The 144,179-nt window shown below is 40.1% G+C and overlaps 1 protein-coding gene and 1 pseudogene across 2 annotated transcripts; both read right to left on the reverse strand.

Annotated features, from left to right (window-relative positions):
* Positions 1-5,708: 5,708 nt before the first annotated feature.
* On the reverse strand, positions 5,709-45,569 carry LOC100677295 (cytochrome P450 3A8-like). 2 transcript variants are annotated; one of them, XM_010596266.1, is made up of 13 exons: positions 45,499-45,569; positions 42,534-42,627; positions 40,185-40,237; positions 38,340-38,439; positions 28,179-28,292; positions 27,833-27,921; positions 26,608-26,756; positions 16,879-17,003; positions 15,741-15,807; positions 11,419-11,579; positions 9,795-10,021; positions 7,361-7,523; positions 5,709-5,804 (listed from the first exon to the last, which is right to left on the reverse strand). In XM_010596266.1, exons 1-13 carry the CDS (start codon positions 45,567-45,569, stop codon positions 5,709-5,711), a joined length of 1,509 nt encoding a protein of 502 aa, XP_010594568.1. The 2 variants fall into 2 exon arrangements, with proteins under 2 accessions (XP_010594568.1, XP_003416551.1); XM_003416503.1 differs by having other exon boundaries at positions 16,879-17,006.
* A 5,919-nt stretch (positions 45,570-51,488) lies between these two features.
* LOC104846491 (cytochrome P450 3A21-like) lies at positions 51,489-119,451 on the reverse strand (annotated as a pseudogene).
* Positions 119,452-144,179: the final 24,728 nt, after the last annotated feature.

Consider the following 144,179-nt stretch of genomic DNA (forward strand, 5'->3'; position numbering starts at 1 on the left):
AGAGCAGAGCTGGAAGCTGCTACACTGACAGTGATACGGACCAGTTAGTAGCTCACAGCAGAGCTGGGCATAGCTGAACTGGCTTGCAGATAAATGGTGGTGAGAGAGAGGGCAAAAGAGGAGATCCTGATGACGATTGAAGCTGGCGGCTGTAAGCAGGGAAGAATTACCAAATAAGCAAGGCATGCACAGCCTTACAAACAAAATGATGACTTGGTGGTGCGGTGGTTAAGAGCTCAGTTGTTAACCAAAAAGTTGACAGTTCGAATCCACCAACTGCTCCTTGGAAAAGTTATGGGTCAGTTTCTACTCCATCCCATAGGTTTGCTATGAGTCGGAATCAACTCGATGGCAATGGGTTCGGTTCAGTTTGCACAGGCTTAATTGCGCTTACTTAGTAATTTTAGTGCACAATTTCACCTGTTTTTCACCACATTAAATTTGTGGTGAGACCTATGTGAAATTGTGCACTACAGATTACTAAGTAAACACAGTTAAGTCCTGCGTACCTTGCTTAATGTAAGCCCAAGCATACAGAGCTTACTGGTTAATCTGCCCCTGGCTGTGAGGCAGACAGGGGAGAGCCCAATGGTCTGTGGAAGACAGCCCAACAGTGGAGCACAGAAGAACTGAGAGCTACTCCACTGGCTATGAGCTGGGCCAGTTATCAGCAGACAATAGTGCCAGGTGGAGCTGAACAGCCTCACACAGTAATGGCAGAGAGGTCGGCTGACAACAGAGAGGCTGATGAAGGAAAGGCCAACAGTGGACAGCCTGTGAGAAAGTAGGCTTTCCCAGCAGAGAAGTGAGCCACCAAGAAGAGAAGGAAACCATCCAACACAGAACACAGCTTTCCAGCAGAGAAGCCTTGCCCACTGTTCACTGGTTGAGGGCAGTGGTGCTGGCCAAGTTATGGTCTCAGGGCAGTTCCAACAGAAAGCTTTCCTGCTCCTTCAGCCTTTTGCTCTGAAAGCTGTCCTGGTCAGAAGCTGTCCTAAGCTGAAGAAGGGAGGGATGTGTTCTCCTTTTCAGGTACGCTTCAGGACCTTGTCTGTGTGCTTCCTGATAATGACTCCAAGTTGTTCCTCTTCCAAGTTGATCTTGATCCTGAGTTGTAGCCTGTTGTTGTTGTTAGGTGCCATTGAGTTGATTCCAACTCATAACGACCCAATGTACAACAGGACGAAACTTTGTCTTCCTGTGCAATCTTCACAATCATTTCTATGTTGAAGCCCATTGTTTCACCTACTGTGTCAATCCATCTTGTTGGGTCTTCCTATTTTTGCTAACCCTCTACTCTACCAAGCATGTTGTCCTTCTCCAGGGACTGGTCCCTCCTGATAACATGTCCAAAGCACGTGAGATGAAGACTTGCCATCCTTGCTTCTAAGGAGCATTGTGGCTGTACGCCTTCTAAGACAGATTTGTTCGTTCTTCTGGCAGTCCATGGTATATTCAATATTTTTTGCCAACACCATAATTCATATGCATCAATTCTTCTTCGGCCTTCTTTACTCATTGTCCAGGTTTCACAGTCACATAAGGTTATGGAAAATACCATGCTTGGGTCAGGCGTACTTTAGTCCTCAAAGTGGCATCTTTGCTTTTTAACACTTTAAAGCGGCCTTTTGTAGCAAATATACCCAATGCAATATGTTGTTTGATGTCTTGACTGCTGCTTCAATGACCACTGATTGTGGATCCAAGTAAAATGAAATCCTTGACAACTTCAATCTCTTCTCTATCTATCATGATGTGGCTTATTGGTCCAGTTGTGAGGATTTTTGTTTTCTTTTTGTTGAGGTGTAATCCATACTGAAGGCTGTGGTCTTTGATCTTCATCAGTAAGTGCTTCAAGTCCTCCTTATTTTCAGCAAGCAAGATTGTGTCATCTGCATAACGCAGTTGTTAATGAGTCTTCCTCCAATCCTGACGCCCCATTCTTCTTCATATAGTCCAGCTTTCTCAGATTGTTTGCTCAGCATACAGATTAAATAAGTATGGTGAAATGATACGACACTGTTGTACACTTTTTCTGATTTTAATCACACAGTGCCCCTTTTGTTCTGTTTGAATGGCTGCCTCTTGGTCTATGTACAGAGTCCACATGAGCATAATTTAGTGTTCTGGAATTCCCATTCTTCGCAGTGTTATCCATAATTTGTTATGATCCACATACATTTGAATGCCTTCGAGTAGTCAATAAACGCAGGTAAACACCTTTCTGGTATTTCTGCTTTCTGCCAAGATCTATCTGACATCAACAATGATATCCTTTATTGCACATCCTCTTCTGAAGTCAGCTTGAATTTCTAGCATTCCCATGTTAATGTACTGCTACAACTGTTTTTGAATTATCTTTATCAAAATTTTAATTGAGTGTGATATTAATGATATTTTTACTTCCTTAATAAACCACATAACTGTGAATATGGTCTCTGAGTTCTATCTGGCCATTGCAATGAATTATCTAACCTAGTAGGGAGAGAGATTGTGTCGTGGGACAGCTGGTGTCAGAAAATAGCAGGGAAGTTGGAAAGTGGAGGTATATTTGACCACCACCTCATAGGAGCCAGCTTTGTTCTGATTCTTATTGGCAAAGTTGTCTGTCATGAGTTAGTTACGAAGTTATTTAAGAATTTATATGTTTATCCAATTAAACATTATTCAGAGATACAAAGAAGTGGGCCATCAAGTCATGAAAATACATGGAGGAAGCTTAAATGTGTATCACTAAGTGAAAGAAGACAGTCTAAAAGAGCAACATACTGTATGATTCCAATCATATGACGTTCTGGAAAAAGCAAAACTACAGAGACAGAAAATGCTCAGTGATTGCCAGGGCACAGGAAGAGGACAGACAGACAAATAGGTGGAGCACAGGACATTTTTAGGGCAATGAAACTATATGTATGACGTTGTAACGGCGGACATATGAACAAGAATTTGTCAAAACCCACAGGACTGTACAGCACAAAGAGTGAACTCTAGTCTAAACTATGGACTTTAGTTAATAATAATGTATCAATATTGGTTCAACAATGGTAATGAATTTACTACACAAATGCAAGATGTTAATAAGAGGAGAAACTGTCTGTAGGGTGGAGAAGAATAAAAAAAAAAATCATTCCTGTTGAGTCAGTTCCAAGGAGAAGGTATATTGGAAATCTCTGCCTTTTCTGCTCAGTTTTTCTGTGCACCTAAAACATCTCTAACCATTTTTTAAATACAAATGAAGTGAATTAAAAATGTTAAAACATGTTTACAGAAAAATCTATTTCTTCACATGTAATACTGCAGCATCGCAGAGGTAGAAGAACTGCAGAAGAACTAAAACCTCAAAAAGTATTCTCGGGGATCCAGTAAAGAGTTATTCAGCAAATTGTTCTTCAGCAAACTGATCTGGGGCAAATTGGCCTACCTCCGCTCATCTGTAGCTCAGAGATCCACTGCTGTGGAAGCGTGGTCATCGTAATGATGGCCGGCATGACTGGTGATTTTCCACGCACCAGAAGTGTTTCCAGGAGCCTTATATCTAAGTCTTTTAATCCTCACAATAAGCCTCTTCTCTTGTTGCTATGAGTTGTCTTCAAGTTGCTTAGGACTCATGGCAGCCCAGTGTATAACAGAACAAAATGCTGCCTGGTCCTGCACCATTTCCGTGGTCTTTACCATCCATAAGGTGTTCATTTACTGATTTTCTAAAGTACATGTCAATATCATCCCTGTTTTACAGATGAGGAAGCTGAAGCTCAAAGATGTCAACTAAATCACACAGCTTGTAATTGCCAGAGATGGTTTATGAAACTAGGGAAGCTGAATGAAGAGTCTACCTCTTCAACCACCACACTCTGCTAATGGCAGTAATATTTATCCCGCCAGCCCCATCAGAATAGCTGCTGGGATTCTACGCTTGCCCATCTGTGTGCACATATTCATGTACACACTTACACACACCACATCACTAACGCCAAATCCCTCCCTTTACCAAAAGCTCCAGCTCACACCAATATCCTTGGACAGTCTTCAGAGTTCTCTGGAACAGCCTTCAAAGATAATTTCCCTTCTCCTCTTCCTCTGTATTAGTTATCTATTTCTCTATAACAAAGTACCCTAAAGTGAATAGTGTCAAATGATAATTTTATTATCACAATTTCTGTGAGTCAATAATTTAGAAGTGGCTGAGCTGAGGGGTTCTGGATCAGTGTGTCCTGGGAGCTTGAGGTCAAGATGTTGGCTTGGATGAAATCAACTGAAAGCTCAACTGGGGTACATAATTCAAAGGAGCCTCATTAATATGCTTGGCAAGATAAGACTGATGGTTGCCAAGAAGCCCCAGTTTTTTGCCATGTATCTATATGAGTATCCTCACAACCTGGTGACTGGCTTCCCCAGAGTGAGTGATCCAAGAGGAAGCAAGGTGGAAGCCACAATGTTTTTCATGACTCGACCTCAGCAGTCACACATCACTTCCACAACATCCTAGTGGTTTCACGGGTCAGCCCTATTCATGTGAGAAGAGACTACATAAGGGCCTGGATACCAGGAGGAGAGAATCACTGGGGGCCCTACTGAAACCTGGCTGCCACAGCCTACAACCACAAAGTTGCCCAACTAAAAGGAATACTAGGAAGCACAAAACTTGTTGCCAAGCACACCCAGCACCCAATAGGTGCTTAACAATGTCAGCCCCCTCCTCTTCCCTTTTGTCTCCCTGTACTGAGCCACATGACCAAAAGTCACCACTGCTGAGACCTCAGCACTCTCTCCTCTTAGTTGATATACAACATCACTGCTGTTTCCAGTGATTCACAGTCTCTTATTCCTCCAGTTTCGTTTCCCCCCAGTTCTCATCTCTCTTCTGGATCCTATACATCTTACTCTACCTGAAGTGGAGAAAAGACGTTCCAGTTATCTATTCTGGCATAAAACACCATCCAAAAACAGGGGATAATAACATTCCTTAATTTTGCTCATGAATCTGGGGTTGACTGGGCCTAGGTGGGCAGTACTTGCTTGGGGTCTCTCATGTGGTAGCAAAAAGACTAGAGTTGGTGTCATATGGAAGCTTTCTCACATGTCTGTGCATGGGCTGAAAAGATTCCAATATCAGGCAGATGGAATGTCTGGGGCTCCACTGGCATTCCTGTCTCTCTAGATAAATAAACAAATAAATAATGGATACATACATACACAGCCAGAGATGATAGAAAACTAGGTAGCTAGCTATGTAGATAAATAGGTAGACAGAAAGAAGTACAGCTGGATAGATATTATATTAGAGAGCCAGGTAAACTGATTTTACACATCTGGTACTGATTTAGTAAAAAAAAAAATTTTTTTTTTTTTTTAATGTTACAGAACATAACACCGTGTGTGGACACTAACCAAAACCAAACCTGCTGCCGTCAAGTTGATTCCGACTCATAGTGACCCTATAGGACAGAGTAGAACTGCCTCATAGAGTTTCCAAGGAGTGCCTGATGCATTCTAACTGCCAACCTTTTGGTTAGTAGCCATAGCGCTTAACCACTATGCCACCAGGGTTTCCATGTGGACACTAAAAAAGCTAAATGAATGGACAGAATACATAATCATTCATCAAGGACGATCTTTATTTCTGCGATTTATTCTCAGAGTCAATAGAGGTCTGTGGTTATCTGCAAAACAACTTCCTTGAAGAACAAAGCAGAATTCCCTAGGGAAAGTCAGGCTCCACTTGCATTTCCGTCTCTTGACTCAAACATTATAACAACAGGTACTTCTGGTGCAATAATTGCTCCATGGCCTACTTTTATGGGGATCTGCAAAAGTGAAATAGGCATATTGAGAACCAATAAATGAAGCATCAACAAAAAGCAACAAAAACAAGACAAGGTAAGGACAATACTGCTCTACAAACATGTAAACATTATTTTTACTGTCATATGTATGAGTTGGAATCGGTATGTATTTTCTTTACACCTATTTTATAAGCTGTGCCAAGACTAGACAGTGAAACTATTCATGCATCCATTTATTCAGCAAGATATTTACAAACAAAATCACGTTACTTTCTGTTCTTTTTAATTTAAATTACAAGTATGACTAACAAGTTTTTAAGATCTACACTAGATTCTTAGGCATTATTTCAAACTATTCTTGCAAAGCCATATAAAGTTAATTTTGTGTATACTGAAACTTTAGAGATAATGCCAGGTAGGTATTAGACACTTTAATTATATGGGCAGTCCCCGACTTCCAGAGAGATCAGTCACACCACCTGACTGAACCTAGTTTAATGATGAGAAAGTAGAGGACTTCAGGAGCATTATGCCTTCATTTTCCAACACCTCCTTGAGCTCCCAAGGAGCTCCAAATGATGAACTTCTGATGATGTACAGTCTTTCACAAGTAGTTGGAGTTCCTGATGCACCACCACTCCAGTGTTGGCACCACCAACACTGTAAAATTCTAAATTTACTTGTGTAAAGGCCAAGCAAATTGTGCAGGAGTGTGAGTAGCACTGACCCTTCACTGGGAGATTATCAGGGAGGATACTCCTCTATTCCAGGTGTAAGCACAGGTCTGATTCCTCCAGGTCTGAGTCATTTGTTTGTACACACCTACAGGACTGCTACACAGCTGCCTAAAGCCACAAATAAGTTGGAAACCATCTCATACTTCCCCCTGCAATTATTATTAGGTAGTCAAAAGAGCCCAGCTTGTGTGGCACAGAGATCCTGGAAAGGGAGGTGAGGTATCCAGGATGGCCCTGGATTGTGGGAATACTCCACATCTGGCAGAAGAGCTTTGTTTGAATCAGTGGTTCTCAACCTTGGCCACACAGGAAAATCAACAGGTGAGTTTTTAAAGCCACACTGAGCTAGTGATATCAGAATTTCTGAGATGGCCCAGACATCAGGAATTTTTAAGCTCCCTGGTGATCTTAATGTACACATGGTGGTTCAGACCCATAGTCATGAGGGAGATTCTGTAAGTCCTGCTGTAGCCAAGCATCATTTCAAAGTCAGGACAGGGCCATCACTCTGCTACATGACTATGCACATTTCTTCACATTTCAAATTGAAATAGACTTGAAGGAGAACTTAAAACTTTGCTCTAGTTTAAATGGATTGCATATAATCCTATCACACTTATCTGCATTGACTCTAAATGATCTTTATAGATTGATCTTTACAAAGCCACACATAGAACTCCAGAACGGAAAAGCCATGGAAGTTCACACATGGCTTCAAATAGATTCTATGGCCGATGGTACAACTTATTAAAACATGAATGAGAATTTTTTTTTAAATAAAGATTCTTTGGTTTAAAACACTCCCAATAAAACATTTGTGCAGAGAATTTGCTGTCTGACCTGTGTTTCTTTACAAGGTTTGACGGAGAACTCCTGCAGAACTCTGATGATAGCAAGTTTCATGTTCATGAGAGCAAACCTCATACCGATGCAATTTCGGGGTCCAATTCCAAAGGGCAGGTATAAGTAAGGATCTATGCTGTCCTTGTTCTCCTTACTGAACCTGGTTCCACAACAGTAGACAAAGACAAGTTAATAAAGCATAAAAACCACAAAAGCTACATTTTGGGGTTCTCACCTAGAACTCTCAGCCAATAGGATACAGGATATTTTCAGGGACTAGGCATTGAGATTCTACTATGGTTTTTTGCTATGAGAATTGGAAGCTACAGATCCTTTCCATTCCCCTTATGCTGTAGGAAATTTCAGTCTTTTTGAGGAGATGAGAAGAATCCTGTTTAAAATAAAATGTGTCTTTAAACACTGAAATTACACTCAATGTGGTGAGATTAACACTAGGAAAGACATTTGGGACATAAGACTCACCAAAAAAAGTAAGTTTAGACTCAGCTAACACATATGTTGGTCATATTTTTAATCAAGAAGGATGCAGGAGAAAATGCCTCCCAGTATTTATTGCTATTTTCTCCTTCTCTTCTACATTTTTTCTCCTCTTGTCTACTCTTCTCTCTCTTTTTTAAAATTTATTCTCTTCATTCCTCTACTACTTTTCCTCCTCCTGCTCCTTTTCCACCTTTTCTTCTCTTTCTCTTCCTCATACTTTTCTTTTCCCTTTCTTCCTCTTCCTCTTTCTCCTCTTCCTCCTCCTCCAGCTCTTCTCCTTTTCTCGCCCTCTTTCCTTTCTTTCTCACTCTCTCTTTCTCTCCCTCTCTAGCTAATAAAAAAAAACAAACCCGTTGCCTTTGAGTTGATTCCGACTCATAGCAACTCTACAGGACAGTGAAAAACTGCCCCATCGGGTTTCCAAGGATCGAGCCGCTGACCTTTTGGTTAGCAGCCATAGCTCTTAACCATTATGCCACCAGGGTCTAGCTAATAGAAAAGGTAAAGTCACAGAACTTATACAAGCCTATGATGCTACTCTACTGTAATATAATCACTAATTTCCTTCTCTACCTGCTCCACTAGGCTATAAATCTTTGAAGATTATGCCCAATTTAATTCAAATTTGATTCCAAAATATTTGATTACATTAAGGAAACAAATATTGATTGGGGGAAATTTTAATGGTATTGTAGTTGTAATTTTTCTTCAACAGTCCTTATATTTTAGAGAACATTCTAAAATAGCTACAGGTTAAATAAGGTGAAACACTTTAAAATAATATGGGAATAAGGAGGAAGGTAATGGTGGCAAGTGTATAGGGGTAGCAGCCATGGTTTGATGGTTTTGGGGGCTGCAGATAGGCACATGGAGACACATTAATAGTACCTATAGATCTTTTTTTTTAATATAGATTTTGGACTTATGTCAAAAATTCTTCATGGTGGACAACTTTTGTGGTTTTTTGTTTTTTACTTTGAAGTTCTCACTGCCTGGTCCAGACCATACTATAACACATGGTAAGCACTTAATATCTGTTTAATTATTGAAAGAATCAGAGAGAAGTACAGTGAGTGGCCTGGTTTTGTGGTCATGAAGCCATCAGGGGTAGAACTGCTGAATTGGGAGAAACCATAGAAGTCGCCCGGTCTAGGAAACAGAGGACTTATTCAACTTTGATTGCCCTTTCTACAAGTTCTTTCAGGGGTAAGGGCTTCTATACTCTCAAACAAAATAGAATGAGTAAATGTTTCCTAAAGTCAATGGTAAATTCAGAGAGCTAAAGAAAGCAGCACAGAAAAACTAGAAAGAAAAAAGGCTACATAAATAAAATAAAAAGTGGTTAAATAAATCATGGTATATGTATAAAAACATCAAACATTATGATATAATTACATCTATGGTTAAGAGCTATGGCTGCTAACCAAAAGGCTGGCAGTTCGAAGTCACCAGGCACTCCCTGGAAACCCTATGGGGCAGTTCTGCTCTATCCTATAGGGTTGCTATAAGTCAAAATCGACTTGACGGCAACGGGTCTGGTCTGGTCTGGTATGGCAACATAGGATACTGTTTATAGTCTACTATTAAATAAAGAAAACAGTTCAATTCCCAATAAAATATAATACTATTCTAATTTTTAAAAATCTATATATTCAAGGACAAACCTCCATAGCACATACCTCACGTTATTAATGAGGATTATCATAATGTATTGGGATGATGAATGTGTACGGTTTTATTTTTTCTAGTCTACAGTTAGTAAAATTTTCACAAAGAAAATATTTTTGTAATATGAACAAAGCTGCTAAAAACAGAAAGATACATAAGCAAATGATTGTAGTCACAGGTTTGTCGCCTACACTAAGAGACGTCAGAATGCGCTTGGATAAGCCTGGATCAGAGGGAGTTCCGTTTCCCAGGAGTCTTGTACCTCTCAGGAATGAACTTCTCAGGCTCTGGCCAGTGTTCTGGGTCTCGGTGAAGAGCAAAGGCTGGCACCATTGCCACTGCCCCTTTGGGAATGGTCACTCCACTGATTTCAACATCTTTCTTGCAGACCCTCTCAATTCTGCCAACAATTGGGAATAATCTGAGTGTTTCATTCACCACCATGTCAAGATATTCCATCTGCAACATGACATCATATGTGGGAGATGCCTGGGAAGAAAGAAACAGTTCAAAAAGTTGAGATTCAACTCAATCCAGGCAGTACTATTAAAATATTAGGACCTCCAAAGAATATCTCACATTGGTAAAGGACCTTAGCATTTATAAATCACCTTTACATCTACCATGTTCCCTTGATTACTCAATGACCCATTGAGATATGTGGAGCAGTTATGAATATGGGAGACCCTCAGGAAAATCCTCTAAATGGGGCCTGAAATCCCTAGCATTAGCATGTTCGACTTTATTTGTCTTTTCTCATCAACAAATATGACTAAGAGACTATGACCATTACTTTCAAGTAATATATATGCAAGTTTTAGTACCCTTTTAAAAGAAACACCACATATGTATACCAAGGTAAGAGAAAATTTTAACTACCAAATCCTCAATTTCATACAAGGCTTTGTATTTCAGAAATACTGCTTGTAACAGTACTGATATATACCAGCATACATAGATGATAGATGGATAGATAGGTAGGTAGGTAGACAGATAGACAGACAGATAAATAGATAGATTGACACACAGAGAGAGTCACAGAGAGAATATGGAGAAAAACTCAATATTGTATAGAAACTCCATAAAAAATTTGGGGAGAAACTAGTCCTTACTATACCAAATATGAAAAAAGAAGACTGTGATTGGATGGTACCAGGGCACAGAATTTCAGCTCTGGGGGAAGTTATACAGAAAATCAAAACCCCACCCAGGGACCATCCTCTATTGCTGGGACACTCTCCTAGTTGTGACTTCAGGGTTTAACTGTGAGATATGAGATCACTTTGTGGTCATTCACTGCCAAATCCACTCCAGCCCCACAGGCAAGGTCTCTTCACACCATAAAGAATTCCAACTTTGCAGAGATCTGAAAACAGTGTAGGCTATATCAGAGGAAATATTATAGAGGCTAAGACTTTGCCTCAGGAGCCAGACTCACAGGCACATATCTTGGGTTCTTCACAACTCACTGTATGACCCTGGGCAAGTTATTCTATCCCTCTGAAACTCAGTTTTCTGATATGGTACATAGAGATAATTATAGTCACTATCTCAAAGGTATGTGTGGTAGACATTCACTGCTCACTAAATAGCCACTGAGTCTCCCACATTTCCCAGCCCATTCGTAGTTATTAGCTTTGCCAATTGCTTGTGAGCTGATATGCGATATGTCAATTTTGGGCCTAAGAATTTTGAGAACCAGCACTCTATCTCTTTATTCCCAGCCTCTGTTACCATGATGTCTTCAAGTTGTAGATAGTGCTGCAAGGTGATGGTGAAATAATCCACACTTATGCTTTTTGAAAAATCTCTCCTTAAAAGAGGTGGGAAGGCATTCTTGCTAAGGCTCCATCTTCACCCTCCCTCTTCATGCATCATCCACTCACCTTATTGGGGAAAGCCGCATCAATCTCCTTCTGCAGTTTCTGCTGAATATCAGGGTGGGTGGCCAATAAATACATAAGGAAGGAAAGAGTAGTGCTAGTGGTCTCATAACCAGCAAAAATAAAGATAATTGATTGGGCTACGAGCTCCATATCAGTCAAAGCTGAAAGGAAAGGTAATACACTTTAGATAAATCTTGTCATTGTGAAAAGGGTCACTGCTTAGATGATGAGAAAACCCAAATAAAATTACCAAATCCCCATGGGAACAAATGGAAAAGAAATTCTCTGTCCTCAGGGAGTAGTTTGCATTCTGATATCTACCATACAAAAAAAAAAAAAAAAAATACAGTGCTGGAAAAAGAAAAAAAAAATGTTTTAACCTGGTTTTCCAAGGATTTCTACTATTCTTGAACTTCTGCTCTTGGTTATGCCACCTTCACCTCCAACACAGCTAGGTAATGGCAAGAAATAGCACTTCCATCTTAAATACAAAGCATTATCAGTATGACCCTTGGAGAATCCTAAAAGTTCTTTAGTTACAAGTAAAATATTAAGGAACGTTCTCCTCTAAGAAAATTTTTAATTATTCTAGATAAAGTGTATCTTAAAATTTTTTGTAGAGTTTGCTATACTATACCTTCACCGTAGGGAGAATTAAAGGGGTTTTCACCTAAACACACTTAGAGAAACTTAAGGGAACAATACTGGGCTACAGATAAACTCCTGCTACTCAAAGTGTGGTCCATAGACCTGCAGCATCAGCATCCTGAGGGAGATTTTTAGTAATGCAGAATCTTACATCCTACCTAAAAAGGACTGAATCCAAATCTGAATTTTAACATATTCCCCAGATAATCTGTGTGCACAGTCTCGCTAAAGAAGCATGGACTATACCACTGAGAATTATGAGGTAATAGAAAACCTGAGGTACAAGTCTTCAAAATGGATGATCACAGATATGTGCAGGAACTACAGAGATAGACAAGACGGTAGAAGAGTAGGGATTGACCTTTTCAGATGAGTCACATGGCAAAAAGCAATTTAACCTGTAGTCTTGGTTCCTGAGACTTGGGCCACATCTGAGGCTAATGAATGCGGGATGACCAAAGCAACAGGAAACATCCCGGAACCTGATGTTGACTAGCCTCAGGAAGCATGAGGTTATCTATCAGAGACGTATAGGGAGGCCAATAAGAGCCTTGAAAATGGAGGCTCAGATAAGCTTCCTGGTTGGTGACCTCTTAGTGAAATGGAAGCTTCACACTGAGACCTTTCCCAGGCTTTACCTTATGCACCTGCTTGCTTGTATGCTTCTTAGTAGTAATATAACTTTATTCATAACTATGGCTTACTCTCTGTGAGATTCCCTGAGTCATTTCAACAAATTATCAATCTCACTGTGGCAGTGAGACCCAGCAGGGCCTGGTGTCTTTTTCTAATTTGTGAGCTCTAACCACCTCTGATTGGCTAAGGTCAGAGTAATGCTGCATGGGAAGCTGGTCTAAAAGAAGGTGTCCTTCTAACATGTGAGTTCTGACCCACATCTGAGCTGTAGGGTTGGAGAGACTGTGTCACATGAGTGGCTGGTGACAAGGATGCAGAACTGGGACAGTGAGGACTGACTCCAACCCCATGTTCAGGATTGAATTCATGCTGATCCTTACCACATTGTTAGCCACAAAGGTGGGATTTACCCACTTTGTCCCTTACTTAACACAGCCCTAATATAATCAATGGCATTAAAATAGCACAAGGATGAATGTGTCAATAGATGGGTATTGGCCACCATGAACTATGGAAATGTAGGGCCTAACAAGTAGACTTAACAATGCTTGTTCAATCATGGCCTAAATAGCATCATTCTCAAGACATGCCCCCTTTATTTGCTCCATTTATTCCAATCAAAGAGCCCTTGTGAAATAAGTTGGCCTCCTTCTTGATGTTTCTCCTGAGAGAAGCTAAGCATGGTCAATCTATAGTCTGTTGGTAGGGGCTAGATTAAGACTTTTAGATACCTGGAGCACTGAAAGGAACATGGTGCCTATCCTCACTATGTAATTCATACCTAAAAACAATACAAAATGAGTGTAAGTAAGGTCTACTGAGTTCTGACTTCCAAGTGATAGCTTCTGTGATGCTATTGTAGACAAATACAACTCTCAAATTCTTTCCCCCAGTTAGAATGTACCCCACAGTATTGAAATGGAATTGGAGTACAAACTCAAGGTTTAGAGTTATGCTTTACAACACAGTAACCACTAGCCCCATGTAACTATTTGAACTTAAACTGTAATTAATTAAAATTAAAGTTAAAAATTCAGTTTTTCAGTGGCAAGAGCCACAGTTCAAGTAAGTACTCAATAGAAACACTTTTCTAGCATCTACTATATTCAGCAGGGCAGATGGAGAATATTTCCTTTGTCATTGAAAGTTCTTTTGGACCATGTAGATAGAGAGATGGAAATAGAGGCATAGCAATACAGAGAGACAAAGAGATAGATAATACATAGATAGATGACAGGTATAGATGATAGCTAGATATAGATGGTTAATGCTAATGTTACGTGTCTTCTTGGCAAGGCTGTGATTTTTAGTATTATGTAATTATCCTCCATTTTGTGACATAATGTAATCACCTCCGTGATGTGATCTGAAATGATCTACCAATCATTTGTGAGGGGAATTTTACGGGGGGTGTGGTCTGCACCCAATATACATATAGACATTCTGGCAAAACTTGCTTTCTTACTCTGGATACTGTTTTGGCTCATCATTGTCTGACTTTTGGTTCTTGGGACTTGAGCCAAAAGCCTGCCATCTGATCTTCCAATTTTGGATTCATCATCCCATGAAACTACGTAAGTCAGGAGAAGCCTCCAGGCAACACCTCACCTATATACATATATATATATACATATATATATATACATATATATATATACATATATATATATATGTACATGCTTCAATGATTTTGCTTCTCTGGAGAACCCAGCCTAAGACAATGGTGATAGATAAATGATACATAGATATACAGAGTGAGATGGACAGATATGTAGATATAGACATAAGTTTATTTAAAGTGATATGCCTGAGTTAGTTCACCCCTATTCTCTAGACCCATTTGTTAAATATTCAGGAATTTTGTAAACTGATTTTCAAACCAGTGGTAAAATTGAACTTGATGAAGCTCTTTATGTCCTTGAAGTAGACTATAAATTAGGGTTTTTTCTGAATGTTCAATTTGTTTTTTAAGAGACAGCCAGTTTATATCACTGGAAATTGATATATATTTATGTTTCTCAATTCCGTTTCAATATATTTTATTTTCTTGATTTTGTCCATGAGAGGATCTAAGAGCAAAAAACCCCAGTAGCAATGAGCACAATTAACCTCCAGTTCTGGATTCTAAACACCATTTCTTACTAAACAAAATTAGGGATACTTGGAGAAATAACTGATTTCTGGGTTGTTCAGCTGAAATAGAACAGAAACTTGAAATATCTTATGCCAGAAAGCAAGGAAGTACTAAGAAAACGATTACCGTATGAAAAGGACACACAGCAGTCACTTTGAAAGAACTTCCACTGAACTAACCTGAGACAGTTCGAGCATCAAAATAAATCATGATTGTGTGAAAGTAAAGTAATACTTTATGAGCCCATACAGATGTAAATAAATAAAATGAGAGAGAAAACAAAGTTCTCCAGTACAGTGGAATACCAACTATAAAATGTGAAAGGAACGGTAAAAATTGAAAACCACCATTTTGCAACCATAATACAATAATTGCTTCACTCAATATCAATGGATAATAAAACTAGTATCTGAAAGTTTGAAGAGAAACAAGATAATTACATAGTCTCAAAGGCTCCCCTGAAAAGATATTAATGACAAATAAATCTTTACAATAGATTAAGCTATTGAACACAACCTTAACAAGAGTGCCAAGTTAACATCACCAATATTGGGACAATGTGTTTTCTGATGTGAATTTCCAGGCAGCAGTTCTGACTAGAGTTCTGGGTGCAGCCTGGAAGTCCACATTTGAAACAAGCTCCTAGGGGTTGATCCACAGAAGACTGAGTGACTTCTGCACACAAAATGCTTTTTTTGTGATTGCTCTTCAATCTTTGAACAAAGTTCTCTCTGCCTACTTCTAGATAATACCTCTGGCAATCATTCATAATTTCTGAATATATCTTTTTCTTAAATTGGGCAGAAATTCTCATGTGCCTGGAAAATTTCTTGCACATTTTCAAAGCAACTCTTTTCCTCTGAGCCATCCCATCAGTAGCCCTTCCACCCACTGTCTTGGTTACCTTTATGGGACATAGTTTCCTTGGAATTCTGGGAATCGATCATCAGCTGAAGAAAGTCCACTCGGTGCTGGAAGCAAAAAGAAAAATTCCAATGACACAAAGAGCAGTGCTTGACCTTTTTCCTGAGAATATGGCCCTTTTAAATTCATGAACTGAGACTGGAGTTGCCTGAGTCACCAGTGAACGTAAATATCCATCTGCAAATCTTAAAAAAAGGCAAGATGTTTCACTGAGAGTACCATATGTCACTGCTTTTGGGACCTTGTCCTCCCTGATTCTTGGCTTCCTTGGCTTTTGAACAGTTTCCAGGTCAAAGACTTGTCTGCTCCTTCTCTTGGCATATCTTCTTGCTCAAGGAAAAAACCCTGACTTCATCCTTCCTGTTTTTCAGTCTAGTATCTGTACCCTCACTTAGGCTTACATTTCTTCTTCTTAACCAATATCCACACAGATTAAATCCTTACATTTCCAGACCTCATAGGCTGCTTTCTGTGAGCATCTTCTAATACCACAGCCTTTCAAAAATCTGTACAATCTACAATGATACCCTGGAGTACCCAAACCTACTTCTCTTACCTGCAGGCATTATTGTGCTGATCTCTGGGCCTCATGGAGGCAAAGTTAAGTCAGCCATCTTGCAGCCTTAACACCCAAAGAAGACCCTTGCCTTCTTCAGATTATGAGATGGCTGATATTCCACTACGTAACCTGAGGTGCCTTCCGTTGGAGAATGAGTAAAACGTGACTCTTGGAACTGAAATGATTGTTTGCTAATTAAGCTATGCAGAAATTATAATAACAGTAAATCAATATATTAACATTAATTTTTATAACTTCATGAAATATTGAAGAGAAGTGGTAAAAGTTTTACCTCAGCAATATTTATGCAGTAACATATTAATTATTATGCCCATTATGAATTTTTTTTAAGATTTTAAACACTGTATCTACGACCCATTCTTTATCTCCTTCCCCAGTCTCCACATTCTTCACTCCTCCAAAATGTAAAACTCTCTTGCTACAGTTCTCTATACACCCTTTTTAAATGCAGAAAAGTACACAAATCATATATATACAGTTCAACGAATCTTCAAAAAGTGAACATGAACACACTCATGTAACCACCACCATATCTTACCTTTTTATTGTCTTTAAGGCGGCTTTCTTTTATTGTTTTTACAGATTTTGTAAAAAAATCAGTAACAGCTCTTGGAAACACAGAGATACTTAGTGCTTCAAGAATTGGAGTAAGGAATGGAAAGACTGCTGTAGGGAAAATAAAAGAATAAAGAAATTGTAGCGAAATTGCACATTTTATGGAACAATTATAACTTGCTCTACCAATCAGAAGAATGAAAGGGACCAGGATCTTCAACCAGGAGCCATTCTCTCTATGACCCTTAAGTGTGTTTCCAGGCCAGTGGTTGAAAACAGTGGCAGCTTCCTCATTGTTGGACTGACCAAAGGAACATGATTAACTATCCTGACCCCTTTGTCTTTTATGAATTAGACTGCAGTCTTTTTGGGTAAATTAGACCACAGTGTGCTTCTTTAATTAATCATGCTTTTCTAGAAATAATAGTTAAAAAAATGCAAAGTATGGAATAAAATTAGGCATCAACAAAAGAGATAAAATTAGGAAACACATGAACATGGAAATTAAGCAACACTTTCCTAAATAATCAGTCATGGAAGAAATCAAGAAGGAAATTAGATTTTACTTTGAGATGAATTGAAAGCGGATATGCAACAGACCAAAATTATTTGGATGCACCTAAAACAGTGCTTATTCAGAAAATTATAGCTATAAATGTCTATGTTAAAAAAAAAACAAAGATCTCAAATCTATAACCTAATGTTACTCTATAAGACACTGGTAGAAGAGCAAAGCACAAAGTTTAAAAGTAGAAGAAAGCACATAATAAAGATTAGACAAAAAATTAATGAAATAGAAAACAATATAGAAAATCAACAGAACGAAGCCCTGATTCTTTAAAAAGATCATCAAATTTGGGAAACGTTTGACAAACTGACTCAGAAAAAAAGAGAGAAGACTCAGATATGAAAGAAGAGGGATTACCACCAACGTTACAAAAAATAAAAGAAGTATGAAGCAATACTATACACTATTGGAAGGCCAATAAATTAGATAACATAGCTCAAATGACAAATTCATAGAATAACAGAAACTGAACAAATAACAAATATGAAATTAGAATTGATTTAAACAAATAAAAAAAATTGAATTGATAATAAAATAAAGAAAGAAATATCCACCAAAGGAAGCTTATGACCAGATAGAGTCTGTGGTGAGTTCTTCTAAACATTTAAATAAGAATTAATAACAATTTTTCACAAACACTTGGGAAAAGTAGAAAAGGGAACACTTCCTAACTTATTCTATGAGGTCAGAATTATCCTAATATCAAAACCAGAAATACACATCACAAGGAAAGAAAAATATCAACTCCCACCACTTCAACATTGCACTATAGTTTCTAGCCAGAGGAACTAGACAAGAAAAAGAAATAAAATATAGCCAGATTGTAAAGATAGACATGAAAATATCTCTGTTCTCAGTTGACATGATCTTATACATACAAAATTCTAAGGAATCCACTAAAAAAGTAATACAACTAATATATATTCAGCAACATTGCAAGATAGGAGATCAGTCTAAAATATCAGCTGTGTTTTCATACACTGCAATGAACAATATGAAAATGAAATTAAAAAAGCATTTTCATTTTCAATACCATCAAAGACAATAGGATGCATAGTAATACTTGTTTTAAAAAAGGAGAAACTTATGCCTTTAAAAAACTATAAACATTGTTAAAAGAAACTGTATCAAAAAAATAAAGGGAAAATATTCCACGTGCATGGATCAAGAGAATTAATATCGTTAAGATCACAATGCTTCCCAAGTTGATTTACAGAATCAAAGCATAACCTATCAGAATCCTAGTTGGTTTTTTTGCAGGAACTGACAAGTTGATTTAAAATTCATGTGGAATTGCAAGGGACTCAGAATAGCTGAAACAATCTTGAAAAGAAACAAAGATGGAAAATTCAAACTTCCTTATTTCAAAACGTATTACGAATGTACTATAGCTAATTAACTTAGTGAAAATACTCAAGGCAATGTGGTTTAGGAAAATGGGTAAACACAGAGATCAAAGGAATATAATAGAAACTCCAGAAGTAAAGCCATGTGACTAAGATCGTTGACAAGGGTGCCAACATTCTATAGGGAAACAAGACTCTTTCATTAAATGGTGCAGAGACAACAGGATAACCACATGCAAAAGAATGAAATTGAATCCTTACCTCATACCTTATACGAAAATAAATTCAAAAAAGATCAAAGACCTAAATGTAAGAGCTCAAACCCTTAGAAGAAAATATAGATGGATTTTTATTACATCTGATTTGGCAATAGAATCAGATATGGCAATAAAAGCACAAGCAACAAGAGAAAAAATAGACAAATTGGACTTCATCAAAATTAAAAACTACTTTTGCGCTTCAAAGCACACTACTAAGAAATGAAATGATAACCTACTAATGGCATAAAAATTTTGCATACCACACCTTTGATAAGGACTTCTATCAAGAATACATAAAAAATTTCTTAAAACTGAACAACAAAAAGGCAAATAACCCAGTTAGAATGTGATCAAAGGACATGAATAGATTTTTCACAAAAGGTATACAAATGGCCAACAAACACAAAAAAAGTGGAGAGGCAGGTCCAAGATGGCAGACTAGTCAGGCACTTCCTATGGTCCTTCTTACAATAAAAACCTGAAAAAACAAGTGAATCCATTTTATATGACAATCTAGGAGCCCTGAACATTAAAGACAAAGTTGAGGAATCAGACTGAGTGGCAGGGGGAGGGACAGTTCAGAAGCAGCAAGGAGTTGCCAGACCTGACCTGGCGGGAACCAGCACCCTGCAGGCCAGAGCCACTGGCGCAAGCACGGTGAAGCAAGCAGTGGCATTTGAGACAAGTTCCCCACATCAGGAGAGACCAAGCAGCCGAGAGACCCCTCACGCTCCCAGAATCAGTGAAAAGGGGCACGCTATCAGCAAAAGATAAGTAATTGCATCTAATCTACCACATGGAGCAAAAAACACCCGTTTGGGAAAAATCTGTCTCCCATTTACCTGACTGCTCACCGCTCTACACCAGGTCCCCAGCCAGCTTCAGTGATAGCCGCTTTCCCTGGACCGGATCTATGACTGGTGGCACAACCTGAGCCAATCTCCCAGCCTTGGAGAAGGAACAAACTAACAAACAAGACAAAAATAATCTGTTGCCTCCCCTAAGCTGGGAACTAAAGGCAGAAACAGCTCCTTTGCTTAGGCACAGGAATAAGGGGTCCATGAACTTCAAATGCCTTTCACCCCTGCATAGATTTGTGTGGGCCCATTTCAACAGCATAGGCCCTCATCAGCACGGTACAACAGGGGATATACCTCAAGTCTAACTCAATCGTTTCAGCTGTATGGTGGAGTGGCAGATTTGTGATATCTGACACTGCCCTGCCTATCAAGCAGTGTCCTCACCTACCAGCATCAGGGGCCTGAGAACTGGTGGCTTCACCCACAACACCTGGACACCTGCAACAGGGGTCCAAGGATAAGCGGTGCCTCCCAGTCCTTTCAGCCAATAGCATTGGGTACCCATAATTCAGCTGCAAAGCCCACCCACCTACATGCTCTAGGGAACAGGGACATGCTTTCTTCACACATTCTCAAGGGCTGTTGTCAGTCCCCTGTCTTGCTCAGTGTGTGACCCCCTACTGCAGCCAGATACCTGTGCCTACACCAATCACCCCTGATCATCTAAGACTGTACGTGACAGCCCGCACCACACACTTGGTGACTGACTACCTGGGCACCTGAGCTGAATCCATACAAGAAAAGTAAAGGGACTCCTGGGCTTATATACCTAATAGCAGCTCTAACCTCCTGGTGACAGGATGTTAGAGTTTCAAAGGCAAAAATAATCAACCTAGTTCACTCGCGCAGCCTATTCAAGAGCATCAAAACAAAACAAGAAGCTAGGACACAGTAAGCAAAAATAAAATAAATAAATACAATAACTTATTGATGGCTTGGAGACAACAGTCAATATCAAATCTCATAAACAGGCAGGCCACAATCGCTTCGGCAAGCTCCAAAAACAAAAAATCAAGAAATCTTCTGGACAAAGCAAACTTCTTGGAATTACCAGAGGTAGAATACAAAAGATTAATATACAGAACTCTTCAAGAGATCAGGAAGATCAGGCAAAATGTAGAGCAAGTCAAGGGCACACAGGCAAAGCATTAGAGAAACTTAAGAAGTTTAGGGAAAAGAATAATGACAAATTTAATAGGCTGCAAGAATCCATAGAGAGACAGCAAACAGAAATTCAGAAGATTAACAATAGAATTTAATAGACAACTGAAGAGAAAGTCATAGCAGCAGAATTGAGGACACGGAAGTCAGAATTAGTGAGACTGCAGATAAACCACTGGACATGCATATATTTGAGGAAAAATCAGATAAAAGAATTTTTTAAAAAATGAAGAAACCTTAAGAATTATGTGGGACTGTATCAAGAGAAATAACTTATCAGTGATTGGAGTATCAGAATGGGGGGCTAAGGGGAATAACAGAAAAAAACTGAGAGAATTGTTGAAGATTTCTTGGCAGAAAACTTCCTTGATATCTATCAGATATAAAGGCGAAATTAGCACATTTCCAGAGAAGCAGAGGTTTAGCAAATTTGAAAACACCAAACCAAAATTATAAGAAATACTAAAGGGAGTCCTCTGGTTAGAAAATCAATAACATCAGATAACAACCCAAGACTAGAATACAGGTCAGATCAACCAGATATCAATCCACGTAGGGTAGTCACAAAAACAAATCAAAGCTAAAATTCTCAAAACAGGAAGACACGGACATCATACTGTAAAGATGACAACATTAAATCCAAAAAGAGGGACTAAAAAAATGTAGTCATAGACCTTTCATATGGAGAGGAAGTCAAGGTGCTATAAAGAAATAAAAGATTGGTTTAAACTTAGAAAAATACAGGTAAGTATTAAGGTAACCACAAAGGAAACTAACAATCTTACACAACAAAATAAAAAACAAGAAAGACATAAAGACTCAGCAGATACAAAAGCAACAGCAAGGAAAAAGATAATACATAAAGGAAAACGACTCAGCACAGAAAATTAAGCCCAAAGAAGAAACTGTCAACAACAACAACAAAAAGACATCAAAATAACAGCACTAAACTCATACCTATCAATAATTACACTGAGTGTAAGTGGACTAAATACACCAGTAAAGAGACAGAGAGTGGCAGAATGGATTTAAAAAAAATGATCCTTCTATATGCTGCATACAAGAGACACACCTTAGACTTAAAGACACAAACTAAAACTCAATGGATGAAAAAATATATATAAAGCAAAAAGCAATAAAAAAAAGAGCAGAAGTGGCAATATTAATTTCTGACAAAATAGACTTTAAAGTTAAATCCACTACAAATGATAAGGAAGGACACTATATAATGATTAAAGAGTCAATACAGCAGGAAGACATAACCATAATAAATATCTATGGACCCAATGACAGGGCTTCAAGATACATAAACCAAACTCTAACAGCACTGAAAAGAGAGATAGACTGCTCCACAATAATAGCAGGAGACTTCAACACATCACTTTCAGTGTAGGACAGAACATCCAGAAAGAAGCTCAATAAAGACACAGAAGATCTAAATGCCGCAATCAACCAACTTGACCTCACAGACATATACAGAACACTTTTCCAATGTACATGGAACATTATCCAGAATAGACCACACGGTGGGCCATAAAGCAAGCCTTGACAGAATCCAAAACATTGAAATATTACAAAGCACCTTTTCTGACCATAAAGCCATAAAAGTAGAAATCAATAACAGAAAAAGCAAGAAAAAATATCAAACATATGGAAACTAAACAACTCCTTGCTCAAAAATTACTGGGTTATAGAAGAAATTAAGGACAGAATAAAGAAATTCACAGAATCAAATGAGGATGAAAACACTTCCTACCAGAACCTCTGGGACACAGCAAAAGCAGTGCTCAGGGGTCAATTTGTAGCAATAAATGCACACATCCAAAAAGAAGAAAGGGACAAAATCAAAGAATTATCTCTACAACTTGAAAAATTGAAAAAGTAGCAAAAGAAGCCTTTGGTCACCAGAAGAAAAGCAAATAATAAAAATTAGATCAGAATTAAATGAAATAGAGAATAGAAAAGCAATTGAAAAAGTTAAAATACCAAAAGCTGGTTCTTTGAAAAGATCAACAAAATAGACAAACCATTGGCCAAAGTGACAAAGAAAAAGAAGAGAAGAAGCAAATAACTCAAATAACAAACGAGATGAGAGATACCACAACAGACCCAACTGGAATTCAAAGAATCATAACAGAATACTATGAAAAATTGTACAAATTTTGAAACAAATTTGAAAACCTAGAGGAAATGGGCAAATTTCTAGAAACACACTACCTAAGCTACTACAAACAGATGTAGAACACCTAATTAAACCTATAATAAAAGAAGAGGTGAAAAAGGTAATTTAAAAACTCCCAAAAAACAAACAAAAAAGCCCCGGCCCTGACAGCTTCACTGGAGAATTCTACCAAACTCTCAAAGAAGAGTTAACACCACGACTACTACTACAGATATTTCAGAGCATAGAATATGTTGGAATACTCCCAAACTCATTCTATCATAACCGGGTACCAAAACCAGGTAAAGACACCACAAAAGAGGAAAATGACAGACCAATATCCCTTATGAACTTAGACACAAATTTCCTCAACAAAATTATAGCCAACAGAATTAATCAACATATTTAAAAAAATCACCATATTAATAAAGAGTTCAACATACCAGGTATGCAGGAATGGTTTAACATTAGAAAAACAATCAATGTAATCCATCACATAAATAAGAGACAAGAACCACATGCTCTTATCAATTGATGCAGAAAAGGCATTTGATAAAATCCAACACTGATTCATGATAAAAAAAATCTCAGCAAAATAGGAACAGAAAGGAAATTCCTTGACATAATAAAGGGCATTTACACAAAGTCTGTGGCCAACATGATCCTAAATGAAGAGAGTCTGAAAGTATTCCCCTTGAGGACAGGAACCAGGCAAGGGTGCCCTTTATCACCACTCTTATTCAACATTTTGCTAACCAGAACAATGAGAATAGGAAAAGAAATAAGGGCATCCAAATTGGTAAGGAAGAAGGAAAAGTACCTCTGTTTGCAGATGATATGATCTTATACACAGAAAACCATAAAGAATCCACAAGAAAACTACTGGAACTAATAGAAGAGTTCAGCAGAGTATCAAGTATCAAGTACAAAAATCTGTTGGATTCCTCTACACCAACAAAGAGAATGTTGAAGAGGAAATCACCAAATGAATACCATTTACAATAGCCCCCAAGAAGAGAAAATAATTAGGAATAAATCTAACCAGAGACATAAAAGACCTATACAAAGAAAACTACAAGATCTTATTGCAAGAAACCAAAATAACAAAGAAAACTACAAGATCTTATTGCAAGAAACCAAAATAGACCTTCATAAGTGGAAAAGCATACCTTGTTCATGGACAGGAGGACTCAACATTGTGAAAATGTCAATTCTACCCAAAGCAATCTATAGATACAATGCAATCCCAATCCAAATTCCAATGACATTTTTTAATGACATGGAGAAACAAATCACCAACTTCATATGGAAAGGGAAGAGGCTCCAGGTAAGTAAAGCATTACTGAAAAAGAAGAACAAAGTGGGAGGCCTCACACTACCTGATTTTAGAACTTGTTATGCCACCACGGTAGTCAAAACAGCCTGGTACTTGTACGACAACAGATACATAGACCAATGGAGCAGAATTGAGAATCCAGACGTAAAATAATTCACCTATGAGCATCCGATGTTTGACAGAGGCCCAAAGTTTGTTACATGGGGAAAAGATAGTCTCTTTAACAAATGGTGTTGGCATAACTGGCTATCCATCTGCAAAAAAATGAAACAGGACCCATACCTCACACCATGCACAAAAAGAAACTCAAAATGGATCAAAGGTCTAACTATAAAACCTAAAACTATAAAGATCATGAAAGAAAAAATAGGGACAACTCTAGGAGCCCTAATATATGGCATATAGTATACAAAATACTAACAATGCAAACACCAGAAGAGAAACTAGATAACTGGGAGCTTCTAAAAATCAAACACTTATGCTCATCCAAAGACTTCACCAAAAAAGTAAAAAGACAACCTACAGAATGGGGAAAAATTTTTGGTTACAATAAATCCAATTAGCGTTTAGTCTCTAAAATCTGCAAGATACTGCAAAACCCGAACAACAAAGAAACAAATAACCCAATTAAAAAATGGGCAAAGGATATGAACAGGCACTTCACCAAAGAAGACATTCAGGCAGCTGACAGATACGTGAGGAAATGCTCACGATCATCAGCCATTAGAGAAATGCAAATCAAAACCACAGTGAGGTACATCTCACCCCAACAAGGCTGGCACTAATCCAAAAAACACAAAATAATACATGTTGGAGAGGTTGTGGAGAGACCAGAACACTTCCACACTGCTGGTGGGAATGTAAAATGGTACAGCCACTTTGGAAATTGATTTGGTGCTTCCTTAGAAAGCTAAAAATAGAACTACCATACGATCCAGCAATTCCACTCCTTGGAATATATCCTAGAGAAATAATAGTCCTCATACAAATAGATATATGCACACCTATGAGAAGGGGTCAGGAACTGATTGAATATACACAGGAAATACAAGGTAGATAGGAAGAGTGTGCTGTCACATTATAGGGAGAGCAACTGGGGTCACATAACAATGTGTGTATTAGTTTTTGTATGAGAAACTGACCTGAATTGTAAACTTTCACTTAAAGCACAATTAAAAAAATAGAAAAAAAAAAAAAACACATAAAAAATGTTCAGCATCATTCATCATTGGGGGAGTGCATATCAAAACCACATGAGATATCATTTCAAACCAACTGGAGTAGTTATAATCAAAAACATAAAAATAAAAATAAATAAGAAGTATTGGGGAGAATATGGGGGAAATGGAGCCTGTATACTTTTCTGATAGTAGTTTAAAATAGGGCAACCTCTATGGAAAACTGTTTGGTAGTTCCTTAATAAGCTAAACATAGAATTACTATATAACCCAGCAATTCCACTGGTAGGTATATACCCAAAAGAATTCAAAACATATATCTACAGAAAAACTTGTTCGCAAATATTTTAAGCAGCAATATTTATCATAGTCAAAGGCAGAAAGACATACAAAATGTCCATCAACTGAAAAACCAATTAACAAAATATGGTATGTCCAAACAATGGAAAATTATTTGGCTGTAAAAAGGCATGAAGTATTGATACATGCTACGACATGGATGAACCTCATAAACATTATGCTAAGTGAAAGAAACCAGTCACAAAAGATCACATATTGTATGATTCCATTTATATAAATGCCCAGAGTAGGGAAATCTAGAGACAGATAGTAGATTAGTGGTTGTTTAAGGATGTGGAAATAGGAGGGTGATATCTAAAGGGCATGGGATTTCTTCTTGACTTGATGAAAGTGTTCTAAATATGTCTATGGAGATGGTTGCATACATTTGAAAATACTAAAAACACTGAACTGTACATTTTAATTGAGTGCATTGTATGTTATGTGAATTTTATCTCAATTAAGCTGCTATTAAAAAGAAAAAAAAAAAGTAATCCACATACTTATTGTGAAAATCAATGGGTCGAAGATATTAAATCTCATGAGCTTCCTGATGTTTTGCACAAAGGGATCTTGTGGGTTGTTGAGGGAATCGATGTTCACTCCAAATGACGTGCTTGTGATCACATCCATGCTGTAAGCCCCGAAGATGCTAAGTAGAGAAGAAAAGGCAAGGAAATATAAAATCAGCATTTCTTCACTATCCCTTTGCTACATATTTAGCAGGAAGTGCACATTAATTCATATGCCTAGGGAACCCAAAACCAAACCCAGTGCCGTCGAGTCAATTCCAACTCATAGCGACCCTACAGGGCAGAGTAGAACTGGCCCACAGAGTTTCCAAGGAGTGCCTGGCGGATCCGAACCGCCGACCTTTTGGTTAGCAGCCGAAAGGTTTCCATGCCTAGGGAAAGAGCCACACAATTTCAAAATTATCTGCCGGAGCAGCTGAGGATCTGTGTGTCTATCACACTCACTCATGAGGCATTTTTCAGGTGACAATCATGCAGCTGTCCCTGTACTATGGATGATAGAGACACAAAGGTTTGTTAGAACCATCTCTGGCCTCCAGGAACTCAGTCATAGAGGGACGAACCCACAGATGGTATATAAACCGCTGCAGTGAGTGTTGAGTGTGGAATATGGCAGGTGTGCTGGAGCAGTAAAAAGGATGGAATAATGAATTCTTCCTAAAAGCATCCAGAAAGGTGACATTGGATCTGAGTCTTACCTCCCCACAATGTCTATGCCCAGAGCAGTATAACATATATCATTTTGCTGTTAGTCTCAGCAGAACTATGAACGGGATTAAGTTGCTCCAAATTCTACGTATGAACTTTCTTGCTTCAACTAATGCCAGCCAATAAGAAACAAATGCCTTTCCACTCCCATGATTCCAGAGCCCTTACACTCTACACTTCAATATTATCAATCATGTTTCTTCCTTCTAAAAGTTTCTGTCGTTTCTTCACTTTTAGAAAATACAAGTTGACAATTAAACAGATTAATCCAGGCTCATGTACACAGTAGAGAAGACCCTTTCTCTCCTGGCAGCCCTACCATTCAGTGTCAGCAGCCTTTCTTAGGTAGCCCACTGGAGTTTTAACACCACACGTTTGTTCGTTTGATCACTAGAGTAACTCAACTTTGGAGATTTCTCATCAGTGGCAGGAAGCTAGAGGGCCCTGTGACAGAGCTTAGAATCCCAGCCACCACACTCCTACTTACTTCTTCAATGTGACAGGCTTGCCTTTTTCTGCTTCCTCTCTCAGATGCTTCAACAATACTTCTCCATACTGGCCGATGATGGGGAGCATCTAAACAGAAAACACATCACCATTTATTGGTAAATATGGAGACTCAAGACCTAGAAACACCTGGCTTTCCCAAGCAGGGAGCAATAAGTGACATTTTATCGTGAATCTCATATTGTCTTCCCTAGGACATAAACATACAAGGGCATCTTAAGCAAGTTGAAACTCAGCTGATTGCCCCTTGTAAAGGGAACTCACTTTCTACCTCCCCCAAAACTGGCTCCTTGATTTTTTAATTAGCAGTTCTCTAATTTTCTAACCTCCTTGAGTTTTCCACTGGTGAAGGTTGGAGACAGCAACGTTCGTACTCTCCTCCATTCTTCATCCTTAGACAAGGAAATGGCAGATTTCATAAATCCCATTGGAACAAAAACCTGGAATTCAAAGCAGAAGACAAATGCCACACATATGTTCCAGGGGTCTCCACAGTTGTAGATAATTTGTTGAATAGACATCATTTACTCATTAAATTCTTGAAGACTCTCTACTAGGTTGCAGACCCTAGGTTAGATGTTTGATCAATACTTACTCCAACTGCTCCCTGTGAAAATGAACACCCAGCTACCTGGTACAGTTTCCAACCATTCTTTGACACTCCTCTTTTAAAAGCAAATGTCCACAATATAGGTAAATTCTATTCCAGGGGAATAGAAACTAACAAGACCTACTGTGTCCTACAAGCCAATGAAGAGTAGAAAGGGATTGCTGGCACAGCCAGATGACCTTGGTTCAGACCAGTTCTGTCTTTACATACATGTATAGCACTGGCAACTTGAAAAAAAAGATTTCTTGTTAATGTTAATTTTTTTTTTAAATGTAGTTAATACTTGAAACACTAGGAGAATTATCTTCTCTGACCACAACACCATCAAAGTAGAAATTATTAACAGGAAGAGCAAGGAAAAATAATCAAATACATGGAAACTGAATAACATACTGCTTAAAAACCACTGGATAATAGAAGAAATCAAAGATGGAATCAAAAAATTCCCAGAGCCAAACTAGAATGCAAATACATTGTCATGGATTGAATTGTGTCTTCCAAAAATATGTGCATCAATTTGGCAAGACCATGATTCCCATTATTGTGTGACTGACACAATTTTGACATCTGATGTGAATTTCCTATTTGTTGTAAATCCTACCCCTGTGTTGTTAATGAGGCGGGATAGATGGCAGTTATGTTAATAAGGCAGGACTCAATCTACAGGATTGGATTGTGTCTTTAGCCAATCTCTCTTGAGATATAAAAGAGAGAAAAAAAAGCAGAGAGACGGGGGACCTCATACCACCAGGAAAGCAGCACCAGGAGCAGAGCTTATCCTTTGGACCCGGGGTTCCTGCATGCAGAAGCTCCTAGTCCAGGGGAAAATCGATGAGAAGAACCTTCCTCCAGAGCCCACAGAAAAAGAAAGTCTTTCCCTGGAGCTGACACCCTGATTTGGACTCAGAGCCTACCAGGCTGTGAAAAAATTAATTTCTCTTTGTTAAAGTCATCTGCTTGTGGTATTTCTGTTGTAGCAGCACTAGATGACTAAGACAGAATTTGGTACCAAGAGAAGAAGTGTGCTGCTCTAACAGATACCTAAAGTATGGAAGTGGTTTTGAAACTATGAATGGATAGAGGACCTGCAGCAGAAGAGGACAGGTAGCAGCAGAGAACTGGGAGCAACAGAGCCAGGAGACCAGTGCCAAACATAGCTGGAGCCAACCCATGGAGCACAAATGCTGAGTGCCAGTGCGCGAGAGGCTTCCCGGTGGTATGGGGCGCCTCTGGGTACTTATCAGTGGAGCTAGGCTTGCCAACCCATGAAGCAAGACAAGCTAAACATACAAAAATCAGTTGGATCCCTGTACACCAACAAAGAGAATGACAAAAAGGAAATCAGGAAACAATACCATTTATAATAGCCCTTAAAAAATTAAAATACTTAGGAAGAAACCTAAGAAGGGATGTAAAAGATCTATGCAAAGAAAACTATAAAACATTACTGCAAGAAACCAAAAGACACCTACATAAATATACTATGCTGTTGGATAGGTAAACCTAACATTGTGAAAATGTCAATTCTACTCAACAAAAGACCAAAAACCAAACCCAGTGCTGTGGAGTCGATTACGACTCACAGTGACCCTATAGGACAGAGGAGTATCTGGTGAATTTGAACTGCCGACCCTTTGGCTAACAGCCCTAGCACTTAACCACTATGCCACGAGGGTTTCCATTCTACCCAAAGCAATCTACAAATACAATGCAATTTCCATACAAATACCAACAACATTCTTTAAAGAGATGGAAAAACTAATCATTAACTTTACATGGAAAGGGAAGAGGCCCTGGATAAGTGAAGTACTATTGAAGGCAAAGAATAAAGTAGGAGGACTCGCACTACCTGACCTCAGAACTTACTATACAGTCTGGTAATTGTACGAAGACAGATACATTGACCAATAGAACGGAACTGAGAGTCCAGATGTAAATCCACCCACATACAGTCACCTGATCCTTGACGAAGACTCAGAGTCCTTCAAATGGGGAAACATCAGTCTTTTAACAAACAGTGCTAGCAAAACTGGATGTCCATCTGTAAAAAAATAAGCAGTCCCCATACCTCACACCATACACAAAAACTATTTCAAATGGGTTAAAGATCTAAATATAAAGCAAAACACTCTAAAGATCATAGAAGAAAAAAATAGGATCAAGGCTAGAGATCCTAATACACTGTGTTAACAGAATTCAAGCCATAACTAACAATACAAAAATACCAGAAGATAAGCTAGATAACTGGGATCATCTAAAAATTAAACACTTATGCTCATCAAAAGACTTCATCAAAGGAGTAAAAAGAGACCTACAGACTGGAAAAATTTTGGTTATGACAAATCCAACAAAGGTCTAATCTCTAAAATCTACAGAAAAAGCCAACACCTCTACAACAAAAAGCAAATAATCCAGTTAAAAAATGGGCAAAGGATATGAACAGACACTTCACCAAAGAAGACATTCAAGTGACTAACAGACACATGAAAAATGTTCGTAATCACTAGTCATTAGAGAAATGCAAATCAATACCACAATGAGATACCATCTCACCCCAACATTACTGGCACAAACAAACAAACAAAAAAAAACAGAAAACAAAAAATGTTGGAGAGGCTGCAGGGAGATTGGAACTCTTACCCACTGCTTGTGAAAATGCAAAATGGTACAACCATTTTGGAAAATGATATGGCACTTCCTTAAAAAGCTAGAAATAGAAATACCATATGATCCAGCAATACCACTCCTAGGAATGTATCTGAGAGAAATAAGAGCCATCAAATGAATATGCACACCCATGTTAATTATAGCATTGTTCACAATAGCAAAAAATGGAAACAACCTAGTGCCCATCAACAGATGAATGGATAAACAAAATATGTACGGTACATACACACAATGGAATACCACACAACAATAAAGAACATTGATGAATCTAGGAAGCATTTCACAACACAGATAAATCTGAAGGGCATGATGCTGAGTGAAATAAGTCTAATCACAAAAGAACAAATATTGTATGAGACCACTACTATAAAAACTCATGAAAAGATTTCCACACAAAAAGAAACAATCTTTGATGATTACGAGGGAGGGTAAGGAAGGGTAGGGAAAAACACTACACAGACAATAGATAAGCGGCACCTTTGGTGAAGGGTAAGGCAGTACACAATGCTGGGGAAGCCAGCACAACTTGACGAAGGTAAGGTCATGCAAGCTCCATAGACACATCCAAACTCCCTGAGGGACCAACTTACTGGGCTCAGGGTTGTGGGGACCACGGTCTCAGGGAACATTAAGTTCAACTGATATAACATAGTTTATAAAGGGAATTTCTATATTCTTCTTTGGTGAGTAGCCTCTGAGGTCTTAAAAGTTCATGAGTGGCCATCTAAGATACTCCACCAGTCTCATACTGTCTGGAGCCAGGGAGAATGAAGAAAACCAAAGACACAAGGGAAAGACTAGTCCAAAGGACTAATGGACCACAATTACCACAGCCTCCACCAGACTGAGTCTGGCAAAACTAGATGGTGCCCAGCTACCACCACTGACTGCTCTGCCAGAGATCGCAATAGAGAGGGTCCCAGACCGAGCTGGAGAAACATGTAGAACAAAATTCTAACTCACAAAAAAAAAAAAAAAAAAAGACCAGATTTACTGGTCTGACAGAGACTGGAGAAACCCTGAGAGTATGGCCCCCAAACACCCTTATAGCTCGGTAATGAAGTCATTACTGAGGTTCACCCTTCAGCCGAAATTAGACAGTCGCATAAAACAAGATGAGACTAAATGGGCACGCCAGGCCAGGGGCAATGATGAGAAGACAGGAGGGGACAGGAAAGCTGGTAAAGGGAAACACAAGGTCTAGAAAGGGAGAGTGATGACATTTCGTGTAGTTGGCAACCAATGTCATGAAACAGTGTTGTTGTTGTTAGGTACCATCGAGTCGGTTCCGACTCATAGTGGCCCTATGCACAACAGAACACAACACTGCCCAGTCCTGAGTCATTCTTACAATTGTTGGTATGCTTGAGATCATTGTTGCAGCCACTGTGTCAATCCACCTCTTTGAGGGTCTTCCTCTTTTCCACTGACCCCGTACTCTGCCAAGCATGATGTCCTTCTCCAGGGACTGATCCTTCCTGACAACATGTCCAAAGTATGTAAGATGCAGTCTCACCATCTTTGCTTCTAAGGAGCCTTCTGGTTGTACTGCTTCTAAGACAGATTTGTTCGTTCTTTTGGCAGTCCATGGTATATTCAATATTCTTCACCAACGCCACAATTCAAAGGCATCAGTTCTTCTTCAGCCTTCCTTATTCGTTGTCCAGCTTTCACATTCATATGATGTGACTGAAAATACCATGGCTTGAGTCAGGTGCACCTTAGTCTTCAGGGTGACATCTTTGCTCTTCAACACTTTCAAAAAGGCCCTTTGCAACAGATTTACGCAATGTAGTGCGTTGTTTCATATCTTGGCTGCTGCTTCCATGGCTATTGATTGTGGATTCAAGTAAAATGAAATCCCTGAAAACTTCAATCTTTTGTCCATTTATCCTGATGTTGCTCATTGGTCCAATTATGAGGATTTTTGTTTTCTTTATGTTGAGGTGCAATCCATACTGAAGGCTGTGGTCTTTGGTCTTCATTAGTAAGTGCTTCAAGTCCTCTTCACTTTCAGCAAGCAAGGTTGTGTCATATGAATAACGCAGGTTGTTAATGGGTCTTCCTCCAATCCTGATGTCCAGCTTCTTGTATTATTTTGTTCAGCATACAGATTGAATAGGTATGGTGAAAGAATACCACCCTGATGCACACCTTTCCTGACTTTAAACCAATCAGTATCCCCTTGTGCTGTCTGAACAACTGCTTCTTGATCTATGTAAAGGTTCCTCATGAGCACAATTAAGTGTTCTGGAATTCCCATCCTTCACAATGTTATCCATAGTTTGTTATGATCTACACAGTCGAATGCCTTTGCATAGTCAATAAAACACAGGTAAACATCCTTCTGGTATTCTCTGCTTTCAGCCAGGATCCATCTGACATCAGCAGTGATATCCCTGGTTCCACGTCCTCTTCTGAAACTGGCCTGAATTTCTGGCAGTTCACTGTTGATATACTGCTACAGCCGTTTTTGAATGATCTTCAGCAAAATTTTGCTTGCGTGTGATATTAATGATATTGTTCTGTAATTTCCACATTTGGTCAGATCACCTTTCTTGGGAATAGGCATAAATATGGATCTCTTCCAGTCAGTTGGCCAGGAAGCTGTCTTCCATATTTCTTGGCATACACGAGCGAGCACCTCCAGCGCTGCATCTGTTTGTTGAAACATCTCAGTTGATATTCCATCAATTCCTGGAGCCTTGTTTTTTGCCAATGCCTTCAAAGCAACTTGGACTTCTTCCTTCCGTACCATCAGTTCCTGATCATATGCCATCTCTTGAAATGGCTGAACATCGACTAATTCTTTTTGGTATAATGACTCTGTGCATTTCTTCTATCTTCGTTTGATGCTTCCTGCATCGTTTAATATTTTCCCAGTAGAATCCTTCGCTCTTGCAACTTGAGGCATGAATTTTTATTTCAGTTCTGACCCCACGTGCCTGTCAGTTTGTCATACCGTGGAGGCTTGCGTGTTGCTGTGATGCCGGAAGCTATGCCACCAGTATTCAGATACAAGCAGGGTCACCATGGAGGACAGGTTTCAGCTGAGCTTCCAGACTAAGACAGACTAGGAAGAAGGACCCGGCAGTCTACTTCTGAAAAGCATTAGCCAGTGAAAACCCTATGAATAGTAGCGGAACATTGTCAATTATAGTGCTGGAAGATGAGCCCCTCAGGTTGGAAGGCACTCAAAAGATGACTGGGGAAGAACTGCCTCCTCAGAGTAGAGTCAACCTTAATGACGTGGATGGAGTAAAGCTTTCGGGACTTTCATTTGCTAATGTGGCATGACTCAAAATGAGAAGAAACAGCTGCAAACATCCACTAATAATTGGAACCTGGAATGTACAAAGTATGAATCTAGGAAAGCTGGAAATCGTCAAAAATTAAATGGAACACATAAACATTGATATCCTAGGCATTAGTGAGCTGAAATGGACTGGTATTGGCCATTTTGAATCGGACACTCATATAGTCTACTATGCTGGGAATGACAACTTGAAGAGGAATGGTGCTGCATTCATCGTCAAAAAGAATGTTTCAAGATCTATCCTGAAGTACAACGCTGTCAGTGATAGGATAATATCCATACCCCTACAAGGAAGACCAGTTAATACGACTACCAAAGATGAAGATATAGAAGATTTTTATCAGCTGCTGTAGTCTGAAATTGATCGAACATGCAATCAAGATGCATTGATAATTACTAGCAATTGGAATGCGAAAGTTGGAAACAAAGAAGAAGGATCAGTAGTTGGCAAATATGGCCTTGGTGACAGAAACAATGCTGGAGATCAAATGTGAGAATTTTGCAAGACCAATGACTTCTTCATTGCAAATACCTTCTTTCACCAACATAAACAGCGACTATACACATGGACCTCGCCAGATGGAACACACAGAAATCAAACTGACTACATCTGTGGAAGGAAACGATTGGAAAGCTCAATATCATCAGTCAGAACAAGGCCAGGGGCCGGCTGTGGAACAGACCATCAATTGCTCATGTGCAAGTTCAAGCTGAAACTGAAGAAAATCAGAGCAAGTCCACGAGAGCCAAAATATGACCTTGAGTACATCCCACCTGAATTTAGAGATCATCTGAAGAATAGATATGAAGCATTGAACAGTAGTGACCAAAGACCAGACGAGTTGTGAAACGACATCAAGGACATCATACATGAAGAAAGCAAGAGGTCATTGAAAAGACAGGAAAGAAAAGACCAAGACGGATGTCAGAGGAGGCTCTGAAACTTGCTCTCGAATGTCGAGCAGCTGAAGCAAAAGGAAGAATTGATGAAGTAAAAGAACTGAACAGAAGATTTCAAAGGGCGTCTTGAGAAGACAAAGTAAAATATTATAATGACATGTGCAAAGAGCTGGATATGGAAAACCAAAAGGGAAAAACATTCTCAGTGTTTCTCAAGCTGAAAGAACTGAAGAACATGAAACAATACATGTATTAATTTTAATATGTGTATTAAGGGATTGCTGGCATTGCCAGATGACCTTGGCTCAGATCAGTTATGTCTTTACATTTATCTATAGCATGAGCAACTTGAAAAAGAGATGCCTTGTTAACTGTGGTTTTTATAAAAATAGTAGTTAATACATTAAAAACTAGGAATATTTTCTAAGTGGAATCATACAATATGTAGTCTTTTGTGACTTTTTTTTTTCACTTAGCATAAATCTATTTGCAATTCCAGACAAAACAAAAAGGAAATTAAGGCCTGTCTTGTTCTGCCATGAATGGAAGGAAAAGTAAGGAGATAATTCTATTTCCCAGCTTCAGGCTGGCCTATCAAGAAAACATATTCGGAAACATTCTCCCACATTCTGAAATTTTATTTTGTTTTTAAATAGGTACCTAAAATATTCGTTCATGATGAAAACTCTCAACAACTAGGAAGCCATGAAAACTTCCTCAACTTGAGGAAAAGTGCCTATGGGGGGGGGAGGGGAATACAGCTAATATACTGTATGATGAAAGACTGAAAGCTTCTCCACAAAAATTGAGAACAAGAAAAAAATGCTCACTCTCATCACACTTATTCAGCATCATACTGAAAGTCCTAGCTAGTGTGTTAAGACAAGAGCAAGAAATAAAAGACATATAGATTGGAAAGGAGGAAATAGAACTGTCTTGGTTTTCAGATGATATATTGTCAATATAAACTGTCTCAGGAATATGCAAAAGCAAAAATGCTAAAAAAAAAAAACTTAGACCTAGTGAGTTGAGCAAAGTTGCAGGATACAAGATTAATACACCAAATTCAATCATGTTTTACGTATTAACAATGAATATGTGGAAATTGAAATTAAGAAAACATTATCATTAACAATCAGTCCAAAGAAAATTAAATACTTATCCAAAATGCATGGCTGCTAACCAAAAAGAGGTTCAAGCACACCCAGAGGCACCTCAGAAGAATGGCCAGGTGATTTGCATCTGAAATATCATCCACTGAATACCTTATAGACCTCAGTAGCACTGTGACACACATGGGGTTGTCATGAGTCAGAGTCAACTCAATGGTAACTCATTAGTTATAAATCTAACAAAATACGTATAGGATATATATACTGAAAATTATGGAATGATGATGAAAGAAAACCGAAATTAATTGAGACATTTACTGTGTTCATGGATTGGAAGATTCAGCATAGTAAAGATGTTGATTGTTCCTAAATTGAGTTCTAGTTTTAATTAGTTCTTACCAAAAGCCCAGGAAGGTTTTTATAGACATGGACAGTTTATTATAAGCTCAAATGGAAGGAAAAGAACCTAAAATAGCTAAAACATTTTGAAAAAGTATTAAAAAGAGTGAAGAATAAGTCTACAAGTTGGTAAGATTTATTATATAGCTACAGGATTTGACCATGTAGTATTCATGGAGGAATAGACACATAGGCCAATGGAACAATATAGAGAATGAGGAATAGACCCACACAAATATGAACAACTGATTTTGAACAATGGTGTAAAATCAATTCCATGAAGAAAGTATAGCATTTTCAGCAAATGAAAGTGAAGCAATTGGGCATCCATAGGCAAAATAATAAACCTGAACCTAAACCTCGAACCTTTTACGAAAATTAACTTGAAATGAATGACAGACTTAAACATAAATGTAAAACAATAAAACTTTAAAAAAAAAAAAAGGTGAAGACAAAGAAGAAGATGATGGAAAAGAAGAAGCGGAAGTCTAAGATGAAGATGAAGAAGAGGAAGAGGAAGCAGAAGTGGAAGAAGGCAGAGAAGGAGGAGAAGGGGAATGAGAAGAGGAACATCTTCAGGACCTAGTGCTAGGCAAAGAGTTTTCAGACTTGACATCAAAAGCAGAATCCATAAAAGGAAAAATTAATATATTGGCCTCATAAAAATAAAAAAGGTTTGCTCATCTAAAGACCCCATTAAGAGGAAAAGACAAGCTACAGACTGTGACTATAAAAAACAGCAAGAAGGAGCCTCATGGTGAGGGAGAAGTTATATAACTTGATTTTGCTGGTGGTTATGCAAATCTACACGTGACAAAATTGAATAGAGTCGCACACACACACAAAAATCACATGAAAGTGAGTGCACAAAAAACTGACGAAATCCAACTAATCCCGTTAACCCCACTGCCATCGAGTCGATTCCGACTCATAGCAACCCTATAGGACAGAGCAGAACTGCCCCATAGAATTTCCAAGGAGCACCTGGTGGATTCAAACTCCTGACCTTTTGGTTAGCGGTTCTAGCTCTTAACCACTACACCACCAAGGTTTTCAAAATCTAACAAAGCTCTGTTAATTCTACCAGTGTCAATTTACTGCTTTGTTACCACACTACAGTTAGACATGAAACCCTTGTGGTGTAGTGGTTAAGTGCTATGGCTGCTAACCAAAAGGTCGGCAGTTCCAATCCTCCAGGCACGCCTTGGAAACTCTGCGGGGCAGTTCTACTCTGTCCTGTAGGGTCGCTATGAGTCGGAATCGACTCCACAGCAGTGGGTTCAGTTCTTTTGTTTTGCTTTTTTTTTAATAGTTAGAGAAGACTTTAACATGGGGGGAAATTGAATGAATGGTACATGAGAGCTTCCTGTATATGTTTTGTTTTGTTTGCTCTTTTTCCCAAACTTCTCATGAATTTGTAATTATTTCAAATTTAGAATGTAAATAAGTGAATAAATTTTTTAATGAAAAAATCAATACCTACCCTCCGGTTTGTGAAGGTGGAATAACATTCTTTCACCATTATTGTCTTGATCATGCCAGGATCTGTGATGGCTATCACAGGCTGTAGACCATGATAAAACCTACGTTGAGAAACAGAGCTGATTAATTACATCAAACTCAATTCTGCAGCTGTAGCCACTCCCAAGAGACCATACATTCATCGCAATATAACAAAATCCATACTCCTAGTTGCTAATACACAGAAACATTTTCCTCTAGGTCAAGTTAAGATATGATACACAGCAAGATTCTCATCATAGAACCACCAGAGTTCTCATAAAGAAAAAATAGGTCTTAAAATAGATTGAGGTTAGAAAGAATATTAAAATGTGTTAAAGCGAGGCAGTGGACAATGGCTATTTTCTATATCTTTCTTTGTCATTTTTTTAATATTTAAAATATTTCATTTTTGAAAAGACATTAGGTTAGTGAAAAACTGAAGGCAAGTAGTTCTCTAAGAGCAGAATATAATTAAGGATAGTCTACTCATTCAGTCACTTAAAATTACAATTTTGAAGATATGTGAAAATGTGAATAATGCATATCGCATTATTAAATAAAAATTGTAGACATACTGATTATAAACCTGTAAAAATATATGTACACATTGAAAAAGATTTAGAATGCCCAAAATGTGATAATAGAATTATGAGTGATCTTTGCCCTATTTTCAAGAATTTTTTTTTTACGGGTTTTTTTCTTTAGATATTATTTTATCTGTTAAAGAAAGGTCTTTGGTAGTATTAAGGCCAGAAAAAAATTGAAAGAAATGTAAAAAGGTATAAAGAAATATAGAGGAGAGTGTATAATTCACTTGAATTATTTTTCTTTTTATTACCTGCATTTATTCATAGATTCCCCGACAGGGAATCTGCTCCATGTTGATGACACCATAGCAGCAGGGAAATCCCACTTTTGACACATGTGCCACATAAAGCTGCCTTTATATGTGATATATGCAATTTGAGCCTGCTCTCCTGGCCATTAGAATGTCCATTTTGGGGAATAAGCCAGTGGAATGAGATATACTATAAGTTTAATTACACTGTCCTGACATTTTGTTTTCCATTAACAATCCTTTACATTTGCTAGAACAAAATGGAAGATTTTCCAAAAGTCTCCTATTCTTTAACTTCACAGCAGAACCTCAGATACTTCTTTACTTCACATACAAAACATTGAGAACCACTACACTTCCTGCTGTCCATTTCCAAAAATACTCTGAAGCTCAGGAGGATTAAGTATCGAGGATATTTAGTGTTGGTCCTCTAATACAAATTATTAGGATGAAACCTAATAGGATTAGCACCTATCAGAAGGAGCTCTGGTAGATAAACAGTTATGGGCTCCACTGCTAACCAAAAAGTTGATGGTTCAAACTCATCCAAGAGCTCTATGGGAGAAAGGCCTGGTGATCTGTTCATGTAAAGATTATAACCTAGAAAACATTGTGAGGCAGTTCTTTGCCATCACATGGGGTCACTATAGGTTGGAATCAACTAAACTGCACACAAGAACAACAGATAAAAGGGTTTGTGAAATAATCATTTTTATGCAATTAAAAGGGAACCTACAGAAGGCAAAAATGGACAGAAAGTAATGCTAGCAGTCTCTGGAGAAAAGTGATTATCTGCAACTTTCTGGGCTTCATTCAGACTGTAGACTTTGACACCTGGAGATAAATGGCATCATAGCTTTGACAAGGTTTCAAGAGTTTTATACGAGAGATAGTTCATCCCATGAGGCTCCAGGCTGCGATTGTCATCCACGCAGCTGAGTGCTCATACCAACAAGTTTATCCAATGGAAGTTTCCAAAATACTCACCCCCATATTTTTCCATACTTTTTAGAACATTTCATGTCAAAATCCCACAAACCCTGCAAGGAGAAACAAAATAAAATTTGATTATTAATTTAAATGTACTCACTTCTACATCTTTCTAGAGCAAAAAAAAAAAAAAAAATTTAAATAAAACTTACTCTCTATTGTGGATTGCATTGTGTCCCCCAAATGGATATGTTGAAATTTGAACCTTTGGTACCTATAAAACTAAACTTGTATGGAAATAGGGCCTCTACAATGACCTCAAACATATGAAAAATCTTGGATATGGTATAAGATCAGGTAAAGATTCATTCTGTTGTACACAATGTTGCCATAAGTCACAGCTGATTCTACTGCAACTAACAACAACAAAGATATTATCAGTTAACATGAGGTCATACTACAGTAGGGTGGGCGCCAATCCTTATAAGAAGAGGAGAAGAGATACAGACACAGAGACGCAGAGGGAATATGGTCATGTGAAGAGTAAGGCAGGGATGGGAGTGATGAATCTACAAACCAAGGGATGCCAAGGATTGTCAGGAATCACCAGTAGCTATGAACAGACAAGGGTACATCTTTCCCTAGAGCCTTCATGGAAAGCATAGCCCTGTCAATACCTTGATTCAGACTTCTGGCCTCCAGAGCTGTGAGGCAATAAATTTGTGTTATTTAAGGCCACCAACTTTTGGTACTTCCTGATGGCAGCGCTAGGAAACTACTACACTATCTTTTCACTGGCAGATAAAGGGAAGTTCTTATTCAGATATATCTTAGGGGTAAAGAGGAGAAATAGAGGAGATATTCTAAACGGAGAATTAAAATTAGTTCTGAATTTTCTCCAAGTATTGTAGATACTGAATGATAAAACCTTTTCCATGAATAATAAGTAACTCCTTGCCTTTCTGAAGTGTTTTTGCTTGTGCATATGTCGTCTCTAAAATCTCATAAGCCTCTGAATAATTACCACCATGGGCACCGTCTTAGTCGTCTAGTGCCACCATCACAGAAATACCACAAGTGGATGACTTTAACAAGGAGAAATTTATTTTCTCACAGTCTAGCAGGTTACAAGTCCAAATTCAGGGTGTCGGCTCCAGGGGAAGGCTTTCTGTCTGTGTCGGCTCTGGAGGAAGGTCTTCGTCCTCAACCTTCCCATGGTTGAGGAGCTTCTCAGGCGCAGGGACCCTGTGTCCAAAGGGCATGCTCTGCTACTGGTGCTGCTTTCTTGGTGGTATGAGGTCCCCAACTCTCTGCTTGCTTCTCTTTCCTTTTATCTCTTAAGAAGTAAAAGGTGGTGTAGGCCACACACCAGGGAAACTCCCTTTACATTGGATCAGGGAGGTGACCTGAGTAAGGGTGGTATTAAAATCCCACCCTAATCCTCTTAACATAAATTTATAATCACAAAATGGAGAACAACAACACAATACTGGGAATCATGGCCTAACCAAGTTGATACACATTTTTTGGGGGGACATAATTCAATCTATGACAGGCACACAAGAAAACTGAAGCTTGGAGACAATGAATGTCCCATGGGGCAGTTCTACTATGTCGCATGGGGTCGCGAATCAACAGCACCTAACAACAATGATTTCATTTAAAAAAAAAAAAAACTCATTTGGTGGTTACATATCTGAAGTTGATAGGCAGCCAACATCTTGTCTCTGTGATACTCATTCCCTGCTCTGACTCACCCATAGTGGTGGGTCCTTTGTTGGAAAACAAGAAGTGCAGAAAGCTATCATTCTAATCTCTAATCCCATAAGGCAGCATGGGTAGCAATAGCTGAGTAAAGCCACGGAAATAACCACAGGGGGTTTACCAGTTCTAGAAAGAATTCAGTTGTGCAAATTACTAAATGGTGAACACCTGAGCTTCCTAATAATCTGAAGTTCAAAATCTACCCAGGAGGAACAACAACTAAAAATAAGTTATTTTTTAAAATAATCTATGCAGGAAGAGTAACAAAAAAAAAAAGGTCACACAGAGCTCATGCTTGAAGTAGGAGAGTTTGAATCTAGCACATGCAGCTTAAGGTGCCACTACCAATACTCCCTTTTTTCATTTCTCCCAATGCTAAGGACCACTAGGTCTTTATACGAGGAAGCACCTGACAGTAAGTCATTCCACCTCACAATGTTCACAGTGGTGTTCACAGGCTGAAGTAAAAGCCCCAACATTTTACAATAGAACACTATGTAGAATACAGCCCAATGTGCAGGATGGGATATACACAGTTTGTAGAAAGTTCTAGAAACTTTTTCCTAGGGAAGAGTATTTGTATCGATGGAAGTGAACAGTCAAATTCAGCCATAAGAAGCAAAAGAGAGCCACAACACTCACCTTGCGGTGGGCCAGAACGCTCCCCACAAAAGGCAGAGGCTTGGGCCCAGGAATCCTGAGCTTCTTTAGAACATTATGTGAATGGGTTCCATATCTATAAAAGAAGGGACAAGCCAGGTCACCAGGACTGTAGTATAAATTCCACTGGTAAGGAGATAACAGGTAGGTAATAAATAACAATGACAACTCCAACAAAAATAATGACACTTCAACAACATCTCCTTCCCCACCTTCACTGTGAGACCCACAAAAAAAGATGAACAACTAATGTAAACACTATAACACATACAAATATGCAACAACAATAATAACAAACAATAATTAAGAGTGGATACGTAAGTAGGTACATATGCCAAATAGGTGAGGTGGGTCATAGGAGAGTAAACACCCACACACATATAGGTATGGCTATGGATATTTCTACAGACATATTTGCATATACTGCAGGTATATTCATATATATAAATAAACCCAGGATAGAGCACATAAAAAAAAAGGGGGCCAAAAAAACCAAACCCAGTGCTGTCGAGTCGATTCTGACTCATAGCGACCCTATAGAACAGAGTAGAACTGCCCCATAGAGTTTCCAAGGAGCGCCTGGGGGATTTGAACTGCCAACCCTTTGGTTAGCAGCCCTAGCACTTAACCACTACACCATCACAGCTATGGAAAATTCTTAGACATTAGCAAACACCTGTTGGGACCGAGATACTAGGCTTGAAGACTAAAGACCATAGTCTCAGGGGACTTCTAGGTCAATTGGCACAACATAGTTCAAAGATAATGTTCTACTTTCTACTGAGGTGAGTCAGTGTTCTGGGTCTTAAAAGTTTGTGAGCAGCCATCTAAGACATAACTATCTGTCTCTTCCCATCAGGAGCAAAGGAGAATGAAGAAAACCAAAGCCTCAAGGAAGCAGTTAATCCAACAGAATAACGGCCTACATGAACCAACCTCTACTAGCCTGATACCAGAAGGACTAGACAGTGCCCAGCTACCACTACCAACTGCTCTGACCAGGAACACAATAGAAGGTCCTGGTTAGAGTGGGAGAAAAACGTAGAACAAAATTCAAATTCACAAAAAAGACCAGACTTACTAGTCTGATAAAGACTGGAGGAACCCTCGAGACCATACCTCTAAGACACTCTTGATTGAAACTGAAACCACTACCAGAGATCACCTTTCAACCAAGTAATAGATAGGCCAAAAAGGTAGACAATAACATCCATGTGGAATGTGTTCCTTAGAACAATCAACTGTGCAGACCAATGGGCAGCATTTGCCCAAAAGTAAAGCTGAGAAAGCAGGAAGGGACAGGGAAACTAAATGAATGGAAAAGAGGAATCTGGGGTGGAAATGGGAAGAATGCTGACACATTGCAGGGACTGCAGCCAATGTGACAGAATGGCTTGTGTATGAACTATTGAACGGGAAGATGATTTGTTATGTAAACTTTCACCTAAAGCATAATAAAATGTTCCAAATAAAAAGTAATGATGATTAGTGAAATGAAGCTAAAATAATCCTGATACCAATCCTAGAGCAAATATGTGATAAAGATTCTCAATCTTTGGGCTCCTAGGAGGTTCAAGCTAAAACTTTTTCAGGGTCTTTGCTTGTGTCTATTTCATAAGTGGACTTTTGCAGGATTTGGGGGTTTCCATTCTAGTTAGAGAGGTCTCTAGGTGATACAAATTGTTCAGGCTCAGATGGTCAACCAAAAGTTTGGTGGGCAGAACCCGCCCAACAGTACGACAGAAGAGCCAAGAGAACTCTATGGAGAAGTTCCACTCTGTAACACATGGGATGACCATGAGTCAGAATCACCTCGGCAGCACAAGACAACAATTCTAGGCAGAAAGGAGAGAAAAATATTTCTATTCTGATTTAAGAAAAAAAAATTCTCTTCTGGTAATAAGTTTTTGTGTAAGCGCATCCAATTCAACATAGAGTGTTAACAAGAGCCTACAGGGATGTTTTTCTTACATTTTGCTCTGAGGCATTAATTATGCTTTTCCTTCACTATACTCTGCTCCCCCCCCCCCATTTTAGGATCTGGTTGTTCTTAAATTTGCCTTCACAGAGAGGCCTCAGAGCAGTCACAGTTTCTGACGTCTGTATCTACATCTATAGACAAGTGTTGCCACTCCAGTGTTACTGAGAGATGGCTGGCTAGAGGAAGAAGAGAGGTTGAGGGAGGAGCTGTTGACAACCATTCATGGCGAAACTGCTTGTCCTACAAGGTTAGTACCATAGGAACAATTTAGGAACACATGTCTGAAAAGTATAAATGGTTCAACATACCCTACTAAGGCACAGAGTTAAAAGGGAAGGGACTTTCTAAAATCCAGACAACTTCCTGTTGTTGTACAACGTAAAATGTCCCAGGCAGTTAAACTGAGACCTTGTTTCCTCTTCTTGGGGGTTAACATTTAATTCAGTACAGGCTCCAAACATTTTGTTCAAATTCAGTCAATCATATAACATGCAATAAAATAAAACCTTAAAACGTCATGAAGGTCAACAATAAAAAGAAATGAGCCATTGAGCAACGCGAAGGCATGGGAGAAACGGAAAAGCATATTGTTAAGTGAAAGGTCCTCTTTGTTCTCTATAGATTCCCCATTTGAGTGACTTTTTTTTTAACTTTCCTTTTAAACTTGGATTTTTTGTGATTCCTCTAGGTCCAAACTTGTAGTCAATCCTCAGGAACAAAGAATGTCACTAAACACTGCTTGCCACTGACATTGGGATTTGGGAGGTGGGATGGGAATGGCTTATGAAGGAGTAACTTCATAGGATTTGCACAAGGTGGCTAATAACAACTTATGGTTTTGTAGTAGCCAACATTTAAGCCAGTTCTCCTCTCTCTCTCCCTCTTTTTATCTTTAAAACAGGCAGGGAAAAGTGGCTGGAGAAGCACAAAAACCAATGCCACAGAGAAAGCTGGGAAGGTACTCACAGGTAGAGGAGCACCAGGCTGGTGACCAGGAGAATCCAGGTCTCCGCTGAAAAGCTTGGAATCAGGTCCATCATCACTTTCCTTGCCAGAGAGAGTCTCTTCGGAGTTTTCCTTTGAGCTGTGCCTGATGAGCTCCGTCCACTGTGCACAGCCTCCTTCCCACCTCAGCCGTGATTATGGGAGCCTGCTGGCAGGTTTATATGCTGGGAAGGGGGTGGAGCCCAAGCAGCAGGCAGTGAAAGGGCCACCTGAGCTCCATCTGCAGCCTGGGGAGTTCAAGGTGCACTTTCCACTAGACAAAGCATCTAAGCATACCCCCACTTTGACCTACCTTGAGTTCATATTTTGGGAGATCAGTAACTAAACAACTCAGTGTTATCAGCAAAACCAAAGGTTATTGGTTCTTATCAGAAATTTCAAGTGAATATTACGTAACATTTAGCTGTCTCTGTTATGTATTTGGTTATAATTTCCACTGAAAAATGTTTTTGTTAGTTCCCATCAAGTGTTCCAACTCATGACAACCTTGTGTAAATAAAAAACATTGACCTCTTCTGTACCATCCTCACAACTGCTGGTATGTTTGAGGCCATTGTTGCATCTGTTGATTAAAAAATAAAGATTATACATTTAAAAATTAAAGAAAAAAAGGAAATCCAAGTGAAGCCACTAGCCTTAAAACTGTTGTGACCTTCCTTGTCACGTGGCTACTGTGACTCCAAAATTCTTGAAATTCCTTCAAACAAGTGGAGGAAACTCTTGCAGTTTTCTCTAATGAGTTTCCTCTACCTCAAATGCTTTTGTGCTCACAGAAGGCTCTTATATATCGTTCAAAGCCAACTCAGGCAGAGCCCCCATGGTTAGAGTCCAGTCTTCCCAACCACCTCAAACAGATTTAACTACTTTCTCCTCTGTACACATTTCTATTGTTCTATTGCCCACCCTCCAGCACCATTGTTTATTTCACTTGTCAGATCCTGAGTTTCTCAAGGGCACTGTAATGCTATTGGTCACACTCATGGCTACAGTATCTGGCAGCATGTCTTACACAAGTAGACATCCAGGTAGGTCAGATGGGTTGAATTGAATGATGTTGTGGGGTCCTAGTGTGCCCTTTCCCTGTGATTCTGCACTGACCACTCTATGATCCCATGTTGTTGATACAGCAAGAGGTCTTGAGCAAGATGGCCCTAAAAAGGAGATGTGGCATGAAGGAGATGGAGTTGAGGGTTGCGCTGGGCAGTATCAATTCACATTGCTTCTAGTCCAGCCCCTCAGAGAGTTCAGCAATAAACAGCAAGTTAGACTAATTCTTCTACAAAGAATGGCCCTCTCTGGGAAGACAGCATCTCCAGAAAAAAATGCATACGAACCCAGGGAAGAGGAGAGCAACAGTTCGGTTGACAATTTCCTGCTTTGTAACAGGTGGTGGAATGGGTAGAGAGAAGGACCTTGGAGCTGGTAGAAAGGAGGATTTCAATAACACTCAGTATCACTTGTGAGATATCTGCCGAATTCCGGGTGGAAGTGACCAGAGGTCTTAGCATCCAGAATTTACATAAAAAAAAAAAACCAGTGCCGTCGAGTTGAATCCGACTCATAGCAACCCTATAAGACAGAGTAGAACTGCCCCCACAGAGTTTCCAAGAAGCACCTGGTGGATTTGAACTGCTGACCCTTTGGTTAGCAGCCATAGCACTTAACCACTACTCCACCAGGGTTTCCAGAAGTACATATAAGGTGGTTATTATCACTCTGACCTGTGTTTCTCGTCTGCTTGGCCTGCAAAAACACAGATTATGTGAAAAACAAGCAGAACTTCCAGACTAAGATGGACCAGATAAAAGGCCTGGCTTTCTACCTCTGAAAATTAGCCAAGGCAAATCCTATGAATCACACCAGTGTGAGTCAACGCTGATCAAGGGAATGGCACAGGACCAGGCAGTGTTTGGTTTTGTTGTGCATGAGGTCATCATCAGTCAAAAGCTGACTCTGTGGCAGCTAACAACAATAAAGGTTCCTAAAACTCAACAGTAATACAAGCTATGTTTGTGCATTCTCTTCTGTCTTTAGCCTTTCTCACTTTTAGCCACTTTGAAGAAACTGATACTCACCCCTCTCCAACACTTCAGGTCCCTCTGGACTAAGTTCTCAGGGCTGCCCCACACCAGCTGAGTGGGTGGACTTCTCATAGTTAAATGTGCTGTCTCAACTGTCTCACTTCCTTCATTTTCCTTTTTGAGATAGCAGTCTGAAATTACTGCCATCATATTTTTCAATATTGGGTTAAGGCTTTATCCAGAAGGCACTTGGTAAAATTAATAGGTCCCACTGGGAAGTGTAATGCATGAATACATTTATTCATCCATTCATTAATTTAAGATCAAGTAGGTGAATGTTAAAAAGCAAAACCAAACTAGTTGCCTGTGGAGTTGATTCTAACTCATGGCTACCCCATGTGTTGCAGAATAGAATTACACTCCATAGCGTTTTCTTGGCTGTACCTTTTTTTTTTTTTTAATTTTTATTGTGCTTTAAGTGAAAGTTTATAAATCAAGGCAGTCTTTCATACAAAAATTTATATACACCTTGCTATATATTCCTAGTTGCTCTCCCTCTGATAAGACAGCATACTCCTTCCCTCCACTCTCTATTTTCGTGTCCATTTGGTCAGTTTCTGACCCCCTCTGCCCTCTCATCTCCTCTCCAGACAGGAGCTGCCCACAAAGTCTCATGTGTCTACTTGATCCAAGAAGCTCACTCTTCACCAGTATCATTTTGTATCCCATCCTGGCTGTAACTTTTTATAAGCAAATTCCTAGGGATTTCTAAGACAACCTGAGTGGGTTTGACCCACCAACCTTTCAGTTAGTATTCAAGAACTTAACTGTTTACACCACCCAGGGACTGAGTGAATGTTAATTATAGGTATACTGTACCAGGCCATGGGTTGGATGCCATACCATCCCCTTTCAGGGGAGCGGCCAGTGCAGTGGAGGTAGAGAGTCCCATAGACATGCTCAGATGGAAGCTTAAACATGGTATCTCTTTGCAATCTCTGTAGCGGAGCCCTCCTGAGAGGTAATTAAGAAAGTAGTGGCAGCAAGCTTAAACGCCTACAAAGACAAGATATGGAAGGCTGGGAGTCAATCACCAGGAAAAGTAGGATAGAGAGTGCAGAGAATGCAATATGTTTCTGCCCAATTCATGTGACTTCATTGGGCACTGTTAAATATGGTCAGCTACTATTATTCCCAGTTTACAGATGTGGAAACTAAGGCCCAATGACTACTAAGTACAACAAAATATTATCTATATGAAGAGAGACTTAAAAGCCCTCTGCTGTTTAGGGATGCCAATATCCAATGCTTGCACTCCCTCACAAGGACAACTATGCAAAATGTGAGATCTCAGACTGAAACAGCAAGTTTGTTAAATTTCTGCTTCCTATCTCCATGGCGATTCCCACAGCACCCACCCACAAGTCTTCCAAAAAAAGAACTCCATCTCCTCTCAGCAGAGACAAAGAAAGGTGCAAGTTATGACAGATACTAATGGTATTGTGTGTGATTTCCCTCTCTGTGTTCTCAAAGTGAGTAGTTCACAGAACACATTTAAACAAGGAGAGATTAGATTGTCATCTGAAAATTATTGAAAATTTGATTAGCTCCTCTCATCCCAAAGCCTTTCTAATTCATTTTGGAAACAAAATCCCTGTGGAAACTAAAATGCTTTCCTTTTCCACCATAATACACACTCAGCTAAGATGATTTTATAACTGAGACTCATACCACCCTACTCATCTGCTTTAACTGGTTGGAACCTATACCTATACCAACAGCAAAATGTTAGCCTTTGCTTGGGATGAAATGTAGCCAGTAACACGAGCTAAGCAATGAAAATGGTCTCACTCTGCCCAGACAAATAGTAGAAGGCAGTTCTTTCTGCCACGTAATTCCATAGAAGCTAACACCTAACAAGAATCACGTAACAAGAGAAGTACTGAATGTGAGAAGAAAGACAATACGTGTGGGAAGAACACCCCATATACCATGTATCTCACTTGCTCATTGGTGTATAAGACACTCAACAGGTACCTTTAAAGCTCTGCTCAGGGAGTACAAAACAGTACAGTTCCTTTGAAAGATAGCCTGGCAGTCTCTTACAAAGAAAGCCTTTGTTTATAGGTTTACCACATGATACAGAAATAGTGCTCCTGGATATTTACCCAAATGAGTTGAAAACAAATATCCACACAAAGACATGTATACAAACATTTATAGAGCTTTTATTCATAATTCCAAGGTGTGGGCAGTTTGAAGCCACCAGCCGCTCCTTGGAAACCCTATAGGGCAGTTCTACTCTGTCCAATTTGGTCAATATGAGTTGGTTTGGCTGCACGTCAACAAGTTTTCTTTAAATTTTATTTTTGTTGTTTGTTTGTTTTGTTTCATTTTATTCATAATTGCCAAAAAATGGGAGCAACCAAGAAGTCCTTCGTTAGGTAACTGGGCAAATTGTGGTACATCTATACAATGAATGTGGTGAAATGAGTTCCTTTAGGAGGCCTTTTGCCTTGGTTCTTTGGAAAAAAAACAACTTAGGAGATTTTTCTCCTAAGCAATTGATGGCATCTTAGTTGTTACCTTTGTCCTAGTTCTTGAGAAAATCAACTTAGGGAACTTCCCATTTGTTTCCTATCCCAGAGTGTTTATTACTTTGCCCATGAAAGAAGCCTGTCTTAGCCAGTAGAGAATGTTACTTTTGTTAGTTTTGTACAAGACCTGAGTTGACTGACATCTGTACAGTCTTCAGAGTTCTCTGGAACAGCCATTGAAAATAATTTCTCTGCTTCTCTGCCTCTGTATTAGTTATCTATTTCTCTATAACAAAGTAAGCTAAAAGTGAATGGCATCAAACAATTTTATTATTGACATTTCTGTGGGTCAGTAGTTTAGAAGTGGCCTAGCTAAGGCGTTTTGGCTTGAGGTCTCTTGGGAGGTTGAGGTCAAGATGATGGCTGGGGCAGCAATCAACTGAAGGCTTGACTGGGGTATACATAATCCACTTCAGAGGGTGCTAACTCTTATACCTGCAAGAAAAGAATGATTATTGCCAAACAGCCCCACTTTTTTGCAATGTGGATATATGAGTATCCTTATAACATGGTGACTGGCTTCCCCAGAATGAGCGATTCAAGAAGGAGCAAGGTGCAAGTCAAATTTTTTTCATGACTCAACCTCAGAAGTCACACGTCATCATTTCCATAACATAATAGTGGCTTCATAGGTCATCCCCATTCTTTTGGGGAGAGACTACACAAGGACATGAATACCAGTAGAAGAAAATCCCTGAGGGCTCTCTTGAAAGCTGGCAATCACAGCCTACAACAACACAGTTGCACTACTAAAAGAAATGCTGGGGAGCACGAAGGTTTGGTGCCAAGAGGATCCAGCACATAATACATTCTTAACAGTGTCAGCCCCCTCCTCTTTCTCATTTGTCTCTTTGTACCTAACCACATAAACAAAAGTCACTGCTGCTCAGGCCTCAGCTGCTCAGAATCTAGTGATTCACAGTAACTTAGTACTTCTTCCAGTTTCCCCCAGTTCTCATTTATCTTCTGGATTCTATACATCTTACTGACTTGAAGTGAAGAAGGGTTGTTCCAGTTATCTATTGTGGCATAAAACACCATCCAAAAGCAATAGATAATAATATTCCTTAGTTTTGCTCATGATTCTGGTGTTGACTGGTCCTAGGTGGGCAGTTCTTGGTTAGGGTCTCTCATGTGGTTGCAACGAGACTGGGGTTGGTGTTATCTGAAAGCTCTCTTACATGTCTGTGCATGAGCTGGAAAGATTCAAATATCGGGGGCTGGAATGCCTGGGGTCCCTCAGGCATTCCTGTCTCTCTAAATAAATAAATAGATGATACATAGGTAATATACATAGCTATAAATGATAGAAAAGTGGGTAGGTAGTTAAGTAGATAGGCAGACAGACAGAAAGACAAACAGATAGATATTATATAAGAGCACCAAGTAAGCTGAATTTATACATCTGGTACTCATTTAATCAAGATCTTAATATTACAAAATACTCTATGTGGACACCAAGAAAAAGCTAAATGAGTGGACAGAATACATAATCATTCAGAAAGGGCTATAGGTTGTACCCTTCTTGAATTCAGGGTTTTATTCAGAGAATCAATGGAGATCTCTAGTTATTTGGAAAACAGCTTCCTTGAAAAACAAAGCAAAAATCCTTAGGGAAAGTCAGCCTCCAGTTATGGTTTCATCTCTTGACTCAAACATTATAACAACAGGTAATTCTGGTACAATAAGTGGTTCTTTGTCTAATTTTAAAGGGATCTCCAACAGTGAAACAGGCATCTTGAGAACCAATAAATGAAGTATCAGCATCAACATAGACAAAATAAGAAAAATACTACTTTACAACATTAAACACTACTTTTGCCATCGTATATATTTTTTGTTACACCTATTCTATAAGCTATTCCAGGACTAGACAGTGAAATTATTCATCCATCCATTCATTCAGCAAAATATTAACAAACAAAACCATGTTCATTTGTGTTCTTTTTAATTTAAATTACAAGTAAAACTAAGTTTTTAAAATTTACTCTACATTCTTAGGCATTATTTCAAACTATTCTTGCAAAGCCATAAAAAGTTAATTTTGTGTATGCTGAAACTTGCAAGATAACCCTAAGTAAGTATTACACACTTTAATTTTATGGGCAGGCCCTGACTTCCAGTGAGTTCAGTCACACCTCCTTATTGAACCTAGTTTTATGATGAGAAAGAAGAGGGCTTCAGTAACTTTACACCTTTGTTTTCCAACATCTGTTTGAGCTCCCAAGTGTAGCATAAATGATGAACTTCTGATGATGTACGGTCTTCCACTAAGAGTTGGAGCTACTGGTGCACCATCAGTCCAGAGCTGGCACCACCAACACTGTAAAATTCTGATCATACTTGTGTGAAGGTCAAACAAATTGTGGTGGAGTGTGAGTAAAACTAATCTTTCACTAGGAGATTTCTAGGGAGGGTACTCCCCCATCCCAGGTGTGCCACAGGCCTATTTTCTCTCAGGTCTGTTTGCACACAGCTATAGGACTGCTAAACAGCTGCCCTAAAGCCACAAATAAGATGGAAACATCTCAAACTCCCCCTACAAGTTATTATTTGAATAGTTATTTTAAAAGCCCAGCTTCTTCAGAACAGAGATGCTGGAAAAGGAGGTCAAGTATCCAGGATGGCCCTGGATTGTGGGAATAAACCACATACGACAGAAAAGCTTTGTTTGAATCAGTGGTTCGCAAACTTGGCCACACAGGAGCATCAATGGGTGAGCTTTTAAAGCCACAGTGAGCTAATGATATTAGAATTTCTGAGATGGCACAGGCATCAGGAATTTTTAAGCTCCCTAGTGATTTTAATGTAAACACGGTGGTTGAGACCACTGTCATGAGGGAGATTCTATAAGTTCTGCTGTAGCCGAGCATCGTTCCAATGCCAAGACAGGGCCATCGCTATGCTACATGAATATGCACAACATTTCTTCATGTTTCAAATTGAAATTGACTCTAAAGAGAATTTAAAGCTTTGTTCTAGTTTAAATAGACTGCATGTAATCCTATCACACTTATCTGCATTGGCTCTAAATGAACTTTATAGATTGGTCTTTATGAAGCCACACTTATAGAACTTCAGAACTGACAGGCTATGAAAGTTAATTAAAAAAAAAAAAAGATGGCTTCAAATAGATTTTATGGCCAATGGAACGACTTATTAAAACATGAATGAGCACACTTTTTTGATAAAGATCTGTCTTAGTTACCCAGTGCTGCTATAACAGAAATACCACACGTGGATGGCTTTAACAAAGGGAAGTTTATTTTCTCACAGTACAGTAAGCTAAAAGTCCAAATTCAGGGTGTCAGCTCCAGGGGATGGCTTTCTCTCTCTGTCAGCCTTCTCATCAATCTTCCCCCAGACTAGGAGCCTTTCTGTGCAGGGATCCCGGATCCAAGGGACATGCTCTACTCCCAGCACTGCTTTCTTGATGGTATGAATTTCCCCCTCTCTGCTAGCTTCCCTTTTCTTTTATCTCTTGAGAGATAAAAGGTGGTGCAGGCCACGCCCCATAAAAACTCCCTTTACATTGGATCAGGGTGGTGACCTGGTAAGGGTGTTACAATCTCACCCTAAACCTCTTTAATATAAAATTACAGTCACAAAATGGAGGACAATCACAAAATACTGGGAATCATGGCCTAACCAAGTTGATACACAAATCTTTGGGAGAACATAATTCAATCCATGACAAGATCATTCAGTTTAAAACATTATTTATGCTGAGAATTTACTGTTTGACTTGTGTTTCTTTAAAAGGTTTGATGGAGAACTCCTGCAGAATTCTGATGACAGCAAGCTTTATGTTCATGATAGCAAGCCTCATGTCGATGCAATTTTGGGCTTCTGTTCCAAAGGGCAGACAAAAGTAAGGATATATGTTGTCCTTGTTCTCCTTACCGAGCCTGGTTCCACAATAAAAAAAAAATGAAAACTAGTTAATGAAGCATAAAAACAACAAAAGCTACATTTTGGTGTTCTCAGAACCCTGCCAATAATACACAGAACACTTTTGCACTAGTCATTGAAAACCTACTATGTTTTTTGGTTTTTTGCTATGAGAATTGTAAGTTACACATCCTTCCCATTCCCTTTATGCTATATAAGCTTTCAGTCATATTGCGGAGATGAGAAGAATGCTGTTTAAAAGAAAATGTATCTTTAAACACTACAATTGCACTCAATTTGGTGAGATTTTAACACTATGAAAGGCACTTGGGAAATAAGACTCACTAAAAAAAAGTAGGTTCCTGACTCAACTCACATTTGTGTTGGTCATATCCTCATTTAAGAAGGAAGCAAGAGAAAATGCCTCCTATTATTTATTGTTTGGAAAACCTGATGGTTAAGAGCTACAATTGCTAACCAAAAGGTCAGCAGGTCAATTCCACCAGGCAGTTCTTGGAAACCCTATGGAGCCATTCTACTCTATCCTATAGGGTTGCTATGAGCCAAAATTGACTCAACAGCAATGGCAAAATTTGTTATTTTTCCCTTCTCTTCATTTTTTCTCTCCTCTTGTCTTACCTTCTCTCTTCTCTTCTTCTTTATCTATTCTCTTTATTCCTCTTCTTCTTCTCCTCCTCCTGCTCCTTTTCTACTTTTTCTTGCACTCCTCCTCATACTTTTCCCTTTCTTCCTCTTTCTCCTTTTCCTCCTCCTCTGGCTCTTTTTTATCCTTCTTTTTTCTCTCTCTGTCTCTTGCTAATAAAAAAAATTTTTTTTTTCTTGCTAATAGAAAAGTTAAAGTCACATAATTTACACAGGTGTATGATGTCACTCTACTACAGTGTAATCACTAATTTCCTTCTATACCTGCACCACCAGGCTATAAATTCTTTGAAGGTTAGACCGAATTTAATTCAAATTTTATTCCTAAATATTTAATTATATTAAGGAAAATAATATTAATTGGGGAAAATGAAAACGTTATAGTAGTTATAAGTTTTTTCTAGAGACCTTATATTTTAGAAAACATTCTAAAATAGTTACAACTTAAGTAAGTAATGCACTTCAAAATAATTCTAGAATAAGGAAGAGGGTAATTGTGGCAAGTGTATAGGGGTAGCATCCATGGATTGATGGTTTTGGAAGCTGCTGATAGGCACATGGATACACATTAATAGAATCTATAGGCTTGGACATATATTAAAAATTCTTCATAATGAACAGGTTTTTTTTTTTTTAATTTGGAGTTCTCACTTTCTGGTCTAGACCATACTGTAATGCATATTGAGCACTTGATATCTGTTTGATTATTGAATGAATCAGAGAGAAGTACACTGAGTGGTCTCTGGTTTTGAGGTCATGAAGCTATAGGAGGATGAACAGTGGAGCTTGGAGGAATCATAGAAGTTCTCTGGTTCAGTAAACAGAGGACTTATTCAAATTAGATTTAATCTTTCTTCTAGTACTTTAGTGACGAGAACTTCTACACTGTCAAAAAAATGGAATGAGTAAATGCTTCCTAAAGTTGAAGGTAAATTCAGAGAGCTAAAGAGAGCATCACAGAAAAAACTAGAAAGAAAGAAAAAAGACTACATAAATAAAATAAGCAAATGGTTAAATGAATTATGGTATATGTATACAATTGTCTTAGTTATCTAGCACTGCTATAACAGAAATACTACAAGTGGATGGCTTTAACAAAGAGAGATTTATTCTCTCACAGTCTAGGAGGCTAGAAGTCCAAATTCAGGGTGGCAGCTTCAGGAAAAGTCTTTCTCTGTTGGCACTGAAGAAAGGTCCTTGTCATCAATCTCCCCCTGGGCTGGAAGCTTCTTAGCACAGGTACCCTGTGTCCGAAGAATGCACTCTGCTTCCAGCATTGCTTTCTTGGTGGCAAGAGATTCCTCTGTCTTTCTGCTCATTTCTCTCTTTTATATCTCAAAAGAGATTGCCACAAGATACAACCTAATCTTGTAGATCGAGTACTGCCACATTAACATAACTGCCACTATTCCTGCTTCATTAACATCATACAGGCAGGATTTACGGTACGTAAGAAAATCATATCAGATGGCAAAATGGTGGACAGTCACACAATACTGGGGATCATGAGCTAGCCAAGCTGACACATATTTTGGAGGGGACACAATTCAATCCATTAAATTCCACCCTTTGGCCCCCAAGTTTCACGCCCTTGCCACAAGTAAAATACATTTACTCCACCATATCATAACAAAAGTCTTAATTCTACTCCAAGTCCAAATACCAAAAATTCCTCTTCATCTGTGAAATCTACAATACAAGCTATCCACTTCCAAAGTACAGTGGTGTAACAGTCACAGACTAGACATTTCCATTACAAATGGGAATAAATTGAGGGAAAGAAGGGATAGGAGGCACCAAGCAAGTCAGCAGAACACATCCTTTAGCCCTCAAGGCTTGAAAATAATCCTCTGGTCTCCTGAGACCATTTAGGCAATGATCCTACTCTCCAGACTCTGGATAGTGACCACACTCTCTGGATTCTGGGTGGAGGCCCCTCAGCCTTGGGCTTCAGCTTTACCTTCCAGGTCTACTGGAATGGCAATGCTGCTCCCGTGCAGTTGTGTGGCCCAATTATCCTAGTTCACCTGAGTGGTGACCCTACCCCCCAGCCCTGGCAGTTCCCATTCTTTTACTCCTTGGGCATGGCAGCCCTACCCCCTCAGCTTTGGGCAGGGGATCTGACCCCATCCAGCTGGCACTTGTGAACTGGCCTATACTCCGGAACTGAGTTGGTAAAGGCCTGATCCTTTGAAAGTTAGGAGGCTGTGGTTCAAACCTTGGAACCCTAGAGGCCATGGTTCCACACTTTGAAACCCCAGAGGTTATGACCCTACTGTTTGAGACTGAGGCAGCTCTGCTTCCTGTGTTCCTTGTCTCTTCAACTTCTGCTTCCTGATTCCTTGGCCTCTCAGCCCCTCAGGCCTTGCTGCCCATGTCTGCCCAGCTGGGGCAAGTGTTCCAAAGCTCTTTAGTTCCACCAATAAGTGCCAAAATGCACCCCACTCCACCAGGAAGCCTCTTGCCAAAGGCACTCAACTCTTTAGCTCTGTGGGCTGGCTCCCGCACTGTTCCACACTGGTCTTCTCATTCTGTTGCTGCAGTTTCTCTGCTCCTTCTTCTTGACGTCTGTACCATCTCCAGTGTAACAGCTCTTTTCACTTCCTCCTGAGTCCTTACCACAATTGTCTTTGATGTCCATAATTTCACCAAAAGTCTCTTCAAGGCAATCTAGGCTTTTACTATTAGGCACTTTAAAACTCTTCCAGTCTCTATGTGTTCACACTTCCAAAATTTCTTCCACATTTTAGGTACCTGTTAGAGCAGCATCCCACTCTTCTGACGCCAAGCTCTCCCACAGTCTAGGAGGCTAGAAGTCCAAATTCAGGGTGTCAGCTCAGGAAGAGGCTTTCTCTGTCAGCTCTGGGGGAAGGTCTTTGCCATCAATCTTCCCCTGGTGTAAGAATTTCTCAGCTCAGAAACACTGGGTCCAAAGGACACACTCTGCTCCCAGCACTGCTTTCTCAGTGGCATGAGGTTCCTCTGTCAATCCGTAACAGCAATCATCAAAAATATGATATGCTTACATCTATTTTTTTTTTATATAGTAACATAGGATACTTTTTAAAGTTGTTATGGGTTGAATAATGCTCCCTCCAAAAAAAATGTGTGTCAGCTTAGCTAGGCCATGATTCCTGGTATTGTGTGATTGCCTACCATTTCATCATCTGATGTGATTTTTCTATGTGTTATAAATCCTGCCTCTATGATGTTAATGAGGCAGGGTTAGAAGCAGTTATGTTAATGTGGCAGAACTACATCTACAAGATTAGGATGTATCTTGAGGCAATCTCCTTTGAGATATAGAAAAGAGATGCAAACAGAGAGACAGGGGACCTCCTACTATGAAGAATAAAGAACCAGGAGGGGATTCTGTCCTTTGGACCCAGGGTCTCTGTGCTGAGAAGCTCCTAGACCAGGGAAAGATTGATGACAAGGACCTTTCCCCAGAGCCAACAAAGAAAGCCTTCCCCTGGAGCTGGCACCCTGAATTCAGACTTTTAGCTTCCTAAACTGTGAGACAACAAATCTCCGTTAAAGCCAACCACTTGTGGTATCTCTGTTATAGCAAGAGTAGATAACTAAAATGATAGTCTTCTGTTAAATAAAGAAAACAACTCAAAGCCAAATAAAATATACTATTCTAATTTTTTTTAAATCTATATATGCAGAGAAAAATATCCATAGCACTTACAACTCAATATTAATAAGAATTATCTTAACATGCTGTGACTATGAATGTGCACAGTTTTCTTTTTTCTAGTATACAGTTTGTAAAATTTCCAAAAAAGGACGATTTTTATAACAAGAACAAATCTACTAGAAATAGAAAAGATACATAAGCAAATGATTGTGCAGTCACAGGTTTATCATCTACACTAAGAGATGTCAGAATGTGCTCGAACAAGCCTGGATCAGAGAAATTTCCCTTTCCCAGGAGTCCTGTACTTTTCAGGAAGGAACTTCTCAGGCTCTGGCCAGTGTTCTGGGTCTCAGTGAAGAACAAAGTTTGGCACGATCACCACTCTCTCTTTGGGAATGATCACTTCATTGATTTCAATATCTTTCTTACAGACCTTCTAAAGCTTGACAACAATTGGGAGTAATCTGAGTGTTTCATTCACCATAATGTCAAGAAACTCCATCTGTAACATGACATCATATGTGGGAGGTAGCTGGGAAGAAATAAACAGAGTTCAAAAAGTTGAAACTCAACACAGCCTAGGCAGTACTATAGAAGAATTGGAATCTCCAAAGAATATCTGACATTGGTAATGGACCTTAACATTTATAAATCATTTTTACATCTACTACGTTCCTTTGACCTACTTAATGGTCCATTAAGATTGGTGGAGCAGTTATGATATGGGAGACCCTCGGGAAAAACCTCTAAATGGGGCCTGAAATCCCTAGCATTCCATGTGCTACTTTCTTTCTCTTGTCAACAAATGTGACTAACAGACTATGACCATTACTTTTAAGTAATATATGTGCAAGTTACAGTACACATTTAAAACAAAGGTGATGGCTGAGATTGTGTGTCAACTTGCCTGGGGTATGATTCTCAGTGTTTTGACAGTCACGTAAAGTTATGATCACTTTCCTGTTGAGATTTGATATGAGATCACCCCCATGATGGGATCTTCTGTGAGTAGGCAATCAGCCGAAAGGGAGTTTCCTTGGGAGTATGGACTGTATCGAATATATTTTTGCTTGTGCTGGATCCTGCAGCTGGCTCCTGTTCTTCTGACCTTCAGTTTTGGGACTTGAGCTAGCAGCTTACCTGCTGTCTTGCCTGCCAATCTTGGGGTTCATTAATCGTCACAGTCTGTGAGCAAAGTCCTGCTCTATGATCTGCTAATCTTGGGTTCCCCAGCCCCTGTGGCTATGTGAATCAGGAGAAGCCTCTATCCTGACCCATGTAATTGGTACCTTCCAGCCTCTACAACCACGTGAAAAATTCCCTTGGTGTAAATCTCTCTCTCTCCATCTGTTATATGTATATATATATATATACATACATACGCATATACATATATATTACACTTTACTGATTTGGCTTCTCTAGACAGCCCAAGCTAAGACATGTACCAAGATAAGAGAAAATTTAAACTACCAAACCCCTAATATCACACAAGCCTTTGTGGTTCAGAAATACTGCTAACTGTTCTGATATATAACAGCATAGATAGATAGATAAATAGATGGATAGACAGACAGATAGATAGATGATTGATAGATAAACAGACACATGATAGATAGGCAGAGAAAAAGACAGAGAGAGAAAGAGAGAATATAAAGAGGAACTCAAAATTATACAGGAACAATATAAATAATTTGGGTAGAAACTGGACCTAAGTATCACAAATATGAGAAAAGAAGGCTAGGATTGGGTGGAACCAGGGCACACAATTTCAGCTCTGGGGAAAGTTATAAAGAAAGTCAGAACTCTATCCAAGAGACATCCTCTGTTGCTGGGACACTCTCCTAGTTGTTGCTTCAGGATTTAGGTGTGGTCACTCACTGCCAAACAAGTCACTCCAGCCCCACAGACAAGATCTATTCACACCATAAAGAATTCCAACTTTGCAGAGATCTAAAAACAGTGTAGGCTATTTCAGAGGAAAAACACTATAGACTTTAAGACTTTAGCTCAGGCACACCAGAACATATCTTGGTTTCTTCATAACTCACCATATGACCTTGGGAAAGTTATTCTATCTCTCTGCAACTTAATTTCTGATATGGTATGTAGAGATAATTATAGCCACTGTCTCATAGGGTTGCGTGGTAGACATTCACTGCTCACTAAATACCCATTGAGTCTCCCACATTTTCCAGTCATTTGCATTCAGAAGAAGCTGTGAGCTTAAGTGGGGTATGTCAATTTTGGGCCAAACAATTTTGAGAGCCAGTGTGCCACACTATCTCTTTATTCCAAGCCTTGTTTACCATGAAGTCTTCATGTTCCAGACAGTGCAGCTGCAAGATGACGGTAAAAGAATCAATATGTATGCTTTTTGCAAAATCTCTCCTTAAAAATGTGGGAAGGCATTCTTGCAAAGGCTCATGCATCATTCACTCACCTTACTGGACAAAGCTGCATCAATCTCGTTCTGCAGTTTCTGCTGAATATCAGGGTGGGTGGAGAATAAATACATAAGGAAAGACTAGTGCTAGTGGTCTCATAGCCAGCAAAAAGATAATTGATTGGGCTACAAGCTCCATATCAGTCAATGCTGAAAGGAGAGGGCATACACTTTAGGTAAAGCTTGTCATTATGAAAATGGTGACAGCTTATGTGAACAGAAACCCAAATGAAATTACTAAATCCCCAGAGGAACAAATAGAAAAAATATTCCCAGTACACTGGGAGTAGTTTGCATTCTGGCATCCATCTTACAGAGCTGGAAAAAGAAAAAAAAATGTTTTAATCTGTTTTTCCCAGAGTTTATGCCACTCTTGACCTTCCGCCCTTGGTTATGCCAGCTTCACTACTAACACAGCTGGGTAACTGCAGGAAATACACTTAAATGTAATATACAAAGTGTTATCGGTATCACACTTGGAGAATCCTCAAGGTACTTAGTTACAAGTGAAATATTGGGGAGCATTTTACCCTGAGAAAAATTTTAATTATTTAAAGTATGGCATAAATTTTTTAATAGAATTTGCCTTTACTATACCTCCTTTCTAGGGAAAATTAAAGGGATTTTCATGTGAACAAATTTTGTGAAAATTAATGGACTAGTACTGTACTACAGATAAATTATTTCTACTCAAATTGTGGTCCATAGACCAGTAGCACCAGCATCATGTGGAAGGTCTTACTAATGCACCATCTCACCACACCTAAAAGCAACTGAATCTAAATCTGCATTTTAACATGCTCCCCAGGTAATTTGTGTGCACAGTGTATCTTAAGAAGCATGGATTAGACCACTGAGAGGCACCAAGTAACAGAAGACCTGAGGTACAAGTCTTCATATTGGATGTTCACAGATATATACAGGAGCTACAGAGATAGACAGGAAGCTAGAAGAGGAAATGAATGGGGAATGACCAGAGCAAGAGGAAATACCCAGGGACCTGAGGTTGACTAGCCTCAGGAGCCATGATCTAGTATATCACGGACACATGGGGAGGCCAATAAAATCCTTGAAATGGCCAAGAGGCAACATTATCCTAAATGCAGAGTCTGAAAGCATCCCCCTTGAGAACAGGAATCAGACAAGGATTCCCTTTATCTCCACTCTTATTCAACATTGTGCTGCAGGTCCTAGCCAGAGCAATTTGGCTAGATAAAGAAATAAAGGCATCCAAATTGGAAAAGAAGTAAAAGTATCTCTATTTGCAAATGGCGTGAAGTTATACATAGAAAACCCTAAAAAATCCTCAAGAAAACTACTGAAACTAATAGAAGAGTTCAGCAGAGTATCAAGATACAAGATAAACATACAAATATCAGTTGGATTCCGGTTGAAAAGTGGAGGCGGAGCCAAGATGGCAGAATAGACAGAGGCTTCCATCTAGCCCTCTTTATAACAAAGACCCAAAAAAACAAGTGAAACGAGTATATTTGTGACAAGCTGGGAGCCCTCAGCATCAAAGGCAAGCTTAGACAACAAACTGAGGGGCAGGGGACGGAAGAGAACGTTCAGAAGTGGAGAGGAGTTACCGGACCTGAATCGCAGGGAGACGTCAGGCACCATTCCCGGAGCGGTGGCGGTGGCGGCGGCGGGCTGGTACCAGCGTTCAGCCACAGTTTCCTCAGGGAGAAGCAAACAGCCACACAGCCCACTCACACCTCTGGAACCTGAGGAGAAGGGCGCTCTCGGCAAAAGCTAAGTACTTGCGTACATTTTACCAACCCCCCCCCACCCCCAAGCCAGCTTCAGCTGCTGAATCCCTAGGCCTGAGATAGATCCTGGTGAGCACCTGGAGCCGTCCACTGGCCTTGGGGAAGGAAAAAAATTGCAACTGGCGGGAAAAGATAATTTGCTAGCTCCATTAACCAGGGGAGCTCAGGACGGAAGCTGCTCCTGTCCAGCCATAAACAGTCCATAGAACTTGAGCACCTTTCCCTTCTGCATGGACCTGTGTGGGCCTATTTCAGGAGAATAGGCCTTTGTTGGCAAACTCCAACCATTTCAGCGGTGCAGTGGAGAGGTGGGTGTTTGATGTTTGACATTGCTTTGCCTATTAAACAAGGTCCTCACCTACACACAACAGGGACCGACAGACTGGTGGCTCCACTTGGGTCACCCAGCCACCTGTGACATGGGTCCAGGGATAACTGGTACCTCCCAGTCCTTACAACAAAAAGTTTGGGTGCCCATGGTACCTCTGAAGAGCTCACCCACCAGCACGTTCTAGGGAACAGAGATGTGTTTTCCTCAGAGACACATAGGGGTCAGTTCTCAGCCCCCTGCCTTGTTCAGAGCATGACCCCCTGCTGCAATCAGATGCCGGTATATACTCCAATCACTCCTGGCCCTCTTAGACTGTAGGACAGAGCCTGTACCACACACTTGATATCAGCTACCTGGAAACCTGAGCTGAATTCACACAAGAAAACTGAATGGACTCCTAGACTGATATACCTGATAACAGCTCTAGCCAGCTGTGGACAGGACATCAGAGCTCCAAAGGCGAAAATAATCAAGCTAGCTCACTCAAGCAACCCACAGGGGTATGCCAAAATGAAACAAAGCAAGCAGCTACGACACAGTAAGCAAACGTAAAGTAATACAGTAACTTATAGATGGCTCGTAGACAACAGTCAATATCAAGTCACATAAAGAAACAGGCCATGATCACCTCAACAGGCTCTCAAAACAAAGAATCCAGGGATCTTTTAGATGAAAGTGCATTCCTGGAATTACCAGAGGCAGAATACAAAAATTTAATATACAGAACCCCTCAAGACATCAGGAAGAAAATAAGGCAATATGTATAACAAGCCGAGGAAGACATAGATAAAGCAACTAAAGAAATCAGAAAGATTATTCAGGGACATAATGAAAAGTTTAATAAGCTAGAAAAATCCATAGACAGACAGAAATCAGAAATTCAGAAGATTAACAATAAAATTACAGAATTAGATAACTCATTATAGAAAGTTAGAGTAGCAGAATTGAGCAAGTAGAAGCTAGAATTTCTGAACTCGAAGAGAAATCACTTGGCACTAATATATTTGAAGAAAAATCAGATAAAAGAATTTTTAAAAAATGAAGAAACCTTAAAAATCATGTCGGGCTCTATCAAGAGAAATAACCTACGAGTGATTGGAGTATCAGAACAGAGAGGGATAACAGAAAATACAGAGAACATTGTTGAAGGTTTGATGGCAGAAAACTTCCCTGATATTGTGAAAGATGAGAAGATATCTATCCAAAACGCTCATCAAACTCCACATAAAGCAGATCTTAAAAGAAAGTCACCAAGACATATTATAATCAAGCTGCCCAAACCAAAGATAAACAGAGAATTATAAGAGCAGTGAGGGATAAATGAAAAGTCACCTACAAAGGAGAGCCAATAAGAATAAGCTCAGACTACTCGGCAGAAACCATGCAGGCAAGAAGGCAATGGGATGACATATTTAAAAAATTGAAGGAAAAAAGTTGCCAACCAAGAATCATATATCCATCAAAACTGTCTCTTAAATATGAAGGTGAAATTAAGACATTTCCAGATAAACACGAGTTTAGGAAATTCATATAAACCAAACCAAAACTACAAGAAATATGAAAGGGAGTTCTTTGGTTAGAAAATCAATAATATCAGGTATCGACCCAAGACTAGAACACTGGACAGAGCAACCAGAAGTCAACCCAGACAGGGAAAAAAAAAAAAAAAAAAGCCCAACACAGGGTAACAGTGATGTTATTATATATAAGAAGACAACATTAAAATAATAAAAAGGGACTAAGAAATGTAATCATACACCTTCCATATGGAGAGGAAGATACGGCAATACAAAGAAATAAAAGTTAGTTATAAATTTAGAAAAATAGGGGTAAATAATAAGGTAACCACAAAGGAGACAAACTATCCTACTCATCAAAATAAAATACAAGGGAAAAACACAGACTCAGCAGAAACAAAGCCAACAACAACAAATATGAGGAAAGGACAATATATAAAGATAATCTACTCAGCACATAAAATCAAGTGGGAAAAAGAAGCTGTCGACACACAAAAGAAGACATCAAAACGATAGCACTAAATTCATACCTATACATAGTTACCCTGAATGTAAATGGACTAAATGCACCAATAAAGAGACAGAGAGTGGCAGAATGCATTAAAAAACAAGATCCATCTATATGCTGCCTGCAAGGGACATGCCTTAGATTTAGAGACACAAACAAACTAAAACTCAAAGGATGGAAAAAAATATATCAAGCAAACAACAATCAAAAAAGAGCAGGAGTGGCAATATTAATTTCTGATGAAATAGACTTTAAAGTTAAATTCATCAGAAAGGATAAGGAAGGACACTATGTAATGATTAAATGGACAATACACCAAGAAGATATAACCATATTAAATATTTATGCACCCAATGACAAGGCTGCAAGATACATAAAACAAACTCTATCAGCATTTAAAAATGAGATAGATAGCTCCACAATAATAGTAACAGACTTCAACACACCGCTTTTGGTGAAGGACAGGACTTCCAGAAAGAAGCTCAGTAAAGACAAGGAAGATCTAAATGCCACAATCAACCAACTTGACCTCATAGACATTTACAGAACACTCCACCCAACAGCAGCCAAGTATACTTTCTTTTCTAGTGCACGTGGAACATTCTCTAGAATAGACCACACATTAGGTCATAAAGCAAGCCTTAGCAGAATCCAAAACATTGAAATATTACAAAGCATCTTCTCTGACCATAAAGCTATAAAAGTGGAAATCAATAACAGGAAAAGCAGGGGAAAGAAATCAAGCAGCTGGAAACTGAACAATACCTTGCTCAAAAAAGACTTGATTATAGAAGACATTAAGGATGGAATAAAGAAATTCATAGAATCCAATAAGAACAAAAACACTTCCGATCAGAAGCTTTGGGACACAGCAAAAGCAGTGCTCAGAGGCCAATTTTATCAATAAATGCACACATCCAAAAAGAAGAAAGGGCCAAAACAAAGAACTAATCACTACGACTTGAACAAATAGAAAGAAAGCAACAAAAGAAACACAACAGGCACCAGAAGAAAACAAATAATGAAAATTAGAGCTGAACTAAATGAATTAGAGAACAGAAAACAGTTGAAAGAATTAAGAAGACCAAAAGCTGGTTTTTTGAAAAAATCAACAAAATTGATAAACCACTGGCCAAACTGACGAAAGAAAAACCAGGAGAGGAAGCAAATAACCCGAATAAGAAATGAGATGGGCGATATTACAACAGACCCAACTTAAATTAAAAGAATCATATCAGATGACTATGAAAAACTATACTCTAACAAATTCGAAAACCTAGAAGTAATGGATGAATTCCTAGAAACACACTACCTACCTCAACTAACACAAACAGAGGGAGAACAACTAAATAGACCCATAAAAAAAGAAGAGATTGATAAGGTAATCAAAAAACTCCCAACAAAAAAAAGCCGTGGTCTGGACGGCTTCACTGCAGAGTTCTACCAAACTTTCAGAGAAGAGTTAACACCACTACTACTAAAGGTATTTCAGAGCATAGAAAAGGATGGAATACAACCAAACTCATTTTATGAAGCCACCATATCCCTGATACCAAAACCAGGTCACCACAAGAAAAGAAAATTATAGACCTATATCCCTCATGAAGGTAGATGCAAAAATCCTCAACAAAATTCTAGCCAATAGAATTGAACAACATATCAAAAAAATAATCCACCATGACCAAGTGGGATTCATACTAGGTATGCAGGGATGGTTCAACATTACAAAAACAATTAATGTAATCCACCACATAAATAAAACAAAAGACAAGAATCACATGATTTTATCAATTGATACAGAAAAGGCATTTGACAAAGTTCAACACCCATTCATGATAAAAACTCTCAGCAAAATAGGAATAGAAGGAAAATTCCTCAACATAATAAAGGGCATTTATACAAAGCCAACGGCCAACATTACCCTAAATGGAGAGAGCCTGAAAACATTCCCATTGAGATCGGGAACCAGACAAGGATGCCCTTTATCACCACTCTTTTTCAACATTGTGCTGGAAGTCCTAGCCAGAGCAATTAGGCTAGATAAAGAAATAAAGGGCATCCGGACTGGCAAGGAAGAAGTCAAAGTATCTCTATTTGCAGATGACATGATCTTATACACAGAAAACGCTAAGGAATCCTCCAGAAAACTACTGAAAGTAATAGAAGAGTTCAGCAGAGCATCGGGATACAAGATAAACATACAAAAATCAGTTGGATTCCTCTACACCAACAAAAAGAACATCAAAGAGGAGATCACTAAATCAATGCCATTTACAGTAGCCCCCAAGAAGATAAAATACTTAGGAATAAATCTTACCAGAAATGTAAAAGACTTATACAAAGAAAACTACAGTACACTTCTGCAAGAAACCAAAAGAGACTTGCATAAGTGGAAGAACATACCTTGTTCATGGATGGGAAGATTTAACATTATAAAAATGTCTATTCTACCAAAAGTGATCTATACATTTAATGCAATTCCGATCCAAATCCCAAGGACATTCTTTAATGAAATGGAGAAACAAATCACCAATTTCATATGGAAGGGAAAGAGGCCCCAGATAAACAAGGCATTCCTGAAAAAGAAGAACAAAGTGGGAGGCCTTACTTTACCTGATTTTAGAACCCATTATACCGCCACAGTAGTCAAAACAGCCTGGTACTGGTACTGGTACAACAACAGATACATGGACCAATGGAACAGAATTGAGAATCCAGACATAAATCCATCCACATTTTAGCAGTTGATATTTGACAAAGGCCCCAAAACAGTTAAAAGGGGAAAAGACAGTCTTTTTAACAAATGGTGCTAGCATAACTGGACATCCATCAGCAAAAAAAGGAAACAAGACCCATGCCTCACTCCATGCACAAAAACTAACTCAAAATGGATCAAAGGCCTAAATATAAAGTCTAAAATGATAAAGTCATGGAAGAAAAAATAGGGACAATGTTAGGAGCCCTAACACATGGCATAAACAGTATAGAAAACATTATAATGTAGAAGAAAAACTAGATAACTGGGAGCTTCTAAAAATCAAACGCTTATGCTCATCTAAAGACTTCACCAAAAGAGTAAAAAGACCACCTACAGACTGGGAAAAAGTTTTTAGCTATGACATTTCTGATCAGCACCTGATCTCTAAAATCTACATGATACTGCAAAAACTCAACTGCAGAAAGACAAATAACCCAATTAAAAAATGGGCAAAAGATATGAATAGACATTTCACTAAAGAAGACATTCAGGTAGCGAATAGATATATCAGGAAATGTTCAAGATCATTAGCCATTAGAGAAATGCAGATCAAAACTACAGTGAGATTTCATCTCACTCCAACAAGGATGGCATTAATCCAAAAAACACAAAATAATAAATGTTCGAGAGGCTGTGGGGAGATTGGAACAATTCTACACTGCTGGTGGGAATGTCAAATGGTACAACCACTTTGGAAATCGATTTGGCGCTTCCTTAAAAAGTTAGAAATAGAACTACAATAAGAACTACAATACGATCCAGAAATCCCACCCCTTGGAATATATCCTAGAGAAATAAGAGCCTTTACGCTAACAGATATATGCACACCCATGTTTATTGCTGCACTGTTTACAATAGCAAAAACATGGAAGCAACCAAGCTGCCCATCAACGGATGAATGGATAAATAAATTATGGTATATTCACACAATGGAATACTACGCATTGATAAAGAACAGTGAAGAATCTGTGAAACATTTCATAACATGGAGGAACCATGAAGGCATTATGCTGAGTGAAATTAGTTGCAAAAGGACAAATATTGTATAAGACCACTATTATAAGAACTTGAGAAATAGTTTAAACTGAGAAGAAAACATTCTTTTGTGGTTACGAGAGCGGGGAGGGAGGGAGGGTGGGAGAGGGGTACTCACTAATTAGATAGTAGGTAAGAACTACTTTAGGTGAAGGGAAAGACAGCACACAATACAGGGGAGGTCAGCACAATTGGACTAAACCAAAAGCAAAGAAGTTTCCTGAAAAAACTGAATGCTTCAAAGGCCAGCGTAGCAGGGGCAGGGGTCTGGCGACCATGGTTTCAGGGGGCATCTAAGCCAACTGGCATAATAAAATCTATTAAGAAAACATTCTGCATCCCACTTTGAAGAGTGGCGTCTGGAGTCTTAAACACTAGCAAGCAGCCATCTAAGATGCATCATTTGGTCTCAACCCACCTGGACCAAAGAAGAATAAAGAGCACCAAGGACACAAGGTGATTACAAGCCCAAGAGGCAGAAAGGGCCACACGAACCAGTGACTACATCATTCTGAGGCCAGAAGAACTAGATGGTGCCCGGCTACAACCGATGACTACCCTGAAAGGGAACACAACAGAGAACCCCTGAGGGAGCAGGAGAACAGTGGGATGCAGACCCCAAATTCTCATAAGACCAGACTTAATGGTCTGACTGAGACTAGAAGGACCCCTGTGGTCATGGCCCCCAGACCTTCTGTTGGCCCAGGACAGGAAACATTCCTGAAGCCAACTCTTCAGACATGGATTGGACTAGACAATGGGTTGGAGAGGGATGCTGGTGAGGAGTGAGCTTCTTGGATCAGGTGGACACTTGAGGCTATGTTGGCATCTCCTGCCTGGAGGGGAGATGAGAGGGTGGAGGGGGTTAGAAGCTGGCGAAAACGACACGAAAAGAGAGAGTGGAGGGAGAGAGTGGGCTGTCTCATTAGGGGGAGAGTAATTGGGAGTGTGTAGCAAGGCGTATATGGGTTTTTGTGTGAGAGACTGACTTGATTTGTAAACTTTCACTTACAGCACAATAAAAATTATTTTTAAAAAATTAGTTGGATTCCTCTACACCAACAAAGAGAACGTTGAAGAGGAAATCACCAAATGAATACCATTTACAATGGTCCCCAAGAAGTTAAAATATTTAGGAATAAATCTAACCAGGTAGGTAAGAGACCTGTACAAAGCGAACTACAAGACATTACTGCCAGAAACCAAATAAGACCTACATAAGTGGAAAAACATACTTTGCTCATGGATAGGAAGACTCAACATTGTGAAAATGTCGATTCTACCTAAAGCCATCTATAGATATAATGCGATCTTGATCCAAATACCAATGACATTTTTTAATGAGATAGAGAAACAAATCACCAACTTCATATGGAAAGGAAAGGGGCCCCAGACAAATAAAGCATTACTGGAAAAGAAGAACAAAGTGGGAGGCCTCACACTACCTAATTTTAGAACATATTATACCACACAGTAGTCAAAACAGACTGGTACTGGTACAACAAGAGATACATAGACCAATGAAACAGAATTGAGAATCCAAACATATACCCATCCACACATGAGCAGCTGATATTTGACAAAATCCAAAAGTATGTCAATGGGGAAAAGACAGTCTCTTTAACAAAAGGTGCTGGTATAACTGGATATCTATCTCCCAAAAAATGAAACGAGAACCAGACCTCACACCATGCACAAAAACTAACTCAAAATGAATCAAAGACATAAATATGAAATCATAAATGATAAAGACCATAGAAGAAAAAATAGGGACAATGCTAGGAGCCCTAATACATGGCATAAACAGTATACAAAACATTACTAACAATGCACAAACACCAGAAGAGAAACTATATAACTGGGAGCTTCTAAAAATCAAATACTTAAGCTTATCCATGGACTTCATCAAAAGAGTAAAAAGATTACCTACAGACTGGGAAAAAGTTTTTGGCTACAACAAATCCAATCAGCGTCTGATCTCTAAAATCTATACGATACTACAAAAACTCAACAACAAAAAGACAAGTAACCCAGTTAAAAAATGGGCAAAGGATACGAAGAGGTACTTCACCAAAGAAGACATTCCAGTGGGTAACAGATACATGAGGAAATGCTCACGATCATTAGCCATTAGAGAAATGCAAATCAAAACTACAATGAAGTACCATCTCATCCCAACAAGGCTGGCATTAATCAAAAAAACACAAAATAATAAATGTTGGAGAGGTTGTAGAGAGACTGGAACACTTACACTCTGCTGGTGGGAATGTAAAGTGGTATGACCAATTTGGAAATCAGTTTGGTGCTTCCTTATAAAGTTAGAAATAAAATTACCATATGATCCAGCGATCCCACTCCTTGGAATATATCCTAGAGAAATGAGAGCCTTCACAAAGGATATATGCACACCCATGTTCCTTGCAGCACTGTTTACAATAGCAAAAAGATGGAAGCAACCAAGGTGCTCATCAACGGATGAATGGATGAATAAATTATGGTATATTCACATAATGGAATACTATGCAATGATTAAGAACAGCAATGAACCCATGAAACATCTCATAACATGGAGGAATCTGGAAAGCATTATGCTGAGTGAAATTAGTTGCAAAAGGACAAATATTATATGAGACTACTATTAAAAGAACTCAAGAAAAAGTTTAAACACAGAAGAAAACATTCTTTGATGATTACAAGGGTGGGGAGGGAGAGAGGGGGTATTCACTAATTAGATAGTAGAACCATTTTAGGTAAAGGGAAAGACAACGCACAATACAGGGAAATTCAACAAAACTGTACTAAAACAAAAGCAAAGAAGTTTCCTGGATACAACCAAATGCTTCAAAGGCCAGAGTAGTAGGGACAGGAGTCTAGGGACCATGGTTTCAGGGGACATCTGGGTCAATTGGCATAACAAAGTGTATTAAGAAAACATTCTGCATCCCACTTTGAGGAGTGACATCTGGGGTCTTAAAGCAAGCAAGCAGCTATCTAAGATGCACCAAATGGTCTCAATCCACCTGGAGCTAAGGAGAATGAAGAACACCAAAGATACAAGGAAAATATGAACCCAAGAGACAGAAAGTGCCACATAAACCAGACTCCATCAGCCTGAGACCAGAAGAACTGGATGGTGCCCGGCCACCACCAATGACTACCCTGACAGGAAACACAACAGAGAATCCCTGATGGAGCAGGGTAACAGTGGGGTGGAGACCTCAAATTCTCCTAAAAAGACCAGACTTAATGGTCTGACTGAGACTAGAGGGACCCTGGGAATCATGGTCCCTGGACCCTCTGTTAACCCAAGGCTGTAACCATTCCTGAAGCCAACTCTTCAGACAGGGATTGGACTGGAGTATAAAAGAATATGATACGGTTGAGGAATGAGCTTCTTGGTGCTAGTAGACACATGAGACTATGTAGACAGCTCCTGTCTGGAGGCGAGATGAGAAGGCAGAGGGGGACAGGAGCTGGTTGAATGGACACAGGGAATACTGGGTGGAGAGGAGTGTCCTGTCTCATTAGAGGAAGAGCAGCTAGAAGTACATAGCAAGGTGTGTATAAGTTTTTGTATGAGAGACTGGCTTGATTTGTAAACTTTCACATAAAGCACAATAAATAAAGTTAAAAGTACAGTTCTTCAGTGGCACTAGCCACATTTCCAGTACTCACAAGACACGCTCAACAATACAGATAGAGAATAGTTCCTTCATCATTGAACTTAAATTTTAATTAATTAAAATAAATAAAGTAAAAAAATCAGTTCATTATTGAAAGTTCTTTTGGACCATGTAGATAAAAAAAATAGATAGATAGAAATAGAAACAGATATAGAGAAGTAAAGAGATACCATATAGATAGATGATCTATATAGGCAACAGCTAGATATAGGTTGTGATACTAAAAAACAAATTTGTGATAGTTAATGTTATTTGTCAATTTGGCTAGGCCATGATTCTCAGTATTATGTAATTATCTTCCATTTTGTGAACTGATGTAATTATCCTCCATGTTGTGACATAATGTAATCACCTCATAGATGTGATATGAAGTGATCTGCTAATCATTTATAAGGGGAATTTCACCAGGAGTGTAACCTGCACCCAATATATGTATGGATGTTCTGGCAAAGCTTGCTTTCTTGCTCTGGACTCTGTTTCCAGTTGTCATCATCTGACTTTTGGTTTTTGAGTCTTGAGTCAGCAGCGTGACACATGATCTGTCAATTCTGGATTCATCAGCCTCTGAATATACGTGAGTGAGGAGAAGCCTCCAGCTAATACCTGATGCACCATCTTTGGGACTTGCCAGTCTCCACGACAGTATGAGCCATTTCCTTATATATATATATATATAAGGATATATGTAGTGTATACACTACACTGGTTTTGCTTCTCTAGAGAACCCAGCCTAAGACATAGGTGATAGATAAATGATAGATAGATAGATTCAGATGTAGACATAGATGTAGTTTTATTTACAGTGATGTGCTTAACTCAGCTCATCCTTGTTCTGTAGACCCACTTGCTAAATATTCAGGAATTTTGTGAACTGATTGTTAAACAATTGGCAATTTGTAATTGAACCTGATGGAACTCTTTGTGTCATGGAAATGGGCTACAAAACAGGGCTTTTTTCTTTTTCTTTTTATAGAGATCCACTTTATAACACTGGAAATGGGTATATATATTTGTTTCTCAGTTTTGTGTCAATATATTCACTTTCTTAATTTTGTCCATAAGAGGATCTAAAGGGAAAGAAACCCCAGTAGCAATGAGCACACATAACTCCCAGGTTTTGGTATCTAAATACCATTTTCTACTAAACAAAACTAGGGCTATATGAAGAAATGACTGATTTCAGGGTTGAACAGGTAAAAGAGAAGAGAAACCCGAAATACCTTATCCAGAAAGCAAGGAAGTACTCAGAAAATGAATGTCATATGAAAATGACACACAGCAGTCACTTTGAAAGAGCTTCACTGAACTAACCTGAGACAGTTTGAGCATCAAAATAAATCATGACAGTGTCAGAGTAAAGTAATATTTTATGAGCCCATACAGATGTAAATAAATAAATGGGAGATAATGTAAAGATTTCCAGTACAGTAGAATAAAAAAAAAAAAATTATTTTATTTTATTTCTTTTTAGAATACCAACTCATAAATGTGGAGGAAAGGGTAGAAATAGAAAAACCACTCTTTTGCAACCATCATACAAATAATTGCTTCATTCAATAATCAGTGGATAACAAAAAAAAGTACTTGAAAATTTGAAGAGAAACAAGATAATTACATAGTCTTAAAGTCTCCCCTGACAAATGAATTATTAAAGACAAATACAACTTTGCACTAGATTAAGCTATTGAACACAACCTTAACCAAGAGTTCCCAGTTAGCATCACCAACATTAGGACAATGCGCTTCCTGATGTGATGGCTTGATGTAAATTTCCAGGCAGGAGTTCTGACTTCAGGTTCTAGAAGCAGCCTGGAAATCTACATTTGAAACAAGATCCCTGGGGTTCTGGTGTGGGTGATCCACAGAACACTGACTGACTTTTGAGCACAAAATGCTTATTTCATGGTTATCCTTCAATCTTTAAACAAAGTTGTCTGCCTACTTCTAGATAATACCTCTGGCTATAATTCAAAATTTCTGAATGTGTCTCTTTCTTTAATTGGGCAGAAATTCTCACGTGCCTGGAAATCTTCTTGAACATTTTCAGAACAACTCCTTTCCTCTGAGCAACTCCATCAGCAGCCCTTCCAGTCACTCTCATGGTTACCTTTATTGGAGGAAGTTTGTTTGGAATTCTGGAAGTCAGTCATCAGCTGAAGAAAATCCACTTGGTGCTGGAAACAAAAAGAAAAATTCCAGTGACACGAAGTGCAGTGCTTGACCTCTTTCCTGAGAATATGGCACCTTTACATCCATGAAGTCAGACTGGAGTTGCCTGATTCACCAATGAACATAAACATCGATTTGCAAATCTTAAAAAGCAAGATGTTTCCCTGGGAGAAATCCAGCTACCATATCCCACTGCTTCTGGGACCTTATCCTCCCTAATTATTGGCTTCCTTGGCTTTTGAACACAGCTTCCTAGTCATAGAGTTGAATGCTGTTTCTCCTACCATACCTTTTTGCTCAGGAAAAAAACACTGACTTCAGTCTTTTTATTTTTCAGTTTAATATTCATACCCTTGCTTAAACTTGCTTTTCCTTTTCATAACCAATGATCACACAGATTAAGCTCTTACATTTCCAGAGCTCTTATGCTGCTTTCTGTGAGCACCTTCCAGTACCTCACATTCCAAAACTCTACACAATCTACAATTACACCCTGGGTTACCCAGACCTACTTCCTTTATCTGCACTAATTCTTGTGCTGCTCCCTGAACCTCACGAAGGCAAAACTAGGTTAGCCATCTTGCAACCTTAACATCCAGAGAAGACCCCTGCCCTCTTCAGATTATGAGACAGCTGGAATTTAACACGGGTGATACTCCGCTAGGTAACCTGAGGTGCCTTCCATTGGAGAATGTGTAAAATATGAGGCTTGGAACTGAAATGATTTTTTACCAATTAAGCTATGGAGAAATTATAGCTATAAATGTCTATATTAAAAATGAGAAAGATCTCAAATCTATAACCTAATCTTCCACCATCAGACACTGGAAGAGCAGCAAAGTATACATTAAAAAATAGAAGAAAGCACATACTACAGTTTTGGCAAAAAATTAATGAAATAAAGAAGAGATAACAATAGAGAAAATCAGTGGAATCAAAACCTGATTCTTTAAAAAGACCATCAAGTTTGGGAAACCTTTAGAAAACTGATCCAGAAAAAATAGAGAAGACTCAAATTATTAGCATCAGATATGAAAGAGGAGAGATTACTACCAACATTACAAAGATTAAGAGATCTATAAAGGCATACTATGAACTTTTTGAAGGCCATTAAATTGGATAACAAAAGTAAAGTGACAAATTCATAGTATGCCAAAGCCTGAACAATTAATAAATAGTCAATTGAACAGATTTACAAGTAAAATCATTGAATCCGTAATTAAAAAAAAAAAAAAAAAACTCACCAAGAGAAGCCCAGGACCAGATACCTTCTGTGGTGAATTCTACCACATATTTAAATAAGAATCAATAACAATTCTTTTGTCTGTTTGTTTGTTTTACCGTGCTTTAGGTGAAAGTTTACTGCTCAAGTTAATTTCTCATACAAAAATGTACACACATATTGTTTTGTGACATTAGTTGGAATACCCACAATGTGACAGCACACTCCCCAATCCCCTGGGTTCCTTGTGTCAACCAGTTCCTGTCCCTTCCTGCCTTTCATCATGCCTCCGACAGGAGCTGCCCATTTGGTCTCGTATAACTCATTGAACAAGCACATTCCTCAAGTGTATTGTTTTTTGTTTTATAGTCCTTTCTAATCTTTAAAGAGTGGGCTTGGGGAATGGTTTAAGTTCTGGGTTAACAGCGTGTCTCGGGGCCATAGTTTCGTGGGGTTCTTCCAGTCTCTGTCAGATCATTAAGTCTGGTCCTCTTATGTGAATTTGACTTCTGCTGTAAATTTTTCTCCTGCTCTGTCCAGGATTCTCTGTTGTGTTCCCTGTCAGGGCAGTCATTGGTAGTAGCCAGCACCATCTATTTCTTCTGGTCTCAGGCTGGTGGAGTCTCTGGTTCACGTGGTTCTTCAGGCCTCTAGGTTAATATTTTCCTTGTGTCTTTGGTTTTCTTCATTTTCCTTTGCTCCAAGTGGGATGGGACCTGTTGATGTATAGAAGAGGATGGAGTATTTCCTAAGTCGTTCCATGGGGCCAGAATTACCCTGATATCAAAACCATAAAACCATATGACAAGAAAGAAAAAATACAGACTCCCACCATTTCAACTCAGCATTGATTGCATTGTGGTTTCTAGCCAGACCAATTACACAAGAAATAAAACACAGCCAGACTGGAAAGAAACAAACAAAACTATCTCTGTTCTCAGTTGGCATGATCTTGTACATAAAAATATTAAGGAATCCACTAAAAATTAAGAGAACTAATAAATATTCAGGAAGATTAGAATATATAAGATTAATCTAAAAAATCAATTCTATTTCAATACACTGTGATGAACAATATAAAATGAAATTTGAAAAGCATTTCCATTTTCAATACCATCAAAGACAATAAAATAATACATTTTTTAAAACAGGAAAACTTATGCCTTTAAAAAACTATAAAACACTGTTAAAAGAAATTGAAGGTAAAAAAAAAAAGTGAAAATATCCCATGTTCGTAGATCAAGAGATTTAATATAGTTAAGATGGCAATGCTCCCCAAGTTGATTTACAGATACAAAGCATATTCTATCAGAATCCTAGCTGGGTTTTTTTGTAGGAATTGCCAAGCTAATTTAAAATTGGAAGGGACCCAAAATAGTTGAAACAATCTTGAAAAGAAACAAAAATCAAGAACTCACAGTTCCTTATTTTAAAACTTGTTACAAATTTACTATATCTAACTTTCCCACGTGTCTGTGAGTTTGTCGTACTGTGGGGGCTTGTGTGTTGCTGTGATGCTGGAAGCTATACCACCTGTATTCAGACACCAGCAGAGTCACCCATGGAGGACAGGTTTCAGCTGAGCTTCCAGACTAAGACAATGTTCTGCTGCTATTCATAAGGTTTTCACTGGCTAATATTTTTTAAAAGTAAACTGCCAGGTCCTTCTTCCTGAGGAAGAAGGACCTGGCAGTTTACTTTTAAAAAATATTAGCCAGTGAAAACCTTATGAATAGCAGCAGAACATTGTCCGATATAGTGCTGGAAATGAGCCCCCCAGTTTGGAAAACACTCAAAACATGACTGGGAAAGAGCTGCCTCCTCAAAGTAGAGTCAACCTTAATGATGTGGATGGAGTAAAGCTTTCGGGACCTTCATTCACTGATGTGGCATGACTCAAAATGAGAAGAAACAGCTGCAAACATCCATTAATAATCGGAACCTGGAATGTACGAAGTATGAAACTAGGAAAATTAGAAATAATAAAAAATGAAGTAGAATGCATAAACATAGGTATCCTAGGCACAAGTGAGCTGAAATGGACTGGTATTGGCCATTTTGAATCAGACAATCATATACTCTACTACGCTGGAAATGACAACTTGAAGAGGAATGGTGTTGCATTCATCATCAAAAAGAACATTTCAAGATCTATCCTGAAGAATAACACTGTCAGTAATAGGATAATATCCATACCCCTACAAGGAAGACCAGTTAATACGACTATTTATGTACCAACCACTAGGGCCAAAGATGAAGAAATAGAAGATTTTTATCAGCTGCTGCAGTCTAAAATTGATCGAAGATGCAATCAAGATGCATTGATAATTACTGATGACTGGAAGGCGAAAGTCGGAAACAAAGAAGGATTAATAGTTGGAAAATACAGCCTTGGTGTTAGAAATAATGCTGGAGATCGAATGATAGAATTTTCCAAGACCAACGACTTCTTCATTGCAAATACCTTCTTTCACCAACATAAACAGTGACTATACACATGGACCTCACCAGATGGAACACACAGAAATCAAATTGACTACATCTGTGGAAAAAGACAATGGAAAAGCTCAATATCATCAGTCAGAACAAGGCCAGAGGCCGACTGTAGAACAGACCATCAATTGCTCATATGCAAGTTCAAGCTGAAACTGAAGAAAACCAGAGCAAACCCACAAGAACCAAAATATGAATTTGAGTATATCCCACCTGAATTTAGAGACCAGCTGAACAATAGATTTGACACATTGAACACTGGTGACCGAAGACCAGACGAGTTGTGCAAGGACATCATACGTGAAGAAAGCAAGAGGTCACTGAAAAGACAGGAAAGAAAGAAAAGACCAAGATGGGTGTTGGAGGAGTCTCTGAAACTTGCTCTTGAATGTCAAGCAGCTAAAGCAAAGGGAAGAATTGATGAAATAAAAGAACTGAACAGAAGACTTCAAAGGGCGGCTCGAGAAGACAAAGTAAAGTATTATAATGACATGTGCAAAGAGCTGGAAATGGAAAACCAAAAGGGAAGAACACGCTCAGTGTTTTTCAAGCTGAAAGAACTGAAGAAAAAATTCAAGCCTCAAGTTGCAATCGTAAAGGGTTCTACACGGGGAAAATATTAAATGACACAAGAAGCATCAAAAGAAGATGGAAGGAATACACAGAGTCATTATACAAAAAAGAATTAGTCAGTGTTCAACCATTTCAAGAGGTAGCATATGATCAGGAACTGATGGTACGGAAGGAAGAAGCCCAAGTTGCTCTGAAGGCACTGGCAAAAAACAAGGCTCCTGGAATTGATGGAATATCAATTGAGATGTTTCAACAAACAGATGCAGCGCTGGAGGTGCTCACTCGTCTGTGCCAAGAAATATGGAAGACAGCGTCCTGGCCAACTGACTGGAAGAGATCCATATTTATGCCTATTCCCAAGAAAGGTGATCCAACTGAATGTGGAAATTATAGAACAATATCATTAATATCACACGCAAGCAAAATTTTGCTGAAGATCATTCAAAAACAGCTGTAGCAGTATATCAACAGTGAACTGCCAGAAATTCAGGCCAGTTTCAGAAGAGGACGTGGAACCAGGGATATCATTGCTGGTGTTGGATGGATCCTGGCTGAAAGCAGAGAATACCAGAAGGATGTTTACCTGTGTTTTATTGACTATGCAAAGACATTTGGCTGTGTGGATCATACAAATTATGGATAACATTGCGAAGGATGGGAATTCCAGAACACTTAATTGTGCTCATGAGGAACCTTTACATAGATCAAGAGGCAGTTGTTTGGACAGAACAAGGGGCTACTGACTGGTTTAAAGTGAGGAAAGTTGTGTGCCAGGGTGGTATTCTTTCACCATACCTATTCAGTATGTATGCTGAGCAGATAATATGCGAAGCTGGACTATATGAGGAAGAACGGGGCATTGGGATTGGAGGAAGAGTCATTAACAACCTGCATTATGCAGATGACACAACCTTGCTTGCTGAAAGTGAAGAGGACTTGAAGCACTTACTAATGAAGATCAAAGACCACAGCCTTCAGTATGGATTGCACCTCAACATAAAGAAAACAAAAATCTTCATAAATGGACCAATCAGCAACATCATGATAAATGGAGAAAAGATTGAAGTTGTCAAGGATTTCATTTTACTTGGATCCACAATCAACAGCCATGGAAGCAGCAGTCAAGAAATCAAAACATGCATTGCGTTGTGTAAATCTGCTGCAAAGGACCTCTTTAAAGTGTCGAAGAGCAAAGATGTCACCTTGAAGACCAAGGTGCGCCTGACCCAAGCCATAGTATTTTCAATCACAGCATATGCATGTGAAAGCTGAACAATGAATAAGGAAGACCGAAGAAGAATTTATGCCTTTGAATTGTGGTGTTGGTGAAGAATATTGAATATACCATGGACTACTAGAAGAACGAACAAATCTGTCTTGGAAGAAGTACAACCAGAATGCTCTTTAGAAGCAAGGATGGTGAGACTGCGTCTTACATAGTTTGGACATGTTGTCAGGAGGGATCAGTCTCTGGAGAAGGATATCATGCTTGACAGAATACAGGGTCAGCGGAAAGGAGGAAGACCCTCAACAAGGTGGATTGACACAGTGGCTGCAACAATGGGCTTAAGCATAACAACGATTTTAAGGATGGCACAGGACCGGGCAGTGTTTCGTTCCATTGTGCATAGGGTCGCTATGAGTTAGAACCGACTCGACAGCACCTAAAAACAACTTTCTTAGCTAAAATATTCAAAGCAATGTGGTGTAGGAATAAGGATACACAGAGATCAAAGGAATATAATAGGAAGTCCAGACATAAATTCATGTGCCTATGGTGGCTGGCAAGTGTGCCAAGATCACTCAGTAGGGAAAAAAGACTCTTTCATTAAATGGTGCAGGGGCAACTGGATAACCATGTGCAAAAGAATGAAATTGGACCCATACCTCACACCATATTAAAAAAAAAAAAAACCTCAAAATGGGTCAAAGAAGTAAATATAAGGGTTTGAATTCTTAGAAGAAACTAGAGATGATTTTTTTTTTTTTACCTCTGATTTGGCAATGGAATCACATATTGCACACAAAATATCAAGTGACAAAAGAAAAAATAGATAAATTGGGTTTCATCAAAATTAAAAACTACTTTTGTGCTTCAAAAGATACTACCAAGAGAACGAAATGATAACGTACAAATGGCATCAGAAAATTTGCAACTCATGTCTCTGATAAGGACTTCTACCAAGACTATATAAAAAAAAGTCTTAAAACTCAACAACAAAAAGACAAATAACCCACTTAGAAAGTGGTCAAAGGACATGAATAGATTTTTTAACAAAGGTATACGAGTGGCCAATAAACACATAAAAAGTGTCCAACATCATTTTTAATTGCTGAAATACAAGTCAAAACCACATGAGATACCAGTTAATATTCACTGGAGTAGTTATAACCAAAAACAGAAGAATAAGAACAAATAACAAGTGTTGGGGAGGGTGTGGGAAAATTGGAACTTGTATACTCTGCTGATGGCAGTGTAAAATGGGTCAACCTCCTTGGAAAACATTCTGGCAGTTCCTGAATAAGCTAAATATTGAATTACTGTATGACCCAGAAATTCCACTCTTGGATATACACTCAAAAGAAAATAAAACATATATCCACACAAAAACTTATAAATGAATATTTAAAGTGGCAATATTTACAATAGTCAAAGGCAGAAAAACACACAAAATGTCCACCAACTGAAGAACTGATTAACAAAATGTAGTATGTCTACACAATGGAAAATTATTTGGCTGTATAAGGGAATGAACTATCCATACATGTTACATCATGGATGAACCTTGTAAACATTATGCTAAGTGAAAGAAATCAGGCACAAAAGGCCACAAATTGTATGACTCCATCTATATAAATATCCAGAGTAGGGAAACCTAGACAGATAGATTAGTGTTTGCTTAGAGGTGTAGGAATGAGAGGAATTGGGAACTAGGGGGGTGATAGCTAAAGGGTACGGGGTTTCTCCATGAGTTGAGGACACTCTAAATGTGACTATGGTGACAGTTGTACACAGTTGAAAATACTAAAAACCACTCAACTGTACACTTTAAAAGGGTGCATTGTATGATATGTGAATTATAGCTCAGTTAAAGAAAAAATAGCAGCCCATATACTTATTAAGAAAAGTAATGAGTCCAAGATATCAAATTTTATGAGCTTCCCAATGTTTTGCACAAATGGAGCTTGCTTGTTTGTTGTTGAGGGAATCAATGTTCACTCCAAATGACATGTTTGTGATCACATCCATGCTGTAAGTCCTGAAGATGCTAAGTAGAGAAAGGAAAACAAAATCAGCACCTCTTCACTATCCCTCTGCTACATATTTAGCAAGAAGTGCATGTTAATTCATACGCCAAGGGAAAGAGCCACACACTTTCAAAATCATCTGCTGAGGGTCTATGTGTCACACTCACTCATGAGGAATTTATCAAGTGACAATGACTAAGAAGTTGTCCTTTTGGTAGGGGTGATGGGGACACGAAGGTGCCTTAAAACCACCTCTGACCTCTAGGAACTCGGTCATAGAACGACACACCCACAGATGAACTGTTGCAGTGAGTGTTGAGTGTGCAAGATGACAGATGGGTTAAGAGCAGTGCTGGAGCAGTACAAAGGATACGAAGAATTCTTCCTAGAAGATTCACAAAGGTGGCAATGTATCTACATATTACCTCCCCATAATGTCTATGACCACAATAAAATAATACATAGCATTTTGCTGATAGTCTCAGCAAAAGCATGAACTTGTTTTAGTTGTTCCTAGTACTACTTTTTAAATTTCTTGCTTCAACCAACGTCAGCCAATAAGGAACAAATGTGTTTCCACTCCCACCATTCCAAACTCCTTACACTCAACACCTCTGTACTGTCAACCATGTTTCTTCTTTCTAAACGGTTCTTTTTTTTTTTTTTTTTCTCTCTCTCTCTCTTCTAGAAAATACAAGTTGACAATTAAGCAGATCAATCCAGGCCCGTGTACACAGTGGAGAAGACCCTTTCTCTTCTGGCTGCCCTACCATCCAGTGTGAACCATCTTTCTTGGGTAGCTCATTGAAATTTTAACACCACATACCTGTGTTTATTTGATCACTAGAAAAACTCAACTTTGGGAATTTCTGCCCTGTGGCAGGCTGCCGGAGGGCCTTGTGACAGAGCTCAGAATTCCAGTCACCACACTCCTACTTACCTTTTCAATGCAACAGGCTTGCCTTCCTGTGCTTTGTCTCTCAGATACTTCACCATCACGCCGCCACACTGGCCAAAGATGAGGAACATCTAAATACACAACACAAACCACCCGTTGGTAAATATGGAGACTCAAGACATAGGAAGACCTGGCTTTCAAGCAAGGATCAATAAGTGATATTTCGTCATGAATCTCATAATATCTCTCCTATTACATAAAGATAAAAAGCCATCTTAAGGAAGTTTAAACTCAGATAACTCCCCTGTGTAAAGTGATCTCACTTTCTACCTCTCCCCAGATTGGTTCCCTGAGATCCTAATTTGCAGTCCTCTTATTTTCTAAGCAACTTGAGTTCTGCATTGGTGAAGGTTGAAGACAGGAATGTTTGTATTCTCTTTCACTCTTCTCCCTTGAACAAGTAAAACGCAGATTTCATAAATCCCATTCAACCTATACTCTAGAATTCAAAGCAAAAGACATTTGCCCTACATAATGTCCAGAGGACTTCAGTTGTAGATAATTAGTTGTACAGGCATCATTTACTCAATAAATGATTGAAGACAGTCTACTAGGTAGCAGACGCTAGGCTAGATGTTCAATTAGTATTTTTCCCAAATGCTGCCTGTGAAAGCAGACACCAGCCACCAGTGTGGTTTCCAACCTTTACTGGCCAATTCTCTTTTAAATGTAAATGTCTGCAATGAAGGGAATTTCCCCCCCACAGGAATAGAAAGGAACAAGGCCTAGTACATCCTCCAAGCCTGTAAAAAGTAGAAATGAAATGTTGGCATAGCCAGATGGCTTTGGCTCAGACCAGTTCTGTCTTTACATATTTCTATAGCATAAGCAACTTGAATAAGAGATGTCTGGTTAATAGCAATTTTTAAAAAAATAGTGGTTAATACTTTAAAAATTAGGAATATTTGCTAAGTGAAATCATGTCATATGTGGCCTTTTGTGACTGGTTTCCAGAATAGCAAATATTTATTTGCTTTTCTGGAAAAAAAAAAAAAAAGAAATTACCCCATATTTGTTCCCATATGAATAGAAGGAAAAAGAAGAAGATAATTCTATTTCCCAGCTTCAGGCTGGGCTATCAAGAAAATCTATTTGGATTTTTTTTTCCATATTCAAAAATTATACTTTGTTTTGAAATAGGTACCTAAAATACCTCTTCATGATAACAACTCTCAGCAACTAGGAGGCCAAGAAAACTTCCTCAACTTGACAAAGAACATCTTTAAAATATATATATATATATATATATATAGCTAACATCATACTTTGTGGTGAAAGGCTGAAAGCTTTCATCCAAAGATCAGGAACAAGGAAAAATTTTCCACTCTCATAACTCTTACTCAGAATGTTTCTGGAAGTACTAGCTAGTGCATTAAGACCAGAACAAGAAATGAAAGACATACAGACTGGAAAGGAAGAAATAGAACTGTCTCTGTTTTCAGATGATATATAGTGGACATAAACGATCTCAAGAGTATGCAAAAACAACAAAAAAACTAAAAACTTAACTCCCAGAACTAATACGTGAGTTCAGCAAAGTTGCAGGATACAAGATCAATACATGAAAATGAAACATACATTTATATACTAACAATGAACATGTGGAAATTGAAATGAAAACATCACCATTAACAATCACTCCAAAGAAAATTAAACGCTTAGCTATAAATCTAAAATCCTTGGTTGCTAACCAAAAGTTTGGAGGTTCAAGTACACCCAGGGGCAGTTCAGAAGAATGGCCTGATGATGTGCATCTGAAAAATCATCCATTGAAAACCTTATGGATCCCAATTCTACTGTGATACACTTGGGGCTGCCATGAGTTAGAGTCAATTCAGTGGCAACTCATTCATTATAAATCTAGCAAAACATGTATAGGGTATGTATACTGAAAATTGCAAAATGCTGATGAAAAGAATCAAAGAAAACCTTAATTAACAAAGAGATTTACCATGTTCATGGATTGGAAGACTCAATACAGTAAAGATGTTGATTGACTCCAAATTGTTCTCTAGCAAGGATGTCACTTTGAGAATGAAGCCAAGCCGTGTTATTTTCAATCGTCTCATATGCATGCAAAAGCTGGACAATGAATAAGGGAAACTAAAGAATTGATGCTTTTGAATTATGATGCTGGCTAAGAATATTGAGTATACTATGGGCTGCCAGAAGAATGAACAAATCTGTCTTGGAAGAAGTACAGCCAGAATGCTCTTTAGAAGCAAGGATGGTGAGACCCTGTCTCACCTACTTTGGACATGCTAGAAGGAAGGACCACTCCCTGGAGAAGTACATCATGCTTGGTAAAGTAGAGGCTCAGTGAAAAAGAGGAACACCCTCAAAGAGATGGATTGACATCATGGCTACAACAATGGGCTCAAGCATAGCAACGATCGTGAGGACAGCACAGGACAGGGAAGTGCTATGTTCTGTTGCACAATGCTCCTTATGAGTCAGAACTGACTTGACGGTGCCTAACAACAACAACAACAAAAGCGTTTGAAAGACCCCCGGTGGAGCAACAGTTATGGGGTCTGCTGCTAACCAAAAGGTTGGTGGTTCGAACTCACCCAGTTTCTATGTGGAAGTAAGACCTGGTGATCTGCTCTTGAAAAGATTATATCCTAGAAAACACTATAAGGCAGTTCTACTCTGCCACCAAGGGTCACTATGAGTCATAATCAACTCAACCACACACAACAACAGAAGGACTGGAAAAATTGGACTAATGCTCGCAGTCTCTGGAGAAAAGTGATTATCTGCAACTTTCTAGGCCTCATTCAAACTGTAGACTTTGACATCTGGATAAGTATGGGATTCTAAGCATGATATGTCTCCAAGATCTTTACAAGAGATAGTTCATTCTATGAGGCTCTGGGTTGTGATTGTCCTTCACACAACTCAGTGCCTCATCACAACAAGTTTATCCAATGTAAATTTCCAGAATACTGACCCCATACTTATCCATATTTTTTAGAATATTTCATGTCAAAACCCCACATACCTTGCAAAGAGAAACAAAATAAAATTAGATTATTCACTTAAACGTACTCCATCCTACCTCCTTCTGGGGCAAAAAAAAAAAAATTCAAATTAGATGAAATCAAGCATACTCTGTATTATGGATTGAATCATGTCACTCAAACGATATGCTAAATTCCAAAAATTCAGTACCAGTGAATAAAAACTTGTGGGAAAATAGGGTCTCATCAATGAGCTCAAACATATCAAAAATCATGGAGATGGTACAGGAACAGGTAAGGATTCATCCTGTTATACATGAGATCTCCATGAGTGGCAGCTGACTCTACTGCCACTAACAACAACAAAGATGTTATAAGTCAACTTCAAATGAGGTTATACTAGAGTAGGATGGGCTCTAATCCAACATGACTGCTGTTCTATTCAACACAGAGAGACACAAGGCGAATGTGGTCATGTGAAGACTAAGGCCGAGATGTGAGTGATGTATCTACAAACCAAAGAATGTGAAGGATTGCCAGGAACCACCAGTAGCTAGGAGGAGGCAAAGATGCACCTTTACCCAGAGCCTTCACAGAAAGCACAGCCCTGTCAATACCTTGATTCAGACTTCTGGCCTCCAGAACTGTGAGGCAATAAATTTCTATTGCTTTAGGCCACAGACTTTGTGGTACTTTGTGATGGCAGCCCTGGGAAACTACTACACTATCTTTCCACTGGCAGATAAAGGGGAGTTCTTATTCGGAGAAATCTTAGGGGTAAAGACGAAAAATAGAGGAGATATTCTAAACGGAGATTTAAAATAACTCTGAATTTTCTCCAAGTATTGTAAATACTGAATGATGTGACCTTATCTATGAGTAATAAGTAACTCCTTGTCTTTCTAAAGTGTTTTTGTTTGTGTATATGTTGTCTCTAAAATCTCATAACCCTCTGAATAATTACCTCCATGGGCATGCAAGAAAACTGAAGCTTGGATACAAAGAGTAAATGTTCCATGGGGCAGTTCTACTCTGTCACATCGGGCTGCTATGAGTCAAAAGCAAATGAACAGCACCTAACAACAATGACATGCTTTTGTTTAAAAAAATAATAATTTAGCTAAATATCTGAAGTTGATAGACAAGCACCACATTGTCTCAACTGATACATCCCGCTCAGACTTACTCACAGAAGTGGCTCCTTTAATGGAAATGTAAAAAGCTTTTGCTCTAGCTCTCAAGTGCCCAAAAGATGGCGTGGGTAGCAAGAGCTGGGTAAAACCATGGAAATAACCACATGGTGTTTAGCAGTTCTTGAGAGAATGCACTATGTGCAGATTAATAGATGGTGTGTACTTGCCTAGCAATCTGAAGTTCAAAATCTATCCAGGAGGATATACATATATTTCTAAACAATCAGTCCAGGAAGGAGACCATAAAAAGTCTACACAGAGCTCATTCTAGAAGCAGGAGAGTTTGAATCTAGCCCACACAGCTAAATAAGGCTCCCTTTGTTTGTTTCTCCTAACGCTAAGGACTGCTATGCCTTCTTAGGAGGAAGCACCTGGCAAAAGATGTTCCTCCTCACGATGTTCACAAGGATAGAACATCAAGCCTTCTGCTTAATCGGCCAGGGAACTGGACTGTCAGACTGGGGTAAAAACCTCAACATTTGACAATAGAGCCCTAAGGGAATCCAGGCCAGTGTGCTGGATGGGGTATACACAGTATCTAGAAAGTTCTAGAAGCTTTTTCTTGAGGAAGGGCATTTGTATCAATGGAACTGAGCAGACATTTGATGCAACCATAAGAAGCAAAAGAAGGAGCTACAACACTCACCTTGTGATAGGCCAGAACATTCCCCACAAAAGGCCCAGGAATCCTGAGCTTCTTTAGAACATTATGTGAATAGTTTCCATATCCATAAAGTGAGAGGCAAGCCAGGTCATCAGAATTGTGGTATAAATGCCAGTGTTAGGGAGGTAACATGTAAGTGATAAATGACAATGACAATGCCAACAGCAATAATCTCACTTCATCACCATCTCCTCTCCCACCTCCACTGTGAGACCCACGAAAAGTAATGATGATTAGTGAAAAGCAGTTAAAACCATCTTGATACCAATCCTAGGGTGAATACTTGAAAAGGTTCCCAAATTTGGGTTCCTGGGGGGTTCAAGCTGGAACTTTTCCAGGGTCTTTGCTTGTGTCTATTGCATAAGTGGACTCTTGCAGGATTTGGGGGCTCCCACTCTACTTAGAGGGAGCTCTGGTGGCGCACTGGTTAAGAGCTCAGGCTGCTAACCAAAAGGTTGGCAGTTTGAATCCACCACCCGCTCCTTGGAAACTCTATGGGGCAGTTCTACTCTGTCATATAGGGTCATTATCAGTCAGAATCAACTGGACAGCAGAATTCTAGTTAGGGATTTTAGTTAAGGAGGTCCCTGATGGCAAAACAGTTTTCCCTCAGCTGGTCACCACAAGATTGACAGAATCTGGCCAGTGGCACTGCAGAGGACATGTTATCTGCTTCTATACGGATTACTGCCAAGAAAACCCAACGAAACAGTTCCACTCACAGGGTCGCCATTAGTCAGAATTGACTGGATGGCACAAGACAGCAATTGTAGGTAGAAAGGAGAAAAAAATCCTTCTGTTTGATAAGGTTTTGTGTAACTGCATCCAATTCATCACAGAAGGTTAACAATTCAATTCATCATAGAGGACTAATTTACACACCAATCACTAAGACCAAAGATGAAGAAACCGAAGATTTTTATCAACTTCTGCTGTTTGAAATTGGTCAAACATGCAACCAGGATGTATTGACAATCACTGGTGATTGGAATGAGAAAGCTGGAAAGAAGGATCAGTAGTTGGAAAATATGGCCTTGGTGATAGAAATGATGCTGGAGATCGAATGATAGAATTTTCTAAGACCAACGACTTCTTCATTGCAAATACCTTTTTTCACCAACATAAATGGTGACTATACATGTGGACCTTGCCAGATGGAATACACGGGAATCAAATTGACTACATCTGTGGGAAGAAATGATGGAAAAACTACAGCCCAATGTTCATTGCAGCTTTATTCATACTTGCCAAAAAATGAATTTATGTTAATGAAGGGGAAAAAATTCAGAAAAGGAAGGTGAGAATGGTTGCTTAACTAGAAGAATGTAATCAATACCACTGAATTATACAATTGAAATTGTTGAATGAGTATATGTTCTACTGTGTATATTTTCAACAACAACAAAAAATAAATTACACATGTTGAATTGTTAAATGGGCATATGTTCTGCTCAGTATATTTTCAACAGCAAAAAATAAATTAATTAAATTGTTATTTTTTTAATCCCATCAGTTAACTCAAAATTTGCTCTAAATGAAAAGACCATCATTGCTGGTTTTGGTAGGAATCTGCTTGTGGATCTCAGTGTGAACTGGGGGAAAGTTCAGATGTCACTGAAAAATGTCTATATGTTCCAGGCTACTTGAACTGACAGATTTCAAGAATAGGAAGGAAAGAGAAAGCTGGCTAAGATCACCTGCGTTTGCAAGCCATGGTTCTTGAACTTTAATTGGGATAATCTGATGAAAGTAATAAACCCTCTCTCCAGAAAATAAACCAACACCCAGCATTTTTCCTTGTAATTCCAAAGGACTCTCAAGAAGTCATGTCATTATAGTGACTTCTTTCAGGGGCCCTTCCTAACCTAGTTCAGCCCACCCCTAAACTCCAGTTCATAAGGCCCTATTCTGAATGGATACATTGTTATCCCTAGGGCAAGGGTGTCTCTTTACCAGTCTGAAGTGGGTCTTCACTCTGCTTGGTGCTATGGTGTACAAAACGGGGCTTACGCTGGGGGCTTACACAGAAACACTAAGTGAGGTCATTTCCAAAGGGAGCTTGGGGAAGTCAGAAATAAATGAGATGTGAAGCCATTCAGGGAGGCTTCCCAGAGGAGACGGCACTCACTTGCACAACGCTGGACATAGAAGTGTGTGGAAACAAGACGAGGAGAAAGGGCATTATGGTGAGAGAATGACCCACATTTACCAAGGTTATCATTGCTGACTTTTGTCAAAGTACGGTGACTGAGTGGGACTACTTATCATCAGGGCTAATGAGACAGTAAGAAGATCACAGGTCAGGCTAGGGATCCTCTGCCTTTGGGGTAAAGACTGAGCCTTGGACTAGTCAGCAGGAGGCTCAAGGCTGAGCAGGGTCCCTGGGAAAAGTCACTGAGCTTGGTGGGTACCATAGTGACATGGCTCCTTGGGAGCCTCTCGGAATTGCATGCAAAAATGTGGTCTACTCATACATCAATGCTCATTGCAGCCCCTTTCACAATAGCCAAAATGTGGAAAAAAATCCCAGTGTCCATCAAGAGTTGAAAGGATAAACAAAATGTGGTTCTTACAAACCATGGAATACTACTCAACCATAAAGAGAAATGAAGTTCTGATACACGCTACAACATGGATGAAAATTAAAGACATCATGCTAAATGAAAGAAACCACACACAAAGGGGCAAATATTATATGATCCCACTTGTAAATTTAAAAAAATAGGTGGCACTAACAGTTAAGTGCTTGACCACTAGCTGAAAGGTTGGCAGTTCAAATCCATCCAGAGACACCTTGGAAAACAGAGCTGGTGATCTGCTTCTAAAAGGTTATAGCCTTGAAAACTCTATGGAACAATTCTACTCTGCACACATGGGATTGTCATGAGTTGGAATCAACTCAATGGCAACTAACGACAACAATAACAACATAGAAATTGAAGTTTATTAATGGTTGCCAGGGATGGAAGGGAGAGTCTTAGCTTAGGAGACACTGAGTTTCCATTAATGGTGGTGGAATAATTTGGAAGTGAACAGTAATGATGGTTGTACACATGGTGAATGTAACCAATATCACTGAATTGTCATGTAAAAAAATGTTGAATTGGCAAATATTTTGGTATATATACTTTTACCACAATAAAACAATTTTTAAAAATGTTATCTCACAACCAGATAACTGGGAGCTCCTAAAAATCAAGCACCTATGCTCATCTAAAGGCTTCACCAAAAGAGTAAAAAGACCACCTACAGACTGGGAAAGAATTTTCAGCTATGACATCTCCGACCAGCGCCTGATCTCTAAAATCTATATGATTCTGTTAAAACTCAACCACAAAAAGACAAACAACCCAATCAAAAAGTGGGCAAAGTATATGAACACGCACTTCACTAAAGAAGATATTCAGGCAGCTAACAGACACATGAGAAAATGCTCTCGATCATTAGCCGTTAGAGAAATGCAAATTAAAACTACGATGAGATTCCATCTCACTCCAACAAGGCTGGCATTAATCCAAAAAACACAAAATAATAAATGTTGGAGAGGCTGCGGAGAGATTGGAACTCTTATACACTGCTGGTGGGAATGTAAAATGGTACAACCACTTTGGAAATCTATCTGGCGTTTTCTTAAAAAGTTAGAAATAGAACTACCATAAAAAAAAAAAAACAAAAAAACTACCATACAACCCAGAAATCCCACTCCTCGGAATATACCCTAGAGAAATAACAGCCTTTACATGAACAGATATATGCACACCCATGTTTATTGCAGCTCTGTTTACAATAGCAAAAAGCTGGAAGAAACCAAGGTGTCCATCAATAGATGAATGGTTAAATAAATTATGGTACATTCACACAGTGGAATACTACGCATCGATAAAGAACAGTGACGAATCTGTGAAACATGTCACAACATGGAGGAACTTGGAAGGCATTATGCTGAGTGAAATGAGTCAGATGCAAAAGGACAAATACTGTATAAGACCACTATTATAAGTTCTTGAGAAGTAGTATAAACTGAGAAGAACACATTCTTTTGTGGTTACGAGGGGGGGAGGGAGGGGGGGTGGGAGAGGGTTATTTACTGATTAGTTAGTAGATAAGAACTACTTTAGGTGAAGGGAAGAACAATACTGAATACAGGGAAGGTCAGCTCAACTGGACTGGACCAAAAGCAAAGAAGTTTAGGGGATAAACTGAATGCTTCAAAGGTCAGCGGAGCAAGGGTGAGGGTTTGGGGACTATGGCTTAAGGGGACTTCTAAGTCAATTGGCATAATAAACTCTATTATGAAAACATTCTGCATCCCACTTTGAAGTGTGGCGTCTGGGGTCTGAAATGCTAACAAGTGGTCATCTAAGATGCATCAATTGGTCTCAACCCACCTAGATCAAAGGAGAATGAAGAACACCAAGGTCACATGATAACTATGAGCCCGAGACAGAAACGGCCACATGAATTAGAGACTTACATCATCCTGAGACCAGAAGAACTAAATGGTGCCTGACCACAACCGATGACTGCCCTGACAGGGAGCACAACAGAGAACCCCTGAGGGAGCAGGAGAACAGTGGGATGCAGACCCCAAATTCTCATAAAAAGACCAGACTTAATGGTCTGACTGAGACTAGAGGAATTCCAGCATTCATGGTCCCCAAACCTTCTGTTGGCCCAGGACAGGAACCATACCCAAAGACTACTCATCAGACGTGGAAGGGACTAGACAATGGGTAGGAGAGAGATGCTGATGAAGAGTGCGCTACTTGTATCAGGTGGACACTTGAGACTGTGTTGTCATCTCCTGTCTGGAGGGGAGATGGGAGGGTAGAGAAGGTTAGAAACTGGCAAAATTGTCATGAAAGGAGAGACTGAAAGGGCTGACTCATTAGAGGGAGAGTAAATGGGAGTATGTAATAAGGCGTATATAAGCTTATATGTGACAGACTGACTTGATTTGTAACTTTCACTTAAAGCACAATAAAAATTATTTTAAAAACAATGTTATCTCATACTTGTTGGGCTAAATTTCTCAGATTTTCACTTTGTGCAACCACAAATGGTTAAGAGTTTGTGAGAAGGGGCTAGGGTGTGCCTGAGAGCCTGGCCCAGATGGCCCCTGGGCTTCCTATGGAGTTTAGAGAATCTATTCTTTCTGTTTGTAGGCAGCTGGCAAGTAAGTAGAGATTCTCAGAATTCAACCGACTTACAGGCCTTGGGTGAGTCACTGGAGCTCCCTCTGTCTTTATAGTTGCCTAAAAATGGCGGTAAGTCATTATTCTTTCCTTTCCCAAAGGAGGCCGCATACTAGACAAGGGTTGTAGTGGAGTTGGGATCGAGATCTGCAAGTTGGAAGTGAGGCACAGGTTGGTGGCTTTGACTGAAGATATTGTTGTTAGTTGCTATCCAGTTGTCTCTGACTCCTGGCATCCCCGTGTACAACAGAAAGAAATGTTGCCCATTTCTGTTCCATCTTCACAATCATTGGTATGTTTGAGTCCATTGTTGTGGCCACTGTGTATTTTGAAGGGCTTCCGACCCTGGGGCCTATCTTTCAACACTATATTGGACAATATTCTGTTGAGATCCATAGAGTTTTCGTTGACTGATTTTCGCAAGTAAATCTCAAAGCCTTTCTTCCTGATGTGTCTCATTCTCGAAACTCCACCGAAACCCGTCCTCTGTGGGTGACCCTGGTGGCATTTGAAACACCAGTGGAGTAGCTTTCAGCATCACAATGACACACAAGCACCCAGAGTACAACAAACAGATGGTTGGTGGTTTGACTGATGAGAATGCGGGTTATTGCCCAGCTTGGTTCCTCCACAAATGTTTGCTCAATATGAACCCCTAGAAGGCAGTCAGTTCAAATGACCTGCAGAGAGAGGACAAGAGTTGTAGAGTAACCTAACATTGCGTAATGTATTTTCTTTTAGCAAGAAGTTTTGATTGAAAAAATAATTAAAAGGTTGGTAGTTCACTGACCTTGGTATGTTCTCCCTTCTCTATCTTATCACTTGCTTTAATTTTTTTTTTTACCACTTGCTGTCTGCTGATTAAGTCCTTGATCTCCATTTCCTGGATTCTAATTGGGGCTGGAAGTCACCGTGCAGTGTACACAAAGGGACCCAGGTAGGACCACCGTGTCCCCCCTTTCCCCACTCCCTTTGGGGCCTCTGAGTCCCCACCCAGTGAAACTCCAACCACTCCCCATGTGGCCTGGAGCTGGAGGACTCCTGTGTCCCTGCAACGCCATGTGATAGCAGAAGGTGCCTAGGGCAAGGTGGGGCAGCCTAGGCTTTCTGCCAAATATACCTTGCCTGCCCAGTACCTCTTTAGCATCTCCATGCTGCCTTGGTCTCACCCTGCACCTCTATCCCCTCCCACACAAGAAGTCTAGATGAGGAATAGGCTGCAAAAGGCCCTAAACTTTCCACCTTTTCTTCAGTCTGCATAACTCTCCCTCCAAGATATATAGCCAGAAGGTAAAGTCCTATTGCCACCTCATAACACCTCATACACCCATGACATCTTATTGGGAGGAGAAGGGAAATGTGGAGAAATCAGAAAGACTGAACTCTAAAAAGTTCAAGTTCCCCAAAGGAGACTGAGAATATGTCTCATAAATCAAGAAGATTTGACATGGACAACCCAGTTTTTACTATCTGTCTTCTAGATCATTTTCTCTGGGTTTTGACCTCACTACTGAGTCCTGGGGACATCAAAAGAGGTCAGATCTGCAAAAGTAAAAGATGGGCAGTATGAACAGAACAAGCATGAAGAAAATCTGAAGCCGTGGCTTGCTCTGCTCACATTCACTCCTACCTTCTATCCATCATCAAGGCCAGCCCATTTCTACTACAAAGTACATCTCTGATTTGCCTGGCTCTAACTATCACTACTGCTGTGATGGGTTGAACTGTGTCACTCAAAGAGATATGTTGAATTCCTAACCCTTGTGCCTGTGAACATGACCTATTTTGAAAACGGTCTTTGAAGATGTTATCTTAAATTAACATGGGGAATCCCTGGGTGCTGCATATGGTTAGGTGTTGGACTACTAACTGAAAGGCTGGCAGTTCAAACCCACCCAGAAGCACCTTGGAAGAAAGGCCTGGTAATCTGCCTTCAAAAACACTATAGAGTAATTTTACTCTGCACATTTGGGGTTGCCATGAGTTGGAATCAACTTCATGGAAACTAAAGACAAGAAGTTAACATGCCATAAGGTCATACTGGGGTAGGGTGGGTCCTAATCCTAATCCCTGCTGACTGGTGTCCTATAAAAGAAAAGAACAAACCCAGAGACAGAGTCACACAGGGGGTTGGTGTCATGTGAAGATGCAACAAAGGAACAACAGAGGAAGAAGAAGAGTAAATAACAGGAGGAGAATATGGAATTATTGCCTCCAGGAACAACTGCCTCCTTTTTAATGAAATCAGAAGATCTAGATGGTGCCTGGCTACTATTATTGAACATTTTGATCAAAGGTTCCATAGAAGAATCCTGATCAAACAGGGGAAAATGCAGAACAGAATTTTGAATTCTCTTGGACTCCAGGCTTCCTGGAACCACGAAGGCTGGGTGAAACCCCTGAAATCATCTTTAAACCTTAAACCAAAAATATCCCCTGAAGTCTTCTCAAAATCAAACAACGGTTTAGCTTAACTAGTAAAAAATGGCAGCCTTGAGCATCATGCTCTTTTAAGGGCTATCTATATGGGATCAGATTGATAACAGCAACTTCAGCGGTTAGAAGGGAACTTTAAGGGACAGCGAATTTATGTAAATGGGAAAGAACAACTCAGAAACAGAGGGTGAGAACTGTTAAGCAACTTGAAGAATGTAATCAGTGTCACTAAATGGTACATATAGGAACTGTTGAATCGGTATTTGTTTTGCTGTGAGCTTCCCTGGTTGGCAATATGCTGTACATGATTATCTTATATCATTGCTGGAAGAATTAAATGCTATCTGTACAATTCCACTGGAAAAGAACAACTGGAAGCTTAGTCCTGGTGTTTCCTAGACCTTTGCCTATATACCTTTTATATTTATTGATTTTAATCTGTACCCTTTTGCTTTAATAAATCATCACCATGAGTGTAACAGCTTTTCTGAGTTCTGTGAGGCCTTCTAGTGATCACTGAGCCTGATGGTGGTCTTCAGGACCTCCAACACAGGCGGAAACTTGAGGAAGAATATTCCATGTAAAGAGAACAGCATAGCATTTCAGGGAACACAACTTAACCAGTAATACAGGTATGAAAGACAGAGCTGGAAGGAACAGTACAGCAGCTTGAGTGAGCACTTCAAGGGGAGAGAAAGAGTCTAGTCTGATCCTCTGGATGTGCTCTTTTCAAACAGAGGCCACTACCAGAGGTGGTAAGTGGAAGTTCGAAGAAGGCAACACCAAGTGGACAAGGCCCAGGCACCTCATCTGCTTCGCTCAGAACACCTTTGTAAATTGAGACTCAGCATTTATTTGAAGAATGTAGTCAAGGGTCTCTGAGCCACGGAGTGACCACTGAAGCGGTCATTGGAAAAAGCAGAGAGTAGCAGCCAGGGAAGAGCTAGATAAGACCAGATGTGAGATTATGGAGGAAATGAAGGGACAACTGGAAAAGAATTATCAGGTTGAGGTCATCATGGAGGCCTTGATCCCCCAGGTTACATTCCATTACTCCCACTCATTCACCTGACTTTGGGCAAGTCCCTTCCACTCTCAGTTTCACCATCTGACACATAGGCAGGTTGTACTAAATGTTCTCAATGCTCCTATACTAGGATACCATGAACTAAGTTCAAAATTTCCAAGGCTGTCAACCTGGAAAACAGGGATAGAGGGCAGGGCTGGGAGCTGAGATCAACAGCAAGCTGGAAAATGTTGCAATTCAATGCTGACACACATCTGATGTTTTTCTACAGCCCTGCCTTGCTGGTATAATCCTTGATTAATATTAAACAATGACCTCAGTTGGAAAGATGAACCTTATGAATTTCAGTTCATAATCAGGCCACTTCAAGCAGGTTGAGAATATGAACTCAACTCGCCCCAGAGATACACTAATATGGGACAACTCCAGCACTTGTCACTAACAAAAAGTCAAGGTTTTTTGACAGTTTCAACTCTCCCAGGATATATATAAAAGTAGAACCTAACAGGTACTTATTTGAATGCCCAGAAATTGTATTTGCCAAAGAAAAGGCCCTACAGAAGCTGTCTAAAACATCATAGGTTGATGCCCATTAAATTATCTGGGGACTTTAATAAATAAAGCCCAATGTTAGTGAAGTTAGCAATAACAAACACCAGGATTTTTGAAATAATTCCCAGAAAGGAGGCAAAGACTGTGTAGCATTCTCTTAGCACTCTGATGGGTCAGTGGACAGGAATTCTCCATTTTTAAAACCTGTCACAACTCAAGAGTCTAAGGAAACAAATTACGCTCATAAACACTAAGGAGACCCTCAAAGTATAGAGGGAAGCTTTGGAAGAAAAAGAGGCTAACACAAAATCAGGTCTGTTGAGGCTCGGCCAAGACAACTAACTTAATTCACAGCTATGAAAGGAAGGAAGAAGACCAGAAAGGACCAGAAAACAGGTCAAGGAGAATCCATGTCAGACTAGAAATGGCCTGCCAGTGGAAACCATCATCAAGGAAATTATTTAAGATGAAATTTCTGACTAAAAGATAATCCACAATAGATTTATAAAGAAATGTCAAGTTTTAAAGCTCTAAAGACAAAGGATTTTTTACCAGTTTCAAAAAAGAAAAAAAAAGAAGGAGGAAGATTTATAGACATGAGGATAATTATGTCTTCTGTTGTAAGCTAGGCTTTGCAAGAGAGAAATTCTTAGAGGAATAAAATGACCACATCAACTTAAGAGAATGGAGCTTATTCCACAGAATTCCTTGAAGGCAAAGGGAGCCCATTTTAATGATTGGGTGATCTGAAACATTTTGTCCACAAAGTTCCAGAGCTGCAAGAAGATCACAGAAATATGGAAACCAGGAAAATTGAGAACCAAGAGAATGAATAAAAAAAGGGAAAGGAATCTGTAGAGATTTAATAAGCAGAAGATAATTGTTAATTTGAAGGTAAGCAAAAGCCCATATTGGTGTTCTAGAAAATAATCAGTCAGAAAATTAAACAACACATTGCCAGAAATACAAGGGGCAGACGAAGAATTTCAAAAAGGCTTTAGGATGATGTTACGGGTTGGAGTGTGTCCCCAGAAAAGATATGTTGAAGTCCTCACCCAGGGCACCTGTGAATGAGACCTTGTTTAGAAATAGGGTCTTTGCAGATGTAATTAGCTAACATGAAGTCATACTGGAATAGGATGGGCCCTAATCCTTATAAAAGAGAAGAAGAAACATAAAAACAGACACAGAGGGAATACATGCATTTGTAAATGGAGGTAGGGGTTGGAATGATGCATCTACAAGTCAAGAAACTCCAAGGATCACTGGCAGTCACCAGAAGCTAGGAGAGAGGCGTGGAACAAATTCTCCCTCAGAGCCCTCAGAGGAATCAACATGGCAGACACCCCGATTTCAGTCTTCCGGTCTCCAGACTGTGAGAGGATCTACTTCTGTCTTTTTAAGCCACTCAGTTTGTGATCCTTTGTTACAGCAGCCATGGGACACTAACACAGGTGATAAAGATACAGGGACAGCCCTCTGGTGTCATGTATAATGCATTCTTGGAATATACGTGTACATCAAACAAGCAGAAGGCGAACCACCAACTCACTGTCATCAGGGAGGATTCCACTCTGAGACAGCCCAACAACAATGTAAGATACCTAATTAAAACCCCTTTAGAGACAGTCTTCAATGATACATTCTAACAGTTGCACATGTTCTTTCACTTCCTTCCTGGTTGTATTCACCTGAGTTAAGATCCACCGTGGACAACACTGGTAGTTCAGTGGTAGGATTTTCACCTTCCATGCAGGAGGCCTGGGTTCGATTCCCAGCCAATACGCCTCATGTGCAGCCACCACTCGTCTGTCAGTAGAGGCTTGGGTGTTGCTATGATGCTGAACAGATTCCAGCATAACTTACAGACTAAGACGGGCTACTTTGAAAAATCAGCCAATGGAAACCCTATGGATCACAATGGTCTAATCTGCAATCAATCATGGGACGGTGCAGGACTGGACAGTGATTCATTCCTTGGTGTGTGGGGTCACCGTGAGTCAGGGGCCTACTCAAAGACAGATAACAACCACCACCACAGAGATTCAGGTTCACCATTTTCCACACACATAGTGATTTCCATCTTCATCTCAATTTGGATTGCTTCTGTGCTCAAAATTTCTTAGTGTTGCCAAACCCTAAAAGGTGGGTTCTGTCCAGCATGCTCAGACCTGCCGGTAGTCTGGACACCAGCCTTCTATAAAGAGAAATTAACTTTACTGCAATGCACAGAGCAAGCTACTGGGAAGAAGTTCCTCAGATCTGACTTCCCAAGCTATGGGGAAGCAGGGCTTATATGTGATTTGGGCACATACTTATGAAGATCAAAGACCACAGCCTTCAGTATGGATTACACCTCAAAACAAAGGAAACAAAAATTCTCACAACTAGACCAATAAGCAACATCATGATAAATGGAGAAAAGATTGAGGTCGTCAAGGATTTCATTTTACTTGAATCCACAATCAACACCCATGGAAACAGCAGTGAAGAAATCAAAAGACACATTGCATTGGGCAAATTGGCTGCAGGAGATCTCTTCAAAGTGTTAAAAAGAAAAGATGTCGACAGGGGGGCCAAGATGGCGGACTAGGTGGACGCTACCGCGGATCCCTCTTGCAACAAAGACTCGGAAAAACAAGGGAATCGATCACATACATAACAATCTACGAACTCTGAACAACAAGCACAGACTTAGAGACGGAAAACGAACAAATACGGGCAGACAGCGACTGTTTTCAGAACTAGGAGCCAGCGCACCAGGCAGGTGACCTTCGGAGCTCGATCGGGGGCAGAGCCCAGGGGGGCAGACGGCACAGAAAGGGGGCCCACCCCTTCCCCCCCGAACCCATCCCGGGAGGAAGCCTAGCAGATTGGCGCGGGCGGCGTAGGGGCGCAGCCGGAGGGAGAAGCACCCGGGAGGCAGTGACTGATCTGGGAGGGGGGAGAACAGCGTCCCAGCTGGGGTGCCGTCCCGCCGGGAGTTAGGCGAGAAGCCGACGGGGCGCAAGCGGGTGGGGGGTCAACTATATTTCCCTAAAGTGACCCCAGGGCGGGGCCCACACGTTCGTGCGGGAGGACGCACACCCAGTCCGCGCGTGTGGCACGGCACACCAGAGGGAGAAATCCCCGGAAGTGTCTGGTCTCAAAACAGGGAAAGCAGCATCCCAGACGGGCAGCCATTCCGCTGGGATCTGGGCACGCGCGCGCGCGCGTGGGCGGGGCATGAGCGCAGGGTCCATTTTTATTACCCTGAATTGACCCAGGGGGCGGGACCACCTGGTCGTGCGAGTGACGCCCTCCCAGTTTGCACGAGAGGTGTGGCACACCGGAAGGAGAAGTCCCCGGGAGGAACTGATTGGTCCCGAAGCGCAGAAAGTAGCGTCCCAGACGGGGTGCCGTCCTGCCGGGGCTTGGGCGCGCGCACGAGCGAGGCGTGAGCACGGAGTCCATTTTTATTGCCCTGAATTGACCCAGGGGGCGGGCCCACCTGGCTGTGCAGGTGACCCCAAACCAGTTCACGCGAGAGGTGTGGCGCTCTGGAAGGAGAAGTCCCGGGGAGGAAGTGACTGGTTCCCGAACAGGGAAAGCAGCGTCTTAACCCAGAAGTCATCCCGCTGGGATTTGGGCACGCGCACAGGCGGGGCGTGACCGGGGGACCTAATTATAATCGCCTGAATAGACCCTGGGGGCGGGCCCACCCGTTCGTGCGGGAAACGCCCACCCAGTGCCCACGAGCGGTGCCGCGCACCGGAGGAAGTCCCCAGGAGGAATTGACTGGTTTCCGAGCAAGGAAAGCAGTGTCCTAGCCAGGGACCCGTCCAGCCCGGATTTTGGCGAACGGGGGCGGAGCGTGAACGTGGTGTTCAGCTCTATATTCTGTGGTGCTACACTCCTAGCTCTCAGATCCCTCCCCCACCCTCCCCAGGCTACCCCATTAACATCCGAATACCCGGAGCCAGAGAGAGAATTCAGATAGGGATCTGACTGCATTTTTTTTTAGCTGACTACTTGGAAAATCTAGTTTCCCAGTGATGGCTCGGAGACAGCAGTCCATATCAAACCACATAAAGAAACAGACCATGACAGCTTCTCCAACCCCCCAAACAAAAGAATCAAAATCTTTCCCAAATGAAGATACAATCCTGGAATTATCAGATACAGAATATAAAAAACTAATTTACAGAATGCTTAAAGATATCACAAATGAAATTAGGATAAATGCAGAAAAAGCCAAGGAACACACTGATAAAACTGTTCAAGAACTCAAAAAGATTATTCAAGAACATAGTGGAAAAATCAACAAGTTGCAAGAATCCATAGAGAGACAGCATGTAGAAATCCAAAAGATTAACAATAAAATTACAGAATTTGACAACGCAATAGAAAGTCAGAGGAGCAGACTTGAGCAATTAGAATGTAGACTGGGACTTCTGGAGGACCAGGGAAACAACACCAACATAGCTGAAAAAAAATCAGATAAAAGAATTTAAAAAAATGAAGAAACCCTAAGAATCATGTGGGACTCTATCAAGAAGGATAACTTGTGAGTAATTGGAGTCCCAGAACAGGGAGGGGGGACAGAAAACACAGAGAAAATAGTTGAAGAACTCCTGACAGAAAACTTCCCTGACATCATGAAAGAAGAAAGGATATCTATCCAAGATGCTCATCAAACCCCATTTAAGATTGATCCAAAAAGAAAAACACCAAGACATATCATCATCAAACTTGCCAAAACCAAAGACAAACAGAAAATTTTAAAAGCAGCCAGGGAGAAAAGAAAGGTTTCCTTCAAGGGAGAATCAATAAGAATAAGTTAAGACTACTCAGCAGAAACCATGCAGGCAAGAAGGGAATGGGACGACATATACAGAGCACTAAACGAGAAAAACTGCCAGCCAAGGATCATATATCCAGCAAAACTCTCTCTGAAATATGAGGGAGAAATTAAGATATTTACAGATAAACACAAGTTTAGAGAATTTGCAAAAACTAAACCAAGACTGCAAGAAATGCTAAAGGAGATTGTTTGGCCGGATGACCAATAATATCAGGTACCAGCACAATACAAGGTCACAAAACAGAACGTCCTGATATCAACGCAACTCAAACAGGGAAAGCACAAAAACAAACAAATTAAGATTAATTCTAAAAAATAAATAAACAAAATAATACACACAACAGGAAATCATGGAAATCAATAGATAAACGATCAAAATAATCAAAAAGAGGGACTAAATATAGGAGGCATTGAACTGCCAGATGGAGAGTGATACAAGGCGAAATAGAAGGATACAAGTTAGGTTTTTACTTAGAAAAATAGGGGTAAATAAAAAGGTAACCACAAAAAGGAATATCAATCCCATAACTCAAGAAAAAAGCCAAGAAAAACGTAACGACTCAATAAACACAAAGCTAAACATTATGAAAATGAGGATCTCACAAGCTACTAAGAAAAACGTCTCAGCACAAAAAAGCATGTGGAAAAACGAAATTGTCAACAACACACACAAAAAGGCATCAAAATGACAACACTAAAAACTTATTTATCTATAATTACGCTGAATGTAAATGGACTAAATGCACCAATAAAGAGACAGAGAGTCACGGACTGGATAAAAAAACACAATCCATCTATATGCTGCCTACAAGAGACACACCTTAGACTTAGAGACACAAACAAACTAAAACTCAAAGGATGGAAAAAAATATATCAAGCAAACAATAAGCAAAAAAGAAGAGGAGTAGCAATATTAATTTCTGACAAAATAGACTTTAGACTTAAATCCGCCACAAAGGATAAAGAAGGACACTATATAATGATAAAAGGGACAATTGATCAGGAAGACATAACCATATTAAATATTTACGCACCTAATGACAGGGCTGCAAGATACATAAATCAAATTTTAACAGAATTGAAAAGTGAGACAGACACCTCCACAATTAGAGTAGGAGACTTCAACACACCACTTTCGGAGAAGGACAGGACATCCAGTAAGAAGCTCAATAGAGACACGGAAGACCTAACTACAACAATCAACCAACTTGACCTCATTGACTTATACAGAACTCTCCACCCAACTGCTGCAAAATATACTTTTTTTTCTAGCGCACATGGAACATTCTCTAGAATAGACCACATATTAGGGCATAAAACAAATCTTTCCAGAATCCAAAACATCGAAATATTACAAAGCATCTTCTCAGACCACAAGGCAATGAAGCTAGAAATCAATAACAGAAAAACTAGGGAAAAGAAATCAAATACTTGGAAAATGAACAATACCCTCCTGAAAAAAGACTGGGTTATAGAAGACATCAAGGAGGGAATAAGGAAATTCTTAGAAAGCAACGAGAATGAAAATACTTCCTATCAAAACCTCTGGGACACAGCAAAAGCAGTGCTCAGAGGCCAATTTATATCGATAAATGCACACATACAAAAAGAAGAAAGAGCCAAAATCAGAGAACTGTCCCGACAACTTGAGCAAATAGAAAGTGAGCAACAAAAGAATCCATCAGGCACCAGAAGAAAACAAATAATAAAAATTAGAGCTGAACTAAATGAATTAGAGAACAGAAAAACAATTGAAAGAATTAACAAAGCCAAAAGCTGGTTCTTTGAAAAAATTAACAAAATTGATAAACCATTGGCTAGACTGACTAAAGAAAAACAGGAAAGGAAACAAATAACCCGAATAAGAAACGAGAAGGACCACATCACAACAGAACCAAATGAAATCAAAAGAATCATATCAGATTACTACATAAAATTGTACTCTAACAAATTTGAAAACCTAGAAGAAATGGATAAATTCTTGGAACAATACTACTTACCTAAACTAACACATTCAGAAGTAGAACAACTAAATAGACCCATAACAAAAAAAGAGATTGAAACGGTAATCAAAAAACTCCCAACAAAAAAAAGTCCTGGCCCAGATGGCTTCACTGCAGAGTTCTACCAAACCTTCAGGGAAGACTTAACACCATTACTATTGAAGGTATTTCAAAGTATAGAAAAAGACGGAATACTACCCAACTCATTCTATGAAGCTACCATCTCCCTGATACCAAAACCAGGTAAAGACATTACAAAAAAAGAAAATTTTAGACCTATATCCCTCATGAACATAGATGCAAAAATCCTTAATAAAATTCTAGCCAATAGAATCCAACAACACATCAAAAAAATAATTCACCCTGATCAAGTGGGATTTATACCAGGTATGCAAGGCTGGTTTAATATCAGAAAAACCATTCATGTAATCCATCACATAAATAAAACAAAAGACAAAAACCACATGATCTTATCAATTGATGCAGAAAAGGCATTTGACAAAGTCCAACACCCATTTATGATAAAAACTCTCACCAAAATAGGAATTGAAGGAAAATTCCTCAACATAATAAAGGGCATATATGCAAAGCCGACGGCCAATATCACTCTAAATGGAGAGAACCTGAAAGCATTTCCCTTGAGAACGGGAACCAGACAAGGATGCCCTTTATCACCACTCTTATTCAACATCGTACTTGAAGTCCTAGCCAGAGCAATTAGGCTAGACAAAGAAATAAAGGGTATCCAGATTGGTAAGGAGGAAGTAAAGCTATCACTATTTGCAGATGACATGATCGTATACACGGAAAACCCTAAGAAATCCTCCAGAAAACTACTGAAACTAATAGAAGAGTTTGGAAGAGTCTCAGGATATAAAATAAACATACAAAAATCACTTGGATTCCTCTACATCAACAAAAAGAACACCGAAGAGGAAATAACCAAATCAATACCATTCACAGTAGCCCCCAAGAAGATAAAATACTTAGGAATAAATCTTACCAAGGATGTAAAAGACCTATACAAAGAAAACTATAAAACTCTGCTACAACAAATTCAAAAGGACACACTTAAATGGAAAAACATACCCTGCTCATGGATAGGAAGACTTAACATAGTAAAAATGTCTATTCTACCAAAAGCCATTTATACATACAACGCACTTCCAATCCAAATACCAATGTCATACTTTAAGGGAATAGAGAAACAAATCACTAATTTCATATGGAAAGGAAAGAACCCCCGGATAAGCAAAACATTACTGAAAAAGAAGAAGAAAGTGGGAGGCCTCACCCTACCTGATTTCAGAACCTATTATATAGCTACAGTAGTCAAAACAGCCTGGTACTGGTACAACAACAGGCACATAGACCAATGGAACAGAATTGAGAATCCAGATATAAATCCATCCATTTATGAGCAGCTGATATTTGACAAAGGACCAGTGTCAGTCAATTGGGGAAATAATAGTCTTTTTAACAAATGGTGCTGGCATACCTGGATATCCATTTGCAAAAGAATGAAACAGGACCCATACCTCACACCATGCACAAAAACTAACTCCAAGTGGATCAAAGACCTAAACATAAAGACTAAAACGATAAAAATCATGGAAGAAAAAATAGGATCTACCCTAGGAGCCCTAATACAGGGCATAAACAGAATACAAAACATTGCCAAAAATGATGAAGAGAAACCAGATAACTGGGAGCTCCTAAAAATCAAACATCTATGCTCATCTAAAGACTTCACCAAAAGAGTAAAAAGACCACCTACAGACTGGGAAAGAATATTCAGCTATGACATCTCAGACCAGCGCCTGATCTCTAAAATCTACATGATTCTGTCAAAACTCAACCACAAAAAGACAAACAACCCAATCAAGAAGTGGGCAAAGGATATGAACACACATTTCACTAAGGAAGATATTCAGGCAGCCAACAGATACATGAGAAAATGCTCTCAATCATTAGTCATTAGAGAAATGCAAATTAAAACTACGTTGAGATTCCATCTGACACCAACTAGACTGGCATTAATTCAAAAAACACAAAATAATAAATGTTGGAGAGGCTGCGGAGAGACTGGAACTCTCATACACTGCTGGTGGGGTTGTAAAATGGTACAACCACTTTGGAAATCCATCTGGCGTTATCTTAAACAGTTAGAAATAGAACTACCATACAACCCAGAAATCCCACTCCTCGGAATATACCCTAAAAATACAAGACCCTTCACACAAACAGATATATGCACACCCATGTTTATTGCAGCTCTGTTTACAATAGCAAAAAGCTGGAAGCAACCAAGATGTCCATCAACGGACGAATGGGTAAATAAATTGTGGTATATTCACACAATGGAATACTACGCATCGATAAAGAACAGTGACGAATCTCTGAAACATTTCATAACATGGAGGAATCTGGAAGGCATTATGCTGAGCGAAATGAGTCAGTTGCAAAAGGACAAATATTGTATAAGACCACTATTATAAGATCTTGAGAAATAGAAAAAACGGAAAAGAACACATACTTTTGTGGTTACAAAGGGGGGAGGGAGGGAGGGAGGGAGGGAGGGAGGGAGAGGGCTTTTTATTGATCAATCTGTAGATGGGAACTGCTTTGGGTGAAGGGAAAGACAACACTCAAAACATGGAAGGTCAGCCTAATTGGACAGGACTAAAAGTAAAGAGGTTTCCGAGATAAAATGAAAGCTTCAAAGGATAGCGAAGCAGGGGCTGGGGTCTGGGGAACTTGGTTTGAGAGGACTTCTAAATCAATGGGCAAAACAATTCTATTATGAAAACACTCTGCATCCCACTTTGAATTGTGGCACCTGGGGTCCTAAATGCCAACAAGCAGCCATCTATAATACATTAATTGGTCTCAACCCACCGGGAGCAAAGGCAAAGGAAGAACACCAAGGTCACACGACAACTAAGAACCCAAGAGACAGAAAGGGCCACTTGAACCAGAGACCTACAATATCCTGAGACCAGAAGAACTAGTTGGTGCCCGGCCACAATCGATGTCTGCCCTGTCAGGGAACACAACAGACAACTCCTGAGGGAGCAGGAGACCAATGGGATGCAGACCCCAAATTCTCATTAAAAGACCACACCTAATGGTATGATTGCGACTAGAGGAATCCCAGAGACAATGCTCCCCAGAACTTCTGATGGCACAGGACAGGAACCATCCCCGAAGACAAATCATCAGGCATGAAAAGGACTGGTCAGTGGGGGGGAGAGAGATGCTGATGAAGAGTGAGCTAATTAAATCAGGTGGACACGGGAGAGTGTGTTGGCAACTCTTGACTGGAGGGGGGATGGGAAGATAGAGAGAGAGGGAAGAAGGTAAAATTGGCACGAAACGAGAGACTGTAAGGGCTGACTCAATAGGGGGAGAGCAAGTGGGAGAAGGGAGTAAGATGTATGTAAACCTACATGTGACAGACTGATTGGAATGGTAAATGTTCACTTGAAGCTTAATAAAAATTTAAAAAAAAAAAGAAAAGATGTCACGTTGAGGACTAAGGTGTGCCTGACCCAAGCCATGGTGTTTTCAATTACCTCATATGCATGCGAAAACTGGGCAATGAATAAGGTAGACTGAAGAAGGATTGACACCTTTGAATTGTGATGTTGGGGAAGAATATTGAACATACCATGGACTTCCAAAAAACAAAACAAATCTGTCTTGGAAGAAGTACCACCAGAATGCTCCTTAGAAGCAAGGATGGTGAGACTACGTATCACATACTTTGGACATGTTATCAGGAGGGATCAGTCCCTGGAGAAGGACATTATGGGTCAGCGATAAAGAGGAAGGCCCCCAATGAGATGGATTGACACAGTGGCTGCTGCAATGGGCTCACACATAGCAATAATTGTGGGAATGTTGCAGGACCAGACAGTGTTTCATTCTGTTGTGCGTAGGGTCACTATGAGTCAGAACTGACTCGATGGCACCTAACAACAACATGCAGGCTATGACTACCTGTCCAGTGGTTTAAAGACTAGATATTGACCCTTCATCCCCCACCAGCTCAGGCTATGTTGAGTCTGGGATACTGGGGTGAATTATAATTGTTTGCTTCCTTACATGGTTGCTGACTAAAACCGGCAGGATTCCACTAGAATTTGAAGGTTTCTGGAGTTAACCCAAGCATCGCTTTGACTCTGTGGAGCCAGGCTCAACTCCTAGGAAATATTTATCTCCAACTATGGCAGTAATGTCAATCAAAATCTTCCATATTCATACGAGCCCACGTGAGTTTCTGTGATGTGTCCACACATTCAGCAAATGTTTTCCTATAGTCTCCTGAACTCTTGATGCTCTCTCTATTAGACACCACGAGGGGGTCACAAAAGATTGTTGTTGTTGTTGTTAGGTGCCGTTTAGTCAGTTCCCACTCAGAATGGCCCTATGTACAACAGAATGAAACAATGCCCTGTCCTGCACCATCCCACAATCCTTGCTATGTGTGAGCCCATTGTGGCAGGCACTGTGTCAATCCATCTCATTGACGGTCTTCCTCTTTTTCCCTGACCATTTACTCTACCAAGCATCATGTCCTTCTCCAAGGACTGATCCCTTCTAATAAAATGTCCAAAGTACACGAGACAAAGTCTTGCCATCCTCACTTCTAAGAATTCTGGCTGTATATCTCCCAAGACAGACTTGTTCGTTCTTCTGACAGTCCAAGGTATATTCAATATGTTTGCCAACACCATAATTAAAAAAAAAAAAAAAAAAAACCACTGCCGTCGAGTCAATTCAGACTCATAGTGACCCTACAGGACAGAGTAGAACTGCCCCATAGGGTTTCCAAGGACTGCCTGGGGAATTCGAACTGCAGACCTTTGGGTTAGCAGTCATAGCTCTTAACCACTAAGCCATTCAAATGCATCAATTACTCTTCTGTCTTTCTTATTCATTGTCCAGCTTTTGCATGCATATGAGACAATTGGAAACAAAATGGCTTAGGTCAGGTTTTCGCCGGCCAATTTTCTTTTAGAAGTAGACTGCCAAGTCCTTCTTCCTAGTCTGTCTTAGTCTGGAGGTACACCTGAAATTTGTCCACCATGGGTCTCCCTGCTGGTATTTGAAATACTGGTGGCATAGCTCCCAGCATCACAGCAACACGTAAGCCACCACAGTATGACAGACTGACAGACAAGTGGTGACACCAAATATTAGAGAAGCAGAATGGCAGAAAGGTATGATACATTCTCAAACTCAAACGAAAGAGCATAGACTTTGAGGATTTAAAATATTGATATACTTCATTCATGTTTTCAATTAGCAGTTATTTATCGAGTAGCAAGCATCATATTAAAAGTTGGACCTACCGGGTGGAAGAAAGCAAGCAAATCTCCTGCCCTCACAGAACTTGCATAGAACTAATAATTAAAAAAAAAGAAAACAGTTGCCATTGAATTGATCCCAACTCATGGTAACCCCCTGTGTTGCAGCGTAGAACAACGCTCCGTCGAGTTTTCAATGTCTGTGATCTTATGGAAGCAGACAGCCAGGCCTTTCTTATAGGTGCCTCTGGATGGATCTGAAGCTCCAACCTTCAGGTTAGTAGCCAACTGTTCAATTATTTTTGCCACCCAAGGACTCCTATATAAATAATAGGTAAATTAATAATAATAATTACAAAAATAACCTCAAAACTTACATTTACTGAGTGGGGTGTTAACTTTATTCCATTACATCCTCATTGAGATAGGTGATCTTTACTGAGACTTACGAAGAAACTAAAACACAAAGAATTTTAATAGCTGGGACTCCCAGAAATGTTTTTGGTCTGCGATTTTTTTTTTTTTTTTAACATTTGAAACCATTTCAGAATCTTATGACTTCTGATGACCCTCTTTCTTCTTGGATGTTTCTTGGCTGTATTTGACATTTCCTCAAGTTAAGGTTCATAAGACATTAAAGGTTAAATGTGGAATATTGGATAATATTCACGTTTCCCCATGCGCTGCTGATAATAAATTGTTTTTGTTTGTTTGTTTTGTTTTAATTCGACATCTTGTCAAGGTTACATAATGGTTAAGTGGCAGAGTTGGGCCTCTGAACCGAGTTAGTCTGATCCACGCCCATTTTCACGACCATGACATTTGTTAAATTAACCACAAAAAGTCCATTTGCCTCAGCCAGAAACCCGAGCTCACTCCAATTAGCTAGGAAAGAATTAAAGGTGTTCATTTCATCCTCTCCGCTGGGGTCTTAGATTATGCTGCAATGCAGCATGATTATGTTTTTAAATTATTAACTGATGCCTCTTTTTTTTTTTCTTTCTTTTTTTATTGAACTTCAGATGAAGGTTTACAGAACAAACTAGTTTCTCATTAAACAGTTAGTACACACTTTGTTGTATGACACTGGTTAACAGCCCCATGACATGTCAACACTCTCTCTTCTCAACCCTGGGTTCCCTATTACCAGTTTTCTTATTCCCTCCTGCCTTTCAGTCCCTGTCCCAGGGCTGGTACACCCCTTTAGTCTTGCTTTGTTCCATGGGCCTGTTCAATCTTTGGCTGAATGGTGAACCTCAGGAGTGACCGCATTACTAAGCTGAAAGGGTCTCCAGGGGCCATACTCTCAGGGCTTCTCCAGTCTCTGTCAGGGGAGCAAGTCTGGTCTTTCTTTTTGAGTTAGAATTTTGTTCTACATTTTTCTCCAGCTCTGTCCGGGACCTGCCATTATGATCCCTGTCAGAGCAGTCAGTGGTGGTAGCTGGGCACCATCTCATTGTACTGGCCTCAGTCTGGTAGAAGCCATGGTAGACGTGGTCCATGAGTTCTTTGGACTAATCTTTCCTTTGTGTCTTTAGTTTTCTTCATTATTCCTTGCTCCTGAGGGGATGAGGCCAGTGGAGTATCCTAGATGGCTGCTCACAGGCTTTTAAGACCCCAGATGCCACTCGCCAAATTAGAATGTAGAACATTTTTTTTTATAAACTATGTTATGACAAATGAGCTAGACATTCCCCGAGACCGTGGTCCCCACAGCCCTCAGCCCAGAAATTCAGTCCCTCAGGGAGTTTGAATGTCTCTATGGAGCTTCCATGACTTTGCCTTGTACAGGTTGTGCTGGCTTCCCCAGTATTGTGTACAGTCTTACGCTTCATCAAAGTTACCACTTCTCTATTATCTGTTAAGTGTTTTTCCATCCCCACCCCTCCTCTCCCTCATACCCACCAAAGATTGTTCCTTTTTGTGTGTAAAACTTTTCATGAGTTTTTACAGTAGTGGTTTCATACAATATTTGTCCCTTTCTGACTGACTTATTTCACTCAGCATAATGCTCTTCAAATTCATCCATGTTATGAGATGCTTCTCAGGTTCACCATTGTTCTTTATCGTTGTGTAATACTCCATTGTGTGTATGTACCACAGTTTGATTATCCGTTCATCTCTTGATGGGCATCTAGATTGTTTCCATGTTTTTGCTATTGTGAATGATGCTGCAATGAACATGGGCGTACACATGTCTATTTGTGTGACCACTCTTATTTCTCTAGGATATATTCCTAGGAGTGGGATTGCTGGATCATATGGTATTTCTATTTCTAGCTTTCTAAGGAAGCACCATATCATTTTCCAAAATGATTTTATCATTTTGCATTCCCACCAGCAGTGCGTAAGAGTTCTGATCTCCCTGCAGCCTCTCCAACATTTGTTATTATCTGTTTCATTGATTTGTATCAGTAATGCTGGGGTGAGATACTAGCTCATTGTGGTTTTGATTTGCATTTCTCTCATGGCTAGAGATCATGAGCATTTTCCTCGCGTGTCTATTGGCTGCTTGAATGTCTTCTTTGGTGAAGTGTCAGTTCATTTCCTTTGCCCATTTTTTAATTGGATTATTTGTCATTTTGTTGTAGAGATGCTGGGTTTTCTTCCAGATTTTAGAGATTAGGCGTTTGTCTGATTTGTAATAGCGAAAATTTTTTTCTCAGTCTGCAGGTTCTCTTTTTACTCTTTTGGTGAAGTCTTTTGACTAGCATAGTGTTTAATTTTTAGACGATCCCAGTTATCTAGCTTATTCTCTGCACCTTGTGTGTTGTTGGTTGTGGTTTGTATTCTGTTAATCCCCTAGCATTGGTCCTATATTTTCTTCTATGAACTTCATAGTTTTGGGCTTTATATATAGGTCTTTGATTCATTTTCACTTAGTTTTCCTGTATGGTGTGAGGTATGGATCCTCTTTCATTTTTTTGCAGATGGACATCCAGTTTTGCCAGCACCATTTGTTAAAAACAGTCTTTTCCCCATTTGTTCGATTTTGGGTCTTGTCAAAGATCAGGTGGCCATAGGTGGATAGATTTACATCTTGGTTCTCAATTCTGTTCCCTTGGTCAATGTATCTGTCGTTGTATCAGTACCAGGCTGTTTTGACTACCGTAGCTGTATAGTAGGTTCTGAGGTCAGGTCCTGTGAGTCGCCCTACTTTATTCTTCTTCTTCAGTAGTGCTTTACTTATCAAGGGCTTCTTCCCTTTCCATATAAAGTTAATGATATGTTTTTCCATCTCTTTAAAGAATGTTGTTGGTGTTTGGATCAGTATTGCTTTGTATTTGTAAATTGCTTTGGGTAGAAGTGACATTTTCACACTGTTGAGTCTACCTATCCATGAGCATGGTATGTTTTTCCATTTAAGTATATCTCTTTTGGTTTCTTGCAGTAGTGTTTTGTAGTTTCCTTTGTATGGGTCTTTTACATCCCTGGTTAGATTTATTCCTAAGTATTTTATTTTTTTAGGGGCTATTATAAATGGTATTGTTTTTGTGATTCTCTTTTTGTCATTCTCTTTACTGGTGTATAAGAATGCAATTGACTTTTGTATGTTTATCTTGTATCCTGCTCCTTTGCTGAATCTTTCTATTAGTTCCAGTAGTTTTCTCATGGAGTCTTTTGGGTTTTCTATGTATAGTATCATATCATCTGCAAATAGGGACAGTTTAACTTCTTCATTACCAATTTGGATGTCCTTTCTTTCTGTTTCTTGCCTTATTGCTCTAGCTAGGACTTCCAACACAATGTTAAGTAGGAGTGATGATAAAGGGTAACCTTGTCTTGTTCCTGTTCTCAAGGGGAATGTTTTCAACCTCTCTCCATTAAGAATGATGTTGGCCTTTGATTTTGCATTTGCATAGATGCTCTTTATTATGCTGAGAAATTTTCCTTCTATTCCTATTTTATTGAGAGTTTTTATCAGGAATGGGTGTTGGGCTTTGTTGAATGCCTTTTCTGCATCGATTGAGATGATCATGTGATTCTTTTCTTTCTTTTTATTTATGTGATGGATTACGTTGATTGATTTTCTAATGTTGAACCATCCTTGCATACCTGATATGAATCCTACTTGGTTATGGTGTATTATTTTTTTGATATGATGCTGAATTCTATTGGCTAGAAATTTGTTGAGAATTTTTGCGTCTATATTCATGGGAGATGTTGCTCTGTAATTTTCTTTTTTGTGGTATCTTTGCCTGGTTTTGGTATCAGGGTTATGCTGACTTCAGAGAATGAATTTGGAAGTATCATTTCCTTTTCTATGTTTTGAAATAGTTTGAGTAGTACTGGTGTAAGCTCTTCTCTGAATGTCTGGTAGAATTCTCCAGTAAAGCCATCTGGGCCAGGGAAGTTTTTTTTTTTTTTTTTTTTTTTACCATTTCAATCTCTTCTCTTATTATGGGTCTGTTCAGATTTTCAACATCATTTTGTATTAGTTTGGGTAGGTAGTGTGTTTCTAGAAATTTGTCCCTTTCCTCTAGGTGTTCAGACTTGTTGGACTATAGTTTTCCATACTATTCCATTATGATCCTTTTTATTTCAGTGGGCCGGTTGTCATGTCCCCCCATTTCATTTCTTATTTGGGTTATTTGTGTCCTCTCCTGTTTTTCTTTTGTCAGTTTGGCCAGTGGTTTTATCAACTTTGTTGACCCTTTCAAATAACTAACTTTTGGTTTTGTTGATTCTTTCTATTGTTTTCCTGTTCTCTAATTCATTTATTTCTGCTCTGATCTTTATTATTTCCTTTCTTATGGTGGCTGTGGGCTTCTTTTTCTATTCTCTTTCTATTTGTTCAAGTTGTGTAGCTAATGTCTTGATTTTGTCAGTTTCTTCTTTTTTGGGGTGTGCATCTATTGCTGTAAATTGACCTCTGAGGACTGCCTTTGCTGTGTCCCAAAGGTTTTGGTATGATGTGTTTTCATTCTCATTTGATTCTAGGAATTTTTTTTATTCCATCTTTGATTTCTTCTATTACCCAGTGGGTTTTAAGCAGGGTGTTATGCAGTTTGCATGTAATCCTTTTTTTTTTTTTTCTTTTTTTCCTTACTCTTCCTGTTGTTAATTTCTACTTTGATGGCATTGTGATCAGAGAAGTTACTTTGTATCATCTCAGTGTTTTGGATTTTGTTGAGGGTTGCTCTGTGTCCTAAGATGTGGTCTATTCTGGAGAATGTTCCATGTGCTTTGTAAAAGAATGTGTACTTTGCAGCTGTTGGATGGAGTGTTCTATATATGTCTACTAGGTCGAGTTGGCTGTTTGTGCCCTTTACCTCTTCCGTATCTTCGCTGAGTTTCTTTCTAGGTGTTCTGTCCTTTACCGAGAGTGGTGTGTTTGAAATCTCCTACTATTATTGTGGAACTGTCAAATTCTGTTTTCACTGCTGTTAGAGTTTGTTTTATGTATTTTGGAGCCCTGTCATTGGGTGTGTAGATGTTTATTATGGTTAAGTCTTCATGATGCATTGTCCCTTTGATCATTATATAGTGCCCTTCTTTGTCTTTTATGGTGGATTTTGTTTTAAAGTCTGTTTTATCTGAATTAGTATTGGCGCTCCTGCTCTTTTTGGGTAGTTATTTGCTTGATATATCCTTTTCCACCCTTTGATTTTTAATAAATTTACATCTTTATTTCTAAGGTGTGTCTCTTATGGACAGATTGATGGATTTTTTTTTTTTAATCCATTCTGTCAGTCTGTGTCTCTTTAAAGGTTGGTGGTTCAGCTCACCCAGCACCTCAGAAGGAGAAAGAACTGGTGACTTGTTCATCTAAAAAAAATCCTAGAAAACACTATAAGGCAGCTCTACTCTGTCACCAAGGGTCACACTATGAGTCAGAATCAACTCAGCCGAACACAACAACAAAAAGCTTTGAAATAATGCATTTTTACAGAAGGAAAAAAAGGACATTGCTAGCAGTCTATGGAGAAAAGTAATTGTCTGCAGCTTTCTAGGCCTCATTCAGGCTATAGACTTTGACACCTAGAGACTCACGATATCGTAGGTATGACAAGTCTCCAAGAGCTTTACAAGAGAAAGTTTATCCTACAAGGCTCCTGGCTGCAATTGTCCTCCACACAGCTGAATGCCTCGCCACAAGTTTATCCAATGGGAGTTTCCAGAATACTCACCCTCATAATTTCCCATGCTTTTTAGAACAGTCCATGTCAAAATCCCACACAGCCTGCAAGGAGAAACAAAATCAAATTAGATTCATTTAAATGTACTCAATCATACCACTTTCTGGGGCAAAAAAAAAAAATTCAAATCAGATGAAGTCAAGCTAAATCTCTATTGTGAATAGAATTGTGTCTCCCAAGAGGATATGTTAAAATCTGAACCCTCTGTACCAGCAAATGTAAACTTGTGGGGAACAAAGGGCTCAAACCTACAAAAACTCATGGAGATGGTGCAGGATCAAGAAACAATTCATTCTGTTATACACAAGGTCACCATGAGTCACAATTGACTCTACTACAACTCACAACAAGAAAGAAGTTGTCAGTTAACTTAAAATGAGATCATATTAGAGTACGGTGGGCTCCAATCCAATATGATTACTGTCCTTATAAGAAGAGAAGAGATACACACAGAGAGACACAGGGGGAATGTGGTTACGTGAAGACTAAGGCAGAGACGGGAGTGAGGCATCTACAAACCAAGAAATGAAAAGAATTGCCAAGAACCACCAGTAGCTAGGAAGAGGCAAGGATACATCTGTCCTGAGAGTCTTCACTGAGAGCATGGTCTGTCAACAATTTGATTCGGGCTTCTGGCCTCCAAAACTGTGAGGCAATGAATTTCTGTTGTTTTAGACCATCAACTTTGTAGTATTTTGTGATGGCAGCCCAAGAAAATTACTACACTATTTTTTCACTGGCAGATAAAGGGAAGTTCTTATTCCAAGATATCTTAGGGGTAAAGAGGGAAAATAGAGAACTCTAAATGGAGAATTTAAAATAACTTTTAAATTTTCTCCAAGTATTGTAGATGCTGAATGATATAACCTTGTTAATGAATAAGTAACTCTTTGTCTTTCTGAAATGTTTGTGCATATGTTGTCTCTAAAAACTCACAACCTCTGAATAGTTACCTCCATGGGCATGCAAGAAAAATGAAGTTTGGAGAAAATGAGTAACTGTCCCATAGGTCAGTTTTACTTTGTTACATGGGGTCACTATAAGTTGAAAGTGATTCAACAGCACCCAACAACATGTTTTTGCTTAAAAAAAAGAAAAAAAACCCCATTTAGAAGTTGATAGACAGCCACCACCTTGTCTCAGCAATACTCACTCCCTTCTCAGACTCACTCATAGAGGTGGCTCCTTTGATGGAAAAGAAGAAAGGCAGAAAGCTCTTGTTGTAGTTCTCAAATCCTTAAACGATGGCAGGAGTATTAATAGCTGGGTAAAGCCATGGAAATAACCACAGGAGCTTTAGCAGTTCTTCAGAGACGACAGTATGGGCAAATTACTAGATGGTGAATACTTCAGCTGCCTAGTAATCTGCAGTTCAAAATCTATCCGGGAAGAAGAACGACAACAAAATTAATTAAAAATTTTTAAACAATCTATCCAGGAAGGAAAACAAAAAAAATGCTACCCAGAGCTCATGCTAGAAGCAGAAGAGTTTGAATCTAGCACACACAGCTTAATGAGCCACTACCAAGACTTCCTTTGTTCGTTTCTCCTAAGACTGAGGACCACCATGCTTTCTTAGAAAGAAGCACCTAGCAGGAAGATATTCCTCCTCAAGATATTCACATTAGAACCTCAAGTCTTGTGCTGAATCAGCCAGGGAGCTGGACTATAAAAAAAAAAAAAAATTTTTTTTTTACTATAAGACGGGTAAAAACCCCAACATTTGACAATAGAGCCCTTGAGGAATCCAGGCCAATTTGCTGCATGGAGTATACACAGTATCTAGAAAGTTCTAGAAACTTTTTCCTGAGGAAATGAATTTGTATTGATGGAACTGAGCAGGCACATGCAACCATGAGAAGCAAAAGAGGGAGCTACAACACTCACCTTGCGGTAGGCCAGAAGAGCTCCCACAAAAGGCAGAGGCTTGGGCCCAGGAATCCCGAGCTTCTTTAGAACATTATGTGAATAGGTTCCATATCTATAAAGTGAGAGATAAGACAGGTCACCAGAATTTTAGTATAGATGTCAGTGTTAGGGAGGTAACATGTAAGTGATAGATAATAACAACTTCACAGCAATAGTCACATCCTATCACCATCTCCTTTCCCACTTCCACTGTGAGACCCACAAAAAGTAATGATTAGTGAAAAGCAGCTAAAAGCATCCTGATACTAACCCTAGAGTGAATACTTGAAAAGGTTCCCAAACTTTGGGCTCCTGGGAGGTTCATGCTGGAACCTCTCCAGAGACTTTGCTTGTGTTCCCTTCATAAGTGAACTCTTACAGGATCTGGGAGTTAGGCATTATAATTAGAGAGACCCCTAGGTGGCGCAAACAGTTTGTACTCAGCTGATCACTGAAAGATTGGCAGTTAGAACTCCCCCAGTGGCACCACGGAAGAAAAGAGCTGGTATCTCCTTCCATATAGTTTATAGCCAAGAAAACCTATGAAGCAGTTTCACTCCATAACACATGGAGTCGTCATGAGTCAGAATCAACAGAACAGCACAAGACAATTCTAGGTAGAAAGGAGAAAAAAAATCTTGTTCACATGGTAAGGTTTTGCGTAACTGCATCAAATTGATCATAGAAGATGAACAAGAGCCTAAAGGGATGGCTTTCTTACAATTTACTCTGAGGTGTTTCTTATGATTTTCCTTCACTGTATGCTCAGGCCCACATTTTAGGATCTGGTTCTTTTTAAACGTGCTTTCACAGAGAGGTCTCAGAGCAGCCATAGTTTCTGATGTCTATGTCTATATCTATAGACAAGACTTGCCACTCTGGTGTTATTAAGAGGTGGCTGACTAGAGGAAGAAGAGAGGCTGAGGGAGGAGCTATAGATAACCATTCAAAGCTGCTTGTCCTACAGGGTTAGCACCACGGAAGCAACTTAGGAATACATACCTGAAAAGTATGAATGTTTTAACACGCTCTACAAATGTATTCAGTTAAAAGAGAAGGGACCTCCTAAAATCCAGGCAACTTACTGTTGTCATCCAACATAAAATAACCTGTTGCTGTGGAGTTCATTCCAGCTCATATCAACCCTATAGGACAGAGTAGAAGTGCCCCATAGAATTTCCAAGGAGCAGCTGGTAGATTCAAACTTCCGACCTTTTGGTTAGCATCCAAGAGCTTAACCACTGCACCACCAGGGATCCAACATAAAAAAAAAAAAACCTCTTGCTGAAGGGGCAATTTCGACTCATAGCAACTGTATAGGACAGAGTAGAACTGCCTATACGGTTTCCAAGGAGTGCCTCGTGGATTCAAACTGCCAACCCTTTGGTTATCAGCTGAAGTTCTTAACCACTATATCACCAGGGTTTCCAGCACAAAATAAAAAAAAAAAATAACCACTATATCACCAGGGTTTCCAGCACAGAATAAGCCACCATAAAATGTGATGAACAGAGGAAATGAGACCTTGTTTTCCTCTGGAGATAAGCTTTTAATTCAGTATCAGTTCCAAATATTTTGTACAAATCCAATCAATCTTTTAAAATACAATAAAATAAAACTTTAAGAGGCCACAAAGATCAGCAATAAAAACAAATGAGCTATTAAGCCACAAAAAGGTATGGGAGAAACTGAAAAGCATATTGCTAAGTGAAAGGTCTACTTTGCTCTTAACCTTAACCATTTGATTGGCCATTTTTTTTCAAACCTTCCTCTGCTGGATTCTTGTTGACTCATCTAGGTCCAAATTGGTAGTCAATTCCCAGGAACAAAGAATGTCACTGAACACTCCTTGCCACAGAAATTGAGATTTGGGAGACGGGGTAGGGATTGTTTATGAAGCAGTAACTTCACAGGATCTGCATAGTATGACTAATACCCACTTATGGTTTTGTAGCAGCCAACACTTATGCAACTTCCCCTCCTCTACCTCTTTATTTTCAAAACAGCCAGGGAATAGCGGTTGTACAAGCATGATAACCCCAATTCCAACGTCACAGAGGCAGGGGGAAGGTATTCACAGGTAGAGGAGCACCAGGCTGGTGGCCAGGAGAATCCAAGTCTCTGTGGAAAGGCTTGGGATCAGGTCCATCATCACTTTCCTTGCCTGAGAGTCTTCTCTGAGTTTCCCTTTGATCTGTGTGTGCTGAGGTCCACCAGCCCTGCACAGCCTCCTTCCCACCCCAGCTGTGAGTCAGGGAAAGGCTGCTGGCAGGTTTCTATACTGCAGAGAGGGTGGGTCCAAGCAGCAGCCGGTGAAAGGGCCATCTGAGTTCCATCTGCAGCCTGGGGAGTTCAAGTTACACTTTGAACTAGGCATTGGTTGAAAGCAAAGCATCTACTTTGACCTCCCTGGAGTTCGTACTTTGTGGAAAATCAATAACTAAACAGATCATTCTTACCAGTAAACCGAAATGGTATTGGTTCTTATTAGAAATTCCAAGTGAACCTAATGGAACCGTTAGCTGTATATGTTACCTAGGGAATATTGCTATAATTTGGGTTTAAAAAATGTTGTTAGTTGCTATCGAATCACCTCCAATTCATGGCGACCTTATGTATAACAGAACAAACATTGCCCTGTTCTATGCCGTCCTCATTACTGCTGATATGTTTGAGGCCATTGTTTCAGCTACTGTTTAAAAAAAAAGATTATAAATTTAAGAATTTTAAAAAAAAGGAATTTCAGGTGTAGCCACTGACCTTAAAACTATTATGACCTTCATTTTCTCAATCCAAAATTCTTGAAATTCCTACAAACAGCTAGAGGAAACTCATGCAATTTCCTCTACCTCAAGTGTTTTTGTGTCCCTGGAAGGCTCCTATTTGTCTTTCAAAGCCCAGCTCAGATAGAACCCCCATGGTTAGGGTCCTAACTCCCTAACCACCTCAAACAGATCTAACCCCTTTTTCCTCTGCACAGATTCTAACCCCTTACATATTTCTACTGCTGTGTTGACCACCCTCCAGCACCGTTGTTTATTTCCATTTTCAGATCCTGACCACTAGAGGGCACAGTCAGGGTATTAGTATTTATTAGTCATGGTCACTGCCCTAGTATCTTCCAGAGTGCCTTACACGAGTGGACATCCAGGAAGTTCAGAGGGGTTGAACTGGACGATGTGGGACTCTTGTGTGTCCTTTCCCTGTGACTCTGCAATGACCACTACATCATCCCGTATTGTTGATGCAGCAAGAGGCCCTGAGCCAGGAGGCCCTGAAAGAGAGATGTGGCATGGAGGAGATGAAGCTGATGGTTGTCCTAGGCAATATCAATTTGCGTTGCTTCCTATCCATCCCCTCAGGAGGTCTTGCAGTAGACAGCAAGTTGGGCAATTTCTTGGACAAGAATGGCCCCTCCCTCAGCGAAGACAGCACCTCCGGGAATAACGGGATTCCAGAAAATCCTAATACATTTCTTCTCCCTTTTGGTGGCTTCACTTAAACCAAAAAAAAAAAGCCAAACTCATTGCCATTGAGTCTATTCTTACTCATACTGACCCTACAGGATGGAGTAGCCCCACAGGGTTTTCAAGGAGTGGCTGGTGGATTGGAACTGCCGACCTTTTTGGCTAGCAGCCATAGCACACTGTAGCTCTTAAATCCCTGCACCACCAGGGCTTCACTTAGCACTGCTAAATAGGGTTAGCTGCAATTATGTCCACCTCATAGATGTAGAAACTGAGGCCCAGTGACTGCAAATGGCTTCCCAATGGCTACTGCCTGCACCAAAATATTACATATGAACTTTATGATGACAGACTGGAAAGCCTCCTGCTGTTCAGGGATGTTAATATTCAGTGCTTACTGATCCCTGATAAGGGCCACTATGAAAACACAGAGATCCCAGACCAAAAGAGCAAAATTGTTAAAATTCTGGCTCCTATCTCTATGGGTGCTCCTACGACAGTTTCCCCAGGGCTTTTCCAAATAAAGGACTCCCTCCCATCTCAGCAGACACAAACACACACAAAAAAGATGCAAGTTATGGCAGATACTAAGGGTATGGTGTGCGATCTCCCTCTCTGTGTTCCCAAATCTAGTGGTTCATGGAACACATTCAAACAAGGAGAGATTACAGTGTCATCTGATAATTACTGACAACTTAATTTTCTCCCCTCAATCCATAGCCTTTCATATACTTTTTGGAAACAAAACCCCTGTGGAAACTAAAATGCTTTCTTCTTTCTCCAAAACATATACTCAACTAAGATGATTTTATAACTAAGCCTCACATGTTCAACCACCCACCCTACTTACTTGGTTCAACTGGTTGGAATCTATACCAACAATTGGCTAGCTTTGCTCGGGACAGAAATGTAGCCAGCACCATGCCCTAACAAATGTGCAAATAGTCTTGCTCTGCTAGAACAAATAGCAGAAGGCATGTCTTTTGTGCCATTTAAATTTATAAAAGGTAACACCTAACACGAAGACTTGAGTAACAAGAGTTGTGCTGAATGTGTAAAGGAAGGTACTATGTGTGGAAGAATACCCTGTACACCCATGTCTCTCACTTGTTCATTGATGTACTAATGCACTCGCCGGGTACTTTTAAAGCTGTGCTCTGGGAATGCAAAATGGTACAGCCACTTCAGAAGACAGTCTGGCAGTTTCTTAGAAAGCCTATGTTTATAGGTTTACTGTATGATCCAGCAATTGTGCTTCTAGGTATCTACCCAAATGAGTTGAAAACGTGTGCTCCCATAAAAACCTGCACACCAATGTTTATAGCAGCTTTATTTATAATTGCCAAAAATTGAGAGCAGTCAAGAAGTCTTTCATTAGGTGAATAAACAAACAATGGGATACTATTTCAGTGATCAAAATAAATGAGCTATCTGGCTATGAAAAGACATGGAGAAAACTTAAATACATATTGCTAAGCAAAGGAAGCCAGTATGAAAAAGCTACATACTGTATGATTCCAACTTGATAACATTCCGGAAAAGGCAAAACCACAGAGACAGTGAAAAGATCAGTGGTTGCCAGTGGTTCAGGAGAAAGATGGAGGGATGAATAGATGGAGCGCAGGGAATTTTAGGGCTGTGAAACTATTCTATATGACAATATGCATTTGTCAAAACCATGTACAACACAAAGAGTGAACCCTACTGTAAACTACAGAAATTAGTTAATTGAACTTAATTAAAGGCATTGACCAAAAACAAAAAAATCAAGCTCCCTGCCACTGGGTCTATTCTAACTCATAGCAGCCCTACAGGACAGAGTAGAACTGCCCCGTAGGGGCAAAAGACATCTTTGAAGTATTAAAAAGCAAAGATGTCACTTTGAGGACCAAGGTGCATCTGATCCAGGCCATAGTATTTCCAATTGCCACATATGCATGTGAAATCTGAAAAGCGAATAAGGGAGACCAAATAAGAATTGATGCCTTTGAATTACGGTGTTGGCAAAGAATATTGACTATACCATGGACTGCCAGGGGAACGAACAAATCTGTCCTGGAGAATTTTAGCCAGAATGGTCCTTAAATATGAGAATGGCAAGACTTCATCTCACATACTTTGGACATGTCATCACGAGGGACCAGTCCCTGGAAGACATCATGCCTGGAAAAAAAGAGAGTTAGCAAAAAAGAGTAAGACCCTCAGTGAGATGGATCGACACCGTGGCTGCAATGATGGGCTCAAACAGCAGTGATGGTGAGGATGGCACAGGACCTGGCAGCATTTTGTTCTGCTGTACACAGGGTCACTGTGGGTCGAAGCCAACTTGATGACACCTAACATGCACACACACACACAATGTATCAATATTGGTTCATCAATGGTAACAAATGTGCCACAAAAATGCAAGATGTTAAAAATAGGGGAAACAGTGTGCAGGGTGGAGAGAGGGTATAGAACTCTCTACTTTCTGCACAACTGTTCAGTAAACTTAAAACTGCTCTAAAAAATAAAGTCTACTTTCTGAGTTGGAACCGACTCGACAGCAATGGATTCAATGGGTTTACTTAAAAAAAAAAAACCTCACTCCAAATGCTTGGGTACAAAGTGACTAAGACCCAGACACTATTCAGATTGAAGATAGAGATAAACAGATTACTATAGTACAACCAAGTAATAAGTAAATATACACATATGAAAAATGTTGGGTCCTTATCCATATAGGAGCTTATCTTCCTTCTCAGACTTCTCAGCAGTTGGCCAAAGTTGAATCTCAAATAATATTCAAAGAATCATTCAAACTCTCATCCCAGCATAAGTGGACAAGTTGTCCAGAGACTCTGGGGCTCAAGAAGCACCATGTTTGATGTTTTCATCCTCTCATACTGTCAGTCTAAAAAGCACATCTTCTGGGAAGCATTCCCAACTCCCACTGCCCAGGCAAGTGCTCACAATATGGGGAAGCACTGTTGCTCTGGAAGGGCTTGGGTATCAGATGCACATTTCACAGGTTACAATATTGAGTGTCCAAAAAAAGAATGTAAGATGATTTGTCTACAACTCAGCTCTCAAGTCTCCATTCTTCTTGGTAGGGGAAAATTTAATCTTGCCAAATTAGATCAACCAGGTAGAATCTAAGTTTTGGAGGCTAGGGGAAAGGAGTAGCCAAGCCCTATGTCCCTCATCCTGGGGGTGAGGGGAGGCAGGTCCTTGGCCATTCTCTGTCCTCTGCTTAGAGGAGGTGTGCACCTCACCTCAATGGCATTGTGTGTTGGGTAGGCTCTCTCCTTGCTCAGTTCAGGCACTAAATATAAGAGACAGAATCCTTACCCTCACATAACTTTCCTCTAATGGGGGGAGAGAGACATTAAACCAATAACCACACAAATAACTATTGCATTAAAAATTGGAAAAAATGCTACCAAGTAAAAGAAACTCTGTACTTAGGCCCCCAGCAGTATTTGATACAGTTGGCCCTTCTCTGTTTCCTGAAACTCTCTCCTTCTCTGAAAGCCATGAAGACAACAGAATCAACAGGACAGGACTTGATGGATTGGAAGTGTGACATTGGACATGCCTGGGCCTGTTTCTAGATCCTCCATTGAGGGACGTTTATCAGAATTGACCTGACAGGATCAAAGTTCTCTTTATCCCAACCTTCAGGTCCCTTCACATCCACCTGCCTCTCTAAGCCTCTGTGTCCCTCTTGGAATTTCTCCCCCTGCACCGTAGTGTGGGGAACCCCAACCTCTGGCATCTCCCTCCAGCAACCCCCAACACCACGCTGGAAAAAGGACTACCCTCAGAAGTTTCCAGAACACGTTCTGGAAGATCTAGGGCAATTATTGTCTACTCTGATATTCCCTAGCCTTTCATGGATTTTCAATAATTCACCTCCACTCCCCTACCCTTAGGTCCCAAGACAAATAAGAATGTTTATCCTCTTTCCCTGAGACATGGAAAACTATTTCTTATGCTTTAAATATCCACTTAGGAACGCAGACATTGAGCATTGGCTAGTTTTCTCTCTCTGTGTGCTTCTTCTATAATAATACAAATCTTCCCCGGGACAAAGGATGCTTCCTACTAAATTCAGAAAGGCTGATGTTCAAGAAATTGTGATGAATGGGGAAAACTGTAGTCCCGTCTTCAAATTCATCTTACTACTTTTGTTTATGTGCCTGTCTCCACCCTCGAACCATCAGTTCCTATAGGAAATAAGGTTTTTGCCCTACCCTACAGAAACAGCCTTTGTCAAGTTCACCATACTCATTCTAAATACCGAATCCAGTGGTTGTTTGCAAACACTGTCATTCACTCATTCATTCATTCATCTAGGCAATGAGTCAAGCACTAAACATAAAGTAAAGGACAAAAGAGACAGAACCCTTGTCTCCACAAACCACAATGCTTACACTCTATGGGATGGAGAGAGGCACTAAATGAACAACCATACAAATAAGTATCACATCACAAATTGGAATCTGTGCTATGAAGTAAAAGAACCCCCTTTCTTAGGCTACCAGCTGTATTTGATACAGTTGGCCCTTCTCTGTTTCCCAAAACACTTTCCTCCTCTGAAAGCTATGAGGACAGCAAAATCAACAGGACTTGATGGATTGGAAGTGTGACGTTGGGCATGCCTGGGCATGTTGCTTCATCTGCCCATGAGAGAAGTAGAGTAGAATTGACCTGAGAGAACAAAGGTTCTCCTTATTCTAACTTCAATACCCCTTCAGAACCACCTGCCTCTCAGCCTCTCTGTCCTTCTGAGGTTTTCTAAGGTCCCATTTCTCTTCTTCCTTTATTCTCCTTCCCTTATATTGAAACCAGACCAGGGGACCCGTACACAGAATGCAAGAATCCAAACTCTCAGATGCTGTCTTTGAGAGGAAGAGTTTATTTCACAGGCTAGCAAGCAGGAACTCAGAGGTATCGACCTCAGATTGAGTTCCCCGATCTGCGTGAGCAATTTACAATTTATACTTACACACATTCTTTTGAGGTGGAGGAAGGTGGTAGGCAAGATCAGAAAGTTTTAACTATTCATGGCTTCTACTGATTATTCATTACAAGGCAGGGCTAAGACTTGGCACGGAAGTGGCTGATGGACCTTTTGCTTTTGAAATGGGCTCGACTACTGCCAGTGATGTATATCTGGTGATTCTGGCTCCTTGGCATGAGTCTTTTGTTTCCTTGACATAAGTTCTCTTGCGTTATTGAGCATGCATGGCAGCCCAGAGTCATTTGTTGATCATCGTGGTCTGTTCTGCACATGTCTGGCTACTCTGAGCCAGTTAGATCTGAACTCTTCTGGCGCTCCCTGGAGGGTCTGCAAAAACAACTTAGAAGTGAGTGATGTGGTGGCGGGTGACTGGGAGTGGCCTCATAACTAGTGGAGTACTAATTAATTTGGTGTCTTTTGTCTCTAGGGTCCCCTAACAATATGTCATTTGAAGTCCCTCAGGTCCTGAAGCTGAGTGAGGAATCAAAAGCTTCAGAGGGTGAAATGCAGAGCAAAGATGATCTATCATGACTATGTTGGATTTAGTCTTATAAGTCATGTACAGTTAGCACAGAAAAAATATAAATATCATTTATCATGTTGACAGATGAGGGGGAAAAGGTTGTATGATCATCTCAATAGTTTCAGGAAAAGCACTTGATAATATTCAACTCCATTTATGACATTTTTTAAATCTGAACAAACTACTTATGAAGCTGAAAATTAATAGGTTCTTACCCAGCAGACTAGCAAATTGAAGTCAGCCAGACTTGGGGTTGGAAGAACAGCAAGGTTTATTCACAGTTTGCAAACTGTGAGGCAGTCAGGGTCTCATGACTTAAGGCTGCCAGCTCTCTGAACTAAGGCAGATTTGCTTCTTATATAGGGAGTGACATACATATTCATGAACAGCAAGGGAAGGATCTTCAGTCCTGTGATGCATGCACAGTCTGCATAATTTTTATGAATAAGTTTTTGCACACGGCTCTAAAAATACTGTGTACAGCCCTAAAAAAATGGTGGCAGCTCACTACTGCCACCCCAGGAAGGTCATATAGCAGGTAAATTTGCAGTTGCTGCACCTGCTCCTCAGCCTCCTGCCAGGAGAAGAGAGGAAACCTGGTGAATCAACCAATCATGGTGAGGTGTTGTAAAAGTTGCAACAAAAATATAACAAGAATAGACTTTTCTGAAAAACAACTATTATGATATGGTCAATAACCCTCTGCCCACTTCATTCCCTCCTGTAATACTGGTCCCTTTAATCTTAAAGGGAAATAGGGGTGAAAGTCATTCTTCTGAAACTTCTTCAAGCTGAATAGGGGTGTTAGTCTGGGTCTATAGGGCCTTCATACAATCGACTCACAGCTTCATCTGGAGGGATAGATTGAAAGCCTTGTAGGAGCATCATTTGCTAATGGAATTTTTCAGTCCTAGAAGACACAAATCTAACAAGAAGCTTGGATATACAGGGACCAAAGAGTAATAAGAGGAAAAGCAACCAGGGGACCCAACAGGGGAAGAAACCAAGTGAGTGAGGGCAGTGCACTCTTTACAGGCTGCCATATATCCTGGGCATTTGATCCTTGGTTAAAATTATGGAGCCACAGGGCCTGATTATCTATCTTTTTCACATTGATCTCAACCTGGCCAGAGTAATTTATATATGTGCAGCAAGAGGTGTTTGCTACCGAACACACTCCTCTTTGTTCTGCCAACAGGTAATCCAGTGCAATCCAGTGGTCCAAGACCACTTTTTGACCAGGAAGTCTAAGGATTGTTGTTGAGCTCCTATTGCCCTGCCTGTGGACCATGCTTTGGTCTCAATCCTCTGGGTTAAATTTTTTAAGGTTGCCTCATGATGGGCAAATCCTCCCCAGGGGATGAGCATTCCTATAGCAGCTCCAATTCCTGCCAGAATCAGTCCTGTAGCCTGTTTGTTTCGGGCGCTGTTTTGGGGAATGAAGATCTGTGAGGAAATCTGGGTGGGTGTTAAGAAGCCAAAGTACATTGTCCCCCATGAATCACACGTTCTAGGCACTCAAGGACCCACCCATCAGGATGATAATTAGTCAGGTAGGAACTGCTAGGTAATGGGGAGTAACCACACACCCAGGCATATCCTTGCGGGGCAGAGAGAGAGGTTTGAAAGCATAGTGGTCAGATTATCTCAGGCCTCCCTGAGCCACCTGTTCTCAGAAAGATTTCATCCTAACAGGCCAAAATAGCTGGGGCCAGGTGAAAAAGGGGGTGTGTGTCCCCAACAATCCCACGGGAATGAATTACAGGATTGTTTTGCCTTTTCTCTTTGGATGGAGGTGTTGAAGCCGAGAGCCCAGCTCACCTCCTCCCAAACACTAGACAAACTCCCTTGCCCTTTTGTACCTTGCTCATGGAACAATACATCCAAGTAGTGCTGTTGGCAATTTTTAAGGAGATTTCACAATCCTTGAGGTGGAAGATATTCCAATTATCCATTAAAGTGAAGTTTTCTATCTGGGCTTGGGCCATGATGTAAGTCTCATTTAGTTCCCCTTTGAGCCGTATGTCGAAAGGCACACCTGCTGGGTAGGTCTTGTTGAGAACTCCAGTACAGTTAAAACAACCACAGGAGGTTTAATGAAAGGGAAGATCAAGGGGTCTCTGGGGGGGAAGCTGGCACAGTGGCAGGTGGCACCTGGGAGTAGTTAGTTGCAGGGAGAATTTGGAGGTTCCCTGACATTTTCATGGGAGGAGAAAAACATATCCAACACAAATGACGTGGCTGACCTTCACTGATAGCTTTTGAAATTCGGTAAAAGTGATTATTTTCCCAGTTTCCGGAGCCCTGTGCTGAAGGGGATAGTATAAAGAAACTGAGAAGGACTGTAAGAAGGGTCTTCATCTTAAGAATCTTCTACACACAGAAGTAATTAATTCTTGAGAATTAAACCTTTAACACCAAGGGAAGTAAGTGTATCCAAAAATGGGCAGCTGACAAGCAAAGGCCAAAAAGAATATTAGGCAAAGAGCTAGAGCCAAGGCAATTCCTAAAATCTCTACTATGTTCATTATTAGCAGAAAGCTTTACTTATCAGGTCTGGGCCTTCAGAGCAAAAGCTTGAGTACTTCTCGTGGCTCTACTGTCCAGTCAGGCTCTGTGATCTTGTTGTCTGGTTCTCTCGTACCAGGACTTGATGGAGCAGCTGTCGGTTTTACTTGGGAATAGTGGACCCACAGTTTTACTCCTTCAAGCTTCAGAGAAGAATATGTGGTTGGTAACACCAAGTAAGGATCCCTCCCATATTGGCTGGAAGTCTCAATCCTCCTTCCAATGTTTTAACAAGACCCAATCACCTGGTAAGAAGGGGTGTAAGGGCCCATCAGGTGGGTCTGGCAGCCTCCAGGCCGTACAGTCTTTTATTTCAGTTAAGGAGGCTTGAATTTGTGAGAGAAAAGTCCTAATATGACCTTGAGGATCTAACTCACTGTTAGGAAACTGAGCATGGTCTATTTGGAATGGTTTCACATATATCATTTTATAGGAGCTTAAATTAAGCCGGCTTCTAGGGGCCCTCTGAATCCTCAAGAAAGCCAGTGGTAGGGCCTTTATCCATTTTAGTCCAGTTTCTTAACATATTTTTGCTATAGTTTTCTTCAGGGTATGATTCATTTTTTTCTATCTTTCCAGAAGACTGTATTCTCCAGACAGCACGTACGTAGCCTCCAAGGAATGTTGAGTGCCTTTGATACCTGTTGAGTCACTTCAGAGACAAAAGCTGGCCCATTGTCTGACTGAAGTGTGATGGGAATGCCGAACCTTGGAACAATTTGTTCTAACAGAACCTTTGATCCTTCAAAAGCTTTGTCTGTCCGAGTTGGAAATGCCTCTATCCAATTGGAAAAAGTCTCTACAAATAATACTAGGAGGTACCTAAGGTTTCCAGGTGCCTTGGGCATGGTTGTAAAATCTACATGCCAGTCTTCAGCTGGATCCTTTCTTGTAAACTGGACACCAGGGTGCAGAAGAGGCCAGTTTTTAGGGTTATCTTGGATGCAAGTACGGCATTGTCTGTGAATTCTTTTTATGATCTGAAGGACCTTTCTCCCCGCAAAGTGCCTTTTAATCCATCTGGCTGTGGCCTCCTATCCCCAATGGGCAGTTTCTTCTAAGGCCCTCAAAATGTTCCATGCTGTGAGTCATGGTAAGCAGGTAAATCCTGCAGGGTTTTTATACCACTCATGTGACTGATTGGGGTCTAGGGAAAATCCCCATTCTTTTATTAACTCATAATCCACCTTTGTGTATGTTGGATTAAAGTGTTCCTCAGGATGCTGAATGACCACACCCTGTACTGATGGTGGTTCTTCAGTCTGGGATATCCTTCTAGCTGCTTGTTTTGCTGTGAAGTCAGCCAGGGCATTACCACTCGCCTCCGGAGTGTTTTCCTTTTGGTGTCCCTTACAGTGAACTACTGCTACCTGTTGAGGCATTTGAACAACTTTCGACAGTGCCAAAATCTGTTCCTCATGTTTTATCTCCTTATTTGCTGATGTTAAAAGGCCTCTCTCTTTCCATTTTGCTGCGTGTGCACGGATTATCCTAAAGACATAATGAAAATCAGTCCAGATTATCACAATCTTACCTTCTGCCAAGGTTAGGGCTCGGGTTATAGCAACAAGTTTGGCCTCGTGGGCAGAAGTCCCTACAGGCACGGGTTCAGCATCGACAACCTGTGGGGGCTCGAGGGAAACAACAGTATATCCAGCCGTTCTCTTTCCTTCTTCTACAAAGCTACTCCCATCAACATACCATTGGAGACCTTCCTTGAAAGGAGTATCTCGAAGGCCTGGTCTACTGGAGTACGTTTCTTCTGTCGTCTGCAAACAATCATGAATTAGAGGAGGATTTTCGAGGAGTGGCAATAGTGTGGCTGGGTTCAACTGGGTTCCAGTGACCAGAGTTACAGCTGGGTTGTCTAGTAGGACAGCTTGGTATTTACCCAGTCAGCCTATGGTCAGCCATAGCCCTCCTTTTTGCTCCAGAAGGGCAATCACTGTGTGAGAGGTCTGCACAGTCAGAGGCAGGCCTAGAGATAGTTTTCCGATCTCTAGAATTAGTTCACAGGCAGCTGCTACTACCCTCAGGGAGGGAGGCCATCCCTGTGTGGGCAAATCCAATTGCTTGGAGAAGTATCCTACAGGTCTCTGGTGAGGCCCCAGTCTCTGGTTAAGGACTCCAGGGCTACCCCTATGCATTCATGGGTGTAAAGTGGGGGGCCTAAAGCAGGGGCCTTTAATAATGCAGCCTTTATTTCCTTAAAGGCCTGTTAACAGCTAGGAGACCAGACAAATGAGTCTCCATGCCCTCCCTTCACAGCTTCATAAAGGGGTTTTGCTATCAGTCCAAAGTTTGGGATCCATATTCTACAAAACCCAGCCATGCCCAAAAATACCCCAAACTCCCATCTATTTGATGGTTCTCGAGTGGCACAAATGGCCTCCTTGCATGCAGGAGACAGGGTTCGCGTTTCTTGTGAGATGAGGAACCCCAAATATTGGACCTGTACCTGGGATATCTGGGCTTTTTCTTTTGAGACTTTATAGCCCAGCTGGGCCAGAAGATTTAAAGTCTTAATGATATTTTGGTCAGAGGCCTTATGCCTTTTACTGGCGATGAGAAGATCGTCAACACATTGGAGCAGGACGCCCTGTTCTAATTTGAGGCCCTGGAGATCTTGACTGAGTGTTTCCCCAAAGATGGCTGGGCTGTTTTTAAATCCCTGAGGAATTACAGTCCACGTTAATTGGGACTTGTGTCCTGTGTTGTAGTCTTCCCACTCAAAGGCAAACAGTGTCTGAGATTCCTGGGCAACAGGGATGCAGAAGAATGCATCTTTTATTTTATTTTTTTAATCATTTGCTCATTTATTCATGAATATGTTGTCAAATTCAGTTTTCTATACACTATGCTATGCTGTTTATTCCACTTTCTGTACTACTAGATATACATATTTCAAAAATACTTCACTTATTTTTGTGAAGAAATTATTTTCTGAAAAAAGAATTAACAAACCTGAAATAAGTCTCACCCAACTCAACTAATTTAAATACTCTTGCTCAGTGGCTTCTTCTCTAGAGATCTAGTTTACACAATTCTATTATAGTTAACAGTGCTTTACCCTGGTACATAGTACATAAAGAACAGTTTTGAAATAAACATGTTTCTCTTTGGTATGATACAGAACAATTTTTTCACACTTCCCAGCAGTCACTCAAATTTATTGAAAATGTATTCTTTAAAAGGCACACACATTTACAGGTTCAAATCTTTATTGTTTTAAAATTCTACATGTCTTTTACAATACAATGTTTTGTAATTTAAATGACCTCTATATGGTTAATGTACAATGAATATCTTTCTTCTGAAACTCAACCATGAATTACGATTTCATCAATATGATTATTCTAAACAGAGTAATAAAGAAGATGGAAGATCTGAGTGCTTCATTTGAAACTGTCAATGGCACAGACTCTTCCCTTTAGAATCCAGGTGGCCAATCACTGAAAAGCGCTTTTAAAGATTGCTGATAATTTATGGCTGATCTTAAAAATCAGTCAATCAAATTACCGAGTTCCTTTTTCCTTGAAACATCAAAGGGCATTTAAAAAAATTAATGAAAAAATTTGCTTTAGTAATCTACTGAGGCAAACTCAAAAGTATGATTATTTGCATGCAATAATACTCCTCTTTAAACAGTTTTGGAGAATTTACACATTTTATAAAGAATGCATTAAACAGTGCAAGTATCTGATACTGATTTCACAAAAGGACAAATGCTGGTGATAATAACTAACATTTAACACCTAAGTTTAAGCTAATGTATACTTAACAGGCAATTAATATGGCTAATTATAAGCCACAATGCACAGGGTATGGTATGCCCTTTCAGAAAATGAACTCGTTTGGTCCTCATTTCTAGAGTTATCTGGGTAAAAAAACAAAAACAAAACCATTTTAATTCAGCCAACGGTTTCAATAAAATTGTTGTTCCTAAAATGAAGCCAGTTAAAAAGTCAATATTGTACACCAATGGAGAGTACTGCCACACTGACTCTGTATAAAAAGATGGCCTGCTGTTTTTGGAGTTGATGAGTGAGCACTGTAGGACAGATGAGAAAAATGTCACAGAAGGTTATTACTGTCTTCTATAAAATTATACTTTCTTATTCCAGGACACTGCTTTCACTCTATAGAATTTTGTCCCCAAAGGAACTTTTAATCTGTTTTGTGCCTTCTTGGCTTGACAGTATTCATTTTCCATTACTTTTCCAAGTACCCAGGGTCTTCTAGATGCACCTGAAGAACCCTCACCTGGTTTGAGGTCCAGGCCAGGCAGAGATTCTGAACGCAGAAAGTATAAGGTAGGACTAACAGTGAATAACACATAATTGTCATGGCGTTCATCTAGGATGATGAGTACCAAACCTCCCACCTGAAAATCTCGAATAGCTATTTTTTCAGAATGCCTTGAAGATACTGAAGACATGCTCTGAGACATAAGTCTTTGATTTAACCACTTATCTTCTTCTTCTTTCAATTGCAATGTCCGTTCTAACAGCATTATCCTCTGTTTTTCTTTAGACAACATGTGGATATTTTCTTGTGCAGACATCATGCTCATCTCCATTGCTGAACCCAATCTCCCTTCCTCTGCGGTTTCCATGGCAGATCTCTCTGTTTCACCAGGTAGTTCAGGTGCACAAGCTCCATAAAGTTCTGGGGCTGCAGCTACATGAGGTGAAGGAAGACAGCTGCTGCTACACAACTTACTGCCTTCTTCAAGTTTTTTCTTTTCCTCAAGCAAACAAGCTCGATCTTCAGAAAGTGACTCTATCAAATCTTTATCTAGCTCTTGTTGCTGCATCTTAAATGCATCTTTTAAAACAAGCACAGAAAAGTAGTTACAGTCTCCAGGTACTACAGCCAGCAAGGTATAAGAGTTTGGGACAACTGGGTTGGTATCACTTACCGTTTGGTTGATTGCTCTCGGGTCCTGTACCATCTTGTATTCTCCATTGGGTTTCTTTACTGGCAGGATGGGTGTGTTGTATTCCGACTGGCATGGTCGAAGCAGTCCAGTTTTCAAGAAACAGGTTACCAGTTTCTGAAGTCCCCCTCAAGCCTCTCTTCTCATGGGATGTTGCTTTAGATTGAGAGTCCCCATCTCTTCCTTTAGTTTGATTACCACTGGGGCTGCAGATACTGCTCTCCCAGGCTTTCCACTAGCCCATACAGTGGGGTCTACTGTTTGTAGGATGTGTTCCAGTATTTGGGATGAGTCTTCTATCCTCTGGGGCAGGAGAACTGCTTGTAACCACCGGCCCTCCTCCGCTGAAGCCCAGATTTGGATAACTGTGTTTTTAGTCCCATGAAAGGAGATATTGGCCCCTAATTTGGAGAGCAAATCCCATCTCAATAAAGAGGTTGGGCATTCTGGTAGGTACAGGAATTGATGAGTGAGAGTGGAGCTCCCAGTCGTGCATATGGCTGGCTTTAAAAAGTTTTTATACTTTACTTTTCCTGACACTCTGACAATGGGAGTCCTTTTGACGCTCAAGGGAAGGGTAAGTGGATCATTTAAAATCAAGTGGGTGGCCCCTGTGTCTAAGAGGAAGTGGATTGGCCTTCCATCTATTGTTAAGTTAACCTGGGGCTCTTCAAAGGAGATGGTGACCATCTCCCGCTCGGAGCCAGTCTGTGGGCAGCCCCAGGCCCCTTCACAATTGGGGGTCACTCACCATATCCTTGACCGGCCGGCCTCGTTCAAGGCATTCATTTTTCCAGAGTCCCTCTTTACGACAGTAGGAGCACTGATCCCTTTTCAGGGAGCCAGAGTTCCACTGGTGGGGTTTTCTCCATTCTCTTGATTCTAGTTGATGTGGTGAGAAGAATGGTTTCCCAGTTAAGGCTGCCGCCAGCAGGGTGGCCTGTTGTATGGCTCGGGAGTCTCCTTCTGCTCTTGTTCCTGGTCCCTATTATTAAAAACTTCGAAGGCTACTTCAACTAATTGAGAGATATGCATGCCTGGTCCTCCACCCAATTTCTGGAGTTTTTTGCAGATATCTGTAGAGCTTTGTCCTCTGAAGATGATATTAACCATTCATTGATTCTCCGTGGCTTCAGGATCCATGTCAGTGTGTCTCCAGAAGGCCTGAAAAATTCTTTCCAGAAACTCAGAGGGGCTTCCTTTAGGTCCCTGAATTACTTCATACATTTTTGAGAGGTTTTTCTGTTTTTGTACCCCAGTTTTAAGGCCTTCTAGTAAGCACTTTCTATAATGCCTCAGCCTACTCATGCCCTCCTTTGAATTGTAATCCCACTCTGGATCAACTCCAGGGACTGCGTCATTGGCTGGCAATTTATCAGGGTTTTGGGGGTCTTCGTTATGTTCTTCATCAGCGAACTGTCTAGCCTTTTCCAAAACTATTCTCCTTTCTTCAGAAGAGAGAAGAACTTCCACCAGGGACTGGCAATCTGCCCAGTGGGCTGATGGGTATTAAAGATGGACAAAACATGTCATGCATCTTTTGATGATCCTGATGGTATGTTGGGAGATTATTTTTCCAATTAAACAAATCTGAAGTGGTGAATGGGACATGCACCAAAGTGTTCCTAATTCTCCCATCCAATCCTGTTTTAGCCGGTGTCTCTCTTAAAGGGAATTGGCTTACTTCTAGATCACCCTCTTTGTCAATACTCTGGCTAGTTGAGGAAATGGACTGTCCCTGGCCAAATGTAGCACCACTGTGGGTGTGAGGTGGGAAGACCATCCCTGTTCCTGGGGTTCTGGATCAGCAGGGGCTGGCCCTGAGGCCCTGGGGCCAGGGTGGCAGGAGCCCCCTGGGGAATCTGAAGGTAAATAGAATTATATGGGTGGTGGCAGTCCCACCACAATTTCAGACTCTTCTGCCTCGAGAACACATTTAGACTTCTGATTAACCTGAACCACCAAGTTACATTGCTGTTGTAATCCCTGATTATAATACAGAGTCATGAACATTTGAACATAAGGTACATCATCTCACTTATGGATTCTCTTACAAAACAAATCTAACTTCAAAATGGTATTGTAGTGCAAACTTCCCTCAGCTGGCCACTTTTCCTGATATGACACAAAGGAAGCTTCCTCCTGGTGTCATCAGTTTTAAAAAATCCCAATGAGTCAAGATGCACTTTAAAAGGGCTGGTTTAGGGGTGGGCTGACCTGCGCCCATCTTGCTTATAGATCTTATCCCTTCTAACTAGCTGGCCAGGTGAAGGATGTATTCGAGGAGCTCTGCCTATATGGAGGCGCAGAACTCAGTTACCATGATAAATAATCACAGAGGGCGCAATTCAAGTACCACAACTTCCAGAGCCAATGTTGGTGAGGAGTGTATTTTTCTCCAACTAAGTTAGTGTCCTATAGAAGACTCAGTTTCTGAAATTTCAATGTCTCAGTATACTCCTTAGAAGAGAGAGAGAGAGCCATCCTGCGCAGGTAGGGTCCTGGACTCCAGCCAATCAAGTCTTCCTAGCTAACCCACGGGACAAATGGGGGCGGGGGGCGGGGGACACACGGACAATATTCCTTATCAGATCCCGTAGCCAGATCCTGACTAAAAAAAAAAAAACAAACCCACACAGGGGTCAAGACGAAAGACCAGATGGACACCTGTGCCCTCATGCAGGTGGAGATTCAGCCCCAGGACACGGCTACAGTCTCCCCAGGTGTCCTCCAGGTGCGGGGGTCAAGGGCTATGCCCTCATGCAGGTGGGGACACAGCCCAGGACACAGTGAGATCACCACAAGGCCTAATAACACCTGTTACCGAGGACACAATCCACCCCTTAGTAGCTACTCAAAATGAACTTAAAATAGGTACCTGTTTCAAGGTGCGGCTGGAACGTTTTCTGTTTTCCAACGGGGGCCTCGCCGGTTGTCCGGTCCACGGTTGCTGCTGCCTAGAAAGTCCTCCCGACCCAATGGAGGGTGCTTTTCGGAGGAGGTCTCAGGACGTAACTTACCCCCCAGCGGGAGCCTCCGCCACGCCCCATCTAGACCAAATGAAGCCAACAATCAATTGGTTCTTGCCCAGCAGACTATCAAGTTGAAGACAGCCACACTCGGGGTTGGAAACGTTTATCCACAGTTTGCGAAGTGGGAGGCAGACGGAATCTTAGGACCTAAGGCTGTCAATTCCTTATATAGGGAGTGACATACATATTCATAAACAGCGAGGGGAGGATATTCAGTCCTGCGATGCATGCACAGTCTGCATAATTTATCTGATTTTTTGCGCACTGCTCAAAAAATACTGTGCACAGCCCTAAAAAAATGGCAACGGCTCACTACTGCCACCCCAGGAAGGTCCTACAGTGGGTGAATCTGCAGTTAGTGCACCTGCACCTCGGCCTCCTGCCAGAAGAAGAGAGGGAACCTGGTGAATCAAATAATCATGGTGCGGAAATCATGGTGCGGTGTTGCAAAATTTGCAACAAAAATGGAACGAGTAGACTTTTTTGAAAAACAACTGTTATGGGATGGACAATAACCCTCTGCCCACTTCACTTATAGCAGGAAATTTTCTTAATCCCATCAAAGTATTGTCTCAGGCCAGGTTCTCTAGAGAAACAAAATCAGTAAAGTGTATAATTATATGGAGAGATTTATATCAAGCAAATGACTCACACAGTTGTAGAGGCTGAAACGTCCCAAGTTCGTGGGTAAGGCTTGGGTCTTCTGATTCACAGAGCCACAGGGCCTGTCAAACTCAAGATAGCCAGGTCACACAGCAGGGCTGTTGCTCACAGGCTTCAAAGATTGGCAGGCAAGACCACAGGTAAGCTGCTAGCTCAAGTCCAAAGAACCAGAAGTCAGACAAGCTACAGGATCCTGAGTGACAAAAAGCCTGTGAGCCGTGCCAGAAAGGCCACTTATATTTGATGCAGACCACACCCTCGAGGAAACTCCCTTCCAACTGCTTGGCTACTCTAAGCAGATCCCACCATGGAAGTGATTACGTTATATCAAATCTCATCATGGGAGTGGTCACATCATCATACGACTGCCAGACTACATCATAACTGCCAAACCACTGAGAATCATGTCCCAGCCAAGCTGACACACAACCTTAATGATCACAAATATCTACCAAAAGAATTAAAGGAAAAAAACTCAGAAACGGTAATCAATGTTGCTGAATTGTCCATGTAGAAATGGCTGAATTGGTGTGTGTTTTGCTGCGTGTATTCTAAACAACAACAAAATTAATTAAAAAAACTAAAAACATCATTTTTAATAGTATAAAATCATTAGGCTTTTATACTATTTTAATGTTTTACCATGTGTATGCATTACCTTTCCAAAAATAGAAACTTCATTTTAAATCCAGAAAACCCCATTAGATATCCCAGTTAATTGGCCTAATATCATGTTTTGTGCTGCTGTTCTACCTCCTAGTTCACTGTGTAGTGCCTGTGGGGTCATAAAATCCTGCAGGTGGTCATCCAAGGTGTCAATTGGTCTCTATTCTCCTGGAACAACAGAGGAAGAAGAATTGTCAGGAATAGGAGGAAGAAATGAAATGCATTGTTAATTGCCTCAAGGAACAATTGCTTCCTTTGCCATAAGACCAGAAGAGCTGGATGGTGGCCGGCTACCATTACTGAACATTTTAATCAAAGATTCCGTTGAAGAATCCTGATTAAAAGGGGAAATATGTGGCAGAGAATTTCAAATTCTCATGGAATCCAGACTTCCTGAAGCCATTAAAGCTGGATGAACCCCCAAAACTATTACCCTGAGATAATCTACGAACTTAAGCCAAAAAATCCCCTGAAGTCTCCTTTAAACCAAACAACAGTTTAGCTTAATTAGTAAAGAATATCTGCCTTCAGCATTGTGCTCTTTTAAAGTGCTGTCCATATGGAATCAAATTGACAACAGCAACTCAAAAGGTTAGATAGGAAACTTACTGGCCAGTGAGTTTATGTTAATGGTGGAGGAAGAATTCAGAAAAGGAGGGTGAGAATTGTTGCTAAATTCAAAGAATGTAATCAATATCACTGAATTGTACAAGTTAAAATTGTTGAACGGGTGTATGTTCTGCTGTGTATATTTTCAAAAACAACAAAAAAATTAAATAAATGATTTTTTAAATCCCATCGATTACCATAAATTTTGCTCTAAATGGGAAGACCATTATTGCTCTTTTTCGCAGGAATTCAGCTTGTGGATCTTAACGTGACCGGGGTGGGGCGGGGGGGGGGAGATAAAAAGTAATTGAAGAAAAGTAAATATGTTTCACCTTGACACTGCTTGAACTGACAGATTTCAAGAACAGGAGGGAAAGAGAAGCCAGCTGAGCTTGGCTGGGTTTGCAAACTGTGGTTCTTGAACTTTAAATGGGATAATCTGGTGAAAGTAATGAACCATCTCCCCAGAAAATAAACCAACACCCAGCATTTTTGCTTGTAATTCCAAGGGATTCCCAAGGAGTCATGTCACTTTAGGGACTTCTTCCAGGGACCCTGCCTAACCTAGTTCAGCCTATCCCTAAACTCCAACTCATAAAGCCCTATTCTGAATGGTTACATGGTTATCCCTTTGGCAAGGGGCCTCTCTACAAGTTTGAACTGGGTCTGCACTCTACCTGGTGCTATGGTACACCATAGACAGGTAGTGAACAAGATCCTTGCAAAGGGGGCTTACACAGAAACACTAAGTGAAGTTGTCTTCAAAGAGAGCTTGGGAAAGTCAAAGATAAGTGGTATACGGAGCCATCTATAGAGTCTCCCAGAAGAAATGGCACTCATTTCCACAATCCTGGACAGAGAAGTGTTTGGAAACAAGAAGAGGAAGGGAGAGAGGGCATTACAGAGGAAAGAGAGTGGTCTACCCTTACCAACATTATCATTGCTGACTCTTTTGTCACCTCTTGGTTGCAAAGTACAGTGACTGGGTGGGACCATTTATCATCAGGGCTAATGAGGCAGTAAGAAGGTCACAGGTCAGGCCAGATGTCCTCTGTCTTTGGGGCAAAACATCAGCCTTGGACCAGTCAGCAGGGGGCTCAATGCCAGGCAGGGCCCCTGGAAAAAGTTACTGGGCTTGATGAGCACAATAGTGACATGGCTCCTTGGAAGCCCCTTGGAATTGCATACAAAAACGTTGTCTCCTTGTACACCAGTGTTCATTGCAGCAGCTTTCACAATAGCCAAAAGGTGGAAACAGTCCAAGTGTCCATCAACAGATAAATGGATAAGCAAAATGTGTTGCATACAAACAATGGAATACTACTCAGCCATAAAGAGAAATGAAGTTCTGATACATGCTACAACATGGATGAACCTTAAAGACATAATAAGTGAATGAAACCAGGCACAAAAGGGCAAATACTATTATGATCCCATTTATATGAAATAGGTGGGGCAAATAGTGAAGCACTTGACTACTAGTTGAAAGGCTGGCAACTCTAACCCCCTCAGAGGCACCTTGGAAAATAGGCCTGGCAATCTGCTTCTGAAAGGTCACAGCCTTGGAAATCCTATGGAAGACTTCTACTCTGTACACGTGGGATTGCCATGAGTCAGAATCGACTCAATAGCAACTAACGACAACAATAACAACATAGAAACCAAAGTTTATTAATAGTTGCCATGGATGGGAGGCAGAGAGGAAGAGAGGGACTTACCTTAGGGTATACTGAGTTTCTCTTAATGGTGTTGGAATAATCTGGAAAAGAACAGTAGTGAAGCTTGCACAACATAATGAATATAACCAGTGTCACTGAACTGTACATGTAAAAAAGTACTGAATTGGCAAATGTTTTGTTATATATACTTTTACCACAAGAAAACAATTTTTTTTTAAAGTTGTTTCATACTTGTTGGGGAACATTTCTGGGATTTTGACTTTGTGCAACCACAAATGGTTAAGAGTTTGTGAGAAGCACTCAGAGGTGAGGAGGCATGAAACAGGTAAGGCTGAGAATCTGGCCCAAGGGCCCCAGAGCCTTTTATGGAGTCCAGGGGATCAATTCTGTCTGTCCTGTAGGCAGCTGGCAAGTAGCAACCCTCAGAATTTGACTGATTCACAGGTACTGGGTGAGTCCTTGGAACATCCTCTGCCTTTGCAGTTGCCTATCTATAAAATAAGGGTTGATCATTATGCCTTCTTTTCCCAAAGGAGGCCACAGACCAGACAAGGGCTACAGAGGGGTCAGGACCTAAATCTGCAAGTTGGAAGTGAGGAGCAGAATGGCAGCTTTGACTAGAGATGTTGTTGTTAGTTGCTGTCCAGTGAGTGCCGATTCCTGGTGACCCCATGTACAACAGAGAGAAATGTTGCCCGGTCCTGTGCCATCTTCACAATCGTTGGTATGTTTGAGTCCATTGTTGTAGCCACTCTGCGTTGTGAGGACCCTTCAATTCCGGGGCCCAATTTCCAGCACTATATTGGACAATGCTCTGTTGTGATCCATAGAGTTTTCATTGGCGGATTTTCCCAAGTAGGTCTCAAGGCCTTTCTTCCTACTGTGTCTCAGTCTGGAAACTCCACTGAAGCCAATCCATTATCGACGGCCCTACTGATATTTGAAACACCAGTGGCATAGCTACCAGAGCCACAGCAACATGTAACCCCCCACAGTACAGCACACAGACGGGTGGTGGTTGACCGGAGAGAACATGGGGTATTGCCCAGCCCAGTGCTTGACCCTTAGCAGTCCCTCCATAAACGTTTGCTCGATATGAACCCCTAGATAGCAGTCAGTTCAAATGGCCTCCTGAGAGAGAACAAGAAGTCTTCACTACAAAACAATTAAAAGTTTGAGAGCCCACTGAGTGTAGCATATTTGTCACTTTTTATCTTATCAGTTGTTTTTAAATTGTTTTACCACTTGCTGTCTGCTAATTAAGTCCCTAAGCTCCATTTTCTGGAATCTAGTAGGGTCCAGCAGTCGATATGTAGTGTGGGCAAAGGGACTTGGAAAGGACCACCATGTCCCACCTTTCGCCATGCTCTTTATGGTCTCTGAGTACCAACCCTCTGAAACTCTATCCACTTCCCACCTGGCCTGAGGCTGGAGGACTTCTTGGTCCCTGTCACCCTACCAGGAAGCAGAGGGTGCTTGGGCAAAGTGGGGCAGCCCGGGCTTTCTGCCAAATATGCCTGGTCCCACTTCAGCATCTCCATGCTGCCTTGTGTTCACCCTGCACCACTGTCCCCTACTACAAGAGAAGTCTAGATGAGGAATGGGAACTAAAAAGGCCCTCAACTTTCAACTTTCCCTTCAACCTGCATAACCCTCCTTCCAGGGTATATAGCCAGATGGCAAAGTCCTATTGCCACCTCATAACACCTCATAAACCTACAACATCTTCTTGAGAGGAGCAGAGAAAGGGGGAGAAAATCAGAAAGGCTAAACTCAAAAAAGTTCAAGTTCCCCAAAGGAGGCTTAGAAGCTGTCAAATAAATCAAGAAGTTCTGACATGGACACCCCAGTTCCTACTGTCTGGCATCTAGCTCAGCTTCTCTGGGTTTTGACCTTACTAGTGAGCCCCGGGGGCATCCAAAGAGGTCAGACCTGAGCAACTGAAAGATGAAAAGTATGAACAGAACAGGCAGGAAGCAAAGTCTTTTTGAGTAAAGACCCATCTCTGAAGCCTGAAACCCTGGGCTGCCCTCTTGCACTCAATCCCACCTTCACTCCATCATCAAGGCCAGTCCACTTCTTCTGCAAAATATCTCTCTGGTTTGCCTGGCTGTAACTATCTCTACTGCTGTGATGGGTTTAATTGTGTCCCCCAAAGAGATATGTTGAATTCCTAACCCTTGTACCTCTGACTGTGACCTTGTTTGAAAATAGGGTATTCGAAGATGTTAAATTAACAAGGGAAGTCCCTGGGTGGTGCATATGGTTAGGCACTACACTACTAACCAAAACGGTAGCAGTTCAAACTCACCCAGAGGTGCCTCAGAGAAGAAAGGCCTGGCAATTTGCTTTCAAAAACCCAATGGAACAGTCCTACTCTGCACAAAAGGGATCACCACAAGTTGGAATTGACTCGACGGCAACTAACAAGAAGTTAACATGACATGAGGTCATATTGGAGTAGGGTGTGTCCTAATCCTAATCCCTTCTGACTCATGTCCTATAAAAGAAAAGAACAAACACAGAGACAGTCACACAGAAGGAAGGTGTCACATGAAGATGCAGCAATGGAGCAATAGAGGAAGAAGAGAAGTCAGCAATAGGAGGAGTATACGGGATGTGTGGTTAATTGCCTCCATGAACAACTTCCTCCTTTGCTTTGAGACTAGAAGAACTAGATGGGGGCTGGCTACCATTATTGAACATTTTCATTAAAGACCCCATAGATGAATCCTGATCAAAAGCAGGAAAACAGAGAACAGAATTTCAAATTCTTGTGGAATCCAGACTTCCTGGAGCCATGATGGTTGGATGAAACCCCTGAGAGGATCTTTAAACCTTAAACCAAAGATATCTCCTAAAGTCTTCTTAAAACCAAAAACGTTTTAGCTTAACTAATAAAAAATGTCTGCCTTGAGGATTATGCTCTTTTAAGAACCATGTATATGGGATCACACTGAAAACAGCAATTCAAAAAATTAGATAGGAACCTTAGGGGGCAATGAATTTATGTTAACGGAGAGGAACAACCCAGAAAAAGAGAGTGAGAATGGTTACACAACCCAAAGAATGTAATCACTGTCTCTAAATGGTATATATAGAAATTGTTGAATTGGTGTGTGTTTTGCTGTGTATATTTTCAACAGCAAGAACAAAATTAATTTAATTTAATTTAGTTTAATTAAAAAAATATTATCACCTAGGAAACCCTATGCGGCAGTTCTACTGTACTTGGAATTAGACTTGACGGCACCTAAGGAAACTGAGGTTGAAAATGAAGTCACTAAACAATTACGTACAAATGAACAGGAAAATATGTGATGGTCAGAAGAGGGATGATGAAAGTAAATCAAGGCAAAGTGGCAGGGAGTGACGGAGGATCGTTCAGGCTGGTTGGTCAACAATGGCCTCTCTGAGGAGGTCATGTTCATTCTGAATCTTGAATGACAAGAAAGGACTATAAGAGTACACAGTAAAGTACTAACTCAGCAGGCCCGGGTTGTCCAAATCATGCACATTCCAAAGACAGAACTGAGGGCCTTTGGCAACACCAGATAGTTTAACTATGTGATTTATAGTGGGCATCTTCAGCTACACTGAAAAGAATGCCAGGTAGGCAAGGCCCAGGTACCTGATCTGCTATACCTAGAACAGCTTTGTAAATTGAGACTCAGCATTCATTTGAAGAATGTAATCAAGGATTTCCTAGCCACGGAGTGACCATTG

The sequence above is a fragment of the Loxodonta africana genome, chromosome 12, assembly GCF_030014295.1.
Source record: "Loxodonta africana isolate mLoxAfr1 chromosome 12, mLoxAfr1.hap2, whole genome shotgun sequence".
NCBI lineage: Eukaryota > Metazoa > Chordata > Mammalia > Proboscidea > Elephantidae > Loxodonta > Loxodonta africana.

Coding starts and splice junctions, on each gene's coding strand:
- LOC100677295 (XM_003416503.1), bottom strand. CDS start 45,569: ATGGACCTGATTCCAAGCTTTTCAGCGGAGACCTGGATTCTCCTGGTC. Junction 27,922..28,178: donor CCAGTGGAAAACTCAAGGAG/GTTAGAAAATTA, acceptor TTTTCTGTTTAG/ATGCTCCCCATCATCGGCCA. Junction 26,757..27,832: donor AAGCCTGTCACATTGAAGAA/GTAAGTAGGAGT, acceptor TTCTCTACTTAG/CATCTTCGGGGCTTACAGCA.